This window comes from Apodemus sylvaticus, chromosome X (genome assembly GCF_947179515.1).
Source record: "Apodemus sylvaticus chromosome X, mApoSyl1.1, whole genome shotgun sequence".
Classification (NCBI taxonomy): Eukaryota; Metazoa; Chordata; class Mammalia; order Rodentia; family Muridae; genus Apodemus; species Apodemus sylvaticus.
Genome location: NC_067495.1, coordinates 150,092,968 through 150,237,146, shown reverse-complemented (window position 1 = coordinate 150,237,146; position 144,179 = coordinate 150,092,968). Strand labels below are relative to the sequence as shown.

Below are 144,179 nucleotides of genomic sequence, written 5' to 3'. Positions count from 1 at the left end.
CATTTAAATAGACCCCACAACATGAGGCTGCAGTATATTCCACCCATTCCCCCTCTCCCCCCTTTTAGTGCTGGGATGCTTGCAACAATGCTGCTTATATCCCCTGCTAAAAACAACAATCCAGGTGGTGGTGGTGGTGGTGGTGGTGGTGGTGGTGGTGGTGGTGGTGGTAGTGGTGCATACCTTTAATCCCGGCACTCAGAAGGCAGAGACAAACAGATCTGCTAAGGCTACACAGAGAAACCCTGTCTCTAAAAACAAAACAAAAAAACCCAACCCCCAAACAACAACAACAACCCACTTAAGCCTCCCTTTACCGCCTGCATTTGCATTCTTAGATGTCTTTTACTTCAGGGAGGTCTCATACTTGTGTTCCTTTGCCTCAGCCACTCATGTAGCTATGATTACATGTACAAACCACAGATTTACTGGAAGCTGCCCAGAGGCATCCAAGAGGCCTGTGGCTCCTTCTGGCATTGGCTTCACTGTGGCCTTCTTGGCTGACCTCAGTGTGGCTATCAGACTCTCTAAGGACTAGTGATGTAGTCAGTGTTAAAGCACTGGCTTAGTATTAACAGCATCGTGTGTTCTATCCCCAACTCTTTGAACTCTTAAGTGTTGTGCTTGTGCTGTGCCTACAAAGTTATCTAAGTGCTTGTGTTGGGCCTACTTATCACATGGGTCTTCCTCATTACTCCTCTTAGGACATAGGCCTCCTTAGCCGAAGGGTCCCTTCTGTTGACTCTAGATAGACTATAGTCAACAACTATAGTCCTATAGACTCTGCCTTTTCCTGGCAATCCATGGCAATATGTGTAAACTGCTTCCTGTTCAGGGTTTTGAATTTACTCACTGGAAGAGTGTTGCCATTAGTGACCCCATGTAGCCTACAACCTTTAACAGTAGTCTTGTTTTTATTCAATTTGATGCTTCCAAGAGACTACTGGGTTGTTGCTTTTATCAATAATCCTTCCTTCCTTCCTTCCTTCCTTCCTTTTTTGTTTGTTTTTGTTTTTTGTTTTTGAGACAGGGTTTCTCTGTGTCCTGGAATTCACTCTGTAGACCAGGCTGACCTCAAACTCAGAAATCCGCCTGCCTCTGCCTCCCAAGTGCTGGGATTAAAGGCGTGCGCCACCACCCGGCCAATAATTCTCCTTTCAGTGCTGAGCAATACTTTGCCTTTGGGTGAACCACAGTTTGAGCAATGGTCAGTTAAAGGGCCATAGTTTTGTTTTTCAAAGTTTTTTTTTTTTTTTTTTTTTTTTTTTTTTTTTTTTTTTTTAAGACAAGATATCCAAGTATGGCCTGGAACTCACTATAGCGTTGAATATGGTCATGAACATCTGATCCTTCCTTCATCCGCCTCTGGAGTGCTGGGATCATATGCATTTGCCTTGCCACCATGCCCAATTTATGCAGGGCAGAGGATTGAACTCAGGGTTTCATGCATGCTAGGCAAGTACTCTACTAACTAAGCTACACCCTTAATCCTTCATTTCAATTTTTAATCTACACAAAAATCCAGGGTTAAACATATGTTAAGCTTATATGTTTTTGCAGAGTCATATTTCCATTTCTTCTTAAAGCATAAAACAGTGGTTGCTAGTTCATGTGGGAGTGGATGTGTGAGTCAAGTGGAAATTGTCAAGCTGCCTTCCAGCATGCATATTTTTAGAGCAAGTCATTGAAAAAAATGCCAGAAAAAGATATTTTAAGATGTGTTTTCTCTATCTTCTGTTTTTGCTTGCGATCACCAACATAGTATTCACAGAGCTTTAAAGCAATGCAGATGCAAATTCATTTTTGTTGTGATCCTCCTATACAGCAATAAATCCTTGGGGTCCTCCATGTCTACAGAAAACAGCTAGTTTATTTTCCTCTGGTCTTATATTTTCCTCTGGTCCTATATTTGATAGGATAACTGTATTATAATTTATAATCCTCAGTTGATACCATTTTCACAATTATTTTATCACAACTTATTTATATTCTGCAACTAACCACCTTGAAGGTGTGTGTATATATCTCTTTGGGATAATTCTCTCTAAGCAGAATTAACAGGGCAAACCTGTTAAAATGGGTGTGGTGCTGCATAACTGTAATCTCAGCCCTCAAAATGTAAAAGTTGGAGGATCAAGAGTTCAAACTCATTCTGAGTTTTAGGCTAGCCTGGGTTCTGAGATCCTATTTTAAAAACCAAATAATATGGGCTAGAGTGATGGCTCAGTGGTTGAGTATACACTGATCTTTCAGGATACCAGAGTTTGGTTCTCAGCACCTACACAGAAGCTCCAAATTGCCTGTAACTTGAGTTTCCAGGGAATTGGCCTGTGTAATAGTTTGAATGGAGAGGTATCCTGGCAGCCAGGAGCTAAGACATACCATAAAGTCATACCACACAACAAACCTCATATAATAAATTATTGCAAACACACAGGGTGGCTGCTTCTGTGCAGGTAAGAAGCAGCAAGGAGGCAGGCTTTATATAGGGTTTCTTTTGGTGTGTGTTTGGGGGTGGCTTTCCATGGTGGCCTTGGATTGGAAGGATTTTGTGGCTTGATCCTAGCTCAAACTCAGGAATTGGTAAAATTTTGTGTCCTGATCTTGGGCTTTTTTCCATAGGGTAGGGCCTGGTCACTCAAGAGCTTTGAGGGGCTTACATGCATACCCTCTTTTGGCATTCACATAGGGGTGTTTATATGCAGCCAAAACACTCATACACATAAAATAAAAACAAATCTTTCAAAGAAGTTTTAGATTTATTTATTTTAAATGTAAGGGTGTCTTGCCTGTCTGCATGTACATGTCCAAGGAGGCCAGAAGAGGGTGCTGGATCCACTGGAGTTACAGATGGTTGTAAGCCACCATGTAGGTGCTGGGATCCAAACCCTGGTCCTCTGAAATGCTCTTAACTACTGAATCATCTCCAGCTATCCTTTGCCAGATAAATCTAAAACAAAAAACAAAACACCAACACCAAACAAATCCCAGATGCAAAAATATTAAGCCAGGCATGATGACACACTCCTTTAATTCTAGCACTCATGAGGCAGTGACAAGCAGATTTCTGTGATTTCGAGGACAGTTTGATCTACATAGTGAGTTCCAGTCTAGCTGGAGGTACATAGCAAGATTGTGTGTCAAAACAAAAACAAACATACAACAAATAAAAATATACAAAAATATATTTGAAATGTTATACAGTATAGGATTACTCCTGGGGGAAACCCCTACTGTTTTACACCATCTCATTTCAAATTGCACCACGTTTTATCCACAGCTTCACTAACATGGAGGATGGGAGAACAACATCATTTGCATTCTTCCTGCCTTCCTACTCCCATCAACCCCACTTTCCAAAGGCTCTATGCTGATTCCCTCTATTCTTAGGTATGTGCATCTTTTTTGGAATTTGGAGTTTGATTTTTCTTCTTCCTTGTGTGCATTGTTTTTCACCTGTCTTCAAATGTCAGTGTGCTGTATTCACAATCTGCTGAAGGTTTTTCTCATTTAACAGAGTTTCTGGGTTCTTTATCTATGCCCCCAATGGCATAATTACTTCAATTTTCTGTTGCTGCACAGTTATTTGTAACATAGACCCAACACATTTGATTATCCCTATCCTGTGTTATACATTCTTAATGCTGCCTCAGCAATAGGGGAGAAATTCTTTTGCTGTTGTCCAATTTTCTAGTTTTACTGTTTTGTAAAGTATTACCACAGTTTTTTGCTTTTGTATTCTTCTCCTCCACGCTGAGCATGACTTCCTCTTCAATCAATTGACTATTAGGGCTTCTGTATCTGGGAATTGCTACACCCTGAGAAAGGTTGTTGTACTATGGCTATTCATCCTGGTGTGTAACGTTGCTAGTATCTACCCTTGTTCTGTCTCTTCTGCAATTTTTGACTCCTGAAGTTATATAGTCTTAAGTAAACATTTAAGTCACTTTTGTGTTGTCTGAGTTGTCTATCTTATCATGGCCCTATACTCACATCACAACACTATTCTACAATGTCTTTCCTTTTTAACAGTTATTTTGTATATGACTGTGGATATGTGTGCCACAATGTGCATGTGGAGGTCAGAGGACAACCGATGAGAGTTGGTTCTCTCCTATTAACATCTGGATCCTGGGCATACAACTCTGGTTATCAGGATCAGAAACAAGATCCTCTACATTTTCTTCTATTATTTTCTGAGTTATGATTTTTCTTTTCACTTTTTCTTTGTTCATCTGTTTATGAGACAGGGCTCAAACTCTCAATCCTTGTGCCTCCATAGTGCTGAAATTGCATATGCACACCATCCTACTATTAATGTTTTAGGGTTTTTGGCGTGTATGTTGGTTTTTTGTGTTTTTTCTTTTTGGTTTTTTGTTTTTGTTTTGAGACAAAGATTCATGTAGCTCCAGCTAGCTTGGAAATAGCTATGTCCTTGAATTTCTGAAGGGGGTGCTTTTCAAACACATTGCATCTATATTAATAATCCATCTCTTTCTTCCCCAGTTTTTTTTTTTTTTTTTTTTTTTTTTTTTTTTTTTTTTTTTGCTTTTTTTTTCCGAGACAGGGTTTCTCTGAATAGCCCTGGCTGTCCTGGAACTCACTCTGTAGACCAGGCTGGCCTCAGACTCAGAAATCCACCTGCCTCTGCCTCCCAGAGTGCTGGGATTACAGGCGTGCACCACCATGCCCGGCTTCTTCCCCAGTATTAAGAAAGCCCTTGGTTCTAGATAGCTGAGCCACAAAGTGATCTGTATCTTGCATCATTTCCTGAAACAATGGCTAAGAGGAAAACCACTGGTGAATTCTACCTGTAACTAATATAATCATGAGATTATAAACATAAGATTTTATTATCACATCATATAATCATATATCAGCTATAATCAAGTTATACCGCCAATGAATTTCAACAGGTGGTGTAAATGACAATGGCTAATATAGGTTCTCATTTCTTATTTTCCACAACCAGTTCCCTCTATCCCATTTATTACACTTTACTTATCCTAAAGAGCTAAAGAGTTGGGATTGGAGATATGGCTCAGTGGTTAAAGAGTCCCAACTGCTCTTCCTAGAGGTCCTGAGTTCTCCAGTAGCCACACAGTGGCTTATAACCATCTATAATGAGTTCTGATGCCCTCTTCATGCATGTAGGTGTACATGCAGATAAAGCACTCATATATAAATTAAATAAATGTTTAAAATGGGGGTGGGGAGTTGAGGATGAAATCCAGAGCATTGGCTTCTGATTCTTTGTTTTATTAGCTATGCCTTTCCCTCAACTATTGTAGCAGCCACATGTACAATAAATTTCCACTTATTCACAGGTAAGCTCCTCACCTCCTTCAGAGAATACTTGTATTGGGATGCATTGGATATCTGCTCACACTCAGAACACATACTGCTGCTCCCTTACCAGATGACCCTTTAGATGAGAACTTTCTTTTCCAAATGACCTTCCCCATCAGCTTGTATAGGGTCATCAGATACTTATATCTCTTGTCTCTTTGACTGTGACAGTGAGACAAAGGGTGTACTAGCAGTGTTGCTTTTGTTCAGATGGGAAGGGTGGCTTCTTTAACTTTCTACCAATGAATTGTGCAAAGGCCTGTAAGCAAGACATGCCTTAGAGCACAGAGCACAAGTAGTTATAGCTTCATGACTCTGGTAGGTTATTTCTCAGGATGAGATAACACCGAGCTCCTCAATCCAGTTTTAGTGGCTGTGGGTGGGGCTGTTGACCGTGTTCAGGTTGATAATCATGGATTTCAGATGAGGAGAGTGATAGTAGAAGACTCCACTTACAATTTGTGGTAGTTTGAATGAAAATGGTCCCCATAGGCATGTAAGGAGAGGCACTATTCGGAGCTGTGGCCTTGCTAATGTAGGTGTGGTCTTGTTAGAGGAAGTGTATCACTGAGGGTGATCTTTGAGGTTTCAAATACTCAACCCAGCCCCAGTGTCATTCTCTCTTCCTGCTGATCTGGATATAGAACTCTCAGTTTCTTCTCCAGCACCATGTCTGCATGCACATATGATGTGCTTCGTGCTATGGGGATAAGAGATTAAACCTCTGAACTTGTAAGCCAGTCCCAATGAAATGTTTTTTTTTTTTTTGGTTGTTGTTGTTGTTGGTGGTTTTTTTTATTTGTTTGTTTGTTTTTAATAAGAGTTACTGTGGTAAGGCTGGAGAGATGGCTCAGCAGTTAAGAGCACTGAGTGCTTTTTTGGAGGTCCTGAGTTCAAATCCCAGCAACCACATGGTGGCTCACAACCATCCGAAATGAGACCTGATGCCCTCTTCTGGTGTGTCTGAAGACAGCTACAGTGTAATCAAATAAACAAACAAATAAATCTTTAAAAAAAAAAAAAAAGAGTTGCTATCGTCATGGTGTTTCTTTACAGAAATAGGAACCCTAAGACACAATTCTTGTTGAAAAAGACATTTATTGGAAAGATTCAAGGGTGTCTTCAGGCTTTCCTAAGAGCAGAGCCAGCAGGCATGGTAAAAGGATAGTCCCTTTCTTTTACCATCTAGGACTACACAATTCCTGTGAAATGTGAAGGATTCAAGGCCCCCCATGAGTCCCTGTAAGCATACAAACAAATGATCCAGAGACATAATCTGCCTTCTGAGCAAGAATCCAGGTGGAGGCAAAGACAAGCATGTCTTAGGGACACATGGAGTTAAACAGATGACTTAGTGGTAAAGAGTACTAGATGCCTGTGCCCAATTCCTAGTACTCACATAGAAGCTCACATTGTAATTTCATTCCCAGAGATTCCCAGGAGATTCAATCTCTCTGGCCTCCACTGGCATCAGGCATACATATGCCATACACACATGCAAAACACCTATACACATAAAATAAAGTGGTTAAAAAAGATTTTGGCTCTCTTATTCCCAAAGAAGGTATACTTATATAGTGCATCCTCTTTCACCTCTTTCATCTGCAGCAGTGGAAGAATGTTGCTCCTTCAAGACTCTAGCCCTATCCCTGTTTTCACGTGACCCAGATATGCATGGAAATGATACATCTCAGAGTCTTATAACTTAATTGGGAGTCCCACAGAGAACAGAAGCTGAGTGTCTGAGAAGGACTACCTTCAATTAATGTGTGGTCAGTGTTAACTCATATGACTAAAACCTCTAGGCTCAGCTGGCTGGGCCCACCCTGAGACAACCAGAACTTGCAACACATAGCCAAAAATTCTGTTTAAATCCTTCATATTTATATTCACATTATTCTCCCTCCATGTGTATATTGACCTTAAATTCCAATGTCCACTGATAAGGGAAGATATGCTTTAGGCTAGGTCCTTTTGGCTATAAAGGCACAGGAAGTTTTTGTTGTTTATTTTTTTGTTTTCTTTGTTTTGTTTTGTTTTTTCGAGACAGGGTTTCTCTGTGTAGCCCTAGCTGTCCTGGAACTCTCTCTGTAGACCAGGCTGGCCTTGAACTCAGAAATCTGCTTGCCTCTGCCTCCCAGAGTGCTGGGATTACAGGCGTGTGACACCACCGCCGGCTGTTGTTTATTTTTTAAAATTTGTTTTAAATTATGTATATATGTGTTGATCTGTGCACGTGTGAGTTTAGGTGCCTAGCAAGGAAATAAGAGTATATTGGATTTCCTGCAGCTGGAGTTACAAGAGGTTGCGAACTGTCTGATGCAGGTGCTGAGAACAGAATTCAGGCTCTCCGGAAGAGTAGCAAGTGTTCTTAACTGCCAAGTTCAAGATTTATTTCCTTTTTATGAGTTTGTGTGTGATTTTGCACATGTGAATGAAGTGTTCACAGAAGGCAAAGTGGGTCTTTCTATGTAGCTCTCTCTAGCTGGCTTGGTATTTTCTGTGTAGCCCAGACTGGCCTGTAACTCATACGAATCCTCCTGATTCAAGTGCTGAGATTAGAAGTGTACACCACCATACGTAGGCCTTGATGGTCTTCAGGGCAGAAACTTTTGACCTTTCAGCATATTACTGAGTGGGACCAAGCTCCTCACCTACACTTGGAGCTGTTGACAAAGTACCTGCAGGATAAAAATGGAGGATGGGTATAAACTTGGCCTCAGCACAGGGATGTAGGAGGAAGTGGGTCCATTTTCAATAGGAGAGGAAGCCCCTCTGAACCCCCAGGAGCTTACCTTCCCATAGCTTATGTAGAAGGCTGGGAAGTTCTAGAAAGACAGGACGTTACCTACAATTAGTCATGTCATACTGCTGGACCCTGAGAGAGCATAGTCAGGCATAGGACTCCCAGGGTTGAAGCTGAAGGTGGGTCAATAAGCTCACATTGAAAGCAGCAGAGATTGTCACTGTCTCTAAGAATTAAGAGGTAGTGACAATTTTGGAATTTTTGTCTCTTTAAAAAAACACAGAAATATTGTAAGAATATAGTTTCATTTTAATCCCAGGTATTGGGGATGTGGGCTGCTTCAAAGCATCTGACTATGATTTGCCTCATGCTCTAGCAGAGACATAGTTTTTGCCAGCTGCAGATAATTTCTGTGTTTCTGATGTTTGGAATTCTGGGAACTTTTCAGAGAGTATATAAATAAATGTTCAACCTCCGGAGTGTTGGTGAGTTGTTGGTTTTGGTTTGTTAAATAGTCATGCTCAAAGAAGAAACAAGAAGAAATCCTAACATTGAAGATCATACTTGCCTTCTTAATCAGTAGGAAGTAGTATAATGATAATTTTGACCTCCCTTTCCAGCCTCTGACTTTGTTTAGGGATCTCTTTCCTTTCCTCTCTATTTTTTTCTGTCTTATCTACTATGAGGGGGTTGAAAGGGTGGAAGAAAAAAAGAACCCACAAAGTAGTAAAAGTCCAATTACAGGTAGCTCAAAGAGCAAGATTGGAGCTGTCACATTTCTGAGAGCATAATTCTCAAGAGACCTAGTAATGTGATTAGCAATAATGAATAAATATTTGACATGTGCTAGGCTGTTCCAAGTACTTCACTGGAACCCAATCTGTTCACTCAGCAGCCCCCACCCATGGTGTTCCAAATTGCAAGCTGGCACATGCCAGAGGCAGTGTGACTCAAAGAATCTGGATCCTGTGCTCTCCTTGCCTCTGACTTTTCCCACCTACCCTTCTTGCCTTCCTTTCTCTCTCTGAGGTTCCTGTATGAGCAGGCTTGCTTTGGAAGGAGTCACTGAGGAGTCTGGCCATCAGATGAAAAATGGAGGGTAAAAAAAGAAGATCCCTTTTCTTCTTGCTTCATCAGGATAAACTTTACAAATCAAAATGGACATCTTCTCTGAATTCCCATGAGCCCAGAGAGCAGTTCTCATTGATGTTTATAGATTCTGATGCAAAGCCACACCAATTCCTCAAAATATTCAGTGGTTTCTGAGGCATACAAAAATAAAGATTCAGAGGCTAGGCATCTAACTTGGTGTTAGATTGCTTGCCTAGCACATTCAAGGTCTTGGGGTCCATCCCAGTATGAAAAAAAAAAATTCAAACATGTTATCCCAGTACATGGCAGGCAGGACATTGTAGGAAATTATAGGCCACCATCTTTCATCTACATAGCCAGATTGGCCAAGGCTATAAAACAAAACAAAAACCCCACCCTTTTTATTCACCTTAAGCTGGCCTTAAACTTGTAATTGTCTGGTCTCAGCCTTATTTTTTTTAAGATTTATTTATTTATATAAGTACACTGTAGCTGTATTCAGAAGCACCAGAAGAGAGCATCACATCTCATTACAGATGGTTGTGAGCTATTATGTGGTTGCTAGGATTTGAACTCAGGACCTTCGGAAGAGCAATCAGTGCTCTTAACCGCTGAACCATCGCTCCAGCCCTGATCTCAGCCTTATGGTTGCTAGAATTACTACCACAGTTCTGTACTTGGGTTCTGGATCTGGGTACTTCATCAGCTAGTTGCTTGTCTTTTTTTTTTTTTTAAAGTAGATTGGGACTCACATTTGGTATCACTTCTGGCTTTCTGAATCCTAAGGCCACAATTTTTCTCACTGGCAGAAAAATATGTTATAATACCAGTAGAACAAAAGTTCCATGTTTTCCCATCATAAGACTGGTCACTCCTAGTTTCTTTTTTCTGTAGTGCATGTGCTATGTTCTGTCCCAAAACCCTACTAGTTTTGGAGGTTTGAGTATTGAAAGGAACTGTTCTGATAGCACACGCCTACCATATCAACTCCACTCTAAAATCCAGCTGCATTGCATAGCTGTCAGCACCATCAGCACTAGGTTCCTAGGTGCCCACTTAGCAGTTAGGAACAGTGATAGTATATCTGGGAACATGCACCTGTGAGGTCAAGGTGCTAACCTTCACTATTAGTTAGGCCACTGTGTTTTCAGGCCTCAGGGACTGATTGGCTGTGACCAAGTGGGTGACAGTACAAAACCCAGAATTGTCCCTGTCTAAAGGAAGCTCAGGGACAAAAATGGAGTAGAGGCTGAAGGAAAGCCCATCTAGAGGCCAGCCCACTGTGCAATCCATTCTCAAACCCCGACACTATTGCTGATGCCAAGATGTGCTTATATGTCAACAGGAGCCTGGTATAACTGTCCTCTGAGAGGCTCTGTCAGCACCTGACTAAAACAGATGCAAATACTCACAGCCAACCATCAGACAGCCTGGGAAACTCAATGGAAGAGTTAGGAGAAGGGCTGAAGGAGCTGAAGGGGATTGCAACCCCATAGGAAGAACAGCAATATCAATTAACCAGACTGCTAAGAGCTCCCAGGGACTAGACCACCAACCAAAGAGTATACATGGGCTGGTCCATGGCTCCCAGTACATATGTAGCAGAGGACTTCCTCATGTGGTATCAGTGGGAGGGGATGTGCTTGGTCCTGTGGAGGCTTGATGCCCCAGAGAAGGGGAAGGGGAGAGTGGGTGGGTGGAGGAGCACTCTCTTAGAGGCAAGGGGGAGGGGATGGAGTAGGGGTTCATGGAGGGGAGACCAGGAAGGGAATAATATTTGAAAGAGAGTGCGAGCATCTGAGCAAGAACCTAGAGAATGGAGGGGCAGGTGAGCAGACAGGGATGCAAAAGAGAGGAAAAGCAAAAGAGTTGCTGCTACCCCAATATGGTCATTTTCAGGAGAGTGGCAAATGCGAGGATCAACTGAGGAGGTGGGACAACTGGGATATGGCTGGAGCTGAGGGGAAGCAGGAACCCAGCAGGATGGGCAGGGGCAGACCCAAATAGAGATGTTTTAGTTTTGTAAAATCTTGACCACATGTAAAACAAGTCAGACTAGCTGATTCCCCTTTGATAATCCCAGCACCAGGAAGACAGAGACAGGTGGATCCCTGGAGTTTACTGGCGAGCCAACCTAGCTTAATTGGTGAGCTCCAGGCCAAAAAGGTAGATGTGTCCTCTGGCTTCCATGTGCATTATGTTTTTGAAAGCCACACACAAAAAGCTCATATGTTGATTTGATTTTTACAACATATCCTCTTAAAAAGTATAATCCAGACAAAAACAAATCAGTGATTGCTATGAGGTGGGAGGTGAAATGGGTTATGGAATTTGGGAGATATCAGCACTCTAAAATTAACTGAGTACATAAAACCCTCTGAACTGTATGCTTTAAAGGAGTAAACTGTATGAGAAATTAATTACCCCAAGATGGGGAAATAAGGTAAAAATGTTTTGAGACAGGTGTTGAGTAGTATAGGCTGGCCTCCAAGTCATTACATTGCTGAAATTACCTTAAACTTATAATCCTAGCACTTAGGAGGATTAGAAGTGCCACAGTACCCAGCAAATACTGTGATTATCATGAAATAGTTTCAAACATTTTCTCCCCCTCCCAAGACAGGGTTTCTATTTGTAATCTGGCTGTCCTGGAGATTCCCTTTGTAGGCAAGGCTGGCCTTGAATTTATAGAGAACCACAAGCATTTTCCTCCTGAGTACTAGGATTTAAAGTCATGAGTCACTGCTGATCTGTTTATTTTTTCTTTTATGACAGGGCCTTACTACTTAGCCTTGGCTGGCCTGAGCCTTACTATGTAGATCAGGGTGTCCTCAAACTCAAACTTCCTGCCTTTGCTTCCTAAGTGCTTGGCTTAAAGCATGTGCCATCACACCCAGTCATTTAAAGGTTTTATTTTACTTAAGAGTATGTATGGTATGTCTGTGAATGTATGCCACATTTGTGTGGGTGCTCAGAGACAAGAAGTGTCAAATTCCCCAGAACTTGAGTTATAGTCAGTTGTGAAACACCTGATGTAGGCGCTAGGAACCAAACTTGGAAGTAAGTACTCTTTTTTGTTGTTGTTGTTGTTTTTTGTTTGTTTGGATTTTGTTTTTTTTCGAGACAGGGTTTCTCTGTATAGCCCTGGCTGTCCTGGAACTCACTCTGTAGACCAGGCTGGCCTCGAACTCAGAAATCTGCCTGCCTCTGCCTCCCAGAGTGCTGGGATTACAGGTGTGCGCCACCACCACCCGGCAGAAGTAAGTACTCTTAACTACTGAGCCATCACTGCAGCCCACTTTTTCAATTTTATGATTTTCCATTTACAGAGCAGGACACCCAATCAGTGAAGTAGGGGTGGGAGTAGAATAAGCAGGCTCTAATGATATGTAGTCCAGGTTTAATCTCTACCACACATTGTTGCACAACTCCAGAAGCAATGTAGTCATGCCTTCCCAAATTCCCAATGTCCATTTAATGAGAATACTAAGAAATATGACATCCAGTATGCTTTTGAAATTCAGTCCCAGCTTACATTCCAGATGATGGAAGGACTTGTCTAGGATAGATTTTCAAGGCTGTATTATTTTACAATGAGTGGCCTAGTGTGCAGTCTATTACTCCATCCTAGGTTTAATGTCAGGGACCATGGCATTGTCTGGTTTAGATAGAAGTCCCTCCCTTAAGACTATTGCAAGAGGGATCCAAATCCTATAGAAGGCAAAACCTGAATAAAGTAGTTTTTAAATGCTTTACATCAAATGGCATAGTGTAGAGATCAAGTGTCATCACAACAGCACAAGTGATTGTAACTGCTTTTGTTCTGTTCATCAATCTGTGAACTGTGGAGGGGATATAAAGGGAAACAGCAGAGAAAAATCAAGAGCATCTAAAGTTACACATAACTTAGGAATCTGCAGATAGGAAGGCAGTATACATGGTAACTCAAGTTGAACAGCACTATGTATCTCAGGGTCTAGTTCTGTGAAAGATGGGCTGCGGACTACAATTCAACACACATTTGCTTTACTTATGAAGAAAATACTTTTAAACTGTCACTTCTACATTGTTCCTTAATCCACTTATATTCATTCTTATGAGAAAGTTCAGTGTCAGGTGGTTGTCTTGTTAGCTGTTCTGCCATTATAAATTTTATAATCCACTCTGATGGTTAAAACAGTGATATTTGTATGTGTAGTCACAGATTAAAGGGAAATTATAATTTCTGAATGTGGAATAAAGGTGTTAACTGGTTTTGCCTTTAAGGAGAACAAAGCACAATCATTTATATCTAAATGATGGTTTTGGCACAAGCATAAACATACAGAGAAGAGGCTAGTCTAAGACCAAAGTCAACAGCTAATTTAGTTCATTAAGATGCATTTCACAGCCATAATGATGTGTCTGGAACTGATTCCAGAAAAATCTAGTGCTTCATTGCATCTTCCACTCTGAGGCACATGCATCACTGCCAGCTGATGAACCACAATGTTAGGCTCCATAGAGACTGCTGCACAGACAGCTCCTCCAATGCCACCTACAGAAACAAAGGATATTAACTTTTCTTGTGTAAGAAAAACAGAATGTTGTCTCTCCTACCTATTTTTTCTAGGCCCAAACATAGCCCAAGCCTTATCTCCCTGAAATACTCTTTTATTTTTTCCAAATACTGTTTTGTTTGCAAGGATCTAGTTGTTTTTGAGACAGGTCTATGTATCCCAGCATCCCAGCATATCTGAAACATGCTATGTAGACCCAGTTGATTTCAAACTCAAAGATCTACCTTGTCTGTCTGAGTACTACATTAAAGGTGTGTACCACCACTGCCCAGGAGGAGCTAGTGTTTTAAGGGTCATGGGAATAAACTATTAATAATTCAAAACTCAGCCAGGCAGTGGTGGCACATGCCTGTAATCCCAGCACTCTGGGAGGCAGAGGCAGGTGGATTTCTGAGTTCGAGGCCAGCCTGGTCTACAGAGTGAGTTCCAGGACAGCCAGGACTATACATAGAAACCCTGTCTTGAGAAAACCAAATCCAAAAAAAAAAATTCAAAACTCAAAAGAAGTTTTAGAATCATTGTGACTATTTCCCTGTCTATTATTCAATTAACTACCTCACTGCTGCTACTGACACACCCTAGTTGACTGGGATCTATGACAGGGACACAGAAAGTACATCCATGCTCAAGAAACTACACTAAGTAGCTGAGAGACCTCTACATGGATGCACTTGTAAGAATCATAACAAAGATATACAGAACTAGTGGTAGGCTGTTTAGAGAATATGGTATATCCACAGTCAAGGAAAACAAAAACACTTTTTACCAAAACAAAACTTGCAAAAGCATACCTAAAGTACCTAACCCACCTTCTGGATAGTGACACTCCACGGTGATAATTCGGCCACCTGTGGCTTTTGCATTGGAAATGATGGTGGCAATGTCCAGAGGTTTAATGGTAAACAAGTCAATGACACGGATAGAGATATCTGGAGAAAAATAATATCAGCTTAGTTTAAGAAACAGAGACACCTGGGTGGTGATGGCAGCACATGACTTTAACTCAGGAGGCAGAGATCAGTCCAAGTATATCACATAGGTGACATTCTACTTGTTCCTGGCTTATAACTTCATGTTTACACAATCAACTGACCTTCTTTAGAGAGTTCATCAGCAGCCACTAAGGCTTCATGCAAAGTGACTCCTGCTCCAATAACTATGATCTTGTCATTGTCACTTTGGCGGACAACCTGGTATAGCGCCAAGGAAACAAAATATAGTTACTATGGAAAGCCTTCTCAAAACTACTTTGCTTTTGACCTAATGCCAACAAATTTATTAGTAAATTAATTCACCTAAAAGCCAGGTGCAGTATTCCCAGTCACTCAGTAAACAGATGCAGAAAGATTTCAAGCTTAAGGACAGTATGAGCAATTTTGTGAGACCTTACTGTAAAGTAGAACTTAGGTAGACCCACATGGTGGGAAGAAGAGAATTTATCATACCCCAGGATTGTCCTGTGACCTCCACACTTGCATGCCAATTCAGATTGGATAAATTTCAATGCAAAAAGAAACACTGTTATCTGAATACTATTGTCACCCTGGGGCCCTCACAGCCAAGCAGAGATGTCAAAGAAAGTCTGGGACACCTGCATGCAGTGATGCACCTGCCACACACAAACACATACTGTTAGTAAATACAAATGGAGGAAAAATTGGTTGGCAATGAACCAGATAGACTATTTGCTTAGCATGCATAAGGACCTAGTCTCAATCCCTAGTACCATAAAAACCAAACAAACCCTTCTCCTATAAAAAGGATTCAACAAAGCTGGCTGTGCTGCCACATGTCTATAGTCCCCTGCACATGGGAGGGTAAGGCAGAAGGTTTCCAAGTTTGAGGTCATCCTGGGGTACATAATGAGATACAGTCTCAAAACAAAATACAAAAAAAAGAGACTCCATTTGGAAAGAAGTACAGATCCAGCAGGCAAAGATCACATCAGACTTAGTACAGGAAAAGTAATCAAAACACATCATGTAAAGGTTAGAATGTATCTCTTCATATAATGGATACTGGATAATATAGGGAAACTCATGCCCTTACCTTGGCCTGTCCAATCTGAAAGGTTTCTTTAGTGGTGTAAATAACTGCAGTTTCTGCTTGGCTGGTACGAATAAAGCACATTTCCTGTGGCACAAGTGCAAACCAGAAACCACAGTTAAGAAAATCAAACTGCAACAGATGGAGATCATTACAGAAAACCACAGCCAATCAAAATGCAGGGTTGTGGAGCCCAGTCCCAATGGATATATCTACAAAACACTCCCAAATGTAAACTTCAGGGAACACTGAGGAAGAGGGGGGTGTAAAGATTGTAAGAAGCAGAAGAACATGGAGTGTGTCATGAGGCTGTGTCTCCTAGGAATGTTAGAAGCTACACCCATAAAGCCTTTCTTTCTTTCTTTTCTTTCTTTCTTTCTTTCTTTCTTTCTTTCTTTCTTTCTTTCTTTCTTTCTTTCTTTCTTTCTTTCTTTCTTTCTTTCTTTCTTTCTTTCTTTCTCTTTCTTTCCTTCTTTCTTTCTTTCTTTCTTTCTCTTTCTTTCTTTCTTTCTTTCTCTTTCTTTCTTTCTTTCTTTCTTTCTTTCTTTCTTTCTTTCTTTCTTTCTTTCTTTCTTTCTTCTTTTTTTTTTTTTTTTTGGATTTGGGTTTTTTCGAGACAGGGTTTCTCTATGTAGCCCTGGCTGTCCTGGAACTCACTCTGTAGACCAGGCTGGCCTCAAACTCAGAAATCTGCCTGCCTCTGCCTCCCAGAGTGCTGGGATTAAAGGTGTGTACCACCACCGCCCGGCTTCCATAAAGTCTTACTAACATGTCTACCTAAACATGAGCTGAACATGGACAATGATAATACACAAGCTATCATGGATGTGGGTGGGGAAACCCAGGAGGATGTCTCAACCCTATACAAAGTACTACAGGTAACTAAGGAATGCTGAGACTGGGAGAGATAAATTTTCTCCAGTAAGTAACATTATGAGCAGGTTATATTTACAAATCACACACACACACACACACACACACACACACAGAGAGAGAGAGAGAGAGAGAGAGAGAGAGAGAGAGAGACATCAATTAATGAAAAAAAGGTCATGAATTTGAAAGTGAGCAAGGAGGGATATATGGGAAGACTTGGAGAGTTAAGAGAAGGGAGGAATATTATAATTATATTATAATCTCAAAATAAAAAACATAAGCCAAACCATAAATTTCTAAGTAATAAGACATCTAACACTAGAAAAGAGGGATGAACAGTTCTTTTTCTTTTTTCTTTCCTTTTTTTCAAGGCAGGGTTTCTGGCCTGGGACTTGCTTTGTAGACCAGGCTGGCCTTGAACTCACAGAGATTCATCTGCCTTTGTCTCTCAACTCTTAGGATCAAAGTTGTGCATCACCACTGCCCAGCTAAGTGAACAGCTCTTCATAGTAACAACAAAGTGCATACTCTGGAGTGAGGGAGAAGCTCAACCACCAGTCAACAGGTTACACATTTTTCTTAGTCAGAGTTTCTACTGATGAAACATCACAACCAAAAAGCAAGTTGGGGATGAAAATGTTTATTTGGCTTATATGTTTAGATCATAGCACATCATTGGAGAAAGTCAGGACAACTCACAGGCTGGAATCTGGAGGCATGAGCTGACACAGAGGCGACAGAGGGGGTGCGTTTTGCTTACTGGCCTGCTTCCCATGACTTGCTCAGCCTATTTTCTTATAGACCTAGGAAAACAAGCCTAGGGATGACCTCATCCACAATGGGCTGAGCCCTTTCCCATTCATCAATAATTGAGAAAATGCTTAGCTTGATTATATGGAGGCATTTCCTCAACTGAGGCTCCTTCCTCTCTGATGACTCTACCTTGTGTCAAGTTGACATACAAAACCAGTCAGTACAACATTTGACTTTGCTACGGACACAGAAAACTCTCAAGCAGGACCCTCTCTGGGAAGTTTTCTACGTTGTCCCATTTTTTGGTTTGGGAATATTTCTAAAATATGCACTGACTTTTCCTGTTCTCATGGAACAAAAAGTCAGGGCAGAGGCATTGACTTGTGTTGACATGAAAGCTCAAAACACATTAAAAATAAATTTTACCACAATATAGTTAGTCATGATTCATCCATCAATAGACTTTAAACATATGAATAGGAAGTGACCCAGCCATTTTCTATGAGAATGTATAAATATAATTTTATTGTCAACTTGAATGCACACATTTGCAAGCTCAAGTGCTAAGATTGAAGATGTGTACCATCATGCCTGGATCCCTGTCCAGTTTTTTTATGTGAGTACTAGAGACCTGAATTCTGCTCCTTTCATTTGTGTAGTTATTTATCCACTGAGTCATCTCTGTAGCTCTATACTAGGCTTTCATTTGAGAGTTTTACAACTCCAATGCATTCATGTACATAGTCATCTGTTGTTGTAAAAGCTGTATTTTTTTTTGAGACAGGGTCTCATGCATCCCAGGCTATCTTAAACCTAGTGATATAGCTGAATATGACCTTGAAAATTTGACCTTCCAGGCTCCATCTCCTAAATGCACCACCAGAACCAGTTTATATGCAGGGGATCAAACCCAGGGCCTCATGAATGCTACATGAATATGCTAACAACTGACCTACATCCTCAGCTTCTAGCACCAAATTTTATATTTTATGCTAGGAAAACAACACAAAGCAAAAAAAAAAATGTGTCATCAGTTCAAAACTTGTAGTAGAGTCCAGAAGCATTTTCTGACTGATCTGGCATCCTTTAAACATACCTTACTATTGGCTGCTAAGTAAACAGCATGCTCTGTGGAGATGGCATCACTTGGATAGAAAACAATACAATTGGGAATTGCTCGGAACATGGCCAGGTCTTCCAGGGCCATATGGTAGGGGTTGTCATCACCTGAGAAAAACAATCACAGACCAACTAAAGCATGAATACAAACCTACCAGGAACCCACCCTCAGCTCCTTCCATCATTCTTGAGAAGCAGCTACTCTTACTGCTCCAGAACACCCTGAACTGCAGCAAAGCCTTGCATGGTTAAACACTTGCTGTAATTTATATTGAGCTTTTACATATCTTCCTTGAAAGCTCACAAAAATATTCTGGGTTAGGTTAGCAAGTAATCTCTCAGTTCGGTAATCAGTTGGGCTCCTGTCCAAGTTAACCCAATGCCCTCTCTTCCCAAATCAGCCTTACCTAGCCACACCAGTCTCTGATCCTGTGTGTTCCTCTCCTTAAGAGCTTCCCAAAGTGTTGTCTCTCTAGCTCATTCTACTTTTCACCCTCAAGGAATTAGACTTTTTCACAATGAAGTGTCTTATTTATTTTGCCAGTCAAGTATTGAATAACATATTTTTGGGGTACCTAGGATGCTGCTGTAACTAAGGATGCACTTGAGTATATGGGATCAATATATAGAAATAATGTACAGAGAAACAGTCTACTTCTTTCAGGCTTGGAAAGTGAGAGTCCTGTGTACCCTTGTGTTGCCTAGGACAACTGTCTAACCTCAGAAACCCAGATCCACTCTATGATAGATTCACTTGTCTCTGTAGGCTGTACTGATTTTCAAATTCTCACTGAACCCAGTTTTGGTTTATGTCTCAGTTGCCTTGTCTCTCAGCTATTTGCTCCCTGGGCTATATCTGTACCTCAGTTTCACTCATCTAGCTGTTTCCTCTCCAAGCTCTAGCCAGAGCTGCTTTCTATAGTTAAGTTCTCCCAGGGAGCCAGCCACTTATATGGTTGGTTCCTGAATGTACAAAAGTAGAATTCTAGCAGCAAATGTAAGCTGCCACAACTATCTAGATGACTTGTCACCAACTAACTTATCTTTCTCATGCAATTTCTGTAATTCATGAGCAAGATTCCATCTGTTAACTTAGAAACTCCTAGATACTTGCTTTTTTGCTTTTTATATAGCTCCAGATCCTTCTACTAGTCAGCAACATTTATTTTATTTTTTCTCTCTCAGGGCCACCTTTAGTTTTCTACCCTCTTGCTAATTCCCACCTTTTCCCCATCCCTTTTCAGGACTTTCTGTTTCCAGCAATCTCTGGCAGGTTACTAATACTAGAATGAAGTTTTCATTGGCGTAGTTTTCTGCATCATATTCCTCAAAGATTACCACCCAGCAATACAAAATGGTATAACAGCAATCTTGCTCTGTTTCTACCTAAATATATGTTCAGTTGCTCATAATCCTCCCTTCCCTCTACCCATGCTGCTTATTCCAATTAGTTTGTGGCCATTCAGATGATAGAAAACAATTTTGGGTGTGTACATTATCTTTATTCAGATCTGGTATATAGCAAGTTTCAGAAAAGACTGCACACAAGTATTTCTCAATGCCTGAATGGGTACTTTATACTAATGTGCCTCATCTGGATTGGTATCCAGAGTGCCCGAAACACCTAAAACACAATACAACTTTTAAAAAATAAATCCCTTTAGTGAATAGTAAGAAAATGCAATGACTAAACAAAGCCATCAACATGACAATGTTCATAATACATACTAGTAGATAGTCCACAGTGGCAACCAATAAGGTTGATACTGATTTGAGAGATGGCTCCCACTCGTAACTGATCAAATGCTCGGGTGAAAAAGGCAGCAAAGGTGCAAGCAAAAGCAATGGTCCGGTCACGGGTGGCACATCCTAGAGCCACATTCACCTAAAACACAAAGAACAGGAAGCAGAGCATCCCTGAATTTGGCTTCATCCCTTCCCCAATTAAAGCACAGAGACTACATGATGAAACTCATTCTGTACATGGTCCACATTTTTGCAGTCTTATCATATCTCTTTTCTTAGCCATTTCTGGTGGTACACATACCCAACACCTCCTAGAGACCAAGTTAAGAAATGTAGTGTTTGTCATCTGCTTATCCATCCCCTGACCAACACCTTGTGGATAGTCTGCCTAATGCTCATCCTGGATTCCAAACTTCTTACTAGGTGGTTTCTCCAATCCTATGACTCCCTCCCTTTCAACAAATTCTCACTTTCTTTTAAATCATCTGTTGCCATTCAATGTTTCAATACCTTCTATCTCCACTTTCCCATTCTACCTTACCTTTAATTCCAGAAACTGTCCCTAATTGGTTCTGCTTCACAGAAAAATTATCAAAAAGTCATCTAGTCATTGTCCCCATTTACTCCTTTCTCCATGGCCTACTTTATCTAGGCTTTCATTCCGATGAAAACCCTAAAGTTAAAATCTTTCCAAGTGGTCTCTGGACCTTGAGTGGCATCACAGTTGACTAGTATTCTGAACAAATCACCTCTCTTTGGCACAATACTCCAGAGTTCTGTGATGTAATAGGACCAGTCCTGCTGCCTCTTGAAGGTTGCTAGAGTATGCACACCCCTTGCTGATGGACATACAGAGTGAGTTCTCCAAGTTTTGTGCTCATCCTTCCTCTTTGGGCCACTGAATCTGGGAGACTGTGTCTGATTTGCACAATTAAAAAAATATATCTCCCCTCTCTTTGCCCCACTCTGTTGTGAATTGCTGCTTGTATTTTCTGTTTCCTCAAGAGGGATGCCCCAATGAGGAGTAGATCACATACTCAGGTGATGTTAGATAAAATCTTAATTGGATAAATAAAGGCTAGAGCCCGTGATTGGGGAGTGAAAGGAAAAGGCAGAGCTGAAAGTTTTAGAAAGGGACAGATGGGGAGAGAATAGATGAGAAGGAGGATGGAGGGAGAAGAAGATGGAGGAAAGAGAGGTGGAAGATAAAGCAGACCCACATCGTGGCCTGGAGGAGCCGCAAGTAGCTAGGGATTTCATAGCTGGGCAATAGAGTAGGGTAGGATATATTTGCCCAACCTAGGCATAAAGCATGTATTCACATTAACTGAGTTGTGTGGTTTTTGCACGGGCATATTGGGGTTGGAGATTTACTGTTATAAATCTGGCTGGTATAAATACAGGTCTCTAGTATTTTCCTTTCATGGGTCTAGAGGGAGCTGAATGAAATAGGAGTGTTGTTGATGTTCCACAGACTACCCATGGGCTTGGCCTAGGCATTTTCAGGAAAAACTAGTTTGGTTGGCTGGCTGCTAGAATCAGGGCCAGATGGCTGGCTGCTTAGGGCTAGCCATGGGGGATGGGCGAAACGCTGAGGCCGGCCCCGAGACAAATTTATCATAGTTTTTAAAAAATTACACCTTACACCCTTCCATGTGTGTGTTTGGGTGCCCATGGAGGCCAAAAGAGACCACAGGATTCCCTGGAGCTGGAGTTATAGGCTGTTGCCAAGTATTGGTATTGGATGTTTTGGCCAAGCCATCTCTCTAGGCCCTGATGTGTACATTGGTTTCCACTTTATACTATTATTCTTTAAATCTCAGTTGGCAGGCACTCCAGGTTCATATACTCTAGAAGGCTTTGAACTAGGACATGACCTTCTCTGGGAGCAAACTGGAACTTGCCAAGGGGGATGGTGGTTGTGGCTGGTTCCAAAGTCAAGGTACTGAGAAAGGACCCATGGCCTCTTTTTCTACGGTCTCTCTGCCAACCACTTTCCAGCTAACTGTCAAAAGACATGCTTCCACCCACCTTAATTTTATAGTGGGTGGCATTTTGGAGTATAAAACCTTCAGATCAAACAGTAAACAATTTGAAATAATCATGTTGAGCCAGGCACTGTGGCTCACACCTGTAATCCCAGAACTTTGGAGGTAGAGACATGAAGATCAAGAGTGTATGATTCATTTTTAGCTATGTAATAAGTTCCTAGTTGGAGGCCTACCAAAGGGAGGCCCAAAACATATGACTGTTGACTGAAGTAAACAATGAAGCAATCATACCAGCAAACTTTTTTTGATAGGGAGCTCAATTTAGAAAAAAAGGATTGCACCTCTTCTTTTCTAAATGAAAAGAGCAGCTGTGGATGTAACTTAGTGGCAGAACACTTGCCTTACTTCTGTAAGGTCTTGGGTTCAATCCTCAGCACCATAATAAAAACAAAATGAAAAGATCTAAGAATGAACATGCATATTTTTATAATTGTGATGACCCATTACTTAAAAAGTATGCTTAAATTCCAGCACTTGTGGGTTAGAAAAATGCTATAAAAGAACAATGGGGCCAGCAGAGTACAGCACCCCAAAGAGCTGGCTGGGAATGCTCATCTAAACAGGGATGATGCTTGACTCCAGCCAATGGTCATCATGAGGGCCAACCCACTGGAAGTTTCTACTTTCCAAGAGAATCTAGAAATTTGGATTTTATGTAAAATCCTCTGAATTTTCAACACTGCAACTCATTTTTAAAGAAAGTTGGAAACTACTTGTTTCAAAATACAAAATTCACATGAGTTCTGCTAGTCTAGTTCCTTGTCTAACAATCAAAAAACAAACCCACTGTGGCTGTCAAGAGTTGTTTTTGGCCTCTGCAATGTAAAGACAAGAGAACACTATGTTCTTTATGCAGGTAAGTCTTGGTTTTAGAGTTCTAAGGGTTTCCTGGCATCAATTCCTTTCTCTTAAGTGATAATCTTTAATCTCAGCACTTGTGAGTCAGAGGCAGGCAAATATCTGAGTTTGACACCAGCCTGCCTGGTCTACAGAATGAGTTCCATAATATCCAGGGCTACATAGAGAAACCCTGTCTCAACCTCCCCAACCCCAAACAACAAAAATGAATGGTGCATATTATCACTCTGGGTAGAGAAAGAGGCACAGATAAGAAGAGCCTATTTATCCTGGATGCTGGCTTTGAATATTTGTATTCTTACCTTTTAATTCTTTGATAATTTCTAAGTATTGGTATTTTTTTTAATTACAAGAAATTGCTTGAGACAGGGTCACACTATGTTGCACTGGCTGGTTAGGAACTCAGTACATATATCAGGCTTACCTTGAACTCACAGAGATCTGGTAGTTCATTAATCTGTTTGTCTCTTGGTGGCTGTAAAATTGTCTAGTTATAGGTTAGATGGGACAGAAAGGGCTACTAGCAAGCTTAGGACACTTCAGATCTAGAGCAGTCAGTCTTCTGCCTTATATCTGTATGAACAGGATGTCCAGATGGTGTTGGGCAGTTTACATATACCCTGTCCATAAGACATAGAAACCACCTCTTTGACTTTAGGTGACTACTACTGTTTCTGTACAAAGCCTTTCGTAGGCTACTGATAGCTAATGAGAAAAGGACTTGAGAGACCTGCATGATACACTCACCATGTTTTGTTCAGCAATATAACACTGGATGAATCTCTCTGGGTGTTCTTTCTTGAATATATCAGAAAAATTGCAATTGTTGGTGTCACTATCCAGCACAATAACTCTGTCATTTTCATGGCCTAGTTTAGCCAGAGCCAAACCACATGCACGTTGAGTAGACAACTTGAATAAAAAGTCAAGTGGTTAGATTTTCTTGGGAGTACACATAGAAGGAAGTTACTACTTTATAGAATTATAAATTGTCTTGAATAAATTTGAATTACCATTAGTCTCCTTCAGAATTATTCATATGGTGGTTAACACCTGTAACTTCAGAACTCAAGAAGGAGAATGAGTTCAAGTCTAGCCTGGGTTGTAGCTGAGACTTTATTTCAAAACAAATAAACAAAACCTTCCTTTAACCAATCAACCCACACAGCCAAAACAAGAAGAAAGTCAGTTAATAAGAGGAGGCATATTATGTTTACAACTTATAACCATCAGTCAAATTCCATTACTGTTGGCTAACTAGTAAATGAAGATTCTTGTGTATTAAGGAATGATGACGCATGTTATTCAATATTCTACATTTTTGCCTACCATGTCATCAGCTATGTAAACAGAGGGTGAACCCATATATATAGCCATGATGTTAATTTGAGGTGAGTCCTCAATAGGGGGAGATGGTACAAGAATTTTGTTGGTCTGTATCTGGCTCTCAATTAATTTGACAATTGCATCTGCTCTTTCTTTTGGCATTGGCCTTCCATACCAGCTTTCTGTATCTTCAACATCTGCAACAAAACAAAGGATATTTACTCCAGGTGCTTAATGAACCAGATCATCTGAAAGCCACTTTGGGGGAAAAGATATCTGAACAGTAATTGTAGGAATAAGGATCCAACATAGGGTGGGTCGTGGGATGCAACTGCAATAAGGAGCAGCCTAAGAAAGGTCCTGTGGTTTCTGAGGGAAGCACTGATTCACTTGCTGGTGAATGGAGGGCTTAATATAGGAAATGAGGCTGAAAAGATAGACTAGAAGAGTGACATTATTTGTATGAGTTTTTATCTGAAGCAAGATTAAAACCACAAAAGGTCTAGAAGGAGAGTGAAAAATCAGATGTGTTATAGACAGATTGCTGTTGTAGTACTGTGCTTGTAAGAGTGATCAGGAAGCAGAGAGACTCTTCATGAAGCTGCTGCGGTTCAATAAAGATGGCAGGGACTTAGTGACAACTAAGATAGTAGAGAGAAGGAGGAGGGAATGTATATGAGATACACTCTTAGTGATTGGCTATGTAAGGAGGTATGTAAGGCACAGGTGAAGGCAAAGAAAACATTCAGGTTCTGATAGGGGCTCATTGTTAAAGTTGTAATTTACCAAATCTATAGAACCAGAATAAGGCTGGTTTTTGGAGGAGTCATAGATCAGTTTTATTCTAAAATATGTATATCATTTTTGAAAATGGTTACCCATACCTTTTTCAACTTAAACTTGAGAAACTAAATTTGAGGTAGAAAATTCCTTATGACAATCTTGAAATGTGCAAAATTACATCTTGTACTATGTCTAATCTCTCCCCTCCCCAATTTTAACTGTTTAACAGTCCTCCCATTCCTCAGTGGTTTAAGTGAATAAAAAAATGTAATAATGAAAGTGAAAAATAGAGAAACACTCCTCCATTGCTGGTGGGATTGCAAACTGGTACAATCACTCTGGAAATAAATCTGGAGAATCCTCAGAAAATTGGATATAGGATCTACCTGAAGACCCAGCTATACCATTCTTGGGCATATACTCAAAAGATGCCCCACCATGCCACAGGGACACATATTACACTATGTTCATAGCTGTCTTGTTTGTGATAACCAGAAGCTGGAAACAACCCAGATGTTTCATGACAGAAGAATGGATACAGATCTTCCAGTCAGCTATTAAGAATGAGAACATCCTGAGTTTTGCAGGCAAATGGATGGAACTAGAAAATATCCTGAGTGAGGTAACTCAGACCCAAAAGGACATGCATGGTATGTACTCACTAATAAATGGACATTAGCCAAAAAATACACAATACCTAGGACACAACCAAAGGATTCAAGAAAGTTAACAAGATGAAGGACCCAAGTGAGGATGCCTCAATCTCACTTGGGAGGGAGAAGAAACCAATAACAGGAGTGGGAAGGGAGGGAGGGACCTGGGTGGGAAAGGGGACAGGGAGGAAAGAGGGGAATATGACCAGGTATTGCATGGGGGGGGGGAGACTGAAGCCCTGTGGGCCAGCAGAAAGAATGGAAACAGGCAACCTGTGGAGGTAGGAGGTTGGGGGAACCACCCAGAATGTACCAGAGACCTGGGAGGTGAGAGACTCTCAGGACTCAAAGGGAGGGACCTTAGATGAAATGCCTTACAGTGGGGAGAGGGAACTTGTAGATCCCACCTCTAGCAGAAGGACAGGGCATCAAGTGAGGAGTGGGGTTGCCATCCCATAGTAAAATTTCTGACCCAGAATTGTTCCTATTTAAATGAACTGCAGGGATAAAAAATGGAGAAGAGATTGAGGAAAAGGAAGTCCAGTGACAGGCCCCAAGTGGGATCCAGCTTAAGAGGAGGCCTTAAAGCCTAACACTATTACTGAGACTATGGAGCACTCACAAAAAGGGGCCTATCATGGCTGCCCTCTGGAAGACGCAAGAAGCAGCTGAGAGAGTCAGATGCAGATATTTACATCCAACCAATGGTCAGAAGCTGTTGACCCCTGTGGATGAATTAGGGAAAAGCTGGAAGAAGCTGAGGAGGAGGGCGGCCCTGTAGGAGGACCAGCAGTTTCAATTAACCTGCATCCCTGAGATCTCTCAAACAGAGACACCAACCAGGCAGCATACACCAGCTGATATGAGGTCCCCAACACACATACAGCAGAAGACTGCCAGGTCTGGGTTCAGTCAGGAGATGTACCTAACCCTCAAGAGATTGGAAGTCGGGCGGTGGTGGTGCACGCCTGTAATCCCAGCACTCTGGGAGGCAGAGGCAGGCGGATTTCTGAGTTCAAGGCCAGCCTAGTCTACAGAGTGAGTTCCAGGACAGCCAGGGCTACACAGAGAAACCCTGTCTCCAAAAAACCAAACCCAAAGAGAGAGAGGGGGGGAGGAGATAGAGAGAGAGAGAGAGAGAGAGAGAGAGAGAGAGAGAGAGAGAGAGAGAGAGAGAGAGAGATTGGAAGCCCCTGGGAGTAGGGAGGTGTGGTGTGGTGGTGTGGTGGGGGTGGGGACATCTCCTGAAGATGAGGTATGGGATATGGAACAGAGGGTGAACCACGAGGGGGATAAAATCTAGCATGTAAAAAAAAAAAAGATTAAATGAAATTAAGAAAAAAAAGAAAGTGAAAAATCTGAACTGAAATTCTACTGCTTCAGAATGGCCATACTAACTGTATAGTTTGGGATTGGGAAAGTGGTTGAGTGGCTTCCTTAAACTTGCTGATGTTCTTATTTATGAGTTAATTAGAATAAATTTATTTTATTTAAAAAATAAGCCTTTCTTTCCCTAGGCCCCAGTTCCCAACCTTCTGTTCTCTATGTGTTCTTTCAGAAAGTCTGGTCTAGACAAGTGAATATGCATACACCACTTTACTCATGGGCTTACTGCTACATATACCATACTTTCTGACTATGAACCATACAGATCCTTTCCTATTAGGGAACTGTTTTCTCTTGTGAACTGTCCCTCTAGCTACTCCCTTACAAGGGTATAAAAACATTGTTTACTTGGTAGAAGTTTGACCTACCTCTCCAATCCTCACCAGACATACAGTAAAGTCAAGAGAGAGAAGCAGCCTCTAACATGTTACCAGCGTTAAAACTCTGTTCACTAAGGAAATCATCAGTCTAGTCAATGCCTCTTTTTGCCTGTGCTACTTCATGGATAAATGGTTTGAATACTCTTAGAAAGGAAATACTTACTTGGCATGCCTCGGGCCTTGAAGGTTTTGGCAACCACAGCAGTGGGCTTGCCTCTCACTTGAGCTGCCTGTGAGAATACACGGCATAGGGTCTCCACATCACGGCCATCCACTACATAAGTATTCCACCTGTCATTCATTGAGGAGGTTAAATTACAATGAAGGAAGATGGGACAGAAAAAAGACACAGGAACAGAGGCACAATTACCCAAAGGCTTCACAACGCTTCTGGTAGATGTCAATGCAGTGCTCAACAGACATGGAGCTACTGTGTCCAATGCGGTTCACATCAAAGATTGCCATAAGATTGTCCAGATTATAGTAGGATGCAAAGGCAAATGCCTCCCAAACAGAGCCTTCTGTGGATTCCTCATCCCCCAGAAGACAGAATACCCTGTAGCTAGAAACAAATCAAGAAATAATTAGGACTCTTCTGGGGCTCACTTGGGCCACTCAAACAAATGCATTTCAGGGAGACAGAAAGAAAAAGGGGGAAGGGAGGGAGGGAAGGGAGGAAGAGAGAGACCTTGGGAGCTGCTTCAGACCCCAATGTCCTTAAGATAGTTTTCTTCATCAATTCTTCCCTAGCTTAGCAGTGGAAGAAATGAAATCTGAGCCTCATTAGATGGACTTTATTTTTGACTAGCATTCTCATAACAGCCTAATACCATTTTTAAGCTACTTTTATTCCCTTTCTTGGTTTGTCAGCACGCAAGAGGGAATGAGAAAGCAGGTCCCTGAAACATGTAAACAAGGTACATATGTTTTGCTTTTCAGAATGCTCCATTTTTAAAGCAGTTAGTTCTGAACTTAAAATTTTATTTATAATCATCATAGTAATGGAAACATCCTACCTAGGGAGCTTTGCCTAGGATATATAAACAGTATACTTCTCTGCAGCAGAGACATGAGCCATTTATAAAAAAAAATGTACCCTAGACCTCATGAAAATACTGTGGGTTTAAGAAAAGTTTTTGGAAAAACTGTTTTCTTTATTTAATGTGTATGAATGTTTTCTTTGTGTGTATGTCTAAGACAGTGTCAGATCCTCTGGAACTGGAGTTACAGAGAGTTGTAAACTGCTTGCTATGTGGGTGCTGGGAATCCGATCTGGGTCCTCTGGAAGATCGACCAGTGAGTGCTCTTAACTGCTGAGTCACCTATCTTCCTATCTCTTAAGAACAGTTATTAAACTCAAGGTAGTAACTAAGAGGCTACCATGGATAAAACTTTTTAGCAGTTCTGTGAAAATGGAACAAGAAGGCTGCTGGAGGGGTGGAGGAAACACAACCAAGTACTTCCAAAGGGATTCTATGAGTTGGAACAAGGTCTCCAGAGATCTAGGTAGTTATCTCCTGAGATCCTGGGAAAGAGAAGCTCCACACCCTGGAGAAACTGAACCAGAGAAGCTCTGGATTCAGGCAGAGGCATCACAAAGTTCCAGGTCTAAAACAGGCATTTCACTTGTATGCATTACAAGTAGCAGATGAGCACAGGTCCAAAAAAGAGACTGTGAACCAACCCAGTAAAGGACCTGTGTAACTAATATTTGTGTTACTAACATTTTGGGGCCCCTAATGCAAAGTACATGTAGTTCATTCCACAGTGAAAATTTTCAGGACAAAACATGAAGCTATCTCAGAAGATATCAGTGTTCTAATACTGTAGTCACCATTAACGCCCAACAAGAGATGCTAGAACAGTTCCACAAATGTAATTTATTTACTGCTTCAGTTCTGTGTAACCAGACCATCACTGGCTTCTCAAAATAATGAGGCAAAGTGCAGAGGTGGGGCAGTGAAAAAGATTCTGGTAAGCTCCTTACCTGGCTTGGTCAAAGTACTTGCCAGTATATGCCATGCCACAGGCAGCCCCTAGTCCTTGCCCAGGCCATCCTGTTGCCACTTTAACAAATGGTAGTCCCTGTAAGAGAAAAGAGATACTTAGTGAATATAGGAATAGCTTCAGAACATCTGATTTGGGGAGATTTGTGGTATCAAGTGCAGGCTACTCCTTTTTAACCACTGCAACTATCTCTCCCACCCCTCTGGATGAAATCCTCTTTGCCACATCTACAAAGTCCCAGATCAATCTCATAATATGACCTTGCATCAAGCCTAGAGTCTACCCTAAATTGGAAACTGGAGTGACAAATATATGGAGGATGCCCATTGCCAATCCACAGTGTGGTGATAGCAACTGGAGCTTTTAGAATACAGAGGGAGAAACTCAGTGCAAAGTGCAAAATGTAAAGCATTTTCATAAAGTGTTTGGTCCAGTTGTGCATAAGCCAGATGCTTACTCTTTTGGAGAATGTGGGTTCTTCAAGACTAGAAACACAACAGGATCCTTCTGGTTTTGGTCTGCACCTGGAACTGACCCTGTGCCACAGCTCTCCATACCTGAATACCACCGGGAGAGAGCTGGTCTTCCAGGAGTGCTGACACAAGGCTTGCAGGACAGACAAACCACAGTCAGAGAGAACAAGACCAGATATCACCAGAGATAGCCAGATGGTAAGAGATAAGGGCAAGAACATAAGCAACAGAAACCAAGGCTACTTGCATCATCAGAACCCAGTTCTCCCACCACAGAGCCCTGGTTACCCAAATACACCAGAAAAGCAAAACTCTGACTTAAAATCACATCTCATGATGATGATAGTGGACTTTAAGAAGGACATAAATAATTCCCTTAAAGAAATACAGAAGAACACAAGTAACCAGGTAGAATCCCTTAAAGAGGAAACATAAAAAAATCCCTTAAAGAATTACAGGAAAACACAACCAAACAGGTGAAGGAACTGAACAAAAAGCATCCAGGATCTGGAAATAGAACCAATAAAGAAATCACAAAGGGAGACAACCCTGGAGATAGAAAACCTAGGAAAGAGATCAGGAGTCATAGACACAAGCATCACCAACATAATACAAGAGATAGAAGAGACCATAGAAAACATTGATACAAGAGTCAAAGAAAATGCAAAATGCACAAAGCTCCCGATCCAAAACATCTGGGAAATCCAGGACGCAATGAGAAGACCAAACTTAAGGATAATAGGTATAGAAGAAATTGAAGATTCTCAACTCAAAGGGCCAGTAAATATCTTCAACAAAATTATAGAAGAAAACTTCCCTAACCTAAAGAAAGAGATGCCCACGAACATACAAGAAGTCATCAGAACTCCAAACAGACTGGACCAGAACAGAAATACCTCCTGTCACATAATAATCAAAATACCAAATGCACTAAACAAAGAAAGAATATTAAAAACAGTAAGGGAAAAAGGCCAAGTAACATATAAAGGCAGACCTATCAGAATTACACCAGACTTTTCACTAGAGACTATGAAAGCCAGAAGATCCTGGGCAGATCTCATGCAGACTCTAAGAGAACACAAATGACAGCCCAGGCTACTATACCCAGCAAAACTCTCAGTCACCATAGATGGAGAAAACAAGATATTCCATGACAAAACCAAATTTCCACAATATCTTTCCACAAATCCAGCCCTACAAAGGATAACAGATGGAAAACGTCAACACAAGGAGGGAAACTACACCCTAGAAAAAGCAAGAAAGTAATTTTCTTTCAACAAACCCAAAAGAAGATAACCACACAAACATAAAAATAACATCAAAAATAACAGGAAGCAACAATTACTATTCCTTTATATCTCTTAACGTCAGTGGATTCAATTCTCCAATAAAAAGACATAGACTGGATACATAAACAGGACCCAGAATTTTGCTGCACACAGGAAATGCACCTCAGTGACAAAGACAGACACTACCTCAGAGTAAAGGGCTGGAAAGCAATTTTCCAAGCAAATGGTCCCAAGAAACAAGCTGGAGTAGACCCTCTAATATCAGATAATATCGACTTTCAACCAAAAATTATCAAAAAAAAGATAAGGAAGGATACTTCATATTCATCAAGGGAAAAATATACCAAGAAGAACTCTCAATTCTGAACATCTATGCTCCAAATGCAAGGGCACCCTCATTCATAAAAGAAACTTTACTAAAGCTCAAAGCACACATTGCACCTCACACAATAATAGTGGGAGACTTCACCACCCCACTCTCATCAAGGGACAGATCAGGGAAACACAAACTAAACAGGGACACAGTGAAACTAACAGAAGTTATGAACCAAATGGATGTAATAGATATCTATAGAACATTTCATCCTAAAACAAGAACATACATGGTATGTACTCACTGATAAGTGGATATTAGTCAAAGAGAGTGGAATACTCATGATACAATATGGACCAAATGAATCTCAAGAGGAAGGAAGACCAAAAGTGGATGCTTCAGTACTACTTAGAAGGAGGAACACAATAATAAGGGAAGTAAAGGGTTGGAGGGACTTGGGAGGAAGAAGAGGGGGAGGGGAAAAGAGGGGGAAGAATCAGGTATGGAAGGAGATGAAGGAGATGTACAGAGTGTCAGGAAATTGAACAGAGGTGTATAGCAATGGGGGTGGGGAACTGGGGGTAGCAACCAGAAAGTCCCAGATGGTGGGGAAAGTAAGAGCCTTCCAGGACCCCACAGGGATGACATTAGCTGAAATAGCCAACAAAAGGAAAGGAAAAACTGTCAAGACCATATCCATAGGTTAGGCATCCGTCCCCCCTCCCCCGCCCCCGTTGAGGGATGGGGCTACCCACCCATCTCCAAAATTTTTACCCAGACTTGTTCCTGTCTAAAGCAAATACAGGGACAAAGAGTGGAGCAGAGACAAAGGAAAGGCCATCTAGTGACTGCCCCTCCTGGGGATCCATCCCATATACAGTCACCAAACTGAGACAGTATTGTGGATGCCAACAAGTGCTTGCGGACAGGAGCCTGATATAGCTGTCTCCTGAGAGGCTCTGCCAGTGCCTGACAAATACAGAGGTGGATGCTCTCAGCCAACCAATGGACTGAGCACAGGGTCCCCAATGGAGGAGTTACAGAAAGGACTGAAGGAGCTGAAGGGATTTGCAACTCCATAGGAATAACAACAATATCAACCCACCAAACCTCCCAGGGTGTAAAACACCAACCAAAGAGTATAGAGGGGATATTCATGGCTCCAGCTGGATAGTAGCAGAGGACTGACTTATCTGGCATCACTGGGAGGGGAGCCCCTTGGTCCAGTGGAAGCTTGATGACCCAGGATAGGGGAATGCTAGGCTGCTGAGGCAGGAGTGGGGGGCAGGGGGAAGTACTCTCATAAAGGCAGGGTGAGGGAGAAGTGGATGGGGGCTTGTGGAGGGGAAAGTGGGAATGGTGGTAACATTTGAAATGTAAATAAATAAAATAACCAATAAAAATAAATACATTTAAAAAAAGAATAGAAACACAAAAGTGAATATTCTAGTCAGTGTCAATGTTTGTGATTAATCATTTTCTGTCACTCTATCTCCCCTTAGCTAATATCCATTAATTTATACATAGCAGGTTACCAGTGTTCCATGGAAAGAATGTGTCCCCTATACAGGACACAAAACCATGCCAAAGTGTTGCTGCTTTAGTAGGAGATACCTTGTTTCTGAGCTTACAGACACATTAAATTTATTTATTGCCACTATCTGCCAGTAACAGCAGCAGATGTGAAGTGGATTGAACCTGAACCTAGGAGATAAGCTGTGTGTGCTGCAGATGCCAGAATTGGAAGGTAGAGCTACCTGCACCTTTGGAGCTCAGAAGATTATATCATGAGTGACTCTGAGATATTGAACATTGAGCTACAGGATTTGATTTATATGTCTGGACTGTGGGTTTTACTTTGACTGTTTCTATACCCTCATTCTCCCTTTTGTAGAAAGTATATAACTTATTTTTTTTTTATTTTGTAAGATCCCAGTTAAGAGACTTTGATCTTTTAAACAGACATTAAATTTGTAAAGTGTTGGAATTCTTTAAAAATGTGACTTTTAAAGTTGTATTGTATTTTATAATACATTAATATGAAATTAGGGAACAAACAAGAAAGGAAAGGTTATGGTTTAACAGTGATAAGTCTGTGTCAAGTTGACAAGAGATGGAGTATGCTAGTTAGGTTTTTTTTTTTTTGTCAACTTGACACAACTTAGTGTTACTTAAAAAGGAACCTCAATTGAAGAATTATCTCAATAGGTCAATAGGAGTGGCTCATTTCTATGTCTCATACAGTCTGTCTTGGTTGATGATTTATTTCAGAAGGCCCAGTTCTATCACACTGTAGGTAGTACCATCCCTAGGCAAGGGGGCCTATATTGTGTAAGAAAGCTGGCTGTGGTATAGCTGTGTCTTCAGGTGTATCTATTTCCAATTTTCTGAGGAATCTCCAGACTGATTCCAAGAGTGGTTGTACCAGTTTGCAATCCCACCAGCAGTGGAGGAGTGTTCCTCTTTCTTCACATCCTCTTCAGCATCTGCTGTCACCTGAGTTTTTGATCTTAGCCATTCTGACTGGTGTGAGGTGAAATCTCAGGGTTGTTTTGATTTGCATTTCCCTGATCTCTAAGGACTTTGAACATTTCTTTAAGTGTTTCTCAGTCCTTTGAGATTCCTCTGTTGTGAATTCTCTTAGTTCTATACCCCATTTTTTGACTGGGTTGTTGGTTAACTTCTTGAGTTCTTTAAATATTTTGGATATCAGTCCTCTATCATATGTGGGGTTAGTGAAAAAAAATTCCAATGCCCCACCAAAATGCCACAGGGGCACCCATTCCACTATGTTCATAGCTGCCTTATTTGTGACAGCCAGAAGCTGGAAACAACCCAGATGTCCCACAACAGAAGAATGGATACAGAAAATGTGGTACATTTACACAATGGAGTACCACTCAGGTATTAAGAATGAGGACATCCTGAGTTTTGCAGGTAAATGGATGGAACTAGCAAATATCATCCTGAGTGAGGTAACACAGACACAAAAGGACATGCATGATATGTATTCATTGATAAGTGAATATTAGCCAAAAAAGTACAGAATACCCAGGACACAACCAGAGGACTTAAGGTTAACAAGCTGAAGGACCCAAGTGAGGACGTCTCAATCCCACTTGGAAGGAAGAATAAAGCAGTCATGGGGGGGTAGGGAGGGAGGGACGTGGGAAGGAGAGGAGACAGGGAAGGGAGGGGTGGGAATATGATAAGGTATTGAGGGGAGAACAGGAGTGAAGCCCTGAGGGCCAGCAGAAGAATGGAAACAGGCAACCTCAGGAGGCAGGAGGTAAGGGAACCCTCTAGACTGTACTGGAGACCTGGGAGGTGAGAGACTCTTAGGACTCAAAGCGAGGGACCTTGGATGAAGTAGTCTACAGTGGGGAGGGGGGACTTGTAGATCCCACCTCCAGCAGAAAGGGCATCAAGTGAGGGATAGGGTTGTCATCTTACAGTCAAAACTCTGACCCAGAATTATTCCTGTCTGAATGAATTGCAGAGACAAAAATGGAGAAGAAATTGAGAGAAAGGAGGTCCAGTGACAGGCTCAAATTGGGATCCAACTCAAGGGGAGGCTTCAAGGCCCAACACTGTTACTGATGCTGTGCTGTGCTTATAGACAGAAGCCTAGCATGACTGTCCTCTGAGAGGCCCAACAAGCAGCTGAAAGAGTCAGATACAGATACTCACACCCAACCAATGGACAGAAACTGGAGACCCTCATGATTGAATTGGGGAACAGCTGAAAAAAGCTGAGGAGAAGGGCAACCCTGTAGGACGACCAGCAGTCTTAACTGACCTGGACCCCTGAGATCCAGGCAGCATACACAAGTTGATATGAAGCCCCCAACTCATATACAGCAGAGAACTGCAGGGTCTGGACTCAGTTAGAGAAGATGCCCCTAACGCTAGAGATACTTGAAGCCCTAGGGAGTGAGAAGGCCTGGTGGGGTGGGAGTGGAGGATGGGGACATCCTCTTTGAGCCGGGGTGGGAGGAAGTTGTGGGGAAGTATGGGATGGGGAGTGATTTGGGTTTCATCTTTTGGCATGGAGTTAGTCTCCTCTCAAGAGTAGGAGACTGTTGGACAGATTGAGATTATGGGTTGGGTACCAACAAGAAGCCTGATATAGCACAACTGAATATAGTACCTGAAAAGGTTTCTTATCCTACTTTCTTTTAAATAGGCTGTTTTTGTAGTTTAGCGTGGCTGGGGACTATGTAGTTTATGCTGGCCTCAAACTTGGTAATTTTCCTGTCTCAGCTGCCTAAGTGTATAGATTATAGGTCACACCCAGCTAGAGTTCTTTTCTTTTTCTTATCAACTATTATGCATTGAGGGGCACAGTACACCCCCAAAAGAAAGAATTTGCTTCCAAGCAATGCTTATCTTTCTTCAAGCATAAGCATGTTTCATGACGTTCCTACAAAGAATTTTTGGCCACTTCCCAGGTCTCCTTATGTAGAAAAATAAAAGAAAGTTGGCAAAATTAAAAACCCTTCAGTTTTCAGTTGATGCTTCTTCCAAGTCATCCTTAGTTTTCTGCAAGTTCAGCAAGGCAGATGATGTCACCTGTATCTCAAAGCAGAACAGAGGATGGAATAATATGATCTGCCAATGGGGACTTCAATACTAGATAGAGTGAGGTAGAGTACTACAAAAAGAAAGAAAGAAAGAAAGAAAGAAAGAAAGAAAGAAAGAAAGAAAGAAAGAAAGAAAGAGAAAGAAAGAAAGAAAAAGAAAGAAAGAAAGAAAAAGAAAGAAAGAAAAAGAAAGAAAGAAAGAAAAAGAAAGAAAGAAAGAAAAAGAAAGAAAGAAAGAAAAAGAAAGAAAAAGAAAGAAAGAAAGAAAGAAAGAAAGAAAGAAAGAAAGAAAGAAAGAAAGAAAGAAAGAAAGAAAGAAAGAAAGAAAGAGAAAAGGAAAGATGGCCAGCTGCCACATGCCATCTTTCCTGGCACACATATAATATGGTTCTAGAATATACTTCATACTGTATGTTGAAGTAGTAGAACATACTTCATACTGTAACTAAACTTACTAGAACAACTTCATACTGTAACTAAAAACAAACAAACAAACAAAATAGCAAATGGCTCATTTTAAGCCTATTGATACATATTGCCTTTAAAAAGTATGTTAAAAAGCAAGCTTCAAGCCAGGTACACACCATAATCCCAAAACTCAGAAGTTGAAGGTAGGTAGCAAGATAAAGAGTTCATGGTCAGCTTGGGTTACATGGTGAGCTGAAGGCTAGTTTAGGCTATACAAGACCTTGTCCTCTTCTAAAAAAAAAAAAAAAGAAAAGAAAAGAAAAGAAAAGAAAAAGAAAAAGAACCAACCCAACCCAAACAAACAAAACCAAAAACAAAGCCCCATTGCCAAAACAAAACAACAACAACAAAAATACAACCAACCAAAAACAACAAGTAGCAGTATTCCCATCACCATACCTTTGAAAGGATGCATCGGTCATTGTCTGGGTTTTCAGGGTCTTCCTGTTTATATCTCATTGTATAGAAGAACAGCACAGACATGATCTCAGCAGCACTACTGCACGGCGTGAGATGGCTGAAAGGCAGATATGATGCAAGTCATTTCTCACAGGCAAATGATTACCAACGGGCACTGTGTATTTTTTTTATTCGATATATTCTTTATTTACATTTCAAGTGATTTTTCCCTTTCCTGGATCCCCCCTCCCTGAAAGTCCCATAAACCCTCTTCCCTCCCCCTGTTCCCCAATCCACCCCTTCCCACTTCCCTGTCCTGGTATTTCCCTACACTGCTGCACTGAGCTTTTCCAGGACCAGGGCCACTCCTTTCTTCTTCTTGGGCACCATTTGACATGTGCATTGTGTCTTGGGTATTCCAAGTTTCTAGGCTAATATCCACTTATCAGTGAGTGCATACCATGAGTGTTCTTTGTATTTTTTATGTATAGCAGCAGTACACTGTATCTTTCAACTAAAAGCAACAGTCATTTCCCCTAACCCAACTGAATTCAGCCAAGAATTGGGGATGCTGGGCCATGACCCCCCTATGCTTGAAGCACTAAGGGCCATTTGAGAGGTCAACAACCTCCCAATCCCTCTTTCTCTCTGCACACAATGACACACTCTGAACCTAGCACTCTTCTATCAGAGGAGGACCATGTACTTGGGCTTATGCTCAAGTAACTGACTTGAGCATTCGTTCCCTCATGTTATCATTTGTAGAACTTCCATATGCTTTATTCTATCAGAACCACCATATAGATTCAATTCTACTACTTCAAATGAATTTTTCTTTTTAAAGATTTTGTAACTTATGTATTTGGGTATTTTGTCTAAAAATACATTTGTACATCAGAAAAGGGCATTGAATACCATGGGACTAGAGTAGTAGATGGCTATGAGCCACCATGTGGGTGCTGGGAATTGAATTCAGGACCTCTGAAAGAGCAGCCACTGCTTTTAACCACTGAACCATTCCTCCAACCCCTAAAATGAATTTCTTATAGGAGAGAGAGAACAGGACAGGAAATAAAACCTACTCCCTGAAAATATATCCCAGCTATTCATTTGACAGAGCATTAATATTCAAAAGATAAGGAACTCAAAAATTTATCAACTTAAAATGGGCAAATCATTTAAATAGATTTTTCAAAGAAAGAAGAAAGAATGGGCAAGCCAACAACTATACAAAAATATTTAGCATCATTAGTTATCAAAAATGTAAATCTAAACTACAATAAGGGCCAGACATGGTGGCCAATACCTGCAATCCCAGGATTCAAGAGACTGAAGCTGGAAGCTATCTTAGAAGTAACATGTGGGTGACCAAGTTTGATCCCCAGCATCGAAAAATCAAACAAACAACTATAATGAACTATCATCTCACCCTATCAAAAAAAACTATTATAAAAAGCAAAGATGTGTTTGCTTTGTAAAACCAAGGACTCCAGTTCAGTCACCAGATCCAAAGCTTTAAAAAACAAAATAAAATAAAAACAATGGAGAGAGACCTCTGTACTATCTAATCTATTTCAGGATAAGGTGGGCTTGTAATAAGCATTTCTTTTTAAATGATTGCCCCAGAACTAACTCTGTAGATCAGGCTGGCCTCCAACTCAGAGATTAAAGGCATATGCCACCATGCCTGTCTAATATTGGCCTCCTTAAACCCATTTCTCTGTATTTGATAAAATTAAAAGACATAAATAAATGTATTTGCTTCATTAAAAGAAAAAAGAAAAAAGCTTGGCTGGACAGTTGGTTTATGCCTTTAATTCCAGCACCTGGGAGGCAGAGTCAGGCAGATCTCTGAGTTTGAGACCAACCTGGTCTACAGAGTGAGTTTCAGGACAGCCAGAGCTACACAGAGAAACCATGTCTGGAGGAAAAAAAAGCCTAGTGTGATGCCATGTGTGATGCCATGCAACTGTAACCCCAGTAGGGGATGGTAGTCATGGTAGTAGACCTGAGATAACATTAAGACCCATAAACAAAAATGTAAAACACAAAAAAATCTTGTGTCTTAACTATACTGTCCTCTTTATGTCATAGTTCAGGTTTCAGGACAAATTAGTTTTGTAGTGCTAGGGATGTAACTTATGGCCTTACACATGCTAGGCAGATAGTCTAATACTGAGATGCACTCCCAACCCCAGGGCATGATGAAAAAAACCATGCAAAGTACTTTGTGTGGCTACAAGGGCATGAAATTAGAAACTAACAGAAAAACAGAAAACATTCAACTTAGTTCTGGAAATTAAATAATGAACTCTTATACAAACCAAAGGAAAAAATATTACAAAGAAAATTAGTAACAGATGCATGAAAATAAAAGCAAAACCCAAATCTTATGCAGTAAAAGCGGTGCAATGAAAAATGTATAGCTAAAACTCATTTTTAATTATTTCCTTTCTTACCTTTTTTGTTTGTTTTTTTTCAAGACAGAGTTTCCCTGTGTAGTCTTGGATGTCCTAGAACTTGCTCTGTAGACAAAGCTGGCTTCAAAATCACAGAGATCTGCCTGCCTCTGCCTAACAAGCGCTGGGAGTATAGGCATACACCACCACTGCCTGGCTTTTTTGTAACAATTTCTAACCAACAACTTATTTTTACTACTTAAGGAACTAAAAAAGAACTAAACCAAAACCCTTTAAGAGAAGGAAAGAATAATAAAGATCACAGCAGAAATTAAAAAAAAAATGGTGTGGCAAATGGGGGAGAAAATCTACAAAACTAAACTTATTTTTTTGTGCAAAACTGGTGATTAAGACCAGGGCATATTAGGTAAGTGCTTTGCTCTGAAGTACAATCCACAGGATCCCAAGTTGGTTCTTTTGAAAGATTAGCAAAGATTTAGCTAGAACAAAAAAAGCAAAACTATGAAAAAAACGGAAATACTCAGAAAATGAAAATGGGGCTATTATGTCATCCCTACAAAAATGAACAAGAATTTTTACAATAAGATGAACAATTGTACCCTAAAAAAAAAAACTTTATCAAAGTAACTGAAAAAATTCCTAGAAAGAGAAAACTTAATAAGAGTGGTTCAGTTTTAGTAAGCCTGAATAGACATACAAGTATTAGTTTATTGAAAAACTGTGGAGAAGACAGGTGTAGTGGTATGTGCCTTTAATCCCAGCACTCTGGAGGCAGAGGCAGAAGAATCTTTGTGAGTTACAGGTCAGCTCGGTCTACACTTTGAATTCCAGGACAGCAAGTACTATGTAAATACATATGTATGTGTGTGTGTGTATACATATATATGTATATATAAATATATATACACATATATATGTATATATATTTACATAGTAAATATGTACACATATTTGCATAGTAAATATGTACACGTATTTACATAGTAAATATATGGTAAATATGTATATATGTTTACATAGTAAATATATATACTGTTTACATAGTAAATATATATACATGTTTACAAAGTAAATGTATACATGTTTACATAGTATATATATTTACATAGTATATATACATATTTGCATTTACATATATATGAACCCCCAAAAGAAAAAAGAAAAAGAAAAACTGTGGGGAAAAAACTGTGGACAAGTAGTGTTTTAGGCCTTAATCCCAAATACTGTGGAGGCAGGATAATTCTTTGGATTCAGTTCAGGGCTGGCCTGGACCACATAGACAAAACAACCTTTTCTTTATCAATATCAGTGCTAAATTACCTTTAACAAATATCAGCAAACCCACTAACCAATATTTTTTATGAGCCATCCACTATTTTTTGAAAGTATACTTCTTTTGTGCTACTGCCTCTCACATTTCCTCTTTCCTGCCCTACCTCTTGGAGCACTGTCCCTCTGGTGTGCTCTCAAGAGCGCTGAATTTATTTTCCTGAGTAATGGCCACACAGTCATGACCAACCCCAATTCCAATGCAATTGCTTATACGTATAACAAAACACTATTTCTAGCTAAAATGCCAAACTAGAGCTAGCTTCATAAATACGGGGGAACACTGCTCATTCACCCAATTGGGTTCTAGATTTTTCCTTACTAAGGAGGTCTTATAGGCTTCCAGAACTTTGGTCACAATGTAGTCAGGGGTGTACCCCTGCCACCAGGGCTGAAGAGGACTGAACCTCATGGGCATCTAGAAGCAGTAGGTGGCCCCCAGAAGGCAGAAAATGGAGGATAACGGCAGGTTCCCTTCACTTCACAGCTTCAGAAAGAACTGAAGAACCGCATGGTAAGGCCTTCCCAGGCCCTTTACCTAGTGGTCGAGGAACTTGTGGCCCTTATGGAACGGATTCGCAGGCGGTTGGCCATGTCCCGTAACACCTGCAATGTCTTCTCATCAGGCCCAGTGTTGTGGGCCATCCCACCGCTTGCCTCAGCTTCTGACATCCTTCCTCTTCGTTGTGCTCCGCAGCATTAAATGGCTGCCTCAGCCTTGCCGCTCAGTTAAAAGGTCTCGGCATGCCCGCCCAGTCACGCCCCGCCCAGTCACGCCCCGCCCAGTCACGCCCCGCCCAGTCACGCCCTTTCTTGTCACCAACTGATCCCTCCGCGCTTGCGCATGCGCAAGCGCTCGCTTATGGGGGCTTATGCTTCAACTATCTCTGTCCATCCCTCCGCCACAAGTCCTTGATTCGATCATAAGTTTATCTCCGTGTGTGTCCCACCAAATGTCCCTCCACCATGAATTTACTCCTTTGTTGTGTGCATGTAGTCTTCCACTACTCACTGCACATATAGTCTGCCGTTGTCGCACATGTATCTCTTCACCCTGCATGTATCCTTCCGCTTTTCACAGATGTGTATGCTTTTCATTACAAGTTTACACCTCCGCCACACGACTATATGCTGCTTCTGTGTGGCCATTTCAAGAAAATTCTGAACATTTGTCACTTGCATTTTCAGCACTATACAGACTAATTTTATTTCTTTATATTTTTCTTTGTATTATCAATTCCTCAAAGGGACTACTTCCATGTTCAGGTACAGTTTTCCTTGGGGGCGGAAAAAAAAGTTCTGTAATTAGACTGTAGTCATCACTGGAGATGTAGACAATGTAGTGAACATTGTGAAACTTAAAATAGTTAGAATAGTCACATTGATATTCACATTTTATCACCATATTAAAAAGTACATCCTAGAATTCCAAAGGTTTTAGATGGTTACACCTCACAAAAGGCAGTCCAGCCTCTAGTCAGATTTCTTAGCTGGTGAGGTGAGTTGGCCATCTTGAGACTTTAGGATGTTTCTGAGCTATTTTCCTTTCTAGAACTTTTTGTCCAACAAGCCCAGAGTGACTGACTGTTTAGCCAAAAGCTGACCTGTAACTTGACTACGGAGCCTGACTTGGGTGAGTTTTCATTATGGTAGAATATTTAGGGATTTTTTTTTAACTCATGGGTAATGTCTGTCCATAAACATGACATGGTTCATCTCAAAGACTTGGGATAACCTTGCACACTGACATGGCACCCAGTGGTGTGCCATGTTCAGTAACGTGGTAGTCTAAGTGCAGAATCTTGACAAAAAAAAGTTATGAGATCCTATGTAAGACCTCCAAAATTGTCACCTGAGTGCCACTGGACTTTGATGTTCTTGCTAGGTTACAAGATTCCTGCATTTAAAATTTCAGTATGCCTAAACATCAACTGCCTGATTTAGCATGGTAAAGAATTTGAATTGTTTTTACTTACAGAGTATGTACTCTTTTCCTTCCATTCTCATAACTGGATTTTTTTTTTTTGATATTTGGGATTTGATTTTCTCAAGACAGGGTTTCTCTGTATAGCCCTGGCTGTCCTGGAACTCACTCTGTAGACCAGGCTGGCCTCGAACTCAGAAATCTGCCTGCCTCTGCCTCCCAGAGTGCTGGGATTACCGGTGTGTGCCACCACCGCCCGGCATAACTAGATATTATTAGCACTTTTACATTTAATTTAATTTTAATTTTAATTTAGCAATCTGATGAATAAGTGAATAGTATTTAATTAATGTTTTGATTTACAAATTGCTGATCACTTTATTTTTTTAGTTTTTTTAAAAAATAATTTATTTTTATGCATATGAATGTTTTGCCTGCTTGTATGTTTGTGCACCATGTACATGTCTAGTGCCAGAAGATGTCAAAAGAGCGCTTTGGATCCCTTGGAACAGGAATTACACATGGCTATGAACCACCATCTGGGAATAAACCAAGGTTCTCTCTAAGAGCAACAAGTACTCTTAACCATTAAGCAATCTCTTCAGTCCCTTTCCCAGTTTTTAAAAAATATTGTTTGCTGTTTATTCAAAGTTCAGCCTATCTGAAGGATTTGATACTATCTTTTGATGTTTTAATTAGTGATATTGTTCTTAGATTTATTAATTTATATCATTTCCTTATGTATGAGTCTGATTAGTAATTTATTATAAATATTTAGCCTTTATGCTCTTAATATATATCTGTTTTTAGTTTTAATGGTAAGCTAGATACTTTATTTTTTAAGAAAAAGTTAAACAAAATCTAAAATTTTACTTTATTTTTCCCTCTATACAATATGTCACAAGAGTTTTTAAGGTAATAAAATATATAAATGATTTTTAATGGCATTTAGGCCTTGTTTAGCTAGGTCTTTTCTATTCAAAGATTGTAAAAATGTTTATTATATACTTTTAATTTTTCTTGAATTAACTATTTATTTTGTTTTATTTTATGTCTAATGAATGTTTTGTCTGCATGTATGTGTATGTTCCACATGCATTCCTGGTGCCTGAGGAGGTCAGAAGTAGGCATCAGATCCCCAGGAAGTGGAGTGACAGATGGTTGTGAGTCACCATGTGGGTATTGGGAACTGAATCCAGGTCCTCTATAAGAGCAACAAATGCTTTTAACTGCTAAGCATGCCTTGAGCCCTTTTAAATGCACTTTTAATATTTAATAGTTGTGCTTCTTATGTTTAGTTCTTTATTCTGTCTAGAGTTCAAAACTATACATAAAGTAAAGCAGCACTCTATTTCTTGAGTAGCCTAAGACTCTAATTTAATATTCCCCCACAAATTTCATAGATACTTTGCATTTGCTAGGGTTTCATTGTGTAGTCCAGGCTGACCATGAATTCTTACTGCATTCCAAGTGATAGGATTGTAAGCGTGTGCCACCATACATGGCCCCATTTGATTTTTAACTGTCATTTTATGGAAATTTATATATATATATATATATATATATATGTGTGTGTGTGTGTGTGTGTGTGTGTGTGTGTGGGTGTATTTATAATATTAAGCAATCTCCCTAAGATCATGACATATAGCTACTGATAATCACACCTTATTAACATCTTACTTTATATCTTCTTTTTTGTGGTGATGGAGATCAAATCTTAGTCCTCATAAATCCCAGGTAAGCCCACTATTTATGAGATACACTCCTAGCTCTTAAAAAAAAACCATTAGTGTGTATGCATGTATGTGCATAGGTCAGAGGACAACTTTGTGGAGTTGGATCTCTTTCACCTTTTTGTGGGTTTTGTGGCTTGAACTCAGGTTTCTAGGGTTGCATGATAGGCACCTTTACCCACTGAGTCATCTTGCTAGATGTTTTTGTATATTTCTTTGTTTTGTTTTGTTAGTTTTGTGTTGGCTTTTTAAAAAAAAAAAAAGACATGGTATCAGTAGCCTAGGCTGGCCTGGAACCAGAGATCCTCATGTCTGAGCTTTCCAAGTACTAGGGTTACATATAGGTGTGCCACTAGTTTTCTTGTTTACATTTTATAAATATACTTTATTATTATTATTATTATTATTATTGTGTGTGGAATGTATTTGTGTGCATGTGTGCATGCATGTGTGTGCATGCATGTACAATTACAGAAGTATATAATTTTATGGGTATTAAAAGGACAACTTTTAGTAGTTAGTTCTTTCTTTCCACTGTAGGTTCTGAGGATTCGAGTCAGGTCATCAGGCTTTGAAGCAAGAACTTGTTTTTACCCAAGAAGGCTTCTCTGCCAACCCTTATCCTGATTTCGTTTTGTTTTGTTTTTGCTTTCCTTCTTAAATACTTATTTTATGTGCATTGTTGTTTTGCCTGCAAGTATATCTGTACGAGGGTGTCAGATTCCCTGGAGTTATAGACAGTCATGAGCTGCTGTGTGGGTACTAGGAACTGAACCCAGGTCCTCTGGAAGAGCAGCCAGTGCAAAGCAGTAACAAAGCAGAGTCAGTTTATTAAGAGACAGTATAATCTCAAGGGAGAAGAAGTAGGCCAGAGCAAAGAAAGGTTAATTCCTTTTTAAAATTTGCTTTGTGTTTTATTTTGTTTACATTTAGATTGAACTTTTCTTCTGTTGATTTGAAACAGGGTCTATGTGGCTCAGATGGGCCTCAAGCTGACTGAAGCCAAGGCTGGGTTTGGAGTTTGCTCTTCCATCTTTCCCCCCTTTTTTTTGGAGGTGCTGATATTAAAGGCCTGTGTACCTCCATCACCTCATTTTAAGCAGTGCTGTGGAATCTTACCCAGGGCCTTTGGTGTGTTAGATGGGTCATCTGAGCAACATCCTTAGCATTTTTTTTTTTAGTAATTTGTGTGTGGTGTGTGTGTGGGGGGGGGAGGGCTGTGAGTTTTCGAGTATTAATACACAGAGTCAAAGGATAACTTAGTGGGAATCAGTTATTTTCTTTTACCATGTAGGTTCCAGGAGTGGAGCTCAGGTCATCTCTCTTGGTGGCAAGCATTGTTATCCTAGGAGCCATCTCATGGAGATCCTGTAGTTTTGGATCTATATGACCAGCTCCTTCATACAGTCTAGCAGTTTATCAATGGAGTAGATTGTTGGTGTGGCCAACTCAAAGCCCTAGTTCTGGGCTTGGGTAGTAGCTGAGATGGTCAGCTGGCAAGCTCTCCAGTAACCATGCCACTGGGGTGGGTTCTCCAGCACTACCCTGGCTAGCTCATCCAATGCCACAGTGGGCAAGGGGCACCAATCCTCCCACTCTCATGCCCTTAGGGCTGGCTCATCTGTGGTCACACCATCAGAGCCAGCTGTAGTATGTTACCCAGATGAGGGTCATGTAGCAAGCAAGGGGCTGGGCCAGCTTTTCTACTCTCAGACTCTCAGAGCTGACTCACCCTCATCCAGCCCTCCCCTCTGCAACCAGGAACAACTCTACTTTGCTGTTCAGGTGAGGGCAACTTTATTTTTTTTTAATTAAAGGAAGACATAATTTAACATAAAAAAGTTATCAACACCCAGGCTCCAACCATCCACTGTCCATTCTCCAGAATCAAACATTTTCCACACTTTAGCTGTTTTGCTTGGCATTTATTTGCCTCCAGTTATCTAAATGATTTGGTTATGTAATCCTATTTGTCTTTTTGTATCTTAGGAATTGTCAGTTGTATATATATATATATATATATATATATATATATATATATAAATTAATTTTTTACACTCCACATTTTATCCCCTTCCCACCCTGTCCACCCTCTGACTGTTCTACATTCCCTACCTCCTCCCCAAAGCCCCCTGTATCCACATGGATGTCCCCACCACCTACAACCCCTGACCTCTAAACTCCCTGAGGCCTCCAGTCTCTTGAGGGTTAGGTCCATCATCTCTGAATGAACACAGACCCAACAGTCCTCTACTGTATGTGTGTTGGGTGAAGGATGATTAAGGATTCAATGAAGAAGTCAGTGAACACGGACATGGTATAGAATAGAGTTTATTCAGAATAGGGGATGGGAGTTAGTGAGAGAGAGAGAGAGAGAGAGAGAGAGAGAGAGAGAGAGAGTGGAGGCCGGCCATGACCACGTGGGGGGGGGAAGAGAGCCCCAGGGGCAGAGAGGTGAGAGTATGTGGGAGAGCAAAGAGAGAGAGGAGGGGCAAGTAGCCCCTCTTATAGTGGGCCAGATCTCTGGGGCGGGGCATACCTGGCTATTGCCAGGTAGGTGTGGGGTGGAGCTTACACAAAACCCCAACATTGGGGGCCTCATATCAACTGGTGTCTGGTTGGTTGCCCAGTGTTTGAGAGATCTTGGGGGTCCCGATTAAATGAGACTGCTGGTCCTCCTACAGGATTACCCTTCTCCTCAGCTTCTTTCAGCCTCCCCTTTCAACAACAGAGGACAGCTGCTTCTGTCTATTAGTTGGGTGCAAATATCTGCATCTGACTCTTTCAGAAGACCCAACACCTTGTTGGGTCTTCTGTAGTGCTGTCAAGCTCAGTCCTTTTTTGTGAGTGCTCCATAGCCTCAGTAATAGTGTTAGGCCTTGGGACCTCCCCTTGAGCTAGATCCCACTTTGGGTCTCTCTCTGGACCTTCTTTTCCTCAGGTTCCTCTCCATTTCCATCCCTGTAATTCTTTCAGACAGGGACAATTATGGGTCAGATTTATGACTGGGATGCCCCCAACTCCATCATTTGATGCCCTGTCTTCCTGCTGGAGGTAGGCTCTATAAATCCCCTCTCCCTACTGTCAGGCATTTCATCTCAGGTCCCTCCCTTTGAGTCCTGGGAGTTTCTCTGTTGTATTCTGTTGTTATTGGGGGCTGGTTCCTGGAAGAGAAACTTAGGGATGGATGAAGAAACGGCAAAAAGAGAAATGAGTCAAGTCAACATCATGCTGATCAAGACTAGAACTTTAATAAATATTAGCCAATATATAGCTTAGGAAGAAATCCCTTCTCCCAGACTTCAAGGAGAGGTCCAAGAACTTGCTGGCTCCAATCTCAGCAGGTTGCCTGCTGAGATCAAAGCACTTCAAGTCTAGCAGACTTCCAGGTGAGGCTGCCCATGGCTTCCAGGTGAGAGCAGCAGCTATAAAACTGCTCTTTGTTCTCTAAAGAACAAAAGGTCAGGAGTTTCACAGGCTGATAACTGATGATCTGAGCTGAGGATGGAAAACCCAGCTCAATGCTGGAGCAGGGAAAGGGACATTTCTCACCTCCCAGGTCTCCGGTACATTCTGGAGGGTACCCCCCCCCCCCCAAAACCTCCTACCTCCAAGACTGCCTGTTTCCATTCTTTCTGCTGGCCCTCAGGGCTTCAGACCCTTTCCCTCACCCAATACCAGACATGTTCTCCCCCCCCACTCCCTCACCCCTGTCTACTTTCCCTCCCTCCCTTCCTCCCTGAAGGACTTTGGGGTTAGGTGAGGACTATCGGCAGCAGGACGAAGGGGCTTAAAGGGGGGAGTATAGGAGGTTAGGTGAGTGTGGCTAGGCGGCGTGGGGGAAGGTGTCTAGGCGGGCCCTTGCCTGGGCACCTCTGCCCCTGAGGGACCACACACACACAGACATGGTATAGAATAGAGTTTATTTAGAATAGGGGATGGGAGTTAGTGGGAGAGAGAGAGAGAGAGAGAGAGAGAGAGAGAGAGAGAGAGAGAGAGAGAGAGAGAGAGAGAGAGAGAGAGAGAGAGAAGAGAGAGAGAGGAGGCTGGCCATGACCACGTGGAGGGGGGGGGGGAAGAGCCCCAGGGGCAGAGAGGTGAGAGAGTGTGGGAGAGCAGAGAGCAAAGAGAGAGAGGAGAAGCAAGTAGCCCCTCTTATAGTGGGCCAGATCTCTGGGGCGGGGCATACCTGGCTATTGCCAGGTAGGTGTGGGTGGAGCTTAGACAAAACCCCAACACTCCCTACTTATGATTGCTTTCTTCTTCCTCCCAAGTGGGACTGAGGGGTCCTTACTTGGGCCCTTTAGCTTGTTGACTCTTTTAAGTTCTGTGGACTGTATCTTGGGTACTCTGTACTTTTTAACATCCACTTATTTGTGAGTACATACCATGCATGTCCTTTTAGGTCTGAGTTACCCCTCTCAGGATATTTTCTAGTTCCGTCCATCTACCTGAAAAATTCAGGATGCCCATGTTCTTAATAGCTGAGTAGTATTCCATTGTGTAAATGAACCACATTTTCTGTATCCATTCTTCTGTCATGAGACATCTGGGCTGTTTCCAGCTTCTGGCTATCACAAATAAGGCAGCTATGAACATAGTGGAACACGTGCCTCTGTGGCATGAGGAAAGATGATGATGTAGCTCTTTCACCTGTCTCCTCTCTAGCCACCACGTACTTCATGTTTGGCCTTCCTTCTTGCACAATGCACACTGATGATTTCAGGTGCATCATTTTTTGGAGTTTACACTATCAAATTCTCAAATCCAAGGGAACACTAGTCACAAATGAATAATTAGTGTAATTTTGTTTCCTTCCTCATCTAACATTTTATTTTCTCTGGAGTCAACATTTGTACTCCCTCAAGTTCAGCACTTCTACCAAGTGTCTATGTAAAAATCTCCTACCTATGTGTTCAAAGATATCTAGCATTCTATTCACTTGATTCCCAGTAGCTCTTAGAAAGAACTTTGTTTTTATGTATGTGTGCATTTGCCCATGTTTGCATAAATTCAGGCCAGGAGTAGATGTCAGGATATCTTCCTCTATTTCTACCTTATATTTTTTACAACTTTTATTTAAAATTTATTTTATGTATATATTTGTGTTTTGCCTGCATGTATGCATATGCACCATATGCATGCCTAGTACAGGAAGGCTGAAGAAGACATCAGATCCCCTTGAACTAGAGTTACAGATATTTGTAAGACACCACATGTGTGCTAGGAACCAGACTGTGGTCTTCTGAAAGAGCAACAAGTACTCTTAACCATTGACCAATCTCTAACACTAGCCCTTCCAGTATTTTCTTCCCTTCCTTCCTTCCTTCCTCCCTCCCTCTCTCCCTCTCTCCCTCCATTCCTTCCTCCTTTTCCTCTTCTTCCTCCTTCACCAAACTTGGAGCTCAGCAATTAGGCTGGCTGGCTATTAAGCCACTGAGATCCTCCTGTCCAGCACTGGGAATCTAGCATCAGGCCCTCAATTTACCCACTGAGCCATTTCCTTATTCCCCCAAAGGAACCCTCTCTCTCTCTCCTCTCTCTCCTCTCTCTCCTCTCTCTCCTCTCTCTCCTCTCTCTCTCTCCTCTCTCTCTCTCTCTCTCTCTCTCTCTCTCTCTCTCTCTCTCTCTCTCCCTGGCCAGTTGTCCAGTCATGAGCACAGACTCTTTATCATCTGGAAATTAGAAAATGATTGTTTGCTTCTCTCTTTCCACCTTCCTCTTGTCACCCCTGCATCCAGCACACTGTTTCCTAAATCAAAAAATCTGGAGAGAAATTGTAGAGGAAGTAAACTCTTTGAGTTCTTTCGTGTCTGAAAATGTTTCCTTGTGCATTCATAGTTAGGATTTGGAATGTGAGCAGCAAGTTTTACCTCATATGAGGCCCTAGGTCCAATCCCTGTCATGGAAAAGGATGGTTAAGAAATTAGAGGTGGGGGAGCCAGTAGAAGTAAAGGGAAAGGAAAAGCAAAAGGGAGAGGAGAAAAGGAAGAAGGAAAGGGGGGGAAAGAGTCCTTATCTTAGAAAATGACTTTAGTATAAAATTCTAGGTTGAAAATCATGTTTTCTTCAAGCTTCAAGGGCATTACTTCATCTCCCTCTAATTGTGCTGAAAAGTCTGAAGACATTGTGAATTCCAATTCTTTGAATCTGACTTAATGTATTTTTCTCCAACAGTATATCTCTTCTGATACTGAGGATACTATTCTTGATTTTATTGATGCTATTAAGAAGTCAAAGTGCAGTCTAAAAGTCATGGTTTTAAAGGTAATATGTTTTCCCCCTCTGGTTTTAATACCTTGTCTCTTGATACAGATCTATTTCTGAGTTTTTGTTTTTCTACCTGAGATTTATTAAGCTTCTGCTTCTTATTTATTTATTTATTTATTTATTTATTTATTTATTTATTTATTTGGATTCCTGGAACTCACTCTGTAGACCAAGCTAGCCTCGAACTCAGAAATTCACCTGCCTCTGCCTCCCAGAATGCTGGGATTACAGGCATGTCCACCACCACCCAGCCTTTTATTAAGCTTCTTAATGTGTAGATTTGTGACTTTTGTTAGTTCTAAAAAAATTATTTTCAAATATTCGTTCTGTCTTCTTATGCTGATACAGTGAAAATATTTTTGCTAGATCTCCTCATCCTATCTTCTGTTTTTACTACTTTAAGTTTCTATTTCTTTACATTTCTCTGCTAGATTCCAGATACCCCTTTTTCCCCAGGTCTGTTTTACTATTTAGCAGTTTTCTCTAGTCATATAAAGTCTGCTATTAAATCTATCTATTGAACATTTAAAACATTTTTTTAAAGTTTCAGAATCTGGAATATGCACACAAAGGTGCAGAAAGCATAAACATATATCTTAAGAAAAGGAGAAGGGGAGGGTCTCTGTGATGAGGGGATCAGGAAGGGGGACAGTATTAGGAATATAATAAATAAAGTTTTAAAAAAGCTTTCTTTAGATCCCACTTCTCTCTTTTTTAAAATCAATTTTATTTTTTTAATTATTCCCTTTACATCCTGCTCACTACCTCCCTCCCAGTCACCCCCTCCCAGATCGTTTCTCCTCTCCCTCTGGGCAGGTGGGGGACCCCTGGATTTCCTCTGTCACTTCAAGTCTCTGCAAGGCTAGGTGCTTCCTTTTTCACCGAGGCCAGAGAAGGCAGCCCAGCTAGTAGAATATATCCCACATACAAGCAACAGCTTTTGGGGTAGTCCCATTCTAGTTGTTCAGGGACCCACATGAAGACCAAGCTGTGCATCTGCTACATATGTGCAAGAAAGCCTAGGTCCAGCCCATGTATGTTCTTTAGTTGGTGCTTCAGACTCTGAGAGCCCCAAGGATCCAGGTTAGTTGACTCTGTTGGTCTTTCTATAGAGTTTCTATCCCCTTCAGGGCTGCACTCCTTCCTCCTAATCTTCCATAAGAGTTCCCAAGCTCCATCCACTGTTTGGCTGTGGGTGTCTGTATCTGTCTGAGTCAGCTGCTGTGTGCAGCCTCTCAGAGGACAAAATGTTCCTGTCTGCAAGCATAACAGAGGATCATTAATAGTGTTAGGGATTGGTGCTTGTCCATGGGATGTGTCTCAAGTTGAGGTAGTTATAGGTTGGCCATTCCCTCAGTCTGTGATTCATCTTTATCCCTACATTTCTTGTAGAGAGGACAAAATTGGTGTCAAAAATTTTGTGGGTGGGTTGGTGTCTTTATTGCTCCACTGGGGTTCTGGATACAGGAGGTGGCCTCTTCAGGTTCTATATTGCCAATGTAGTGAGTCACAGCTAAGGTTACCCCCACTGATTCTTGGGTGCCTCTTTATCCCTCATCCTGGAGATGCCCCCTACTTCCTCACCTGTCAGTTTCAGTTTTCCATTCATTTTCATGGCCATCTTGCCACTTCTCCTGTTCTTCTCCACTTGTGATCCTGAACCCCCACATTCCCCTCCCCCTCCCCTTCCATTCCCCCCCTCCATCTTCCTCTTATGACTATTTTATTTCCCCTTCTAAGTGAGATTCAGGTTTCCTCACTTGGGCCTACTTTCTTGTTTAGCTTCTTTGGGTCTTTGATGTGTTAGCATGGTTACCCTATTTTATGGCTAATATCCACTTAGTCATTACATACCATGCATGTCTTTTTGGGCCTGGGTTACCTCACTCAGGATGATATTCTCAGCTTCCACCCATTTGCCTTCAAACTTCATGATGTCTTGGTTTTTAATAGCTGAATAATATTCTATTGTGTAGATGTACCACATTTTCTTTATCCATTCTTCAGTAGAGGGACTCCTAGGTTATTTCCAGTTCTTGGCTCTTACAAACAAAGCTGCTATGAGCATAGTTGAGCAAGTGTCTTTGTGGGATGTTGGAATGTCTTTTGGATATATGTCCAGGAGTGGTATAGCTGGGTCTTGAGGTAGAACTATTCCCTGTTTTCTGAGAAAGCACCAAATTGATTTCCAAAGTATTTGAACAAGTTTGCACTTCCACCAGAATAAAGAGTGTTCCCCTTGGTCCACAACCTCAACAACATGTGCTATCTTCTTGAGTTTTTTTTTTTTTATCTTAGCTATTTCTTTTTTCTTTTTTAAAGATTTATTTTATTTATATGAGTACACAGTCTCTGTCTTCAGACATATCAGAAGAGGGTATCAGATCCCATTACAGATGGTTGTTAACCACCATGGGCTTGCTAGAAATTGAACTCAGGACCTCTGGAAGAGCAGTCAGTGCTATTAACTGCTGAGCCATCTCTCCAGCCAGATCTTAGCTATTTCTGATGGGTGTAAGGTGAAGCCTCATTATTGTTTTGATTTGCATTTCCCTGATGACTAAGGACTTTAAACATTTCTTTAAGTACTTCTTGGCCATTCAAAATTCCTTTGTTGAGAATTCTCTGTTTAGTTCTGTACCCCATTTTAAAATTGGGTTATTTGGGTGATTGGTGTCTAAATTCTTGAGTTCTTTGTAAATTTTGGATGTTAGTTCTCTGTCAGATGTAGGGTTGGTGAAGATCTTTTCCCAATCTGTAGATTGCTATTTTGTCCTATTGATAGTGTCCTTTGCCTTACAGAAGCTTTTCAGTTTCAAAAGGTCCCATTTGTCAATTGTTGATCTTAGAACCTGAGCCATTGGTGTTCTGTTCAGAAAAAATTCCCCTGTGCTGATGTGTTCAAGGCTCTTTCCTACTTTCTCTTCTATCAGATTCAGTGTATCTGGTTTTATGTGGAGGTCCTTGATCCACTTGGACTTGAGCTTTGTACAAGGAGATAAAAATGCAGATTCCATTTCTTAATTGTTGTTTTTGGACTAGAGAGATGGCTCAGCCATTAAAGGCCAGGTTCACAGCCAAAAATAATAATTGATGTTCTTAATGCCTGTAAAAAGTAATAATGATAAGGTAAGTAACTCTGTTCCAGACCAAGAATTGTAGTCTCCACCTCCCTTATAGTCACAACCCTTTCTTCTAACCTCAGGGAAATCCTCCTCTGATGCTTATGTGTAACTTTAATTTTTTTCAAACCTTATTTTTAATAATGGTTCTCAAACTCTTTAACCTCCCTTTTAGCCCACCATCTACCAGAGGTAGTAGAAAAGAAAGGATACAGGGGAAGTGGACCTGTTTAGAAAGGTTCTTTGGAGCAACTCCCATCTGTGTTGTCTGGAAATCGGCAGTTCAGTTCACAGGTCAGCAGCAGCAGCAGCTTGATCCACTCACAAACACTTCACAGATACCAGGTCCAGCTTGGTAGAGTCAGGGCAGCAGATAGGAATCAGCAGTGGTGGCACAACCTAACAGAGATAGCCAGACCTCTGCCTAGGCATAAGTCAGCAGGAGGTGCCCAGAGGGATGCCTAGAGAAGATCTCAGCTGTGACTCTCCTCAGCAAAGCAACGATCGATCAATGAGCGAAGATGTGAGACCCACAAGCACTCACAGCTAGCTCTAAAAGCAAGCCTAGCTCAGTCTCCATCACTGTCCATCGAGTCCTATTTATACTCTCCAAACATCTCGTGTTCTCCATGGGTCTTGCCTCACGAAGTGTCTTGCCTCAGCATGTGTGTTTGTCTTAGCTGACATTACCAATCAGCCAAAGTCCTCAGAAGTGGCAAGAAATAGCAGCATGCTACCAGAAGTTTTTTGGTTTCTCTCTATGGAGTCCCAACAGATAGAGCTCAACTATGCAATGTAAGGCGGACCTATTATGTCAGTTGTTAGCAAAGAATCCTTCATCACATGTCCTTTCACATGCTTGCTTTAGCAGAACATCCTCTCTCCTGTGTCTGTTTCAGCTAAACGTTCCTTCATGAGTCTGCCTTAGCTTTTCACCTGTGTCCACTTCAGGAAAACACTCCTTCACTTGTTTGCCCCAGCAAAACACCTTCTAACACAACTGACTTTCCAAAGAACCCTTAAGCTTCCACTTCACTTATGATACTCATGATTAAGCTTTGCCTTTATAGTTTGTCACCTATGTAGACATCCCTATACAACATTACTTAGTTTTGCATGCTCTTAAAATTTATCCAAACAGAACCATGTAAAGTCTTTTGTTTGGTTTCTTCTGTTCACTAATATGCTTGTAAGATTCCTTCATATGCCTCAATGTTGTGGTTTATCTCCTTTGTTGTATAGTAGAGCATTACCCTCATCTGTCTTCCTGCCTACCTTGTCTCATTAATACTCAGTAAATAACATGTGGGACAAATGATTAAATGAATGAATAAATCCATTAGCATAGAAATTTCTTTACCTTCCTCTCCTCCTATCTCCCAGAAACAGCAATACAGAAATCTGCATGGGTTAATAGGAATAAGTTTACTGCTACTTTATAAGAACAGTTGCTAATAAATGAGAGGCATAATTGGTAATTCTTGGAATAGATAATAAGAAGAGAGATTCAAGAGCAGGTGATGCTGATATAGACATCAGTTTATACCCATCTGAGATTTGTAGTAGGATACTGGCAAGGTGTAGGTATTGAAAAGGGGGGGGGAGCTGGGGTACAGAGAATGAACCCTACCTCCCCACAGTCTACATTGGGCCCATTGTGAATACACAAATCATGTACACATTATTGTCTATGCACACATGCATTTTTCTGAAATGATTCCATACATGTTCAAATCTTCTAATTGAAGCTCACAGAGCACCTGTGGTATGTTTTCTTGTTTCCCAATGCAGGTGGAAAGTACCAAGAGCTCAAGTGCAACCCTTCCCCCCAATGTGCCCTCCTACAATTCTCTGTCTTCCTTCCGTGAGGATTGCCCTAGCAGTCACACTAGCTTCTCAGATGGTGAGCTTGCCCGGAATGTGAGGGAAGGTGTCAAGCATCGAATCTTCTACCTTTCAGAGCAGCTGAGAGTAGAGAAAGCCAGTAGGGATGAAAATACCATGAGCTACCTCAAGTTGGTATCCAAAGCTGACCGGCACCAGGCCCCACACATACGGAAGGCCTTTGAGAGGGTGAACCAGCGCACTTCTGCCACTATTGCTCACATAGAACGAAAACTCTATCAGTGTCATCAGCAGCTGAAGGAGCTGGAAGAGGGCAGCAGTCCCACAAGCTCAGTGCTGAAAGTAGGCAGTGGCGTGGACAACCATAAGCAGCCAGGAGGGAAGGTTTCATATTCCAAATTGTCCAAGCCAGGTGGGGAAGACAGCCTGCCCGTCAATGTTGCTAGGTCCTCTACTCTAGAGAGTCACTTGTCAGGCATGCAGCAGAGGAAATTCTCAGACAAAAAGTATGTGGCCCAGCAACAAAAGCTGCTTTTGCAGAAGATGAAGGAAGAACTGACAGAAGCTAAGAAGGTCCATGCTAGCCTTCAGGGCTCCCATCAAAGCCTCAAGGAAAGTCATATGATTGATGTGCAAAGGATACTGGAGTCACTCCAGGAAAAGAAAACCAGGTAAGGAAAGCCCCCTTTGACATTTTGGCTCTTGTCTTAGTCAGGGTTTCTATTCCTGCACAAACATCATGACCATGAAGTAACTTGGGGAGGAAAGGGTTTATTGAGCTTACACTTCTGCATTGCAGTTCATCACTAAAGGAAGTCAGGACTAGAACTCAAGCAGGTCAGGAAGCAGGAGCTGATGCAGAGGCCATGGAGGGATGTTCCTTACTGGCTTGCTTCCCCTGGCTTGCTCAGTCTGCTCTCTTATAGAACCCAAGAATATCAACCCAGGGATGGTACCACGCACAAGGGGCCCTCCCCCACTTGATCACTAATTGAGAAAATGTCCCACAGCTGGATCTCATGGAGGTATTTTTATTTTCTCAACTGAAGCTCCTTTTTCTGTGATAACTCCAGCCTGTGTCAAGTTGACATAAAACCAGCCTGTACAATTGACCCCTTGTCAACTTGACATACAAACACATCACTATTAAGCCTCAACCCTTTCTTTCCTATTCATCCCCAACATCTAAATAACTTTAAAAGTCTTACAGTCTTGCATATTAAAAGTTCAGTCCCTTTAAAATACTCAATATCTTTTAAAATTCGAAGTCTCTTGACTGTGGACTCCACTAAAATACCTTCTTTCTTCAAGAGGAAAAAATATCAGGGCGCAGTCACAATCAAAAGCAAAATCAGACTCCAACTGTCCATTGTCTGGGATCCTCCAAGGGCTTGGGTCACTTCTCCAGCTCTGTCCTTTGTAGCATACGCCTTGTCTTCTAGGTTCCAGATACCTGTACTCCACTGCTGCTGCTGTTCTTGGTGGTCATTCATGGTACTGGCATCTCCAAAACACTACTGTCTTCCACTGTAACTAGGCTTCACCAATAGCCTCTCATAGGCTCTCTTCATGGTGCCAAGCCTCAACTCCTTTGCATGACCCCTTCAGTCCTGGATCATCAATTACAACTGAGACTGCACCTGCACCAAAGGCCGTCTATGACTTCTCACAGTGCCAAGCCTCATCTGCTCTTCAGGAACCCTTCATGCCTTCAAAACCAGTATCAACTGGGTGACTCTTACATATTACTAAGTCCAGCCACAGCACAAGGTACAACCTTGGCTACCTCTGGAACACAGCCTCTTTATGCTCTCAGAAAACACTTCCCAGAAGATTTCACCTCAGTGATGCTGGTCTCTTCTTAAGCACCACTAATTTCTTAGCTCCAGCTAACCAGCATCAACAGTCCTAGTAATGCAAAGGTTTTGCTTTAGTAGTTCTGGTATCTTGTTAATCACAGCTGATTCTTCAGCTCCAGCTAACCAAAACCACAGAATCTTCAATGGCAAAATAGCAATGGTCCTGATAAGAGTCTTTAATCTTCCCTCTGAAATTTCACAAGCCAGGCCTCCATCTTCTGCACTGTTCTCAACATTATCTTCCAAGCGCCTGCACAACATCCCACAGAGCTCTTAACACTGAATGGATCTTCTAACCCAAAGTTCCAAAGTCCTTCCACAGTCCTCCCCAAAACGTGGTCAGGTTGTCACAGGAATACCCCACTATGCTGGTACCAATTTGTCTTAGTCAGGGTTTCTATTCCTGCACAAACATCATGACCAAGAAGCAAGCTGGGATGGAAAGGGTTTATTCAGCTTACACTTCCACACTGCTGTTCATCACCAAAGGAAGTCAGGACTGGAACTCAAGTATGTCAGGAAGCAGGAGCTGATGCAGAGGCCATGGAGGGATGTTACTAACTGGCTTGCTTCCCCTGGCTTGCTCAGTTTGCTTTCTAATAGAACCCAAGACTGCCAGCCCAGAGATAGTACCACCCCTCCCCTTGATCACTAATTGAGAAAATGCCCAACAGCTGGATCTCATGGAGGTATTTTCTCAACTGAAGCCCCTTTCTCTGTTTCTCTGTGATAACTCCAGTCTGTGTCAAGTTGATACACAAAACCAGCCAGTACAGTTCCCAAGCTAAGACGCAGTCAAGAGATAATTTGAGATCCACCTATGAAGGGTTGGAAAGGAACCAGGAACAGAGTCAGGGTGAGGGCAGATGAAAAGAGCAGGTCTGTGCTCTTCTTTGGTGACTGTTACCTACAATGGAATAAGTTGCTCTTTTCTTGTTGCCCCATGCTTTGTCTCTTCCTGGTTAAATTAGGGTATCTGCTAGGTAGTCTAATTGGTGCAGTGGAGCAATAGAGGTAGCAAAGTGCAGTGAGAGTCTAGCAGACCATTGATATAGAAAGGGAATGCTTCTTATGTCCCATTTCCTGAGAAAGTTTGTTGGGACTCAAGTCTGAACTGAAGTATGTTAAGCATTGGATGTATTGGATATTCAGTTCAAAAGTGACTACCTTTTGTGGATGTTTGTCTTCTGTAAGCTGTGGTTCTAATTTATTTTTCTCTAAGGTAAAACAGAGATCCACCAACTTAAAAACGAACAAGCCAGGAATTTGCTATGTAGGTATTTCAAGGCCAGCTTTTGATACACAGTGATATCCTGTCTCAATACAACAAACATCAAAATACAAAAATATAATTCCTTAATGGACCAATTGCAGTCCAATTGAGTCCCTTCTCTGATATCTTACAAGCCCTGTGTACCTTGCTCTCTCTCATGTCATTATCACCATAGGCAACCATTAATTAATACAAATCCTCTCAACAGCTTAGCAAGAGAGGGAAGGACTTAAAGTCAAGTTATGGGTCCAAGTTGAGAGCCTGTGTTCTGTTCGAGGTGGCTCTCTAGAAAGCTCTCTGTAGATAGCTCTTGATTCTATAGTTGCTCTCTTGAGAGCTCTCTCTACTTGAGACAGCTCTCTTGCTAGAAAAAAATTCTAAAAGCTCTCTGGATAGCTCATGGATTTTCCAATCAATGTCAAAAAAGCTACTATAAAAATTCTTGAATTTTCCAATCAAATTAGAAATCCTGTTAGAAAAATTCTAAAAGTAATTTTTTGGTTTTCAATCAAAATCAGAAAGCCAGAAAACATTCTAAAAGAGCTGTGTTCACTCTTTATCTATCTAGCATTCTCTGGATAGCTGCTAGAAAACATTCTAAAAGAGTTGTGTTAGATCTCCAAGTAATTATTTTTCTCCTTCCTTGGTATCTTTCTGACAAGCTGGTTCATAGTACAGTTTCCTCTGTTTTTATAGGTCTGAGAAGCCCCTCAAATAATTCATATTGCATCTTTATATGTTGCATTGTTGAGAAATTATTTATTTTTGAACTTAGGTTTTTAGAGTTCTTTCCCACAACCTTAAGGGCTGTCCTGAAGGTCTCAGCATTTACAAGTTTGCTGAGGCATTAGACACACCCTCACCTCTCAGACTCATGCTGTTTCTGATTATCATGGAGTCACTAACCTTGGCAGAGGGGATATTCCTCAAAGGAGGAACATGAAATTATGCACAAGCCTTAGCCTACTGCAACCATCAACACTTGTGGAGGTCCATGCCCTGATGGCTCTCTTCCAAGGGTGGGGACTATGTCATTCCATTCTTTACATGGCTGAGCAAGATGTGGCAGTCTTATTCAGAAAGTCCTTGACTGTGCCTATTATCTTAAAGCATTTTTTTTACCCTCTCATTTTATAATTTCAGCATTTCAGGTCTTACATTATGATTTTTGATCCATTTGAGATGGATTTGTTTTTAATTAGGTGAGAGATAAGAACTAAGTTCCATTATTCTAGTGTTCATAGTGCCATTTGTTGAAGGGGGCTCTTTTTCTCTAATACACACACACACACACACACACACACACACACACACACATTTATATTTTTGTCAAAAAAATCAGATGTCTATAACTGTTGGGGTCTGGGAATCATCATGAAAACCACTCAAACACGAATCTTAGTCAAACAGGGATGGTTTTTGACCACACACCCCAAGACTTATCAATCTGGGATATAGGCCATACTGGGGAGCTGAACTGCAACCCCCAACTAGGATCCTATAGAAGTTTTAAGCGTGAAATCCACAAACACATGCCTGTGCCAAGTTTTCTCACCAATCAAGATTTAGGAATAGGGGATTTCCTTAAGAACATGTATTTGTTGTACATTTATCTTGTTCTTATTGGTTGGGATATTCAACTATGGCAGGAGACTACATGGAACAGTGGTTAAAGGTGTTTGCCACCAAGTCTGGTGGCTTGACAGCCTGAGTTTGATCCCATGGATAGAGAAATACTGACAAGTCATTCTGACCTCCACATGCACTAGAGTGTGCATGCCCACACATACACATGTAAAAACAATTCCCAAATGCCAATGGTTCATTTTAATCTGTTCTATGTATTTATTACTAAACATTTAGATAACAAGATTGCTTTATTAAAATTTTCTGCAAACTAGGAAATCCAAAAATTTATTCCAATTACCTTTTTTTGTTTGTTTGTTTGTTTTCAAGACAGGGTTTCTCTGTGTAGCCCTGGCTGTCCTGGAACTCACTCTGTAGACCAGGCTGGCCTCGAACTCAGAAATCCACCTGCCTCTGCCTCTCAAGTGCGCCACCACCGCCCTGCTCCAATTACCTTTTTTTTTCTATATGCTATGTTTACATTCCAAATGATTTTCCCTTTCCCGGTTTCCCCCTCCCCATAAGTTCCCTAACCCCTCTTCCCTCCGCCCATTCTCCTATCAACCCCCTCCTACTTCTCTGTCCTGGTACTCCCCTACAATGCTGGAACAAGCCTTTTCAGGATCCAGGACCTCTCCTTCCTTCTTCTTGGGAGTCATTTGATATGTGAATTGTGTCTTGGGCATTCAGAGTTTCTGAGCTAATATCCACTTATCAGTGACAATATTCAATGTGTGCTCTTTTGTTACCTCACTTAGGATGATATTTTCCAGATCCAACCATTTGCCTAAGAATTTCATGAATTCATTGTTTTTAATTGCTGAGTAGTATTCCATTGTGTATACTACATTTTTCGATTTTTATTTTATTCGATATATCTTTTATTTACATTTCAAATGATTTCCCCTTTTCTGGTCCCCAATTCCCTGAAAGTCACATAAGCCCCCTTCTCTCCCCCTGTTCTCCCACCCACCCCTTCCCACTTCCCTGTTCTGGTTTTGCCCTATACTGCTACACTGAGTCTTTCCAGAACAAGGGGCCACTCCTCCATTCTTCTTGTACCTCATTTGATGTGTGGATTATGTTTTGGGTATTCCAGTTTTCCAGGCTAATATCCACTTATTAGCGAGTGCATACCATAATTGATCTTTTGAGACTGGGTTACCTCACTTAGTATGATGTTCTCCAGCTCCATCCATTTGCCTAAGAATTTCATGAATTCATTGTTTCTAATGGCTGAATAGTACTCCATTGTGTATATATACCACATTTTTTGCATCCATTCTTCTGTTGAGGGATACCTGGGTTCTTTCCAGCCTCTGGCTATTATAAACAGGGCTACTAGGAACATAGTGGAGCATATATCCTTATTACATGCTGGGGAATCCTCTGGGTATATGCCCAGGAGTGGTATAGCAGGATCTTTCAGAAGTGATGTGCCCAGTTTTCTGAGGAACTGCCAGACTGATTTCCAGAATATACCACATTTTTTTTTGTATCCATTCCTCCATTGAGGGACATCTGGGTTCTTTCCAGCTTCTGGCTATTATAAATAGGGCTGCTATGAACATAATGGAGCATGTGTCCTTATTACATGCTGGGAAATCCTCTAGGTATATGCCCAGGGGTGGTATTGCAGGGTCCTCTGGAAGTGTTATGCCCAGTTTTCTGAGGAACAGACAGACTGATTTCCAGAGTGGTTGTACCAACTTGCATTCCCACCAGCAGTGGAGGAGTGTTCCTCTTTCTCCACATCCTCTCCAACACCTGCTGTCTCCTGAGTTTTTAATCTTAGCCATTCTGACTGGTGTGAGGTGAAATCTCAGGGTTGTTTTGATTCGCATTTCCCTAATGACTAATGATGTTTTTAAACTAAACTACCCCAAATTCTATTTACATTTTTTTCCTAACCCCAGACTTGTAGCTTCTAAAGCTCACAGAATATTTTAGACCTATTCTTGCTTTGGGTCAAAAGTCATTCACATACATTTAAACTTCACACATTCTATATAATTTAAAGGTTAACAAGTTTAGAGGAGATGCTTCAGCACCAGGAAAACTTTAATCTTAAAACAAAACAAAACAAAACTTTGGGTTATGAGCCTAGACTTTAATGGCTGAGCCATCTCTCCAGGCCTCACTGGGAAGGGATGCACTTAGTCCTGTGGAGGCTTGATGCCCCAGAGAAAGGGGGATGCTAGAGGGGTGAGGTGGGAGTGGGTAGGCAGGTAGGAGAGCACCTTCTTAGAGGTGAAGGGGAGGGAAGAGATGGTGGGTTCTCGTGGAGGGGGGGACTGGGAAAGGGGGACATTTGAAATGTAAATAAATAAAATAATTAATAAAAATAAAAAAGAAAGAAAAATAATTTTCACATCTGCTGCATTGCATTATTAGCAGTAAGGACAGTGAACAATTTAAATTGACTGTCCTAATTCTTTCCTATTTTAGCTTACTGTTCTCCTCTTTATACTCATTTCCATTAAGACTTCTTAGTTTCATTTCTATCCAAATAACTCTTTTCATCCTTGCTACAGGATCTCTCTGCACCAACAATAATGCATGAACCCTTCTGGGAAAGGTACTTCGAACCTCCCCTAAGCTTTTCTTCACTTCTGTTCTTTACTGGTCTGTTCTCAATCCAACATTGGCAACAGTGTACTAATTGCTTGCCACTGGGGTTGGTGGTCAGCTTTTTCAAGACCTGGCTGTGGGACTTATGAATCATTGGAGGACTCTTCTTCACAAGGAGTTTCTGGGCCCACAACTGGGTCAAACATCTCTGATGGTTCCTCCATTGCGATTGACAGAAACCTCAGCTAGCAGAAGAGAAGTGAAACACTATTTTCTTTAGCTCTTTATAATCCACGTTCATTCTTTATGAAATGTCTGGCTTATCTTGGAGTGCTCCCAAGGTGTTGATCTACTAGTTACTTTTTCTCTTGTGGTGATAAAAAAACATCCTGACAAACTCAAGGGAGAAAGAGTTTATTTTGAGGGTAAAGTTCTTCATTTTAGGAAACTCATGGCAGAAGGAGCTTAAGGTCACCCACAGTCAGGAAGCAAAGAATGATGAATACTTATACTTAGTTTTCTTTCTCCATTTAAAAGTATTTTATTAAATGTATTTATTCCTATATGTTTGTGGGCACATGTGGAAGTCACAGAAAAATTTTCAGGAGTTAGTTCTCTCCTTCCACCATGTAGAATTGAACTCAGGTGGTCAGACTTGGCACAATTCCCTTTACCAGCACAGCCATTGTATACCTATTTTATTTCTTTTTTATTTTTAATTAGTTTTATTCGATATATTCTTTATTTACATTTCAAATGATTTCCCCTTTCCAGGATCCCCCCTCCCAGAAAGTCCCATAAGCCCTCTTCCCTCCCCCTGTTCCCCAATCCACCCCTTCCCATTTCCCTGTTCTGGTATTCCCCTACACTGCTGCACTGAGCCTTTCCAGGACCAGGGGCCTCTCCTTCCTTCTTCTTGGGCATCATTTGATATGTGAATTGTTTCTTGGGTATTCCAAGCTTCTGGGCTAATATCCACTTATTGGTGAATGCATACCATGTGTGTTCTTTTGTGATTGGGTCGCCTCACTTAGGATGACATGCTCCAGTTCCACCCACTTGCCTAAGAATTTCATGAATTCATTGTTTTTAATTGGTGAATAGTATTCCATAGTGTAAATATACCACATTTTCTGTATCCATTCCTCCATTGAGGGACATCTGGGTTCTTTCCAGCTTCTGGCTATTATAAAGAAGGCTGCTATGAACATAGTGGAGCATGTGTCCTTATTGCATGCTGGGGAATCTTCTGGGTATATGCCCAGGAGTGGTATAGCAGGGTCCTCCGGAAGTGTGGTGCCCAGTTTTCTGAGGAACCACCATACTGATTTCCAGAGTGGTTGTACTAGTTTGCATTCTCACCAGCAGTGGAGGAGTGTTCCTCTTTCTCCACATCCTTGCCAACACCTGCTGTCTCCTAAGTTTTTGATCTTAGCCATTCTGACTGGTGTGAGGTGAAATCTCAGGGTTGTTTTGATTTGCATTTCCCTGATGACTAAGGATGTCGAATATTTCTTTAGGTGTTTCTCAGCCATTCGATATTCCTCAGGTGAAATTTCTTTGTTTAGCTCTGTACCCCAATTTTTTAATAGGGTTATTTGGTTCCCTGGGGTCTAACTTCTTGAGTTCTTTGTATATATTGGATATTAACCCTCTATCAGATGTAGGGTTGGTAATGATCTTTTTCCAATTTGTTGGTTGCCGTTTTGTCCCATTGACAGTGTCCTTTGCCTTACAGAAACTTTGTAATTTTATGAGATCCCATTTGTCAATTCTTGATCTTAGAGCATAAGCTATTGGTGTTCTGTTCAGGAACTTTTCCCCTGTGCCCATGTCCTCAAGGGTCTTCCCCCAGTTTCTTTTCTATTAGTTTCAGTGTGTCTGGTTTTATGTGGAGGTCCTGGATCCACTTGGACTTGAGCTTAGCACAGGAGATAAGAATGGATTGATTTGTATTCTTCTGCATGCTGACCTCTAGAAAACTCTTATGGCTGATAAACAACTTCAGCAAGGTGGCTGGTTATAAAATTAACTCAAGCAAATTAGTAGCCTTCATATACTCAAAGGATAAACAGGCTGAGAAAGAAATTAGGGAAACGACACCTTTCACAACAGCCACAAACAATATAAAGTATCTTGGTGTGACTCTAACCAAGCAAGTGAAAGATCTGTATGACAGGAACTTCAAGTCTTTGAAGAAAGAAATTGAAGAAGACCTCAGAAGATGGAAAAATCTTCCATGCTCTTGGATTGGCAGGATTAATATAGTAAAAAATGGCCATCTTGCCAAAAGCAATCTACAGATTCAATCAAAATCCCAACTCAATTCTTCAAAGAGTTAGAAAGAGCAATTCTCAAATTCATCTGGAATAACAAAACTAAATATAGGATATTTAAAGGATAGCTTTAACTATTCTCAACAGTAAAAGAACTTCTGGGGGAATCAGTATCCCTGACCTCAAGCAGTACTACAGAGTAATAGTGTTAAAAACTGCATGGTATTGTTACAGTGACAGGCAGGTAGGTCAATGGTAGACCCAGAAATGAACCCACACACCTATGGTCACTTGATCTTTGACAAAGGAGCTACAACCATTCAGTGGAAAAAAGATAGCCTTTTCAACAAATGGTGCTGGTCCAACCTATTTTATTTCTAAAGGATATCTTTGCTAAACTTAGAATTCTGGGTTAGAATTTATTTCTTTTAAATAATATGTATATGGAAAACCATCCATTCTGGTTTCTCTTGTTTGTGTTGAAAAGGGCTGTTTTAATCCTAACAAATGAGAATAAAGACCATTGACCCAAATTTTTGGTTGAATTAAACAAGCTTTGTTTTCTGTTAGACTATCTCCCTGAAGTGAAGTCTGAGAGAATAGCATTGAACATAGAAGAAAGTAGGGTTTATATAGCTCAAAAAAACTGCAAGACTAGGAAGTTTCTAAGGGTTTTTGGTTACATAGGAACTAACTTTTCAGAACATCTGAAAATGATTTGGCAGAACATCGTATCAGGGTGGAGGTCAGGTTATGGTTAGAGTATAGTGTGTGAAACACATCAAGTTCCAGAAAGTGGATCAAGACATGGCCAAACTTAAGTTTTGCAGAAAACAGGAACGACTTTATTTTGACCTTGTAATAAGATGTCTTCTAGTCTTAAGATGGAGCAAGGCTACTCCATTAGCTGCTGCTGTTTTGATGGTGGTGTTTTGAATATTATCAGTTTTATTTTCCTCTGGCTCTTTTTTTGAGTTTATAGAGTTTTGTTTTGAAACAGGTTTTCTTTGTGTAGCTCTGGCTAACCTTGAACTTGCTCCATTTTGGTGTTCATTGGTTTTGCTGTGATGATGCTATGTGTAATTTTACTCACTTTCAACTGTGCTTTTTAAATGTTGTTCTTTCTCTGAATCCTGTTTCTTATTTGTTTGTTTATTTATTTATTTATTTTTATTAGATATATTCTTTATTTACATTTCAAATGTTGTCCCCTTTCCTGGTTCCTGCCACCCTCCAAAAATCCCCTAATCCATCTCCCCCCCCCCTTGTTCCCCAATCAACCCACTCCAGCCTCCCTGTCCTGGCATTCCCCTACACTGGGGCCTCTCCTCCCTTTAATGTCCAACAAGGCCATCCTCTGCTGCCTATGCAGCTGGAGCCATGGGTCCCTGTGTACTCTTTGGTTGGTGGTTTAATCAGTCCCTGAGAGCTCTGGGGGTACTGGGTGGTTCAAATTGTTGTTATGAATTCTGTTTCTATTTTTCTTTTGCTGGTTTCTCTTACTGTATATGACCTTTACATGTGGGAATTCCTTAGTCAGCCAAGTTCTGAAGCTCATTCTGCTTCAAGTTGTTGGTTCTGGATTTCACAAAGAAAGCACAGTAGGCACCAGCTGGTGACTGGAACATCTAAGACGGTCATGAGGGAGGGGGAGAAGGGAGGATGTTGGATTGATGAATCTGATGCCAGTTGACATGGAGCTCCTTCTAGGATAAGTAGAGGTAGCACAGTCTGATACAAAGGTCAAGAATCCCAATAGATACTTTAGACTCTCAGGCCCAGTTACTTATACCTCTACTCTATTCCAGTCTGCTAGTTGTCCCATAGCCATAGCAGAAACTTTGTCAGTCCTCCATGACATTACTTATTCCTGGCATCTTCAAGCTCTAACTTCTCTTGTTACTATCTTTGCCCAAACTCCTAGAGTTTCTCATTTCTCTGTTATATGTTCTTTAGTCTTCATTAACCCATTGAGATCTTTACTTTGCCACTTCATAGTTATAATTTAGTAAGCTTTTTATCATTTGATATTATTCATTATTTTTATTATTCTCAACCTTTAAAGTACAAATTGATTCAATGGCTTGTCCAATCAGGTACTAGAAATATTCTTAGGGTGAAATGATCTCAAAACCAGTCCTGAATAATTTTCTCCTAACCTACCCATATATACATATATATATTTCTTATTTCTTAGAAAATTTCATGTACCATAATTATATTCATTCCTTCTTATTTCCCAATATCTTCTTAGATGCACTCACTTCCCAAATCATCTTCTTCAACATCTTTCTCCTTTTACTTCTCCTCCTCTTCTTCTTTTTTTAGAAGATTATCTTGAAGTACTCATCTTAGTCTTCAGGCTCTTACGCTCTTTCTGCCACCTCTTCCACCATGTTCCCTAAGCCTTAAGTGTAGGGGTTGTATTGCAAATATATTGGCTAGGAACAGGTACCCACAGTGAGTGATCCCTACATTTTGAACAACTGTGATTGTCTCTAATGATCCAAATCTATTTTAAAGAAAAAAAGAAGCTTCATTAGTGTGGGATGAGAGCTAGATTTTATTTTCTATTTTATGTGTTTTGGTGTTTTGCTTGTATGAGATTTTGTGCATCATGTGAGTGCAGTCTTTAGAGAAGGGTCAGATCCCCTGGGTTTGCAGTTACAGATAGTTGTGAGCTACCATGTGGGTTCTGGGAATTGAACTTAGGTCCTCTAGAAGAGCAGTAAGAATAGACTCTCTTATTAGGACAGAAGATGGGCAAATGCTCTCCTGCCCAATTCTGAGATGTTCTCTGTCTCAGCAGGCAGAACCAGTGTCCAACCACAGCTGAGGTCAGGGGTGGGTTCTTCACTCTTTAAGCCTCGGTTTCTCATTTGTAAAATGGTTTCTCTATGGTCCCTCCCTGATATTGTTGCACCCTGTCTTTTCTCACATTGTCCTCCATGTGTACCAGGTCTCTTCCCTAGGGTCTTTGCTTTCTTCTCCCTCATACCTGACATCTGTCTAAACCTCATTACCCAGAGAGGACTGTGGGAAACAGGGGTCTGTAAAGAACAATTTGTGTTTGGACAATCTGGCACTGATATAGATATCCAGCATGGACTGAGGTGACTGATGTTAGACAGCAGAGGGTTATGAGCCAGCACAAAATGGCCAACACTAAATGTTTGGAGAACCCAAAAGCAAACAGTGATGCCATCTTTTCTCTAGCTGTTCTTGACAGAATGACATTTTTGTGTGATGCTGTATAAATATGGCCTTGAGGTCAGAGTCAAGGGCTTTAGCCTTCACCTTTGTCAGCTTGTCTGGGTATGACCTAGATGCCTATGAGGCCTGTGTGCTGGTCTGCATGTGTGTAGGCATGTGCCTAGGTACCTGCCATTGTCTGCCTAATACTCTGTGTGGAGGCCTTCATCCAGAGTGAATAAAGTCTCTTTAAAAAAAAGAGATAATCTGGGGAAGGGGGGATCCTGGAAAGGGGAAATCATTTGGAATGTAAACAAAGAATATAGAAAATAAAAATATTAAAAAAGAGAGAGAATCTTTCTGACCATGGGGTAACAACAGCAGTATCTGCTTTCCAAGCCTATTAGGCTCCTTAGAGATTTGTTTACTTGTTTTGAGATAGTCCTCATTATGTAGCCCAGGCTTTATTATCTTCTTGTCTTGGTCTCTGGAGTATTGAAATCAAAGGTGTGTGACACAACATAGGCTTTTTGGGTGGGATAATAAGCATACAGTGTCTTTCATATAACTGCCATCCCACATGCTTTATTTGGTTCTATCAGTCCCCAGATAGACCTCTGATGAGTTGTTTACTTCTGTATTAGTCAGGAATCTCTAGAGTCACAGAACGTATGGGCAGTCTCTATATAGTTATGGAATTTGTCGATGACTTACAGACTATAGTCCAACTTCCCAACAATGGTCAGCAGCAGCTGTGGATGGAAGTCCAAGGATCTAGCAGTTGCTCAGTCCCACGAGGCAAGGAAGAGTGAAAGTTGAGTCTTCCTTCTTCCAATGTCCTTATGTCTCCAGCAGAGGGTGTGGCCCAGATTAAAGGTGTGTGTACCATGCCTTTAATCCCAGATGATCTTGAACTCAGGGATCTCCCTGTCATAATCTTCTAGATTCATAGCTACTATGCTTCAAGATCTCCATGCCAAGATCTATGTCAGAAACTTGTATCTCTCAGCCTCCAGACTAGGATCATAGGTGAGCCTTCCAATTCTGGATTGTAGTTCATTCCAGATATAGTCAAGTTGACAACCAGGAATAGCCACTACACTATCCATACTCATGACTCCATGGCTACTCACTCCACCTCAGTTTTCAGTTTTCTAGCCTCCACTCTGCTCTTTATCTATAATCACCTGCCTCAAGCTCCTGATTTGTGTTCTTCTTACTCTATCAGCACTATCTCCGTTGCCTGTCTCACTATGCAATTATATCTGATGTTTGTTATTATTATACCTTCTTCAAACAATTTCTAATTTGGACTCTAGGTGAGTCATTTATCATGGGAATTCTACTGTCTTACATGCCCCCCTTTTTATTTTAATCCCCATGGCTTTACTTTGTACCTTGGCTTATGGTGACACAGTAACTACCATGTCTGTTCCACATGACCCTTTCTGTATCTAGCTCTCAGTCTTGAACTTCAGTTCCAAGATGAAAGCAATTGGATTCTAATTGAAGATGCCAATAGTCACTTCTCAGAAATAGCCAAGACTGTACCTTTGAAAAAATTATGTTAAACAGGATAAGGCTTGTTTTGCTTTGCTTTGTTTTGTTTGTGATAGTAGAGATTAGATCAAGGGCCTATCATGTGTGACTCTCCTCCCTGACCTTGGTGGCAACGCTGCCTTTCTCTGTGCTTCCTGGAGGAGTCACTAATTCTACCTCAGGTCAGACCTGCTTCTGCTCTGCCTGGAATGGGAGGATCAGGGAGTCATCTGTGGGAGCCTGGCTTCTATTCTCTAGCTTATCCTTTATGGGATCTAGATGAGGGACTTCAAAAAAGTGTTTCGGTTGTAAATCAAATCTTAACACTTGCCAAACATTCTCTTCAAATCTTTTTTTTTTTTTTTTAAGAAATAAAACTTCAAAAGATTCAGTTGTATGGACTAGTCAGGTGTTTACCTAGTATGTAAAAGGCTCCAGGTTTCAAACTCAGTAAAACACACACACACACACACACACACACACACACACACCCTCAGTAACACACATAAGCATGCATGCATTCAGATTCAGAGGCACTCTCTTGGTATGTCTTACTCCAGCCCCTTTGTCTGACCTCACTATGCTCATTGGGGTGTTAATCTTTTCCATGCATGTCATAATTCTTTCTTATTTATGTTTATATATAGAAGAAGTATATTTTGGCCTGGCGGTGGTGGCTCATGCCTGTAATCCCAGCACTCTGGGAGGCAGAGGCAGGTGGATCTCTGAGTTTGAGGCCAGCCTGGTCTACAGAATGAGTTCCAGGACAGCCAGGGCTACACAGAGAAACCCTGTCTTGAAAAAAACCAAATCCAAACAAAAAAAAAACACAAAAAAAAGAAGTATATTTTGCTCATATTTTTCAACATCTGAGTTGAGATTTAATTTACATGTCATGAAATGCATCATTTTAGTTGCATTGCCATGATTTTCATTAAATTTACTGAGTTGTGATACCATTAATACAACCCAATGTTTGCTTTTATTTAAATAACTTTATTGAATTATAATTCGCATCCCATTAATTTTACTCATTTAAAGAATACAATTCAGCTTGGTCTAGTGTCACATGTCTGCAATCCCAGCACTTAGGAGGCAGAAGCAGGAGGATCACAAGTTTAAAGCTAGCTTGGGCTACAGTGTGAGATTCTATCTGCCCACAAAAACATACAATTTTAGTGGGGTCTTAGTGTATTCAGCGTTTCTATTATACAATCTTACACTTTTATCATCTCTGAAACAATAAAACCTACTAGCAGTCATTCCTTGTCACTCTTGATTCCCAGTTCCTGGAACCCACTCATATGACTCATGTTTATGGATTGCATACAAATGGAACTTTACACAATGTAATATTTATAATAAAGATTCATTTATGGAGTAACTACTGCATCTTCAACACTGCTCCTGGGAGAATTTGGGGAATTTGATAGCATATACAGATAGCTTAAATTTTCATTTCTATACTTTCTAGTCTATTGCACACTTGGTAAAATAGTTAGTAGAGAATAATTGTTAATAAGATCTATTAGTTTAAGTATTCCCAGGCAGAGGTAAAGGATCCATCCCCCTTTGACAGAATCCTAGGTGTGTGTGTGTGTGTGTGTGTGTGTGTGTGTGTAGGGGTGTTGTTAGTAAATCTAGCTTCAGGATACTCACTGCCAGCATGAGATTTGAGTAAGGGTACAGAGGGAGTATTACTTTCTCTCTTGCATCCTAGACAATCATTGATGGAAGAACAGGTGAATGATCACTTGCAGAAATACCTGGATGAGATTTGCCACCTCAAACAGCATCTGGCATGCACTGAAGAGAAAATGGCCTATTTGTCCTATGAAAGAGCCAAGGAAATATGGGTGAGGGCATTGGGGAGAAAGGACTAGTGAGAAGCATATGGGATGAATAAATCTATATGGATGTGCCCAAGCCAAGGCAAGAAAAGATATAGCTGTGTCTGGCCTGATGGTACAATAGTAACCTGCACCTTTGCTTTAAAGCCAGTGGTGTCCACCCTGCATGCCTGTGTGAACTCCACTCCTTACAATGCAGCCAAGGTGCTTTGGAGACTTTGGACAGTAGTTCTCATTTTGTAGGGGCAATCACTGAGTCATACCCTGGAGACTGTGACCTATAAATCAGGGGTGAGGCCTGACAAGTCCAAAGGATGCTGGGGTGTTTGCATTGATAGTAGAGAGAAAGACTTTGGGAATCTCTTCTTGGGGTCTAGCTTTTTACCCCTCAGTCATTTCCACACTCATAGCTCCTACTCCTGGTTCTGGTTAGACCTTTTTCACCTAGGTCCTCAGTCTCAGCAGTAGATAGTTCTCACCAAGACCCATCAGCACAGCATTCCACAGCAACTGTCTGTCTCCAAAAGGTTCTTCCCATCTCTCCTAAAAGATTCAACTCATCAGGTATGATGGTGCATGCCTTCTATCCCAGGACTTAGTATGCAGAGGCAGGCAGCTCTCTGAGTTTGAAAACAGCCTGGTCTATCTAACAAGTTTCAAGCCAGCTGGAATTATACAATGAGATCTTGTCTCAAATAAATAAATAAACAAGGAAGGGAAAAAACAGAAAAACATCTTAACAGTACTTCTTGAACACCCCAAGCAAATAAATTACTAGATTAGATAAGCACATTTCTGTCTGACTTCTGGTGAGTAGATGTGTGTATGTTCCCTGCAGGATGTAATGGAGACTTTCAAGAGCAGAATAACCAAGCTAGAAACTCTACAGCAAGCTACCCAAATGGAGATGATGGCCAGCCTCAGAACCCGTCCTAAGGACTTTTTGTTCAGATTCATAAGCCTGCTTCTCACCCTGACCACTATACTCTTGGTCGTGGTCTCTACATTGTGTTCTTGCCCCTTGCCCTTGCTCAACTCACGCCTGCGCATCTTCATTGTATTTATGATCATTGGGCTTGGGACCTTGGCCTGGCAGAAGCGGCATGTCATCTCTATTATTGACTGGCAGGCCTGGGTCCCCTTTAAATGGAGACCAGACTTAAAGGATGCTAAGCCTTCATCAGATGGACACTGAGGGACAAGAAGTGCCATTCACCTGAATGTCTTCTTTTCAGTTGTTGAGGGCACCCAGTAAGATCTCTTTAGAAAGTTACTTTGTTGCTCTCATTTCCTTAATTCTGTTAACTGCAAGCCCAGTGAGATACATGCAGATGCCACCTTCTCCTTCCAGTTTTCCACGCTCTTTTCATAATATCTACAGACACGGGGACTGGATTAAAAGTGGAAAAAAACCCACATATATTCTGGTATCATTGCCTACATTGTATTCCCTCCAGGTCTGGTGTCTGAACATCCAGCAGTTTAGATAATCTCAGATTGTAGTCATCTCTGGAACTTTGTTGGTTTGAGCAAGGAGAAAGTATGTTTATTTCACAAGGATAGATGAGAAGAGAGGTAAGACATGGCCAAAGCTTTGATGGATGGGACAGGTTGGAGGCAGACTTTATGCAGGTGACACTGAAGAGACAGATGAGACTTCTGTCTTGGAGGTGCTGGAAAGTTCAGAGCTATCATCAACCTTCTTTCCAAAGAGCTGTAAGATGCAGTTTCGAAACTAGAAGGACATAAAACATTATTCAGCAAAGCAGAAAGGGCAAGTGCACTGTGCTAACGGTGAGACTTGGGTTGTACTGTCACTTTGTGGATGTACACCTTCCCTTCTTCCATTAAGAATATTATGAGTGGGATGGGGAAAGCTCAGCTCATTCTTTACACATATGGATGGAGGAGGTCTGAATCATCCAGTTCAATAGTTAATTGTGATTGTAGTTGAATTATGACCTCTAGTAAAAAATATGGCAAATTCTAATTACTGGATCCTGTGACTGACTTTTTGGAATGGGGGTCTTTGCACATGTATGTTACATTGAGGTCATACTAGAGTAGCATTATTACTAGTCCAGTGACCAGTGTTCTTATGAGAAAAAGATTTATAACTACTTTGAATAATAATCATCCATTAAAGAGATTAAAAAGGTACTTCCACAGGGAATGTTAAATAGTCCAACTTTATGTCAGTATTTTGTGCAACAACCACTAGAAATAATTCATAAGCAATTCCTTTGATCTATTATTTATCATTATATGGATGACATTCTGTCCTGATTCCGAAAGAAGATGTTTTAAAGAGTATGTTTAAGGTAACACAAAGAATTCTGCCATGCTGGGGGCTATAGATTGCTCCAGAAGAAATACAAAGGGGAGATTCACTTAGTTATTTGGGTTATAAAATCAGTCAACATAAAATTCGACCACAAAAGGTACAGATCCATGGGGACCAATTAAAAACTCTTAATGATTTTCAAGAATTAATGGGAGATATTAACTGGTTGAGGTCTACAATTAGATTAATTATGAGTTAAGTAATTTGTTTCAAACATTACAAATACATTCAAATGTAAACAGTCTAAGATGTCTAACAGCTGAAGCAGTAAAAGAGGTAACTCTTGTAGAACAAAGACTGTAAGAGGCATTTTTGGATCTAATCGATCCTAAACTTGATTGTATTCTGGTCATTTTACCTTCAACTCATTCTCCTACTGGTCTCATTATGCAAAGGAAAGGTAGTATTATGGAATGGATTTTCTTAGTTCATAAACACAGTAAAAAAGTGAAGACATTTTATAGAAAAGATTTCTGAATTAATTATAAAAGGTAGAATAAGACTACATCAATTGTTAGGAAAAAGATCCAACCCAAATTGTAGTATCTCTTACAAATGCTGAGATTATGTCATATGAATGATCAAGAAAGATTGGAAAAGAACCTGTAGTAACTACTTGGGTGAAATTAATAACAAATATATGAAAAACAAATGTATACAGTTTATAAAAAGAGATAATTGGATTCTTCCATGTACAATAAAGAGAACAATTTCAGAGGCACCATTTTATATTGCTGCAAAGATGGGGATGGTAGGTTATAAGTCAGGTAAAATAAGCAAGGTGATCAAAAGTCCATATACATTGGTTCAAAAATCAGAATTGTATGCTATTCTTATGGTATTACTAGATTATCCTAATCTCTTAACATAATTACTGATTCTTTATATGCAGAAACGGTCGTTTTGCATATAGAAACAGCTGAGGCAAGGAGGAAGGGGGATGGGATAAGGGGTTTCCAAAGGGGAGACCTGGAAAGGGGAAAACATTTGAAATGTAAATAAAGAAAATACCCAAAATAAAAAGAAACAGTTGAGTTTGTACCTGATAAAGACTGATGAATTTGTATGTGATAACTCTGAATTCACTTTGTTATTTATACAATTGCAACAAGCCATCGGAAGTAGAAACTATCCATTGTATATTATTCATATTCGGTCTCATACAGGTTTGCACAGTTGCTCATGGGAATGATGAAATTGGCCAATTACTAATAGGAAATGTGTTAGAAGCCTTAAAATTTCATGAAAAACATGTTAATGGGAAAGGTTCAAAGACGAAAAATTTCTGTCACTTGGCAACAAGTTATGTCTTGTTGCCAAGTGTTCTACATGTTCTCTATACAACCAAACTCCATTACCTGCTGGCAGTAACCCTAGGGGTACCAAAAGAAAGACATTTGGCAGATGGATGTTTTTCATTTTGCAAAACTTGGAAAACAAAGTTATATACTCCATACCATTGACACATATTCAGGATTTCAGTGGGCAACTGCTTTAAGTTCTGAAAGGGCTGATTGTATAATATATATATATTCAATAAGATGAATCAGTTCTTTGCATATTATAATATAAAGCATGTTACTGGTATACCACATAATCACACAGGACAAGCAGTTATAGGAAGAGTCAACTGTGCTGTAAAAGAGTTGCTTATTAAACAAAAGTGAGAAAGAAACCCCCAGGGACAGACTAAATAATGCTTTGTTAACTCTCAATTTTCTTAATGTTAGTGAAAAAGGAACAACAGCAGCTGAGATATACTGGGTTATCGAAAAAACTGAGGAACTAGGCCAACCAATGTACTATAAGGATGTGTTGACATTAGAATGGAAACCTGAAATAGTTTTAAGATGGTTATGCTTATGTATCTACAGGGAATGAAAAAACATGACTACCAACAAAACTTATAAAGATTAGATCTGAGCAGGGAAAAACATCTTGTCAGCTGAGACATGAACGCCTTCACAGAGCTGGCAGCCCACCCAGGTGATTCATTCTCGCAGACTCTCAGCTACTGATTTCTCCAAAATATGCATGCAAATCAACTTCAAAAGGGCTACCCCAAGTGATTGATCACACAAAGGCTTGACAGACAATACATAGACTGGACAGATAACACAAAGACTGGATTGGACAAACAACACATAGCCTGGATAGACAACACCAAGACTGAATAATGCAAAAACGTGGCAAAAATACTGCAGCAAGCTTTTAAAAAAAACCAAACATTTCCCCCTTGGGTCCCAAATAGGAATTCTTTACCCCAATTAAGCAAGAAGCAATCATAAGAAGATGGTCTTCCTAATCTCTTATGTTGGGTCTTATGGTTTTCATCATTTTATGAACTATGGATATGCTGTCATTTTAAGGGAAAATTTACAAATAATTATAGTTTTGGACAGGAAGAAAACTAAAAGAAAGCTTAGACTCCAGGGTTTCTATCTCTCCTTTCCACTTCTCTGTCCTGTTTTTTTTTTTTTTAGTTAAAAGGGAGGGGGTTGAATAGAATAAATTACATAGAATAAATATTATAACAAATTACACAAATATGGATGGAATATTAAATTTAGTTAAAGTATTTTAGAACCATAATCTTACATTGGTAGAAATCTCAATATTCTGATGCAAAATTGAAGTTATATCTCCTTACATTGGTACAGGATTTGTATATTGATAGTTTAAGGTTTTCATTGGTATAAATATTTGTATGTTGATATGAAATTTAAAATTAATTTTATTATTCTTAGGCATTGTGCCTATGCAACTCATTTAAGAATACAAGGCATAGAGCCAGTCCTTTTAATAGATGCTATTATGCACTGTTTAGAATAATTAAGTAATGCCAGTTAAAAGTCAGATAGTCACTCATAGTCATATTAGAGTCTAGCTTAGTTAATTACAATAAAATGTTTCCAAGGTTATTCAAATAGTAAATAGCTAAAAATAATCAATGTTTAGCTCAAATAGCTCAAAAGCATCAGGGATCCGAAGAATATAGCATTTAATGTTATTTCATTATTAGACAATCTTTTGACTATGAGACATGTCTACTCCTGACAGTAGCCCCATTCAACTTTACGGAAGGTGATGAGCATCAATACTTCCATGTGGAGTTGCTTCAATTGTGGCAAGCTAGCCACTGGGCATGAAATGACCTAATTTTATCTACAAACAGAATGCTGTCAAAAAAGGACAAATGGACACAGGGTAGTCAACTGCTTAGCTCTGCCAAGACAGAGTAAGCTAGTTCTTTATAAATTCCTGCTTCACTTAAGAGCTGTCAGATGTTGTGGGCCAGAAGGCTGAAGATAGATGCTCCAATGTTAAAAGGAATATTGAGGACTAACCAGGTAGTCAGCTGTCTCTGCCAGTTGTTTAAGTGTGGAAGCTACATTCCTGCATATTCAAATATATATTCCTTCTTAAATCTTTGATGGGGTTGAAGACTAGTTATAGTCTCATAATTGAACTTAAATTGTTTAGCATTAAAGAAGGTATTCTAGATGTAAAAGGATGGTTTTCAGGTAGTAATACAAGTTAAAATCAAACATGATTGAGGTACAAGATTGTAAACTCTTTATGTTAGGATAGATGATAAAATGCTTTATCTAAATTGCCAAATATAATTGACTGAATGTTATAACTGTATACCTTACTTTATAATTTTCATAATTTTTATAATTCTGTTCAATTTGTATCTGAGAGAAAAGGACCTTTTATTGGACTAAAAGGGGAATTGTTAAGGTTTAGTCTTTTGCTATTTATTATAATGCTAAGTGCAGACCCCCAAGACCTGTTTTTCACAAAGATGAGAGACTGAATGTATACTCTGGCCCTAAGATATTTCTGATTGGTAAATAAAGATGCCAACAGCCAATAGTTGACATAGGTGAGGTTTAGGTTTCCTGGGCTTGGGATTCAGAGCGGGACCGCGAAGAAGAAGGTTCAGGAGGAGGAAGGAGAGGCCACCATGGGTTAGGAGTCAAGAAAACTTGGTCCTGAGGTCTGACCAATTGAGATTAAGAGCAGCCCAGGGCCTTCCAGTTTCTGTCTGCAGCTGGAGACCATCCTCTATCACAGGGCTCTATACCCAGGTGGTACAGGGAGATAGCTAGCCTCCCAGGAGTACAGACAGGCCAGTGAGTATAGGGAGGACCACTGCTGCTGCTCAGAAGAAACCCCTCCCCCAAACCCTCAGGACACAGGAACCCAGGGGCTTCCTGGGACAGTAGTCTTCCAGTTTCCATCTGTGCCCAGAACTGATCTTGGGTCACAGAGCTACATACACAAATACAGCAAGAAGAGAGCTGATCTCCCAGAGTGCCTACATACATGCAAGCACAGGTAAGACCAACACTTCTCTTCAAATTCCTAACCGAAGAGGGACTTGATCAGAGCCATCAGGACACAGGAACCAAGGACCAGCTGGGGATAGGATCTATCTGGTTTCTGTCTGCACCCCAGAGCTGACCATGTACCACAGCTTTCCATACCTAAATTCCTCCTGGAGAGAACTGGGATCCCAGAAGTACTGACACACAGGCTTGCAGGACACACAAGCCACAGTCAGAGACAGCAAGACCAGCTAACATCAGAGATAACCAGATGGCAAAAGGCAAGCACAAGAACATAAGCAACAAAAACCAAGGCTATTTGGGATCATCAGAACCCAGTTCTCCTACTACAGGGAGCCCTGGTTACCAAACACACCTGAAAAGCAAGACTCTGACTTAAAATCACATTTCATAATGAAGATAGAGGACTTTAAGAAGGACATAAATAATTCCCTTACAGAAATTCAGAAAAACACAAGTAAACAGGTAGAAGCCCTTAAAGAGGAAACAAAAAAATCCCTTAAAGAATTACAGGAAAACACAACCAAACAGGTGAAGGAAATGAACAAAACCATCCAGAATCTAAAAACTGAAATAGAGGGGACTGGAGAGATGGCTCAGTGGGTAAGAGCACTGACTGCTCTTCTGAAAGTCCTGAGTTCAAATCCCAGCAACCACATGGTGGCTCACAACCATCTGTAATGAAATCTGACACCCTCTTCTGGTGTGTCTGAAGACAGCTACAATGTACTTAGATATAATAAATAAAAATAAATCTTTTAAAAAAATGGAAATAGAACCAATAAAGAAACCACAAAGGAAGACAACCCCAGAGATAGAAAACCTAAGAAAGAGATCAGGAGTCATAGATGCAAGCATTAACAACAGAATACAAGATAGAAGATAGAATCTCTGGTGCAGAAGAGACCATAGAAAACATTGACACAACAGTCAAAGAAAATGAAAAATGCAAAAAGCTCCTAACCCAAAACATCTGGAAAATCCAGGACACAATGAGAAGACCAAACTTAAGGATAGTAGGTATAGATGAGAGTGAAGATTCCAAACTCAAAGGGCCAGTAAATACCTTCAAAAATTATAGAAGAAAACATCCCTAACCTAAAGAAAGAGATGCCTATGAACATACAAGAAGCCCACAGAACTCCAAATAGACTGGACCAGAAAAGAAACCCTTCTGACACATAATAATCAAAACACCAAATGTACTAAACACAGAAAGAATATTAAAAGCAGTAATGGAAAAGGTCAACTAACATAAAAATGCAGACCTATAAGAATTACACCAGACTTCTCACCAGAGCGTATGAAAGCTAGAAGATTCTGGGCAAATCTCATATAGACCCTAGAGAACAAAAATGTCAGCCCACACTACTATACCCAGCAAAACTCTCAATTACTATAAATGGAGAAAACAATATATTCCATGAAAAAACCAAATTTACACAATATATTTCCACAAATCCAGTCCTACAAAGAATAATAGATGGAAAATGCCAACACAAGGAGGGAAATTACACCTTAGAAAAAGCAAGAAAGTAATCTTCTTTCAACAAACCCAAAAGAAGATAACCACACAAACATAAAAAATAACAGGAAGCAACAATCACTAGTCCTTAATATCTCTTAACATTAGTGGACTCAATTCCCCAATAAAAAGACATAGATTAACAGACTGGATATGTAAACAGGACTCAGTATTTTGCTGCATACAGGAAATGCACCTCAGTGTCAAAGACAAACACTACCTCAGAGTAAAGGGCTGGAAAACTATTTTTCCAAGCAAATGGTCCCAAGAAACAAGCTGGAGTAGCCATTCCAATATCAGATAATATCAACTTTCAACCAAAAGTAATAAAAAAAGATAAGGAAGGACACCTCATATTCATCAAAGGAAAAAATCTACCAAGAAAAAAAATCTCAATTCTGAAAATCTATGCTCCAAATGCAAGAGCATCCATATTCATAAAAGAAACTTTACTAAAGCTCAAAGCACACATTGCACCCCACACAATAATTGTGGTGGATCTCAATACCCCACTCTCATCAATGGACAGATCAGGGAAACACAAAATAAACAGAGACACAGTGAAACTAACAGAAGTTATGGTTCAAATGGATTTAACAGATGTCTATAGGACATTTTATCCCCAAAAAAAAAAAAAAAAAAAAAAAAAAAAAAAAGAATATACCTTCTTCTCAGCATCTCATGTACCTTCTCCAAAACCGACCACATTCTCAGTCACAAAACAGACCTCAACAGATATAAGAAGACTGAAATAATCCCATGCCTTCTATCAGATCAATACGGATTAAGGATGGTCTTCAATAGCAACAAAAACAACAGAAAGCCCACATACACATGGAAGCTGAACAATGCTCCACTCAATGATACCTTGGTCAAGGAAGAAATGAAGAAATTAAAGACTTTTTAGAATTTAATGAAAATGAAGGTACAACATACCCAGACTTATGGGACACAATGAAAGCAGTGCTAAGAGGAAAACTCATAGCCCTGAGTGCCTCCAAAAAAGAAACTGGAGAGGGCATACACTACCAGCTTAATGACACACCTGAAAGCTCTAGAACAAAAAGAAGCAAATATACCCAAGAGGATTAGACAGCAGGAAATAATCAAACTCAGAGCTAATATCAACCAAGTCGAAACAAAAAGAACTATACAAAGAAACAACAAATCAACCCTAATGCAAAACAAATGAACATTTCTTAAGGTGCTTCTCAGCCATTCAAAATTCGTCATATGAAAATTCTTTGTTTAGCTCTGTACCCAATTTTTAAAATTTTTCTATATTCTTTGTTTACATTCCAAATGATTTCCCCTTTCCCAGTTCCCCCCTCCCCATAAGTCCCATAATCCCTCTTCCCTCTGCCCATTCCCCAATCAACTCCCTCCCACTTCTCTGTCCTTGCAATCCCCTACAATGCTGCATCAAGCCTTTCCAGGACCAGGGCCCTCTCCTTCCTTCTTCTTGGGAATCATTTGATATGTTAATTGTGTCTTGGGTATTCAGAGCTTCTGGGCTAATATCCACTTATCAGTGACTGCATTCCATGTGTGTGCTATTGTGATTGGGTTACCACACTTAGGATGCTATTTTCCAGTTCCAATCATTTGCTGAAGAATTAAAATTTTAATTGCTGAGTAGTATTCCATTGTGTAAATATACCACTTGGGAGGCAGAGACAGGTGGATTTCTGAGTTCAAGGCCAGCCTGGTCTACAAAGTGAGTTCCAGGACAGCCAGAGCTGCACAGAGAAATTCCTGCACAGAGGAATATCAAATGGCTAAGAAGCACCTAAAGTGTTCAACATCCTTAGTCATCAGGGAAATGCAAATCAAAACAAAAAACCGAACAACAAAAAAAGAGGAATTCTCAAATTCATTTGAAATAGCAAAAAATTCAGGAGACCAAAAAACATTCTCACCAATAAAAGAACTTCTAGCCGGGCGGTGGTGGCGCACGCCTTTGATCCCAGCACTTGGGAGACAGAGGCAGGTGGATTTCTGAGTTTGAGACCAGCCTGGTCTACAGAGTGAGTTCCAGGACAGCTAGGGCTATACAGAGAAACCCTGTCCTGAAAAACCAAAAAAATAAAAAAAAATCATCCTAAGTGGGATAACCCAGTCACAAAAGAACACACATGGTATGCACTCACTGATAAGTGGATATTAGTGCAGAAGCTTGGAATTCCCAAGAAATAATTCACAGACCCCATGAATCTCAAGAAGAAGGAAGACCAAAGTGTGGATACTTTAGTCCTTCTTAGAAGGGGGAAATACCCATAGGAGGAAATTCAGAGACAAAATGTGGAATAGAGACTGAAGGAAACCATCCAGAGACTGACCCACTTGGGGATCCATCCCATATACAGTTCTAAATCCAGACACTATTGTGGATGCCAACAAGTACTTGCTGACAGGAGTCTGATACAGCTGTCTCCTGAGAGGCTCTGCCAGTGCCTGACAAATACAGAGGTGGATGCTGTCAGCCAGCCATTGGACTGAGCACAGGGTCCCCAATGGAGGAGCTAGAGAAAGGACCCAAGGAGCTGAAGGAGCTTACAGCCCCAAAGGAACAACATCAATATTAACCAACCAGACCCCCCAGAGCTCCCAGGGACTAAACCACCAACCAAACGGGAACACATGGAGGGACCCATGGCTCCAGCTGCAAATGTAGCAGAGGATGGCCTTGTTGGACATCAAAGGGAGGAGAGGCCCTTGGTCCTGTGAAGGCTCAATGCCCCAGTATAGGGAAATGCCAGGACAGGGAAGCAGGAGTGGATATGTTAGTGAGCACAGGAGGGGGAATGGGTTAGGGTGTTTTCAGAGGGGAAATCAGGAAAGGGGATAACATTTGAAATGTAAATAAAGAAAATATCTAATAAATAATAAAAAAGAAATGGAAAAAGCAGCCTAGATGAAACATAGTAAGTAGTAAGTAATAATTCAGGATTATCTATAGGATAGTTGATTCTAATATCAAAAAGAGGCTAGGTATCTGTCCAGCTCTTGTACTGTCTAAGGCTTATCATAAATATAAATATTGTGTGTGTTTTTTATTTGGGAACTAAATGATCAAAGGCAGGGTAGAAACCCTGTGTCAGGATTAAATAATTTGTGCAACACTACACATACAGAAAAAGGGTTATGTAAAGCATAATATTGTAGCAACATGCCTGTGAGTTGTAGAACAAGAGAAATTAGGAGAGAGACATTAAGTTTCTCACAGTTCCAGAGGCCAGATGATATCTAAACCTCAGATTTCTGGCCTGTGGAACTGTGAGAAACTTAATGTCTTTCTCCTTGCTTCCTTTGTTCTACAACTCTATTTTCTTGTTTTTTGTTTGTTTGTTGTAGAGGTAGGAGCTTAGCCTAGGACTTTGTGTATACTAGGAAGTACTCATACACAGAGTTATACAATTCTGTTGTTTTAAGCCATGAAGTTTGTGGAATTTAGGCAGTGACAAAAAACAATGCTATCTAAAGAGCATCAATACAAAGCTTTGAGAACCCAAACTAAAAGTGTCCCCAAATTTCAGCTCTATTTCATGGCCTGTAACATTAAACCCCTCAAAATGAGAATACTTAAGTGTTGACATTGAGAACATCAGAGATGGGCTGAATAACAACGTGAATTTGACTGAAAAGCTGGGTGATCTACTCAGTTTTCACTTTATGCCTGACTCTAACTCTATTCTGGAGGTATATAGCAGTGAACAAGAATGAAATCCCCTGCTCTAGTTTTCTTGGAATTTAGCAGAATGAGAGAAAGCAAAATTTGTGCACCTGCCCAGAACAATGTGTTTCAATTCCTACCCTTGTTTCCTGTCTTTCACAAGGATTTCTTTCTAGGACTGCTTTCAGGTTTTTGGGAGAGGAGATCCAGGGTGGTGTACTTGCGTGGCATGCACCAGGGTCTGTTTTCCATCCCAAGCACCAGAGGAAGAAAGATGAGATAGGAAAGAAGAATCAGTTGGAAATATTCACTGAGTCTGATAAAATGAGAGGCTCCACTGAATATTTCTGATTACTAATAACTCACACAGTAGATGCTCCTTAATGAAGTGCATATGATGTATTCAAGAAAGAGGAAGGCAAATGACACTTAGAAGGTGATGAGCCTCATAAGGTCCACCTATAACCTACCAGGAGGTTCTAAGAGCCACAAGCAACTTGTGTCAAAGTCCAAAATGGCAGCTAAGGATGCCCTCAGACAAGACCTTGGGTAAGGCCATAGCATGCTTACTCTAAACCAATTTATGAGCTCATAAACGCCCTTGGACTCTTAGCTAGTGTAACCAAGAAAATCTAAACTTTTAAAGAGGCAAAAATCTGAAGTCAAGGTTTGAAATGAAAAAAAAATTAGAGTTGAATCTGTAAACAAAAAAGGAACAGAACTAACTAGGATCATTGTGTACTCACTGAATGCTTGGTTCATCTGCATTCTAGCAGCACCTTTAGAAGATTCTTGTCCATAGTTGTGGGATCATCAGAAGGGAAGAGCCTGCAGTGCACCACACTTTCTTAAGTACCAGACTCATGTGAAGATAGTGTGAGGATACCAGAGGTCATTGCTGAGTTGAGGTCTGGCCAGGGTGGGTCACATGTGGAGCCTTTCCACACTTATTTTACTTGGAGGATCATGATTAACCCCCACTCCATAAAGCTTTCTTATTGATGATTTGATTCCAGGTAAGAACCTTTACTGAGTTCTGGGCCATTTTGAGTTTGATCTGCTTAGGCTTTTGCTTACCTGCCGGTTCATAAAGACATAGATAATGGGGTTGTAGATAGTGGCACTTTTGGCAAAGTAGGATGGTAGGGAGGCCACAAGAGGGTGGAAGGCATAGCCAGGATGGGCAGTAGCAAAACATGCAAAGAAAGTATAGGGCCCCCAGCAGAGGCAGTATGCGAAGACCATCACCACCACCATGCGTGTCACCTCCTTCTCGGCCTTTTGGGTGGACTCAGATTCTTTCTGTTGCTTTGCCACCTAGAGAAGACAAGGACGGTGAATGGATTACTCAGATAGGTCTCTATAGAGAGAGAGACTATTGGTATTGCTCAGGTGATAAGTTAGGATACTAGCAAGAAGAGGTAAACCTAGGGATATATGGGGAGTAGGACATAGTCCACCTAGTACCCCAATCCTGCCTCCCACCCTAAGTCAGAGAATGACCTGACTTGGGAGCCAGAGTGGTCCTGGAGCTGGCTTTATGTAGACCTTGTGGGAACAAGTGGCTAGCCTGGCTAAGGATAACCCTCAGACCAAACCTTATATATATATATATATATATATATATATATATATATATATATATATATATAGTTTTACAGAAACTTGTGAAGGAGAACTTAGAAGACTGAATTTAGTCTGTATCTGATCCCTTCCAAGAAGATCTAGTCTTGTGCTCAGGTTTGAGTCTGGAGTCCTGAATGGAGCCCTAGAAGTGAAGTTTGCTTTAACTAAACCAGGCCTGGTAATTGCCAGGTGCCCAGTGGCAACGCAAGATCTATACATACACTTCCCCCAGGTTTTCTAGAGGCTAGTCACTATCTGCTGTGGAAGGCTTACTGATGACAGACAACTATAAAAGGAATCAGGAAGGCTATAATATAGGAAGAGCTGGAATAGCAGTAATGGACTCTGCTAGCTAAGAGCTAATACTGCTGAAGCTGGAGGGAAACATTGTGGAGGTAAACACTGTGGGATCTAGATAAATTGATTCTGATATGGGACCACCAACACAGGAACCAATTGGCAGCCTTCATTACAATACATGAAGGTGAATGGTGCCTCCTGGTGGAGTTCATAGTCTCTTCTCCAGAAAGAGCTTATGAATACCTGCTCATGCAGGAGTGAGCACAAAGCACCTTCATATAGGTAAAGCATCACCTTAAGGGACTTTCTGCCCCCTGAGCTACACAGTGCTAAGGCACTGAACAAATGGTACATAAAGTAAGTGGTAGGGGAATTGTTTAACAAAGGGAAAATTTTTGCTGGGGAGGAAAACCATTAAAGGAACACAGAGCACTCAGCATACAGTACCCAGTACACATTCTCTTATTCTTATCTTTTGTAGGGGCTCCCCAGTGATATCCTGATCTGGATAGGGATGTTGGTGAGATAGGGACTCCTGAAAGAATAGGCCTCCTAAGATGGAGCAGCAGACACAGGACAGGGTTGAGCAGGTGTAGAGGCAAATGACATTCTGGAGTTCACTTCTCGGTCTTCACCAAGAGCCTCATTGTGGTAGTTTGAATGAGGATGGCCCCCATAGGCTCATGTATTTGAACATCTGGTCTCTAGTTGGTGAAAATGTTTTGGAACATTAGGTAGTATGACCTTGGAGGAGGTGCATTTTGAGGAGTGAGCTTTGATGTTTTAAAAACCCATGCCAGGGTTAGTCTATCTCTTTCTGCCTTTAACGTACAGATCAGGATTAAATTCTCAGCTACTGCTCCAGTGCCATGCCTGACTGTCTACTGCCATGCTTCCCACTACATTTGTTATGGACTCACCCTCTGAAACTGTGAGCATCCCCTAATCAAATGCTTTTTTAAAAAAAAAAGTTCTTTTGGTCATGGTGTCTTTTCACAGCAATAGAATAGTAACTAAGACACCTGTAGAGGGGATATAGGTGTTCTGTAGGTTATGCTCCTTGGGAGGGCTGTACTGGGCCTGGGGAGGGCACAGAGAGCTCTGCTCCCTTACTGAGTCCTCTAGGAATGGGCAGGCAGTCACTTTCCATCTCAGTGGAATGAGAACAAGGAAGCCAGGTTTTGAGACTACAGGAACTTGATTTATGTGTATATCAGTCCTGTTGTGTCTGAATGACAGTTTCATTGGAGCTATTCATCACCCCTACGTCTTACAATATTTCTAACTCCTTTTCTGCATTAAGGGCTGTAACAGCACACAGAAGAACCTATAAAGGTCAAACCATACAAAATTTCAGCACAGAAAGAAGTTCCATCCCTAACTAAGAAGCCATTTGCAACTGATACCCGCTGAGAAAGGGGAAAACAATGTTCTCTAACAGAATGTCACTAGGTATATCTGCCACACTCCAGGGTAGGCTCCATGCCCAGGAATAGCTGTCTAGCACAGCATGGACTCCATGATTGGTTTGTTGTTTGTTTGATTAGGTTTTTTGTTTTGTTTTGTGAACTTTTTGTTTGGGTAATTTTTGTCTTAATGAATTTTGCTTGTTAATTTATTTTGACCTTTGTTTTGTGGTTTTTTTCCCTGAGGGAGAAAGAGGGAGGGGGCAGAGAGTGTGAGAGAATATGAAGTTGGGTGGGGAGGACCTGAGAGGAGTTGGGAAAGGGTAAAGAAAATGATAAAAAAAAAAAACATCGTACATACTTTTTAAATAATAAAAATCCCTCAAATTTATCTCCCAAAGGAACTCCCTGAATCTCCTTACTCAATGTAGATATCAGGCTTGAATTGGCCTTGAATTTGCTACGTAGCAGAGGATAACCTTGAACTTTTTTGATCCTCCTGCCTTCACTGCCTAAGAGCCACCACTCACAGTTTATTTGGTACTTAGGATGGAACTCAGGGCTTCAATGCATGCTAGGCAAATATTCTACTACTGAGTTTCACCTCCTGTCCCATACCATTGGTTCTTGATATTTTCTTATAGGGATGGGATCTGCTTATATGATGTGGTGGTTTGAATAAAAATGCCCCCTCCGTAGGTGTTTGAATGCTTAGTCATCAGGGAGTGGCACTATTTGAGAAGGATTAAGAGAGGTGACCTTGTTGGAGTAGGTTTGGCCTTGTTAGAGGAAGTATGTCTCTGAAGGTGAGGTTTCAAAAGCCTACAACAGGCCAGCATTCCTTTCTTTGCCTCAGATCAGGATGTAGCTCTCAGCTACTGCTCCAGCACCATGCTTGTATGATTCCCACAATGATCATAATGGACTAAGCCTCTGAAACTGTAAGCAAGTCCCCAATTAAATGATTTTTTATGAGTTTCCTTGATCATGATGTCTCTTAATAGCAATTGAACAGCAACTAAGACTCACGGGGATAAAAATGTTTAGCCACTCTAGAATATATACACACTCAAGAGGCAGAGGCAAGTGGAGTTCTATAAATTTGATTCTAACCTGATCTACATAGCAAATTTCAGGCCAGCCAGGACTCCATACTGAGACCTTGTCTCCAAAAATAAAGGGGGGGTGCATTTGAGAGACTGTGGTGGACTGATTGATTTGGGATCAGAGCAATGTGGAGGCAGGAGAGTTACCAGGTGTACCTCTGAGTTACCTACACATCTTGCAAGTTTGGGATGAGGGCAAGAGGATAAAGGGCTTACTGCTCGGATGGCCAGCCACACTTGAAGGTAGCAGAGCACGATGATGCTGAGTGGGAAGATACAGCACGTGACCATGAGGACCATCATATAAGACTGAACCCCAGGATACGAGGTACCGCTGAACACGTCTGGGCCACAGGATGTCTTCAGGCCATAAGGCCAGTACCTAAAAAGAAGGGCCAGCAGCCCATCCTAATTCAAGCTGAAGCAACCTGGAACCTCCTCAACCAGCCAGGGCACACACCTGACGTGAGTCAGAGGATTTTTTAAATTGAGAAGAAATTAACCAATTAGAAGTAAACAAGTCAATAGTCTTTCATATCTATACAGTGTTGTACTTCTAGAATATTCTGATCATCTTAAAACTCTCTAGTAGGATTTTGGTAAATCCTCATCCATTTATATACTTCATGTCATCTTTTCTCTTTGTGGCTAAATATGCCACAATATAAAAATTGTGATTATGACATTCAAGACTTTCCCAAGGTTGTGCAATTATCACTACTTGGTTCCAGAATATTTTCATAAGGAGGTGAAGAGGCTTCCTCTTTCTCTTCCTTTTTTGAAACACCTAAAAATATCTGAATTTTTTTATGAGGCCACTTTATGCCAGGGCTATAATGAAGGGGCATGCTCACTGGGTAACCATGGAAGTAAAGTGAAGTAATCCAATCTAAGCCTCCACCAGCACGAGCAGTAGGACATTCTTAATTACTGGCAGTCGTTGTGGTTCTGGGGAAAGACAAACTGTTTACAAGGCTTATTTCACACAATGATGGAAGCTTTCCAAAGAAAGAACATTCTCTTCTAAATACCACAGAAACACACACTCAAGATTGTCATGTACAACAGTAAAATCAGTTGTTCAGGTCTCATTCATCCCTGGCAAACATCTAAGTCATTGCCTCATCAGATTTGAGTATTTCCTCCAAAGAATAAGTCTGGCAAGGATATATATGGCTTCCATGACCTCCTGTACTGTCTAAGAAAACTCTAAAGGTGGTGGGGTAAAATGTATGAGAAGTGCCTGGCACAGAGCTTTTAAGAGGGCCCTGAAATCTGAATGTACCCAGTGTTCACTATAGCCCTAGGATGTGCAGTTTGAATATTCCTAGTCTTCTTGTGAGCTTCTTATACTTGAGATAAATGTTTTCATAGTCTAGGGAGTGAGACTCAGGGCTTCTTTTGATGTCATAGGCAAATACATCCATACATTTATGTGCATGCCTCACTGGGAGTCTAAGGAGAGTTTCCTCTTTCCTTCTTGTAAGCAAGGAGCCACACAGACCCAGAAACCAGAAGTGATTTCCCCAAAGATCAAAGTCTGACCTTCCACACTTGGTCCTACAGAGACTACCTTTCTAGCATCATCACACCCTTACCTGCTCCAACCAAAAATTGGTGGGGCGGTCCACATAGCAGCCCAGACCCAGGAGAAGATGATTCCCACAGTGGCCAGCTTAGCATCAAATCTCAGATTGCCAAAGGGCTTGCAGACTACCAGCCATCTCTCCCAGGAAATGATGGCCAGGGACCAGAGGCCTGTGATCCCTACAGGGAAGAAGAGACAGACCAGGCTTCAAGCCAAAGGATTATTTATACTGCTTCCTCCTCCTGGATGGCAGATTTTAAGACTCCTAGCTGCCACACCAAATCTTTGGAAATGTTTTTAGATCCAGAGTACCATGGACCTCTTGGTAAATGGATATTTTTTCAATCCATGTTTATGATATGTGTGTCTCACCTTCTTTCCCCATCTCCTTTGGGCTCATCTGCATTGCTTCCATGCTAAACCCAGTGACTTGCATTCCCCTCATCTTTTTACTCTTACCTTCCTTCTAACCATAGTTGCTTGTGCTCTGGAGCATGATGCCCTAGTTCTCAGTTCAGTTACTGAGTCATAGAATCCCAAAGCTGGTAACTTAGAACTCTCATAGCTCTCCTCAACCTCAGCCTGCATACCTTATCACCAAAAAAAAAAAAAAAAAAAAAAAAAAAAAAAAAAAAAAAAAAGAAAGAGCTATGGTAGCTGACTGCCTTGTCCACAGGGACCCTGCAAACCCTTTTTGTTCCCTTGGCCTCTGAGACAGTCTTCCTCTGATGTCATTGATGAAATTCCTGGAAACACATGTCTATACTGGCATAATCACATTGAGGTGTTATTGTTCCAAAGAAACAGAACGTATGATCTGTACCATTCCTGTTTATTTGTTGCTTCTTTAAGCGTTTGGGGACAGCTCAGATTCTCTCTAATTGGAGGATGGCACAGGTTCCCACTCCATCTTATGTCCAAAGGTGTACGCAGGCCTCAGGGATCCACAAACCAGGGTGGGGAAAAGCATTTGTCATTCACCTAATCTCTAAAGGACACTCTGTATTACCTTCTATTAGGAACTTGGCAGTATTAGCAATACCTCTGACTCAGTCAGCTAGATAGAAAAGTGACAGATATTCTCATATCACCTCACATTATTACACATTGTCACTTGACTGAGTTTTTATTAGTAGTCAGATCAGATCATTGCTGAAATACTTTAGTACAGAACACTGTTGCTAATGTTTTAGTGAAGAATTTTTAAAAAGTATTTATTTTTATTTTCAGTTTATGGGTGTTTCACCTGCATATATGCCTGTGTATGCTTAGTGCATGTATGCCTAATGCCCATGGAAGTTAGAAGAGGGAGATATATCCCTTGGAACTAGAATTTAAAGTGGTTGTAAGCCTTCATATGGGTGCTACATAATTGAACTTAGGTGCTCTGGAAGAGCAACTGTTATTCTTAATCATTAAGGCATCTCTCCAGCTCTATTTTAGTTCATAGTTTAATACATTTTGGTTTTGCTTTGGTTTTTTTGTTTATTGTTTTTGAGACAGGGTTTCTCTGTGTAGCCCTGGCTGTCCTGGAATTCACTCTGTAGACTAGACTGGCCTTGAACTCAGAGATCTGCCTCCCTCTGTCTCCTGACTGCTGGGATTAAAAATGTGTGCCACCTCTATATTGGTCAGTTGCTGGCCAGACCACCCAAGGAACTGCCACACTAGGTTTCTGTCAGCAAGCACCTCTTGACCATGGCAAGAGGGTGTCGGGTTTGGTGTCTGCAGACATGATCAATCCCCATGTGGGGCAACTGACCAATGCAGATGCAGATGCTTGGAGCCAACCATCAGACTGAGCACAGGGAACCTGGTCGGGGTGCTGGCAGAAGGACTGGAGGAGCAGGGGTGGGATTGCAACCCCATTGGAAGAACAACATAGGCTGTCATGACCACCCTGTTCTCCCAGAGCCAGACCACCAACTAAGGAGTGTTGTCCAAAGGTGGAGGGATCCATGGCTCCAGATACATATGTAATAGAGGATGGCCTTGCCTGACAACAACGGGAGGGAAGGCCCTTGGTCCTGGGGAGGTGTGATGCCCCAAAATAAGGGGGATGCTGGAACGGTGGGGTGGGAGAGTGTGGGTGGGTGGGGGAGAACTCCCATACGGACAAAGAGGAGGGGGAGGGCAAATGTGGGATGGGTTTTGTTTTTTTTTTTTTTTGAGGGGTAGCTGGGAAGTGGGATATCATTTGAGATGTAAATGAGTGGAATGATTAACAAAAAATAAAATAATAAAAAAAATAAATGCTCACATATGTTGCCACAGGAAGACCCCTGAAAAAAGCATGCAAAGTGAAAACATCAGTCTCAGAAGAAAAAACATAGTGTATCACAAAATGCATGAAATGTCTAGAACATATGACTAGAGGCAGCCTAGGACAGAAACTGGGGAAACGCCAATTGGCTGCTAACAGAGATGATTTTTCTTTCAAGACTATTAAAAATATTCTAAAATTGATTGCAGTGATTGTTGAGCAACTCTGGATATAATAAACTCACTGAATTACAAAAAAAGTGTGTGCTACCATTGCCCAGAAATACTTACATTTTTTTTATGAAAGACTATGTCACTAATAGTCAAAACTTTGATAACTATTTTTCAATGTAATTGATAATTTGTAATGTTGTGGATTTAATTTTATGCATTTGTAAACATTCCTGAGGGTGAAGAAATCTGTGACACCAAAATTTTCTGTCTACTGGACACCTGAGTGAACCAAGAATACACTGTGAGTAGGACAAAGGCAAGCCTAGCCGAGGCAGAGCCAGACATGAGGATGCTACTTAGGGCCAAGTAACCACCAAGGCACACATCTATAACCGAAAGCACTTGGACCTGGGTGATAAATTTTGTTTACTTGAACTTTCCTGATTATTCTACCCTTATGGTTTGGGGATACAGCCCCATACTCCCTCTGGTCTGAACTTTATCTGCCAAATGGATGAGGGGCAAGGAGAGACAATAGTGAGAGAACCAAAAGCAGGAGCAGCTACTGATAAATGTCTGCTGGGTATACAGCTAGGTAAGTGGGGTTCCAACTATGTCCATTTGTGGGTCTTCCACCCTCAGTCTGGACCTCTCAAAGTGTCTGCTTATAAGCATGACATTCCTTTTTATATACGCTCAACAAAGCTTGTCTTCCAAACTGGCTACTACTTCTGGACTCTCTTTGACCATTTAGAGATAAGGTAAGAGAGGAGGTAACAGAGGCATTGTGTTGTCCCCATCTGGTTACTGTGCCCTCTCCAGCACAGAACCTATCACACTAGTACTTCTTAGCCACTACTTTTTAGTGTTTTTATGTGTGTATAGCCATAGTGTATATATGGAGATTAGATGGCAGTTTCCTGGAGTTGGTTCTCTTCTTCTAACATGTGGGTCCTAGAAATGAAACATAGCATATCAGATTTGGCAGCAAGCTTTTTTACCCACAGAACCATCTCATCAGCCCTTAGTTACCTAACCTAAGCAAATCATAGACAACTAGTCTTAGGGATGGTTGTAAAGAAAAGTGTCTAAAATCTGGTCAATATCTCAAAAAGCTTTGGGAATTGTCTTTTTTCTGATAACAGCTCATCTAGTGCCATTAACAATCCTGAGAAATAGGATGAAAACATGTATATTCCTGAATTAGGTAGGAGTCTATCTAAAGTGCCAAGAGCCTGTCTTCCATATGTTTCTGGAATTCTCTGGTGCAATATCTGTCTCTTTCCACATGAGCCACACAGCCCCAAACTAGGTACATAAAATCAGAGCCTGTCTTGATGTTGAACTCAATCAAACTAAGTTAAAAACGTGTGCTTAGATGGAAGTCTTCAGAATCCTGTAAATGTGTCCTCCAACCCTTGTGCTGACTGTGGTCCAGCGTCTACCATGAGTATCTCCCTTCAGACTGTGCCTCATACACGAACATCATTTGTGAACCTCAGTGTTTGCAGTATGGTTCCCTGTAGGCATACCAGGTTGTGTTTCTTTCAGCTTACCACACAATGAGACAATGTAGCCTTCTATGACACACAGAGGGTGGCCCAGCACGAAGTAGCCATAGATTTGGTTTACAACACTGATAGTGCTGGCAATAATGGTCTCTGCTAGGTCAGCAACTGCCAAGTTCACCAGAATCCAGTTCAGAGGATGGCGCAGCTTCTTGAACCTCATGGTGGCTGCCAGCACAAGTCCATTAGTGAAGACAGATGCAATAACCACAAGAATCATCCAGATGCTGGTGAGGTGGTACACCCACCTGGGAGCGATGTGATAATTGGGACCTTCAAAGGGACCTGGAGGCAAGAGGTACAACATACAGGAGGAGTTGCACAAAGCTTTATGCAGCTGCACCAGCAACTTGACCACACTTTTCCTTGCTCTATGTCAGACCTGTACATAAACCAATTAGGGTGAGCCCTAATACAGTAGGATGGGTGTCCTTATAAAAGGGGAACATTTGCCATTGCTGCCTTTTGCCAGAATAATTTGATAGGGTCCCAAGCCCCAATCTCTGTTACTGGATAATAAGGCTTACAGCATTAGCAAAATACACACAAAGAGACCTGTGCTTGATAGAATTCTCCAGTCTATGCATTCCAAAAACAAAACAAAACAAAAATAAAAAAACAAAAAGGAAACAAAACCCATCAACACCTCCTAAAGCCCACCAACCCCACTAAGTCTCCCCAAACTCCCTAAAACAAAATAGCTCAACAAAAACAGGGCTGTTATGGTTGTGCTACGAGGGACAGGAAAATCTCACCTTCAGCACAATTGCATCCTGTGATACCTCTACTTCACTCTGTGTACAGGACCTATTTGTTTCTAAAAGGAAACCCTGCACAGCTTTCCAGGAATCCCCCCCCCCAATATGAGATATAAGAACACGCCATTCATAACCCCAGAGTCACAGAGTCTTAGTCTCGATGCAGAAGGGAATAGTATGAAACAATAGGGATTTTAATAGACCTGAGAACAGAGAACCCCCAGACTGTAATGTATCTCCCCTGGTAAAGCACTGAAGATTAACTGGAGCAGAGAAGGGAGAACTGGGTGGTATTTGGAATCTCTAGTTTATGGACAAACAAAGAGGTTAGAGCAATTGAATGTCACAGATTCTAAGCCAGATCCCCTTCTACATGATAGACTTCAAACCAGGCAGAACACTGACAAAGAGAAGTAAATATCCAGGCCCAGGCAGCAAAGACACAAGAGAAGCCTGTCCCTCCTGTCTGAACAAGATTCATAAAGAAATAAGCAAGAAAAAGGTATCAAAAGTCAGCTCCCACATAAAATAATTGTAAGGAATACAGGAAAGAAAACAATTGGGCCAAGGAAGCTGGACTTCTTCAAATATATCTTGTGTTCTAGATTTTCCCTTGGAACATTTATTATTATTATTATTATTATTATTATTATTAATTTAATATTTTTCTTTTATTTTTGGATAAGTTATCTCTACTGAGCCCTGGGTGTGCTGGAACTTGCTATGTAGACCAGGCTGGCCTCAAAATCACAAATATCTGCCTGCTTCTGTCTTCTGATTGCTAGGATTAAAGCTATGCACCACTATGCCTGCCTCCTTTGGAACCTTTTAACCAACATATTACATAATTATAAAATAAAATGTATTTTGAGACAGGGTTTATCTATGTAGATCTGGCTGATCTGAAACTTATTATGTAAACCAAGCTAGCCTTGAACTTATCCTGCCTCTGCCTATAAGTACTAGGATTACAAGCAAAGTGGCTTATGCCTGACCTAAAATTTAAACATAAATGTAACATCTGATTTCCAGGTGTGCTGGTGCATGTCTATCTCTAAAAAAAGGGGGGAGGACATACATCCTAAGTATGAAAAGACATGTACAAATGTTAGGTCTTTAGCAATCCTATTTAAGATATTTTAAAATATTTTATTTATGTGTGTAGGCATTGTGCATCAGCAACTTGTGATTTCCTAAGAGATGCTTCTGAAAGCTGTCATCACTGAGACACAAGATTCCAGCTCGATGCTGGTCTAACAACTGAGAGAAAACTAAATAAGAACTTTAGCTTTGTTGGCTCTCAGTTAACTTAATGATTGCTAATTCTTCTTTTTTAAGATTTATCCTCAGAGGATAGAGGTGCCAGATTCCCTGGAGCTGGATTACAAACTCCAGTTCTGAGACACCTGATGTGGGTTCTGGGGTTTGAATTTGGATCCTCTGGAAGAGCAGTAAGTGTTCTCATTCACTTCTTCAGCTCAAAGATCACTAATGTCATTTCTTACTAGCTACAATGCAGAGAACAACTCTGAGGTGTGGGTTTTGGTTTTAGAGTCTTAGGTTAATGTTTAGGGACCTGAAGGCTAATTATGCTGAAGTTCTGTCTCTTTACTTTGGCCTGCAGGTGTCTGATAGCATGACTAGGATGGGATGATACAGCTTGACTCATCTGTCTTCCACCTTACTGTGTTGACATTTGAGACAGAGTCTACTCAGTTCTGTGTATAGACCTGCAGCACCTGGATTTCTAGGATTAGCCAGTGTCTTAAATAAGAAATATAATATCTTTTGAAACCAAAGCTGTAGCCGGGAGAAAATCTTCAGGATAAACCAGCAAAGAAAAGCTTGCCTCTCGTCCTCCATCTGCAGAACAGCCTGACCTCTTTTTCTATCAATACTGAGTACTTTCTGCTTAAGTTGAGAGTGTTCTGCTTAAGTTGATGCACCAATAAAGATTTGCTCAGAAACTCCTGATCCAGAACTTGCTTTTATTTCTATTACTTCTGCCAAAAGATGCCTCTCGTACCAGTCAGATTTTCAGATCAACTGTTAATTTAGAGAAGAGAAAGGTGATAATGAATACAATTCAAAGGGGCAAGTTAAATCACATCATAGGCTAGTCACTAGCAATGTTTGAAGAGAGGGAAAGCCCAAAGGAAAGGAGTTATTTTTCTTTTTTTTTTTTTAAAAAAGTGCAAGGCAAATGAAAGATGTAGCAATTGGGTTGAGGAAATAGATACATGGTAGTGTGCATACATGAAGCACTGGGTTTGATCTAGTAGTCAACATGAATCTGTACATTTTATTTGGGCCTTGATTCAAGTCAACTTTTTTTTAAAAAAAAAAAAGTATAAAACACTTTTTTCTGGTCATAATAGCTCATGCCTGTAATCCCAGAACTCTGGAGGCTGACATAGGAGATCATGAGTTCAAGGCCACCCTGGGCCATAAATTCCAGGATGACTTCAGAACCATAAGAAAACTCTGATTCAAAACAGAAACAAAACCAAAAACAAACAAGTATGAGGCTGTCAATAGAACTCAGTGGCAATCTGAGTTTGGTCCATGGAACACACATGCTGGAAGAGAATTCACTATTGTCACAAGTTCTGATCTCTATGTGGGTGTTGTATATGCATTCTCTGATAAATAAATAACTAAATTTTAATGTAAAACAAAAACAAAACATGATCTTTTTGACACAAAGTCTTAAGAGCTATGTAGCCAAGAACTTGAGTTGGCCAGGAACTTGCTATGTGGAACAAATTGGCCTCAAACTCAAAGAGATCAACCTATCTCTGCCTCACAAATGCTAGAACTAAAGGTATACACCCCTACAACTGACTAATTTCCTTTTTTGACACAGGATTTCATATATGACAGAATGGCCTCAAATTCTGGATGTACCTTGAACTTCTGATCTTTCTGTTTTTATCTCCTAGGTGATGGGAAAACAAGATTTGCTACCATGATGAGTTGAAAATAAGATCTTTCTAACATCAACTAAGATAATGCATACTGTCCAGGAAACATTGTTGAATTTTTGGTATTAGGATGATATCATAGTTATGTTTTCTAGAGTTCTATCATCTTAGAGGGAAGAGACTGGGAGGAATGGAGAGAGGGGAATGTATGAGTGAAGAATAAATAAAAAAATTAAATTTTAAATAAAGAAGGATATAATGTGTTAGATTTGTGCCTTAGACTCAAGAATCAGGAGGATCTAGTGAGATGGCTTAGTAGGTAAAGATGCTTGTTGCCAAGCTTGACATTTTTTTTTATATTTTTATTTTCTATATTCTTTGTTTACATTCCAAATGATTTCCCCTTTCCCAGATCCCCCCTCCCTATATGTCCCATAAACCTTCTTCTCTCCATCCATTCTCCAATCACCTCCCTCCTTTTTCTCTGTCCTTATAGTCCCCTCCAATGCTAGATCAATCCTTTCCAGGATCAGGACCCTTTCCATACTTCTTCATGGTAGTCATTTGTTATGCGATTTGTGCCTTGGGTATTCAGGGATTCTGGGCTAATTAATATCCACTTATCAGAGATTGCATTCCATGTGTATTCTTTTGTGATTGGGTTACCTCACTTAGGATGATATTTTCCAGATCAAATCATTTGCCTAAAAATTTTGTGAATTCATTGTTTCTAATTGCTGAGTAGTATTCCATTGTGCAAATATACCACATTTTCTGTATCCATTCCTCCTTTGAGGGACATCTGGGTTCTTTCCAGCCAAGCTTGACATTTGATCCTGGGTCTCACATAGTGGAAAGAGAGAACTGACTACCCCAAGTTATCCTCAGACCTCTACACATAATGTTCCCAAGTTGTCCTCTGATGTCTATATGCAACTCTATGTATGTATGTATGTATGTATGTATGTATGTATGTATCTCTCTATTCTATCCATCTGTCTATCTACATACTCTCTTGCCATTCGAACGACACAACAATCAGCTAAAAGAGACAGATGCAGATATTTGCACCCAACCAATGGACAGAAGCTGCTGATCCCTGTGGTTAAATTAGGAAAATGCTGGAAGAAGCTGAGGAGTAGAGTGATCCTATAGGAAGATCAGCAGTCTCTATTAACCTGGACCCCCAAGATCTCTCAGACACTGAGCCACCAACCAGGCAGTTGATATGAGGCCCCCAACACACATACAGCAGAGGACTTCCTGGTCTGGACTCAGTCAGAGATAATGCACCCAATCCTCAAGAGACTGGAGGCACCAGGGAGTTAGAGGTCTGGTGAGGTGGGGTGGGTGGTGGGGACATCCTCGTGGAGACAGAGGGTGTGGAGGAGGTATGGGATGTGGAACAGTTGGAGGGTGGACTAGGAGGGGAATAAAATATGGAGTGTAAATAAATAAATAAATAAAACATTTTTTTAAATAAAAATAATCATGAGAAAAGGGATTGGAACAGTCATAGATGAAATAAGATAAAATCTCTGCAAGTTATAGTTTTATGATAAGGACCTGAGTTTGTGATACTTTCCCATTACTTTGATATACATTTGAAGCTTTACACAAAACAAACTCCCTGGCATCAGAAAATAGAGGTGTTGTGTCTCATTGAAGCCACAGGTACCAAAACAATCCTGTGGAGGTGAAGTACAGAAAGTTTATGCTTTCTAACTAGTTTGGCCTGAGGTCCCTATTCCTACAGTGGTGACTCCAGCAATGCTAAAGTAGGTTGTTGCCAATCCTAGGTTCTAGGTAAGCTTTAAGGAGAGACCTGGCCTGCTGACTGAACCTCTAGTGCACCTGTTGCTCACCTCTGGTGCTGTTGCTGTTGGTATAGGTGAAGACGCTTGCATGGGTGCTATCCTCATAGTGTTCCAGTGTCTGTTCACCTGTAAGCCTTTGGGCCATGGCTGTAGAAAACTGTCTCTGGAACCTGTCAGACTGGGCACATTTCCTATGGGGTTCAAGGACTTTATATCAGCCTGCAGGATCAGCCCAGGCCTCCTTACCTTAAGGGCCCCCAAACCCTTCACCATCTGATCTCTTAATTGGGCCCAGGACTTAGATCACCCCTCCTACCCTCACTTCCATGTTTCTGAATCCAACCTACAGGGGTGACTCAGGGCCATTTGCCTGCATTGAAACCTGGATAATGCATACACACCACCCTTTCCATTCCTAGCTTGCAGTAGAGATTGTGGGAGCCACTGTAGCTCTTGCTTGTTTACAAGGGCTAATTTACATGGGTTTGTCTTCCATCTCTTTCTACTACTATCCATCAGGAAAAAGGGGTTTGTGGACCAGAGTCTGAGTGGGGGGGGGGCGGTCAGAGTTCTAATCTACTTCCCTTCTCTGTATCTGCTGAAAGCAGCTAGCTGCTGCCTGCTTCTTGACATTGTCTAGACAGGGTGCCTCACTGTCCTCCTCTGCTCATAGCAGTGTAGCTGCTGCTGGCTTCACAATTAGTAGGAGACACTAATTCCTTGAACATGACCACTTCCAAGCAAAAACACCTGCTTTCTTGCTGTGGCATCCTCAGGAAGCACAACCTCTCTTAAGGTTTCCTCGACCTCCCTTCTACTTGGTCCTAGAATACAGTTGCCTTGATGAATCTCCTTTGAGTTAGCTTCTTGGGCTGAGTAAAGACTCATGGGCTGGTAGAATTAATGTCTCCATTCTCTGTACTATCATTCTACAGTATCATTCTATTCTTTTTTAATTGATATATTTTTATTTACATTTCAAATGATTTCCCCTTTTCTGGGTCCCCACTCCCCGCAAGTCCCATAAGCCCTCTTCCCTCCCCCTGTTCCTCCATCTACCCCTTCCCGCTTCCCTGTTCTGGAATTCCCCTATATTCTTGCACTGAGTCTTTCTAGAACCAGGGGCCACTCCTCAATTCTTTTTGGACATCATTTAATATATGGATTATGGCTTGGGTACTCAAAGTTTCTAGGCTAATATCCACTTATCAGTGAGTGCATACCATGATTGATCTTTTGAGACTGGGTTACCTCACTTAGTATGATGTTCTCCAGCTCCATCCATTTGCCTAAGAATTTCATGAATTCATTGTTTCTAATGGCTGAATAGTATTCCACTGTGTAAATATACCACATTTTTTGTATCCATTCCTCCGTTGAAGGACACCTAGGTTCTTTCCAGCTTCTGGCTACTTCAAATAGGGCTGCTACAAACATAGTGGAGCATGTGTCCTTATTGCATGCTGAAGAATCCTCTGGATATATGCCCAGGAGTGGTATAACAGGGTCCTCAGGAAGTGTCATGCCTAGTTTTCTGAGGAACCGCCAGACTGATTTCCAAAGTGGTTGCACCATCTTGCAATCCCACCAGCAGTGGAGTAGTGTTCCTCTTTCTCCACATCCTCACCAACACCTGCTGTCTCCTGAGTTTTTGACCTTAGCCATTCTGACTGGTGTGAGGTGAAATCTCAGAGTTGTTTTGATTTGCATTTCCCTAATGATTAATGATGTTGAACATTTCTTAAGGTGTTTCGCAGCTCTCTGAAGTTCTCCATGTGAAAATTCTTTGTTTAGCTCCGTACCCCACTTTTTAATGGGGTTATTTGGTTCTCTGGGTTCTACCTTCTTGAGTTCTTTGTATATATTAGATATTAGCCCTCTGTCAGATTTAGGGTTGGTGAAGATCCTTTCCCAATTTGTTGGTTGATGTTTTGTCCTTTTGACAGTGTCCTTTGCCTTACAAAAACTTTGTAATTTTATAAGGTCCCATTTGTCAATTCTTGATCTTAGAGCATAAGCTATTGGTGTTCTATTCAGGAATTTTTCCCCTGTGCCCATGTCCTCAAGGGTCTTCCCCAGTTTGTTTTCTATTAGTTTCAGTGTGTCAGGGTTTATGTGGAGGTCCTTGATCCATTTGGAGTTGAGCTTAGTACAAGGAGATAAGAATGGATCGATTCACATTCTTCTGCATGCTGACCTCCAATTGAACCAGCACCATTTGTTGAAAAGACTATCTTTTTTCCACTGGATGCTTTCAGCTCCTTTGTCGAAGATCAAGTGACCATAGGTGTGTTGGTTCATTTCTGGGTCTTCAATCCTATTCCATTGATCCGCTTGCCTGACATTGTACCAATACCATGCAGTTTTTATCACTATTGCTCTGTAGTAAAGTTTAAAGTCTGGAATACTGAATCCCCCTGAAGTTCTTTTACTGTTGAGAATAGTTTTAGCTATCCTGGTTTTTTTTGTTATTCCAGATGAATTTGAGAATTGCTCTTTCTAGCTCTATGAAGAACTGGGTTGGCATTTTTATGGGGATAGCATTGAATCTGTAGATTGCCTTTGGCAAGATGGCCATTTTAACTATATTAATCCTGCCAATCCACAAGCATGGAAGATTTTTCTATTTTCTGAGATCTTCTTCAATTTCCTTCTTCAGAGATCTGACGTTCTTGTCATATAGGTCTTTCACTTGTTTGGTTAGAGTCACCCCAAGATACTTTATGCTGTTTGTAGCAATTGTGAAGGGAGTCATTTCCCTAAGTTCTTTCTCAGTCTGCTTGTCCTTTGAGTATATAAAGGCTCCTTTGCTTGCATTGATTTTGTAGCCAGCCACTTTGCTGAAGTTGTTTATCAGCTGTAGGAATTCTCTAGTAGAGTTTTTAGGGTCACTTAAGTATACTATCATATCATCTGCAAATAGTGATAGTTTGACTTCTTCCTTTCCAATTTGTATCCATTTGACTTCCTTCTGTTGTCTAATTGCTCTAGCTAGGACTTCAAGAACTATATTGAAAAGATATGGAGAGAGAGAGCAGCCTTGTCTAGTCCCTGATTTTAGTGGGATTGCTTCAAGTTTCTCTCCATTTAGTTTGATGCTGGCTACTGGTTTGCTGTATATTGCTTTTACTATGTTTAGATATGGGCCTTGAATTCCTGTCCTTTCCAAGACTTTTAGCATGAAAGGATGCTGAATTTTGTCAAATGCTTTTTCAGCATCTAATGAAATGATCAAGTAGAAACCAAGAGAACCAGACAAAGAATCAACAAAACCAAAAGCTGGTTCTTTGAAAAAAATCAACAAGATAGATAAACCCTTAGCCAGACTAACCAAAGGGCACAGAGACAGTATCCAAATTAACAAAATTAGAAATGAAAACGGAGATATTACAACAGGAACCGAGGAAATTCAAAAAATCATCAGATCCTACTACAAAAGCCTATACTCAACACAACTGGAGAATCTGGAGGAAATGGACATTTTCTTAGACAGATACCAATTACCAAAATTAAACCAGGATCAAATAGATCATCTAAACAGACCCATAACCCCTAAAGAAATAGAAGGGGTCATAGATAGCCTTCCGACCAAAAAAAAGCACAGGACCAGATGGTTTCAGTGCAGAATTCTATCAGACCTTCAAAGAAAACCTAACACCAATACTCTTCAAACTATTCCACCAAATAGAAACAGAAGAAACACTACCCAAATCCTTCTTCGAAGCCACTATTACGCTGATACCAAAACCACACAAAGATCCAACTAAGAAAGAGAATTTCAGGCCAATTTCCCTTATGAATATCGATGCAAAAATACTAAATAAAATTCTTGCCAACCGAATCCAAGAACACATCAAAACGATCATCCACCATGATCAAGTAGGCTTCATCCCAGGGATGCAGGGATGGTTCAATATAAGGAAATCCATAAATGCTATCCACTACATAAACAAACTCAAAGAAAAAAACTACATGATCATTTCGTATCATTCTATTCTTGATCCCACCCTTAATCTGGTAGAACCTTTGTAGTTACCTATCCCCAAGAATGGCTCTTGGAATTAATTGATGTACCCATGTAAGAAACAAGTTAGAGGCTCTGTGTGTAACTTAATCCTGGTCACAGTCTTGCCAAGCAGCAGCCCAAAAAGTGTGTGTCTACACAGAAATCACACAAAATGCCACTTAGATATGATTCTATGGTGTCAAATATAAAGAGAAGGAAAATCCATTGAGACAGAAAGTAGATAAGTTATTACCAGTACATTCGAGGAAGGAAATGAGAATAACTTTTTTGGTCATTTAATCTTTATTTCTAAGTTCCTAGAGTGGGGTGAATTGATATCTTTTCAGTTAAATGGCATTTGTGATACAGGATTTAGAAAAGTATTCATTTATGTTATTGATAAATTTACTAGGAATCCAAGAATGTATGCACCAGAGTTCTAACCATTTAAGAGATGTATGGAAAGTTACCCTAAACACTGCTCTGAATGTTTCAATTTTGGTTACTCATGATAAATCTTTTGATTAAGATTTTAAAAAATATTTAGTAGTGAGTATTGATTTATATATTAGAGGAAGTAGGTAATATTTCAATATGGACACTGCTCAAATCCAACCTCCTTTGTCTACTCATCTCCTTTCCCAATATCTAGAATACTTTTAGACTTTTTTTTATTTACATTTCAAATGATTTCCCCTTTTCTGGTCTCCAATTCCCCGGAAAGTCACATAAGCCCTCTTCCCTCTCCCTGTTCTCCCACCCACCCCTTCCCACTTCCCTGTTCTGGTTTTGCCTTATACTGCTACACTGAGTCTTTCCAGAACCAGGGGCCACTCCTCCGTTCTTCTTGTACCTCATTTGATGTGTGGATTATGTTTTGGGTATTCCAGTTTTCCAGGCTAATATCCACTTATTAGTGAGTGCATACCATGATTGATCTTTTGAGTCTGGGTTACCTCACTTAGTATGATGTTCTCCAGCTCCATCCATTTGCCTAAGAATTTCATGAATTCATTGTTTCTAATGGCCAAATAGTACTCCATTGTGTATATATACCACATTTTTTGCATCCATTCTTCTGTTGAGGGACATCTGGGTTCTTTCCAGCTTCTGGCTATTATAAATGAACATAGTGGAGCATATATCCTTATTACATGCTGGGGAATCCTCTGGGTATATGCCCAGGAGTGGTATAGCAGGATCTTTTGGAAGTGACATGCCCAGTTTTCTGAGGAACAGCCAGACTGATTTCAAGAGTGGTTGTACCAATTTGCAACCCCACCAGCAGTGGTATTTTCTCCTCAATGTAATATTTTTATTAATTATTTAGGAATTTCATACAATGAACCCAGAACACTTGATTCCCATTCCTCCCATGTCTGCCCTTCCACCCTTGCGCCTCCCCTAAAAACCCACCAAGTCCAATTTGTGCTCCCCATATACTCATTGGAACATGATCCCAGTGGCCAGCTTCTTAAAGAAAACTCAGTCCTCCTCACTTACCGCCATCACAACAGGCCATAAAACTGTGAAGAATTACACTTCAGCATCATTATCACATTTTTTTAAGGACTCTTCATAGCTTCCTGTCTGGATTATTTCTTTTTGGGGGTGTAGGAGGCGTTGTTACAGAAACCTGCAATGTCTCTAATTCTCGGTTATGAGTCTACAGTCATTGAAACCACTGCAAAAGAAACTTCCTTGTCTGTAGCAGTCTGCAGCAGCATGGATCACAGAGTGCCGCATGTTTTCTGGCAGCCAAATGGATCACAAGATCATAACTGGGTGGATGTGGTCCACTATGGACCCAGGTTCCATTCCAAGCACTTGCAAAGTGACTGTCACTTGTCAGTAACTCTAGTTCTAGGGGATCTAATGCCCTCTTCTGGCCCCTTTGGGCTCTGTATGCATGTGGTGCACAGGTACTTGAGAGCAAAACACTCATACACATAAAATAAAAATAAATATTTTAAAAATGTTAAATTACATTTGTGTGTGTGTGTGTGTGTGTGTGTGTGTGTGTGTGTGTGTGTGTAGGGATGATACATGCCATGGCATGTATGTGGAGGACAAGAGGACAACTTGTGGGAGTCAATTCTTTCATTCTACCATGGTGGTGTCTGCATTTGCTGAGACATCTAGTCAACTGGAGCATGATTCTGGAGCATAATGGGTACTGGTAATCCCTTGAGGGTGAATCAAGTGCTGCATGAACAAGATAAAGATAGTGCCACCACTGTGTAAAACAGTTTAGCAGCAAGAAATCAGGGGGGTGGATTTTTGTGACATGGTTTCAAACTTGCTATATTATATAGCTGAGGATGACTTTGAACTCTGGACCCCCTCTCTCTTGTCATCGAGTAGCAGGTAGGCATGATTTGCAGGAGCTAGGGGACAGGGTAGTTGTTTCATGGGTACAACTTGTCCAAAATGAACAGATTCTGGAGATGGAGATACTGACAGCTGCTCAGCCAAAAAAAAAAAATCATGTTTAGTCCCACTGAACTGTCCATTTGAAAATGGCAAGGGTGGTAGACTTTTAAAATGTCAAAGGAAATTATCAAATGGTTCCTTGTTCTCTAGCAAAATCCGCTACTAGCTGTTGCTAATAAAGTCCTTGACCTGCGGGATGAAGCTGAGAGCTGAATGAAGGTGACAGGCAGCTTCCAGAACTCCTAATAAGCAATCCCTTATAGAGTCATTTAAAATAGTCAGATTAGAGATAAGTGTGACATCTAATCTTCCAGGCTTCTGGGATACCAGCTGGTACAATGATGGCAAATGATGCTGGGATGAGGCAGAAAAGTGGATGCTGACACCGGAGTTCTTTCTCTCTCCACCCCATTGCCCTTGTTACTCTACACTCCCATTTTCTCTCCACCTTCACCCTTCACTTCCATTTCCAAGGCCCCTCTCCTTCCACCCACCCTTTTGCTGGAGATCCAGGGAGCTGTCACTAGAGCTGGGGAGCTCACATGCCCTCACACATGTTTGGGTACTTTCTAAGGTAGTAATCCGCTTTAAGCTAAATCAAGACTTGATCTTCTGTTAGCCCTAATCATCAATTAGCACCCAACGGTGCACGAACTCCAAGACTTAGAATTCAATATCTTATTCCACCTCCTCTTCCCCTCCCACTTCTAAACTCCTTCCCTGGGGTTTTGAGGCACTGCAGTGAGGTGTCATAAGCATAATATTGGACAAGGTCAGGCAGGGCAAAACTGAGAGCTAGTTCTGGAGCTTAGGAACGGTAGAAGTTCTCCCAGACACCAAGCTCCTCTGCACATAGATAGTGCTTCACTTTCACAAGGAGAGCTGATTAGGAATTCTGAGAGCTTCCTGGCACTTTCTTTCATTCAGCTTTTAGTCTCATTTTATTAGGACTTTTATTATATAAGTCTTTTTTTTTTTTTTTTTTTTTTTTTTTTTTTTTTGGTTTTTTGAGACAGGGTTTCTCTGTGTAGCCCTGGCTGTCCTGGAACTCACTCTGTAGACCAGACTGGCCTAGAACTCAGAAATCCACCTGCCTTTACCTCCCAGAGTGCTGGCATTACAGGCGTGCGCCACCACTGCCCAGCATATAAGTCTTTTATTAAGACTTCCGGTAGATGCCTGTCTCCTCCATTCAACTCTCAAGTCCATCAATAAGACCAACTACAAGACAAAGAATCATTTGACCTTTTGCCTTTGACATCTCCAAAATAGTGACAAAACACATAAAAAAATCTAGGGAGGAAAATAGACGGAATAAGAAGAAGCCATTCCCTCAAATTTGTGCATGCTTGAAAATAATTTATTTTCATTTTCTGTGTATGTTTGCCTACACGTATATATGTGGACCAAATGTATGCCTAGTGCCTATGAAGGCCAGAAGAGAGCATCAGACCCCCTGAACCTGGGGTTATAGGTATTGTAAGATATCTTGTGAATGCTGGGCACTGAACCAGAGTTCCCTGAAAGAACAGCAAGTGTTCTTAACCACTGTGTCATCTCTCTCCAGCTCCATTGTACACATTTTTCAAGGAGACTGTTATAAACAACTTTATTCCAGCCAATTTGGATGGTAAAATAGACAAACTCTTAGAAAAACACAGCTTACCAGAATCAGAAGAGCTCTATATTTACCAGAAATATCTAATCCACAATTTCAACTCGTTCCCTCCCCACACAAAAATCTCTGTTACCTTTGTGACTCAGGCTGAAGTTGAAATGGATAATGAGGCTGGTGTTGAACTTATACATGCTGGGCAAGCATTTTTCTACAAAGGTACAGCCTTGGTCTCCATGACAAATTAATGGAGTTGGTTTTCTTTTTACACTTTTATGTGGGTTTTAGGGGTTTCTAGACTTGTATTTTTGTATTTTTGTTTGTTTGTTTGTTTTAGACAGTGTCTCAATATGTAGCCAAGGCAGAACTGGAACTCACTGTGTAGACCAGCCAGGCATCAAATTCACACAGATCTGACTACCTCTGCCTTCTGAGTGCTGGGATTAAAGGCATGTGACTATTACAGAAAATCACAACCAATCAAAATTCAGAATTGTAGAACCCACTATCACTGGATATATCTAAAAAAAAAAAAAAAACACTCATACTCGTAAGGCTCAGAAAGATTGTAATAGCCAGAGGACTGGGGAGTTTGATGTGAGACTATGTCTCCTAGAAATGTCAGAAGCTACACCAATAAATCTCACCAACAGGACTGCCCAAACATGAGCTGAACATGGACAACAACAATAAACAAGCTAATGTGAATGGGGGTAGGGAAGCCTAGGATGCTTCAACCCTACACAAAGAACTAAAGGACACTAAGCAGCATTGAGAGTAAGAGAAATAAATAGTCTTCCCCAGCGAAGAACACACTAACTGGTTATCCTATACCAAATGGCCAGTCATGACGATATAAACATTCAAGTAACATTATACAGACTGAGCAGATTATATTTAGGAATATACATGTAACAACAAATTAATGAAAAAAAGCCTCTGGATCCTCTGGCCTTTTCAGTGCTGGGCACTACCATGTCAGGCTTTTTACACTGGTGTTGGAGATTTAGTTTGAAACTCCAGGACTCAAACATATTTCCTGCCCTAACTTCTCAAACTGAGACTATAGTCACAGTCCATCAAACCCAGTTTCTCAACATATTTTTTCACTTGAAAAAAAGTTTCACATTCCAAACCAGTTTCATTTTTACAATATAGTGCAAAATCAAGACTTAGATTGTATAGAATTCCCCCTTGATTACTATCTCCTGTTTACTTTATAAGGATTTTTAAAGGGGAGATTTTCCAAACTCAGTTACGATTGGATTCCATTTACTATGTAGTCCCTGGAGTAACCAAACTCATAAAAAGAAGGAAGGATGGATGCCAGGGCCCAGAGAGAACAGCATGGGGTTAGTGGTTCACAGGACCAGAGTCTCATTTGGCCAGATGTTGAGGCTCTGGTGATAAATGGTTGTGATATTTCATAACTATGTCCACATACATGACACCACAGAACTATAATACAGTTAGAAATATTTAACATGGTGAAATTTGTGTTGTATTCATTTGATCACAATTAAATATTAAAACATCTTTAGAGATCAAACTCTTCATTATACTGCCAACTGGTATATAAAGTATACTTCATTATACTGGATTTCAGCCTGTTCTAGTTAGCTTCTCTGTTGTGTCCTAAAATACTGACCAAAAGCAACTTGGAGAGGAAAAGGTTAATTTGGCTTATGCTTCCACATCACAGTCCATCACTGAGGGAAGTCATGGCAGGAACTTAAGTAGGAACCTGGAAGCAGTAACTGAAGCAGAATCCAAGGTGGAGCACTGCTTACTGCCCTTGCTCCCCATAGCGTGTCTACTTTCTTTAAATTATATTTTAGTATTTTTTGTGTATGCAGAGGTCAGAGGACAACATATGGGAGTCATTTCTCTCCTTCTACCATGTAGCTCCTAGGGATTGAACTCAGCCTGGCAATCTTGACAGCAGGCGCCTCTACCTGCTGAGTCATCTCCCTGGTCCCTCACCTTAATTTCTTATATCACTCAGAACCACCTGTCCAAGGTGGCATTTCTTAAAGTGGGCTGGGCTCTCTGATATCAATAAATAATCAAGAAAATGTCCCACAGACTAATGGAGGCATTTACTTTGTTGAGGTTTCCTCTTCTCAGATGACCCTAGCTTGTGTTAAGTAGACAAAAACAAACAAACAAACTAACTAACTAACTAACTAACTAACTAACAACTAACTAAAAAAACCCCACTAAATCTCACAGAGCCCATGGTGGACTTGAAAGAAAGCAAGGGGAAAGTTTGAAAAAAATAAGTATTCATCAAACAGTTGGCACTAAAGCCTCTGATAAGAGTATGTTAGTGCTGCATAGCTGTTTTATCCAATATGGCCATGGCAATTGCAATATTGAATCAGAATAGCTGTGAATTACCCCAAAACAACCATCACTAATAAGGTGAGAAACAAGCAGATCATGGGTCTCACAGGTCCTGTGTGGGAGATGGAAGGTTGACTGGTGGATTGTGAATGCTGTGGGTGGCATTTTTAGTGCTACAGCTTCTTGTGAGTCACCCATGTTATTGGTAGGACTCTTTAGTGGTGTAACTACCCACAAATTGTCCAGGGATTTTCCACTAGTGTAGCCCTCTTTGAGTTACCCACATTCTCGGGAGTAACCCAATGAACTCACTGATTTCCCAAAACAAAACACTTTCTTTGGTTTGTCAGTGCCTTCTTTATCTGCAGCGAGTAGACATTTCTTTATGTTTCCTTCAGAAAAGTCACATGACATCCAGAGCTTTATATTGATGTTACACATACCTTCCAAAAAAACTTATAAGGAAGACAGATTTTGGCCCTTGGTGGATGGGCTCAGTTTCCTGTAGGCTTGGTTCAGAGCAAACACATCATGGAGGTAGGAGCCTATAGGAGTTGATAGTCACTTCATGGCAGCCAGAGAAAAAGGAAAGGTGTAGGGACAAGGTATCCCTTGAAGGTACATACCTAGCAACTCATTTTCACCAACATATTTTTGGCAACCTTTCAAGAATTCTATCAAATTTTGTTTCTGTTAGTAGGTTATTTCATCGATGAAGTTAGAACCCTCACTACTGAATTCAACAGTTGAGGAACAAACAGAAGAGCTAGGGAGTGTGGGTTTACAACAGTGATACTAACATTTGCCAGGTTCAGCTATTATATTTTTACCAGTGGAAAAATATAAAGCCAAGAGTGTGAGCCATATTTTCCCCAGACCAAATGCAAAATACATTGCACTATATTTGGTTATGAACTTAAAGCTGGGTTCGGCCAGGTGAGTCACTTCTAACTACCTTGTGACACCCATGCCTTATGCTCTCTTCTGAACTCCAAGTTGGGAGCAGTTCCTGTACTCAGAGAAGTCTTCCCCTTTCATATATGTATTGTTTTCAAACTTTCACATTGTAAGGCAAGGAAAATAAGAAATGTGTTCCATATATCCTGGTCTTCAGTATAAAAAGAAGGAGAGAAATGTAAAAAAAAAAAAAACAAAAAACAAAAAACAAAAACAAAAAAACTAGAAATTGGAAATTTTAAAAGGAACTCACTTTTTAAAATGTGTTTGTAAATTGCTTTATTAAAAGAATATTTCCTACTACTGTTTGTTAAAACAAGTATGTGATGAGCTGCAAGCATCTTGGTTGCACCAGAACTGATGGCAAGAGCACAAAAGATCTTTAAGAAGGTGTATCCACTGGCCAAAATGATGACAAATTACATATCAAAAATCATTTATAGAGAATGGAAACATGGTTCAGTTGTTAAGAGCACTTGTTGCATTTTTAATGGACCGGGATTCAGTTCCCAGTACACATATGGTAGCTCTTAAACATTTATAATTGCAATTTCAGGGAACCTATTATTCTCCTTTGACTGTACCAGTACTACATAGTGAATTTGAGGCCATCCTGGGCTGCACGACACCCACATTCAAAACAAAACAAAAAAGTTATATAACAAGAATTGACAAGGCCAGCCTGGTCTACAGAGTGAGTTCCAGGACAGCCAGGACTATACAGAAAAACCCTATCTTGAAAAAAACAAATCCAAAAAACAAAAAACAACAACAACAAAAAATTGAGTCAAGCAAAAGAGAATCCATGAAGAATATAAACTCCCCAATCCATTCATCTCTTCCAGTACACTCTCCCTCCGTCCCCCCACCTCATCCCTCCCGTTCCCGTACCCTTCCTTCCCCCACCCAGTCTCCTCTCTCCATCCACCCGATATCGAATCTATTTCTGCTTCTGAGTGAGATTCAGGAGTCCTTCCTTGGGTCCTCCTTATGACTTAGTTTCTTTGAGTCTGTGGATTGTAGCATGATTATCCTGGACTTTATGCCTAATAACTGCTTATAAGTGAGTATATGCCATTATTGTCTTTCTGGGTCTGTGTTACCTCTCTCAGAATATTTGCCTTTTTTTTTCAATTTTAGTCTTTTATTGGATATTTTCTTTATTTACATTTCAAATGTTATCCCCTTTCCAAGTCTCCCCTTCAGAAACCCCTATCCCTTTCCCCCTCCCCCTGCTTCTATGAGGGTGCTCCCCTACCCACCCACTCACTCCCACCTTCCCACCCTGACATTCCCCTACACTGGGACATTGAACCTCCTCAGGCCCAAGGGCCTCTCCTCCTGCTGATGTCCAACAAGGCCATCCTCTGCCACATATGCAGCCTGCACCATGGGTCCCTCCATGTGTAGTCCTTAGTTGGTGGTCCAGTTCCCAGGAGCTCTGGGGGGTCTGGCTGGTTGACACTGTTGCTCCCCCCATGGGGCTGAATACCCCTCAGTTCCTTCAGTCCTTTCTCCAACTCCTTCATCGGGGACCCTGTGCTCAGTCCAATGGTTGGCTAAGAGCACCCACTTCTGTATTTGTCAGGAGACAGCTGTATCAGGCTGCAAGCACTTGTTGGCATCCACAATACTGTCTGTGTTTGGTTACTGTATAGGGGATGGATCCCCAGGTGGGGCAGGGATGATACTTTCTAGTTCCATCCGTTTGCCTGCAAATTTCATTTTTTTTTGTTTTTTTTTCCTTTCTTTTGCCTGCAAATTTCATAATGTCATGTTTTTAATGGCTGAGTAATACTCTCCTGTGCAAATGTATCACATTTTCTCTATCCATTCTTTTATAGTGGGGAATGTCTGGGACCAGGACACTGGAAACACCCAAGAATCTATGAGGGTGACCCTAGCTAAGACTCCTAGAAATGGTAACCAGGCAAGACTTCCAATGGAGGGATTGGGACCCAACTCACCCATAAAACCTTAGACCACAATTTGTCCGGCCTGCAAGATGTGCAGAGGTAAAAGATGGAGCAGAATTTGAGGGAAGGGACAACCAATGACTGCTTGAGATTCATGCCATGGGACACTGTTAATGATATATCTGCTATACTTACAGACAGGTGCCTACCGTAACCTTCATCAGAGAGGCTTCACCTAGCGACTGATGGATGAGATTGCAGAGATCAACAACCAAACAAAAAGTGGAGCTTTGGCAATCCTGTGTAAGATGGGGAGGAAGGATTGAAGGAGCCAACTAACCTGGGCCCATAGGGGTTTCCAGAGAGTGATCCACCAACCAGAGAGCATGCATGGGATGGACCTAGGACTTCTGCATATACGTAAAAACTATGCAGCTTAGTCTTCATGTGGAACTTCTAACAACTGGAGCAGGAGCTGTCTCTGACTTTGTTACCTGACTTTGGAATCATTTTCCACTACTGGGCTGCCTTGTTTAGCCTCAATTGGAGAAGATGTGCCTAGTCTTATTGAAACTTTATATGCCAAGGCTGGTTGATATATCCATGGTATATCTATCTCCCCTTTTCTGAGGAGTGGGAAGGGTAGATTAGGGTGAGGAAAAGTGGTGGTGAGCAACTGGGAAGAGTGGAGGGAGGGAAAACTACAACCAGGATGGAAAAATAAATAATTAATAATAAAATTAAAACTTTAAATAAATAAATAATAACCCATGAACTCAAGAAGAACACAGTGAGTCACTGAGAACATAAAAAGGCATTGCTGAGAACCATTGGACTGAGAACAGCGTCCACAATGGAGGAGCTAGAGAAAGGACCCAAGGAGCTGAAGGAGCTTACAGCCCCATAGGAAGAACAACAATATGAACCAACCAGTAACCCCAGAGCTCCCAGTGACTAAACCACCAACCAAAGAGTACACATGGAGGGACACATGGCTCCAGACAATTAGGCAGCAGAGGATGGCCTTGTTGGACATCAAAGGGAGGAGAGGACCTTGGTCCTGTGAAAGCTCAGTGCCCCATTGGAGGGGAATTATCGAGGGTGGGGAGGCAGGAGTGAGTGGGTGGGGGAACACTCTCATAGAAACAGGAGGTGGGTGGTGGGATAAGTGGTTGGGGTGGTGCAGAGTTAAAATTTGAAATGTAAATAAAGAAAATATCCAATAAAAAAAGGAAAAAAACCCACCATTGCTGGTGACCTCCTTGCTTCTGCTTAGACTGTTTACTTTGTGAGCTTTTTTCTCCTTTATGCAAATGCAGCACTTAAAAACATTTTTTTGGCTTTTATTCTCGCTGTTGATATTTGAATACTCTTGGTTTCCTAGATGCCAGCCTTAGCACAGGCACGCCCTGCAGAACTCAAGAGATCTGCGGCTTCCTTGGTTCTCGGGCGCCCTCTTCTGGGCCCAGCACCTCTTTGAGCTTCTGTACTCACAGCCACCCATTTTCTTCACTTTTGCTCTTCTGAGCCATCAGACTGGACCTGAGCTCATCTGCACGCAGGTGTTTTCAAGTACAGTTGGGTAGTGTCCTGTGGCTCTAGATCCCAGTTAGTATATTCTGGAGATCAATGAGACCTTTATCATCTTCCCACTGCTTTGTCACACCCTAGTGGTATGAAGTGGTTGGTTTTTCTGGTTTCCTGAGCTCTGCATCCTGATCTGGAGTTTGCCAGTTGTATGCATCCTGGGTTCTTGAAAATTGTAGATTATAGGGCACTTGCAGATAGAGAATCATTTGTTTTCTCCTTGTATTTTTATGCTTTTAGAAGAATATGATACTTTAGGATTTTTGTTGTATCCCTACCGAATCCAAAAAAATCTCATTGCCTTTTTTCTTTTCTTTTTTTCTCATTGCTTTTTTATTTTTAAAAAATAAAAGGAATCTAGGTTCATCTTTAATCCCAGCACTCACGAGGCAGAAGCAGGCATATCTCTGTGAGTTCCAGGTCACCCTGATCTGCAAAGAGTTCTAGGATAGCCAGGGATATGCAGTGAGACACTTTTGATTTAAAAGGATATGGGAGGCTAGAGGGATGGGTCAGTGGATAAAGTGCTTCCTGTGTAAATATGAGTCCCTGAGTTCATAGCACGCATCTGGAGTGGTGGCACATGTATGTAAAACTCCATATGAAAAGGGCTCTAGGTTCAGTAAGAGGCTCCTACCTTAAAAAAAATAAGGGAATGTGGCTTAGGGAGAGATGGTTTAGTGGCTAAGAGAACTGCCTATTTTTCCATAAGATGTGAATTTGATTTCCAGCATCCACATGACAGCTCACAACCATCTATAACTCTAGTCATTGCCCTCTTCTGGCCTCTGTTAAGCACACACATGATTCACAGATGTATACATAGGCAAAACATACATACACATAAAAAACAATAAAAGTATTTTAAAAAATAAAGTAGAGTGTGATAAAGATACCTAAATTCAATCTGGATTACATAAGCACATGTGCAGGTGAATATAATATAACACACATATTTATACACATATACACAAAATGAAAAATGATGCTAATCCTGACTCTTAATAGGCTCAGGAGGGAGGATCACCACTAATTGCAAGCAAATCTAGGGTACAAAGTAAGACCCTGTCTCAAAATAACATCCCAAGTTTAGAGATTATTGGCATATGCCACCACACATAGTTTAACTGTTTCAAATAGCTGCTTTTTATCAAAAGCCAAGAAGTTCCCAGGAATTGGTATGGTACACTTTTGGCAGTGCTTGAGATAAGTCAATCCGTACTGGTCCAGTTCCCCTACAGACTTAAGCTCAATTGAAAATATATTATAGTTTGACTGAATAAAAGCCAAGATTAATATGTTCATAACTCAAATTCCTCTATCAAAAGGTAATTGTGGGCTGGAGATGTGCTTCAGAGATAGAGCACTTGCCTAGTGTGTATAAGGCCATGGGTTACATCCCCAGTGCTGTGGATTTCTGAGGCGCAGCCCATTTGTCTAAATTGCAATCACAGTCATTGTCTCCAGACTGGAGTTTTTCTTTTCTTTTTTAAAATTGGATATTTTATTTATTTTCTCTATTTTTCCCCAGAAATCCCCTATCCCATCCCTCTCCACCCCCATCCCCCACCCCCACCCCCGCTTCCTGCTTCTATGAGGGTCTTCCCCCACCTTCCCACTCCTACCTCCCCACCCTGGCATTCCCCTACATTGGGACATCTAGCCTTCACAGGACCAAGGGCCTCTCCTCCCACTGATGCCTGACAAAGCCATCATCTGCTAAGACTCTAGATTTGTTTTTCTTTTCTTTTTTACTAGTACATATTTGAGATGCAAAATAATGACTTTCTTGATGACATTACAAATTGTCTGTCACACACATTGAGCATATTCACCCCTATTACTCTCCATCTCCCCAAATAGTCTATCTACTTTCAAGTCTCATATGTTTTATTTTTTTATTTTTTATTTTTTTATTTATTTTTTATTTTTTGTTTTTTTGAGACAAGGTTTCTCTGTGTAGCCCTGGGTGCCCTGGAACTCACTCTGTGGACCAGGTTAGCCTTGAACTCAAAAATCCACTTGCCTCTGCCACCCAGAGTGCTGGGATTACAGGCATGCACCCACCCTGCCCTGCTTGTTTTTTTGTTTGTTTGTTTGTTTTTGTTTTTTTTGAGACAGAGTTTCTCTGTGTAGCCCTGGATGTCCTGGAACTCACTCTGTAGACGAGGCTGGCCTTGAACTCAGACTGAACTTGGACTCTTCTTACAGAGTGCTGGGATTAAAGACGTGCGCCACCACTGCCTGGCTTGTATGTTTTTAAATGTAGGTTCCATCCATGAGAGAAAATTATGAATTTGTCTTTGCAAGTCTAGCTTATTTCACTTAACATAATTATTTTCAGTTGTATCCATTTTCCTTCAAATGACATAATTTCATTCTTTATAGCTAAGTAAACACTGCATTGGCTATACATACCACATTTTCTTTATTATTGTGGTGCTGATGGACACCTTGTTTCACTCTGTAACTTGGTAATTGAGAACAAAGCCACTGTTGCTGAACATGGTAGTACACACATTTAATCTCAGAACTACAGGGGCAAAGGCAAGCAAGTCTTTGTGAGTTTCAGGTCAGCCTGGTTCACATAGCTAGTTTCAAGCCAGACAAAGTGCTTGAGTGTGCTTAACAAGCAAGAGAACAAACATGTAAGCATAGACATGTAGGTATCTTGGTGATGTTCTGGGAAAGACTACATTGTGAGACTCCTCCATTGCCATAGTGACAGTCCTAGGTATTGGTATAGACACGAAGGAGTCCAGCACATCACAAAGATACCCACATGTCTGGAATGTCAACAGGGCTATTCATTTTTGTAGTAGTAGTAGTAGTAGTAGTAGTAGTAGTAGTATGAGTACGAGTATGAGTACAAGTGTGAATGTTGATTCTGGAAAGCAAACTCATATTGTCAGGTTTTTATGGCAAGTACTTTATTTGTTGAGCCATCGTGCTGACCTATTATTTTCATTTTGGCACTGCTTTTGGAAGAAGCCAGTATCAGGGAATTGCCACAGGAAGCCAATCAGGTATTTAATATCTCAAGTGCCAGGTGCCCCAGAACGTGAAAAAATCATGGCTCTGACAGTGTATAGACAACATTTTATCACAACCCATAGGGACAGTAGGGTGATAATTGAGTAAGAATTAGATCCTCTAGAAAGTGAAACTTTAGCCTTTGTTCATAGTTTGTTGCCCCTTTTCTTATAAGTGACCACAGTTCATACATTTATATACATACATATATGGATATATATACATATGTGTATGTGTGTATATGTATGTCCATGTTTTTCAGACATCTCTGTTGACAGAATGGAGGTGCTGTGAGTTCCTGTGTAGTAAAAATAAAAAACCTCTGGGTTTGGATAAATATCTGGTATTGAAAAGATATTGGGGGTGTAAGATATGGCTCAGTATTTATGGCTCAGAGAAGTGTCTGCTCTCTACCCAAGTTCAATTTGCAGCACCCACATGGCAGATTGCAACTGTCTGTAACTCCAGTTCCAGGAGATCCAACACCCTTGCACAGACATTCATGCAGACAAAACAGCAGTGCACATAAAAAATAGTAAATAATTTTAAAAAGCAAGAAAGAAAAATGAAACAGAATGTTTAAAAGATGAAAATAAAAGATGTTGATCATTTACTCACTGATTCATTCATTTGCTCTTTTGAGACAGGATCTAGTGTAATATGAATTGGCCTCAAATTCCCCATGAAACCAACCTCTGATCCTCCTGCCTTTACTTTCTCAATGCTGAGATTACAGGCATTTCACTACCATCCCCATGTTCAATATTGGTTATTTAACTTTTTCCCTTTCATTTTCCTTTTATATGTATAGGTGTTTGTTCTTCTGTCGGTATACTTCATGCACACAATACCCAAGGATGTCAGAAGAGGGCATCAGATGTCCTAGAACTAAAGTTAAGATGGATGTGAGCTACTATATGGATGCTAGAAATCAAACCCAGGTCCTCTGGAAGAGCAGCCAATGAGTGCTCTTAACTATTAAATCATCTCTTTAGCTCCTTTATTAGTTATTTAAATGGGGCTCTGTTCATTCAGACCTCTATTATACAAAAGTTTTATAAACATTTTTAACTTAATACACAATTACATGAAGGACTTTGAGCACCATTGAAGGACTTTTGGCAGCAGGATGATGAAGGGGCTTAAAAAGGGGGGAGTATAGGGGGTTAGGTGAGTGTGGCTAGGCGGCATGGGGGAAGGTGTCCAGGCGGGCCCTTGCCTGGGCACCTCTGCCCCTGAGGGACCACACACACACAGACATGGTATAGAATAGAGTTTATTTAGAATAGGGGATGGGAGTTAGTGGTAGAGAGAGAGGGAAAGAGAGAGAGAGAGAGAGAGAGAGAGAGAGAGAGAGAGAGAGAGAGAGAATAGAGAGAGTGGAGGCCAGCCATGACCACGTGGAGGGGGGGAGAAGAGCCCCAGGGGCAGAGAGGTGAGAGTATGGGAGAGCAGAGAGCAAAGAGAGGGAGAGGAGGAGCAAGTAGCCCCTCTTATAGTGGGCCAGATCTCTGGGGCGGGGCATACCTGGCTATTGCCAGGTAGGTGTGGGTGGAGCTTAGACAAAACCCCAACAATATACATATATAATAAAGGATGTGTGGATAGTGCTAAGAATGCATAAATGAAAAGTAACTAGGATGTAGCTCAGGGGGTTGAGTGCTAGCTTACCACATATGAAGCAGTGTGCTTGATCTCCAGAACCATATAAACTAGGTGTGGTGGCACACACCTGTAATCCCAGCACTTGGGAACTGAAGGCTGGGAAAAAAAAAGAAGTGAAGGTCCATCCTTGTCTATATGGTAAATTCAAGACCAGCTTGTGATACATAACATCCTATCTCAAAAAAATGGCAAGTACACACAAATATTTTTATTCTTTGGATATTATCCAAGTAAATATTTATTCATTGATTACTCAAAGTAACAAAGATAAAATAACGGTAAGGAAACCTGGAAGGATAATATGATCACAGATAATGAATACAAATTGGACAGAGAGGGACTGAAGCGATGGCTCAGGGGTTAAGAACATCTTTTAGATGATTTATTTGATTCCTACCACCGACATGGACACTTACAATGGTCTAAAACTGCAATTCCTGGATCGGGAGCAGACTGGGCCACATGAACTGTCCCCAAGCAGTACAGAGGGCCAGCGGTGCAACCAGAGGCCGGTCGCAGAGAGGCAGCTTGCGCTGGTGAGTCCATCTGACGCGGCAGAGCAGAAGATCCATCTGGAGGCCTGTGTTGGGAGCCTTCTGGTCACCACCTCTGGATTGGGAGCAGCCTGGGCCACAGGCCTCGTCCCCAAGCAGTGCAGAGGACCAGCTGTGCATCTGGAGGGAGGCAGCTTGCTCTGGTGAGTCAATCTGACCCGGCAGAGCGGAGGATCCAGCCGAAGGCCTCTGGCAGGAGCCTTCTGGTCACCACCTCTGGATCAGGAGTAGCCTGGGCCAAGCTCCCCATCCCCAAGCAGTACAGAGGGCCAGCTGTGCATCTGGAGGCCAGCTGCAGGGAGGCATCTTGCATGGGTGAGTCCATCATTGACAACAAGACCAACTAACACCAGTGAGAACTAGATGGCAAAAGGCAAATGCAGGAACATCACTAACAGAAATCAAGGCAATATGGCAACATCTGAACCCCATTCTCCATTAGCAGCATGTCCTGGATACCCCATCACACCAGAAAAGCAAGATTTGAATTTAAAATCACTGGTCATGATGCTGTTACAAGAACACAAGAAGAACATAAATAAATCTCTTAAAGAAATTCAGGAGAAAATTGATCAAAAGCTAGAAGCCCTTACAAGGGAAACACAAAAATCACTTAAAGAAATGCAGGAGAATATGGGTCAAACGATAGTAGCTAATAAGGAGGAAATGCAAAAATCACTTAAAGAAATACAGGAGAACTTTGATCAACAGGCAGAAGTCATGAAAGAGGAAACACAAAAATCTCTCAAAGAATTACAGGAAAACACAAACAAGCAAGTGAAGGAACTGAGCAAAACCATCCAGGATCTAAAATCAGAAGTAGAAACAACTAAGAAATCGCAAAGGGAGACAACTTTGGAGATAGAAAATCTTGGGAAGAAATCAGGGGCCATAGATGCAAATATCAACAACAGAAAACAAGAGATGGAAAAAAGAATCTCAGATGCCGAAGATACCATAGAAACCATTGACTCAACAGTCAAAGAAAATGCAAAATGCAAAAAGCTTGTATCCCAGAATATCCAGGAAATCCAGGACACAATGAGAAGGCCATCTATAGGCATAGATGAGAGTGAAGATTTACAACTTAAAGGGCCAGCAAATATCTTCAATAAATTTATGGAAGAAAACTTCCCTAATCTAAAGAGAGATATGCCCATGAATATACAAGAAGCCTACAGAACTCCAAACAGACTGGACCAGAACAGAAATACCTCCCGTCACATAATAATCAAAACCCCAAATGTACTAAACAAAGAAAGAATATTAAAGGCAGTAAGAGAAAAAGGCCAAGTAACATATAAAGGAAGACCTATCAGAATCACAGCAGACTTTTCACCTGAGACTATGAAAGCTAGAAGATCCTGGGCAGATCTCATGCAGACTCTAAGAGAACACAAATGCCAGCCAAAACTACTATACCCAGCAAAACTCTCAATCACCATAGATGGAGAAAACAAGATATTCCATGACAAAACCAAGTTAACCACAAACCCAGCCCTACAAAGGATAATAGAAGGAAAACACCAATACAAGGAGGGAAACTTCATTCTGGAAAATGCAAGATAGTAACCTTCTTTCATCAAACCCAAAAGAAGATAACCAATAAAATATAAAAGATAACATCAAAAATGACAGGAAGTGATAATCACTATTCCTTAATATCTCTTAACATCAATGGACTCAATTCCACAATAAAAAGTCATAGACTAATGGACTGGATACGTAAACAGGATCCTACATTTTGCTGCATACAGGAAACACACCTCAGGGTCAAAGACAAACACTGCCTTAGAGTAAAAGGCTGGAAGACAATTTTACCAGCAAATGGTCTCAGGAAACAAGCCGGAGTAGCCATTCTATGATCAGATAAAATTGACTTTCAACCGAAAGTCATCAAAAGAGAAACTGAGGGACACTTCCTGCTGGTCAAAGGAAAAACACACCAAAAGAACTTTCAATCCTGAACATCTATGCTCCAAATGCAAAGGCACCCTCATTCATAAAAGACACTCTACTAAAGCTCAAAGCACACATTGCACCTAACACAATAATTGTGGGTGACTTCAACACTGCACTTTCCTCAATAGACGGATCAGGAAAACAGAAACTAAACAGGGACACAATGAAACTAATTGAAGCTTTGGACCAATTAGATTTAACATATATATATATAAAACATTTCACCCTAAAGCAAAAGAATATACCTTTTTCTCAGCACCTCATGGTACCTTCTCTAAAATCGATCATATAATTGGTCACAAGACAGACCTCAACAAATATAAGAAGATTGAAATAATCCCATGCCTCCTATCACATCACTATGGAGTAAAAGTGGTCTTCAATAGCAAGAAAAAACATACATGGAAACTGAACAATACTCAACTCAATGATATCTTGGTCAAGGAAGAAATAAAGAAAGAAATCAAAGACTTATTAGAATGTAATGAAAATGAAGACACAACAAACCCAAATCTATGGGACACAATGAAAGCAGTGCTAAGAGGAAAACTCATAGCCCTGGGTGCCTCCAAAAAGAAAATGGAGAGAGCATACACTAGCAGCTTAATGACACACCTGAAAGCCCTGGAGCAAACAGAAGCGAATTCACCCAGGAGGAGTAGAAGGCAGGAAATCATCAAACTCAGGGCTGAAATCAATCAAGTAGAAACAAAGAGAACCATACAAAGAATCAACAAAACCAGGAGCTGGTTCTTTGAGAAAATCAACAAGATAGATAAACCCTTAGCCAGACTGACCAAAGGGCAGAGAGAAAGTATCCAGATTAACAAAATTAGAAATGGAAAAGGAGATATAACAACAGAAACTGAGGAAATTCAGAAAATCATCAGATCTTACTACCAAAGCCTATACTCAACACAACTGGAGAATCTGGAGGAAATGGACAATTTCCTAGACAGATACCAAACACCAAAATTAATCAGGATCAAATAGATCATCTAAACAGTCCCATAACCCCTAAAGAAATAAAAGGGGTCATAGAAGTCTCCCAACCAAAAAAAGCACGGGACCAGATGGCTTCAGTGCAGAATTCTATCAGACCTTCAAAGAAGACCTAATACCAATACTCTTCAAACTATTCCACAAAATAGAAACAGAAGGAACACCACCCAACTCATTCTACCAAGCCAAAATTACACTGATACCAAAACCACACAAAGATCCAACAAAGAAAGAGAACTTCAGGCCAATTTCCCTTATGAATATCGATGCAAAAATACTCAATAAAATTCTTGCCAACCGAATCCAAGAACACATCAAAATGATCATCCACCACGATCAAGTGGGCTTCATCCCAGGGATGCAGGGATGGTTCAATATAAGGAAATCCATCAATGCAATCCACTACATAAACAAACTCAAAGAAAAAAAACCATATGATCATTTCATTAGATGCTGAAAAAGCATTTGACAAAATTCAGCATCCTTTCATGCTAAAAGTCTTGGAAAGAACAGGAATTCAAGGCCCATACCTAAACATAGTTAAAGCAATATACAGCAAACCAGTAGCCAACATCAAACTAAATGGAGAGAAACTTGAAGCAATCCCACTAAAATCAGGGACTAGACAAGGCTGACTTCTCTCTACATATCTTTTCAATATAGTACTTGAAGTTCTAGCTAGAGCAATTAGACAGCATAAGGAAGTCAAAGGGATATAAATTGGAAAGGAAGAAGTAAAATTATTACTATTGCAGATGACATGATAGTATACTTAAGTGACCCAAAAAACTCCACTAGAGAACTCCTACAGCTTATAAACAACTTCAGCAAAGTGCCTGGGTATAAAATCAACTCAAGCAAATCAGTTGCCTTCCTATACTCAAAGGATAAGCAGGCTGAGAAAGAAGTTAGGGAAATGACACCCTTCACAATAGCCACAAACTATGTAAAGTATCTTGGTGTGACTCTAACCAAACAAGTGAAAGATCTGGATGACAAGAACTTCAGGTCTCTGAAGAAGGAAATTGAAGACCTCAGAAAATGGAAAAACCTGCCATGCTTGTGGATTGACAGGATTAATATAGTTAAAAGGGCCATCTTGCCAAAAGCAATCTACAGATTCAACACAATCCCCATCAAAATCCCAACTCAGTTCTTCATAGAGTTAGAAAGAGCAATTCTCAAATTTATCTGGAATAACAAAAAACCCAGGATAGCTAAAACTATTCTCAACAGTAAAAGAACTTCTGGAAGAATTATTATCCCAGACCTCAAGCAATACTACAGAGTAATAGTGTTAAAAACTGCATGGTATTGGCAGAGGGACAGGCAAGTAGACCAATAGATTAGAATTGAAGACCCAGAAATGAATCCACACACCTATGGTCACTTGATCTTCGACAAAGGAGCGGAAACCTTCCAGTGTAAAAAAGATCGCCTTTTCAATAAATGGTGCTGGTTCAATTGGAGGTCAGCATGCAGGAGAATGCAAATTGATCCATTCTTATCTCCTTGTACTAAGCTCAACTCCAAGTGGATCAAGGACCTCCACATAAAACCAGACACTCTGAAACTAATAGAAAAGAAACTGGGGAAGACCCTTGAGGACATGGGCACGGGGGGAAAGTTCCTGAACAGAACACCAATAGCTTATGCTCTAAGATTAAGAATTGATATATGGAATCTCATAAAATTACAAAGTTTCTATAAGGCAAAGAACACCGTCAAAAGGACAAAATGCCAACCAACAAATTGGGAAAAGATCTTCACCAACCCTACATCCGATAGAGGGCTAATATCCAATATATACAAAGAACTCAAGAAGTTAAACCCCAGGGAACCAAATAACCCTATTAACAATGGGGTACAAACCTAAACAAAGAATTTTCACCTGAAGAAATTCAGATGGCCGAGAAGCACCTTAAGAAATGCTCAACATCATTAGCCATTAGGGAAATGCAAATCAAAACAATCCTGAGATTTCACCTCACACCAGTTAGAATGGCTAAGGTTAAAAACTCAGGAGACAGCAGGTGTTGGAGAGGATGTGGAGAAAGAGGAACACTCCTTCACTGCTGGTGGGATTATAAGATGGTACAACCACTATGGAAATCAGTCTGGCGGTTCCTAAGAAAACTGGGCATGACACTTTCGGAGGACCCTGCTATACCTCTCCTGGGCATATACCCAAAGGGTTCCATGGCATGCAATAAGGACACATGCTCCACTATGTTCATAGCAGCCTTATGTATAATAGCCAGAAGCTGGAAAGAACCCACATATCCCTCAATGGAGGAATGGATACAGAAAATGTTATATATATATATATATATATATATATATATATATATATACATACAATGGAATACTGGAATACTACTCAGCAATTAAAAACAATGAATTCATGAATTTTTTTAGGCAAATGGATGGAACTGGAAAATATCATTCTACGTGAGGTAATGCAATCACAAAAGAATACACATGGAATGTAATCATTGATAAGTGGATATTAATTAGCCCTGAAGCTCTGAATACTGAAGATACAATTAGCATATCAAATGATTCCCAGGAAGAAGAAAGAAGAGGGCCCTAATCCTGGAAAGGCTTGATCCAGCATTGTAGGGGAGTACCAGGACAGAGAAAAGGGAGGGGGAAAGATAGAAGAATGGATAGAGAGAAGAGGACTTATGGAACATATGGGGATGGGGGGACTGGGAAAGGGGAAAGCTTTTAGAATGTAAACAAAGAATATAGAAAATAAATAAAAAAAAATAAAACTGCAATTCCAGAGATTCACTGCCTTCTTCTGGCCTCCAGGAGTATTGCACACATGTGCTGCACATACATACACGAAGACAAAACAGTTATATACCTTTAAAAAAATACCATCTTAACAATTGACAAAGAAATAGGGCACTTCAAACCTTTACTTGCTTTACAAAATGATGTCACTTTGTGGGTCTACATAAGTTACTGCCATTATTGGATGTTTAAAATAGGAGGTTTTTTTTCCCAAAAGACATCATTATAAGTTAATTTAGTTCAACTCCTGTGTTAAATAAATTTGGCTATTTTGTGAAAGAAAAAAGTATTATAAGTTTACAAAGACCCATTTAATGAAGACTTCTGTAAGAAATTAATAACAAATATATCTAAAATTGTGCAAAAATATCCCTGAAACATATTGTTTGCAGTGCATTTCAAACTGTAATAAGATTAGGAAGAAGATATCAAGCTATCTTTAAAATGGAAATTAAGAAAACAATTTAATTTATTTGCAGAACTTTTTCAGCTATTAAGGATTGATGGAGCCTCATGCATGCTAGGCAAGTACTCTATCATTGAATTGTATCTCTAGTTTATTTCATCAGCTTTAAAAAAATCAATTCATTTGCCTGCATGTATGTCTGTGCACCACATGTCTGCCTGGTGCCCACCGAAGCCAGAAGGGAGCATTGGAACCTGTCAAACTGGAGTCATAAAGACAGTTGTGAACTGCCATATGGATACTTGAAGGTGAGCTCATATTCCTTGGAAGAAAAGCCAGTCCTCTAAACCACTGATCCATCTCTCTAGTTCCCCATAGGCTTCCCTTACAAAACAATATTGGAGAAACTTGGAATTTCTGATTATTTTCCTAAATGGAGTAAAACCATTGCCATAAGTTTGAAAGTAAACTCTAAAACTTTATTTTTCTTAAAATAGGTTTATTAAATCTTGGCTATATATAGCCTGGCTTTGGCAGGAACTTTCTATGCACACCAGACTTGCCTAAAACTTGCAACCATCCTCATGCTTCTGCCTCCCAAGTGCAGTGCTTGGATTATAGGCATGTTACCTGTATATTACCACCACAGCAGCTCCAAATTTTGATGTATGTGTATGTGTACATGTATTTGTTTGTGTGTGCATGGGTGCACATGTTTAGATATTCATGCATGTGTGTATGCACATGCATGTGGAGAACAGAAAGCAAACTTGGATGTCATTTCTTTAGTACTGAATACCTTTATTTTAGAGATAGAGGGTCTCTCACTGCCCTGGAACTAAGTAGACTAGGCCAGCTGGCCAGCAAGCCACAGGAATCCCCTTCTCTTTGTCCAGCACTGAGAATACAAACATGTGCTACCATGCTCAGTTTTTACACGGGTTTTAGGATTAAACTTAGATTATTCTGTTTACACAGCAGGCACTTTACTGACTGAGCTAGCACCCCAACCCCTAAAACTTTGACTCAAAAAATAAGTCAATGTCACTCAGAGATGAATACAATAACAATGGCTTTTTGCAAACAATTCTTGGCTTAAGCATTGATGAAATTATGAGAATGCTGGAAAGTCATGAAATGTCATAAATTGTCTATTCCTACTATTGTCCCAGGGAGCTCATACGAACTGAGATGCTCAGGGTCAGTGAATTTCCTTCTTGCTATTTCCACTTTCCCATTTTGTTTGTGTCCTGTTGTTAAAGCCTTTTCAATACTGGTGATAGAATTTAACATAATAGAAGTCCCTGAAGCTTCTTCATCATAACTACTCAGTTTTGGCCTAATAGCAACATGCATTTTCTTTGTTTCTTATTCTCTGACTTAGCAACCAGGACAATAAAAGCTGTGCACAAGAAACTGGGCTACTGTTTAGACTTAACTGTTAGTGTAGCTGGACAATTTTTGCTGCTGTTGTCTCATTCTGTTAGCTCAGGCTGGCCTAGAACTCATGACAATCTTCCAGTCTCAGTTGAATTATAGGTGTGAGCCACTATACCTGGCTTATAGTTGATTTTTATGCTTGTGTATAAATATTTTAATTTTACTTATTAGAGTGTCACAACCAAAAATTCTATAACATGGTAATTTTTCTCTTCTTGAAGATTTTAGAAGTTACTTTTGTGTACCAAAAACATTGTTTGTATCCACAAAACTAACTTCTTTAACTTATTTACAGTATCAAAGTTACCATGTACACAGGAAGAAAGATCCACACTGTGTAGGAACCAAAGTCTATGCAGGTACATGTCCCTCTTCAGAAAAAAAAAAGGACACAATATTAATTGCAAATATGTTTGTTTACTTAAAACAAGAAAAGAAATCACAACAAATTGCATGTGTTAGGAATTTGATGAGTACCACAAAAAAAATAGCAAAAGCCAACAGAATGCTATTAGTGTTGTTATTAGATTTTCAACTTTTCTAAATCTCCATTATCCCAATCCCCATTTTAGTTGCATACTCTCTGATCATGTGTTCTAACAATGATTTTGTAATGTAAGTTTCTCTGGAGGCATAGACAGATCAGCATTCTTTCTTCCTTCCTGGTTGACATGTTTTCTTGTTGGTGGTTTGGCAGTCTCTTCTTTCATGGGTCTGATCACTTAAACTACCCCAAGCATTGGCCCCAAAAGAGAAAACAAAACTTCTCTCTCAGCTGAAGCATCTTCTCAAGCAACAGGTTCCAGGGAACAACCAATTAGACATGCCCCAAGGTCAAAAGTTCTTCCCCTAACACTGGGCCTAGCTGGCTATCCTTTGGGTGCTAAGTAGGTCAGCTGACAGATGGAGAAACTATCTTTTCCTGCACACACATGCACAAGTTTCTCAACATCGACCCCATTTGTGCCCTTTTCTAGAATTCTTGGGTTCTTCTGAGTGAAAGAAAGAATGGCAAAATAGTCAGGATTGAAGTGGAAGATTAAGGGTTCTTTGGAAACTCAGTTGTGTTAGAAGGTGTTTTGTTGGGGCAAACACGTGAAGGAGTGTTTTCCTGAAGTGGACACAGGTGAAAAGCTAAGACAGACTAGTGAAGGAACGTTTCACTGAAGCAGACACAGGAGAAAGGATGTTCTGCTAAAGCAAGCACGTAAAAGAACACATGATGAAGGTTTCTTTGCTAACAACACACATGTATTGGTCTGCCTTACATTGTATAGTTGAGCTCCATTTGTTGGAACCCCGTAGAGAGACTCACCAAAAAAACTTCTGGTAATGCGCTAGAGTTTCTTGTCACTTCTTAGACTCGGGCTGATTCGCAGAGTGATGTCAGCTGAGACAGTGTTGAGACAAGACATGTGCTGAGACAGATGCATGTGCTGAGGCAAGACCCATGGAGGACACGTGATGTTTGGAGAGTATAAATAGGACTCGATGGACAGTGATGGAGGCTGAGCTGGGCTTGCTCTTAGAGCTAGTTGTGAGTGCTTGTGGGTCTCACTTCTTTGCTGATCTTTGCCTCCCTGAGAGAGGCACAGCCAAGAACTTCTCCTGGCCTCCCTCCTGATCCCTCCTACTAAATTGTGCTGAGGCTGAGGCCTGGCTGTCTCTGCTACTTAGTACCACGACTGTTGATTCCTGTTTGCTATTCCAACTCTACCAAACTGGACTGCTAGTGTATCTGTGAGGTGTTTGCGAATGGATTGACCTGCCACTGCTGACCTGTGAACTAAACTGCAGATTTCCAGGCAACATAAATGGGAGTTGCTCCAAAGAACCTTTCTTAACAGGTCCACTTCCCCTGTATCCTTTCTTCTCCACTATTTCTGGTGGGTGGTGGACTAAAAGAGAGGTTAACACATTTAAGAACCATCATTAAAATAAGATTTAAAAAATTAAAGTTGGGCTGGAGAGATGGCTCAGAGGTTAAGAGTGCCGACTGCTCTTCCAAAGGTCCTGAGTTCAAATCCTAGCAACCACATGGTGGCTCACAACCATCCATAATGAGATCTGATGCCCTCTTCTGGAATGTCTGAAGACAGCTACAGCAAGCCAGTGGGGCCGGAGCAAGAAGAAAAAGTCTAAAGACAGCTACAGTGTACTTACATATAATAAATAAATACATCTTAAAAAAAGAAAAAGAATTTAAAAAAAATTAAAGTTATGGACCTTGGGTGTTTTGCCTGCTTGTGTATGCCTATGTACTGCTGAAATACCTGGTGCCTGTGGGCTAGAAGAATGTGTCAGATTCCCTGGAATTGTACTTACATAATTGTGAGCTACTTTGTAGGTGCTGGGAATTGAATCCAGGTCTCTAGAAGAGAAGCAGTGCTTTTTAACCACTGAGCCATCTCTTTTTTGAGACAGGGTATCAGAATGAGACAGGGTCTCAAAATTACTGTTAAAAATATTTTATTACATTTAAGTTTGTTTATATGTGTGCATGTGCACATGCATGAGTGCCATGATCTATGTGTGAAGATCAGAAGGCAACTTATAGGAGTCAGATCTCTCTATACACTATGCAGATTTTAAGGATCAAGCTCAAATCATCATGGTTGTCAGCAAGTGTTTTTACCTATTGAGCCATCTCACCAACTTATGTTTCCTGTTTTTAAATTGGGAACAAATGTCCTAAGGGATTGTGTCATGTTTATATACTGGAACATATCCAAGATTCCCAGAAACATGACTTTGTGTGTGTCTAAATGTATGTGCATGTTTGTGTGTATAGGGGTGCTCATATGTGTGGAGATCAGAGGATCTCTTTTTGCCTTTTAACTCTCAAAATAGGTTAGAGTGGCTGACCAGTTTACTCCACATATCTGTTTGTCTTTCTCCCAAACACTGAAATTTCAGAAGCAAGCAGCCACACTTGGCTGTTATTAATTAGCTTCTGGGGATGAAGCTCAGTTCTTCATTCTTTTAGATAATTACTTTACCAACTAAGTCATCCCTCCACCCCATCTCTACCCCCAGAATCAGGGCTTTTTCTCTGTACTTCAAAAGGTAAAGGGAAGCCAGGCAGTGGTGGTGCATGCCTTTAATCCCAGCACTTGGGACAGGTGGATTTCTGAGTTCGAGGCCAGCCTGGTCTACAGAGTGAGTTCCAGGACAGCTAGGCTATACAGAGAAACCCTGTCTCGAAAAACCAAAAAAAAAAAAAAAAAAAAAAAAAGTAAAGGGAATTAACCAAAAACTTCAGAGCTTCAGAGGGAAATGACACCCTTCACAATAGTCCCAAACAATATGTCATACCTAGATATGACCCTAAGGAAGCAAGTGAAAGATCTGTATGACAAGAACTTTAAGTCTCTAAAGAAAGAAATCGAAGAAAGTCTCAGAAGGTGGAAAGATCTCCCATGTTCATGGATTGGCAGAATCAATATAGTAAAAATGGCCATCTTGCCGAAAGCAATCTACAGATTCAATGCAATCCCCATCAAAATCCCAACTCAATTCTTCATAGACATAGAAAGAGCAATTCTCAAATTCATCTGGAATAACAAAAAAACCCAGGATAGCAAAAACTATTCTCCACAACAAAAGATCTTTTGGGGGAATCACCATCCCTGATCTCAAGCTCTACAACAAAGCAGTAGTGATAAAAACTGTTTGGTATTGGTATGCACACAGGCAGGAAGATCAATGGAATAGAATTGAAGACCCAGAAAAGAACCCACACACGTACAGTCACTTGATATTTGACAAAGGAGCTAAAAACATCCAGTGGAAAAAAACAGCATTTTTAACAAATGGTGCTGGATCAACTGGAGATCTGCATGCAGAAAAATGCAAATCTTATCTCCTTGTATGAAACTCAAGTCCAAGTGCATCAAGGATCTACATATAAAACCAGACACACTGAAGCTTATAGAGGAGAAAGTGGGGACGAATCGTGAACACGTGGGCACAGGGGAAAAATTCCTTAACAGAACACCAATGGCTTATGCTCTAAGAATAAGAATCAACAAATGGGACCTCATAAAACTGCAAAGCTTCTGTAAGGCAAAGGACACAGTCGATAGGACAAAACAGCAACCAACAAATTGGGAAAAGATCTTTACCAACCCTACATCTGATAGAGAGCTAATATCCAATGTATACAAAGAACTCAAGAAGTTAGAATCCAGAGAGTCAAATAACCCTATTAAAAATGGGGTACAGAGCTAAACAGGGAATTCTCAACTGAGGAAACTCGAATGGCTCTAAAGCACCTAAAGAAATGTCCAGCATCCTTAGTCATCAGGGAAATGCAAATAAAAACAACACTGAGATTCCACCTTACACCAGTCAGAATGGCTAAGATGAAAAGCTCAGGGGACAGCAGATGCTAGAGAGAATATGGGGAAAGAGAACACTTCTCCATTGTTGGTGGGATTGCAAGCTGGTAAAACCACCCTGGAAATCAGTTTGGCGATTCCTCAGAAAATTAGACATAGTACTACCTGCTGACCCAGCTATACCACTCCTGGGCATATACCCAGAAGGTGCTCCTACATGTAATAAGGACACATGTTCCACTATGTTCAATGTGGCCTTATTTATAATAGCTAGAAGCTGGAAAGAACCCAGATGTCCCTCAACAGAGGAATGGATACAGAAACTGTGGTATATGTACACTATGGAGTACTATTCAGGTATTAAAAACAATGAATTTATGAAATTCTTAGGCAAATGGATGGAATTAGAAAGTGTCATCCTGAGCGAGATAACCCAGTAACAAAAAAAAAAAAAAACACACATGGTATGCACTCACTAAAAGTGGATGTTAACCCAAAAGCTCAAAATAAACAAGTTACAATTCACCCAGCACAGGAAGCTCAAGAAGAAGGAGGACTTAAGTGAGGGTGCTTTGGTTCCTCTAAGAAAGGGAACAAAATACTCACAGGAACAATAAGGGAGACAATGTGTGGAGCAGAGACTGAAGTGAAGGCCACCCAGAGACTGCACTACCTGGGCCTTCATCCTATAAACAGTCATCAAACCCCGACACTACTATGGATGACAAGAAGTGTATACCAAAAGGAGCATACCATGATTGTCTCCAGAGGAGTCCAGCCAGAGCCTTACAAATACAGAGGCAGATGCTAGCAGCCAGCCATTGGACTGGGCATGGGGTCCCCAATGGAGGAGCTGGAGGATGGTCCAGAGGAGCTGAAGGGGTTTACAGCCCCATGGGAAGGATGATGATTTCGGCCACCCAGATACCCCAAGAATCCCACGGACTGAACCCTCACCCAAGGGGCACACATGGTTACAGCCAAAAATGTGGCAGAGGAAGGCCTTATTGGGCATCAGTGGGAGGAATGGTCCTTAGTCAGGTAAAGGCTCAAGAGAGGCCCCAACAAAGGGAAACTGAGGTGGGGGGAGTGTGTTGGGTGGTAAGGCATATACGTGGAGGCAGGGGGAAGGAAGAGGAGTTGGGGGTCTTAGGGGAGGGGGATATTTGGAAAGGTTTTACCATTGGCAATGTAAATGAAGACGATATTCAATAAAAATAAAATAAAATAAAAATAAAAAAGTAAAGGAAATTAACCAAAAACTTCAGAGGACCAGAAAGACTAGTGACTCTCTCAGACTTCTATAGACAAAGAACCTAGAAGTCAACTCAATGACCTAAGACAAGTGAAACTAAGACCTTTTCCCGCCTCCCCTGTATATCAGCAGTTTTCCTGGAGAAGAGAGTGGGAGACTGTAACATCCACCCCCTCTGAGTGCCCGGTAGGAACTTTCCATGCCAGTGCTCTGCGTAGATAGCATGTAGCCTGAGGCCAGTAACATTGGGGGAACTTCTAACCTGTGTAGGCTGTGATCTCAGCCAAGGAGGCACTGAGCTTGTGTCCAAGTGCAGCAAAGCAGATAGCCAGCAGAGGTATAGTTCCGAGGCTTCAAAAGGAAAGGAACATGTAGGAGGTTACTTTAATAGGCACAGCACGTTAGTTAGCCATGGGATAATACTCTGCTAGTTAGCCAGGTATGGTGACAAGCACCTGTAGTTCCAGCTAGTTGGATGGCTGAGGCAGAGGATTGCTTGAACCCAGCATTTCAAGATTATTGTGGCAACATAGTGAGTCCTTATCTCAAAGTAACAAAAACCTACTCTGTATTTATGAGTTGTGTGGGTTAAACCTGAATCACATTGACACAGATACCTCTCCAAGAAACACCAGATATGGGACTCTTCCTTCTTTTCTCTGTCATTTGTCTTTCTTCTGTTCTTTTTTCTTCTTTTCCTCTCTTCCCTTCCTCTCTCCCTTCTTTATATAGCTCAGGCTGGCCTGGAACTCTGTTTTTTTCCTGCCTTAGCATCCCAAATGTTGGGATTATAGGTATGTGGCAACTATGTCTGGAAGGTTATGGAAACTTAATCAGAAATAATGATTAACTTGACTGAGCATCTGTAAGAAATAACAGGAGCCGGATGTTGTGGGTATATTATGATAATCCAGTGTTTTCTTATAATGAAGTTCTGATTCGTCTTGGAGGAAATGTGTTTTGTCTTAAGTTAGTGCATTGACTCTTTGTGTCATTTTTTCAATTTTTTGAAAAATGATTTTATTTTCAAAATAAAATCCAAAATGATTTTATTTTCATGTTTATGGGTATTTTGCCTGCCTGAATGAATGTGTATCACAGGTATGAAGCACCAGCAAGGGCCAGAAGATGATGTCAGACTCACTGGGACAGGAGTTACAGACAGATGTAAACTGCTATGTGGGTTCTAGAAATCAAACCCAGGTTCTCTGGAAGAATAGCCAGTGATATGTCAGAAGAGGTCATCATATCTTCCAGAACTGTAGATCCCAACAGTTCTAAGTCACAATATGAGTGCTGGGCAGTGAATTCAGGTCCTCTGCAAGGAAAGCTATTGCTCTTGATGGCTAAACCATTGTTCCAGCACAGTTTGGATTGTTTGTTTTCATTGTTAAATTGTAAGAGTTCTTTATGGGGAGCAGGGTCTCACTGTGTTGCCCTGGATGGAATGGACTTCTTTATGTAGACAGACTGACCTTGAACTCACTTGAGTGCTGGTATTAAAGATGTGTGCTATTATACCTAGTCAGAGGATTTTTTTTAGGTCAGTCTGGGCTTCAAACTGAATTCAAGACTACTACGGGCTACACAGTAAGACCCCATATCAAGAAAAAAGGAAGGAAGGAAAAGAAATAATAAAACATAAAATTGAAACTACTTATTTTTTAGTGTTTGAATAGGTGTGCCGATTAATAACCAATAACTGGAACTCACATTGGAGTAAAGATATTTTTTCTAGGTTCCTCCATTTGCCTACAAATTTCATGTCATTGTTTTTAATAGCTGAGTAATACTCCATTTTGCAAATATACAACATTTTCTTCATTCTTCTGTTAAGGTACATATAGGTTGTTTCCAGTTTCTGGGTATTATGAATAAAACTGCTATGAACATAGTTGAGCATGTGTCCTTGTGTTATAGTGGGACGTCTTTTGGGTATATGCCCAGGAGTGGTATAGCTGGGTTTGAGGTAGATTGATTCCCAATGTTCTGAGAAAACATCATACTGATTTCCAAAGTGGCTGTAGAAGTTTGAACATCCACCAGCAATGGAGGAGTGTTCCTCTTTCTCCACATCCTTGAAAGCATCTGCTGTCACCTGAGTTTCTGATCTTAGCATTTTCTGACTGTTGTAAGATGGAATCTCAGGGTTGTTTTGATTTGTATTTCCAATGATGGCTAAGAACGTTGAACATTCCTTTAAGTGCTTCTCAGCCATTAGAGATTCCTCTCTTTAGCTCTGTACCCCATTTTTAAAAATTGGATTATTTGGTTTGTTGATGTCTAGTTTCTTGAGTTCTTATATATTTTTGGTATCAACTCTCTGTCAGATGTGTAGTTGGTGAAGATCTTTTATATATTTTGAAAACTAGCCCAGAATGATTTCTGGGATAAAGGAGGCACAGAAATTATGGGAATGGCTAACCAATGATCAGTTTTGGACCCATGCCACCAGAGGGAGCAGACCCCTGACAGTGCCTGGAAGGCTAGGAGCCTATACACCCATGGTTGAACCAAACACAAATGGCAGAGAAAGTCAATTAAAATGATTCATAATGCTATTCTACTATACTCATAGATTGGCATCTACTCCAGTTGGCATTAAATAAGCTTCATCCACTAATGGATGGAAACAGAATCAGACATCCACAGCCAAACATTAGGCAGATCTTGGGGAATCCTGCTGAAGAGGGGGAAGAGGAGCCCAAGAGTTCAAGGACACCACAAGAATACCCACAGAATCCTTGCACACAGGAGTGTCTTTTGAGAGGCTCCATCCAGCAGCCAATGGAAACAGGTGCAGATACCCACAGCCAAACTGTAAAGAACTCCAGGAGTCTTGTGGAAGAGTTGGGAGAAGGATCGAGGGACCTGAAAGGGATAGGGACTCTACAAGAAGACAATAGAATCAACTAACCTGGACCCTTAGGGGCTCTCAGAGACTGAACTACCAACCAAAGAATGAGCATGGGCTGTACCACTCCCCACTCGCACATATATAGCAGATGTGCAGCTTGTCTTCATGTGGGTCCCCCAACAACTGGAGTGGGGGCTGTCCTGGACTTTGTTGCCTGCTTGTGGATCCCCTTTCCCTAACTAAGCTACCTGTCTGGCCTCAGTGGGAGAGGATGTTCCTAGTCTTGCAGTGACTTGATGTGCCAGGGTGGGCCTCCCCAGTCTCAAATGAGAAGACAAAGGGGAGGGGCTATGGGGGCTACAGGGAGGTTGCTATTGGGATGTAAAGTGAATAAATAAATTAATTAATGGAGGAAAAAACAATCAATTGACCTGGACTCATAGGGGCTCACAGAGACTGAACAATCAGGGAGCCTGCATAGGACTGATCTAGGCCCTCTGTGTGTGTGTGTGTGTGTGTGTGTGTGTGTGTGTATACACACACACATATATATGTATATATACATATACATATATGTGTGTGTGTGTGTGTGTATATATATATATATATATATATATATATATATATATACCTATATTATAGTTGGGTATCTTGGTGTGTTGTGGGATTCCTAACAGTGGGAACAGGGACTGTTTCTGACATGTTTGCCTGCTTTGGAGACCCTTGTTCTCCTACTGGGTTGCCTCATTCAGCCTTAATAGGAGAGGAGGTGACTAATCTTACTACAACTTGATATGCCATGTTTGGTTGATAACCATAGGAGGCCTGCTCTTTTCTGAAGGGAAATGGAGGAAGAGTAGAAGGGGAGGGAAGAGGTAGTGGGGAGAGACTGGGAGGAGAGGAAGGAAGGGGAACTACAGTTAGAATATAATATATGACAGAATAAATTAATTTTTAAAAGAAAAGTCCCTTTCCATTGCTGTCCTCTTCTCTTTTCTTCTCCCCAGCCTTTTCTCTCTTTCTTCCATTTCTCTTCACTTTTCTTTTTTCTTTATTATTATTTGAAAATATTATATATGTATATATATATATATATATTTGGGCCATTTTACTCCCATTAATCTCTCTCACTCTTACCCACTTTCACTACTTCTTTTCAATATGTCCTCCTTCTATTTTCATTTGTGATGTGGTGTGTGTGTGTGTGTGTGTGTGTGTCAAAAACAGCCAGGCCTCAGCCAGATAAGCATAAGTTAGCAGGAGAAACCAGTACCACCAGGGACACCAGGAGAAGTTCTTTGCTGTGCCTCTTTCAATAAAGCAGAGATCAGCAAAGACAGGATTCTAAGAAGTATTACAAAACTAGCTATGCAAGCAAGCCAAACCTATGTCACTGATCACTGAGTCCTATTTATAAGCTTCCAAACATCACATGTCCTCCACATGTCTTGCCTCCGCACATGAATCTCTCTTAGCAAAATTCCACGTGAGTTTGTATCAGCTGACATCACTCTGCCAATTGCCCAGAGTCTGAGAAAGCACCAAGAAGCTGCCAACACATCACCAGAAGTTTTTGCTGCATTTCTCTCTATGGAGTCATGACAAATGGAGATCAACTGTGCAATGTAAGGTGGACCAATACATGTGCATTGTTAGCAAAGAATCCTTCATCACGTGTCCTTTCACATGCTTGCTTTAACAAAATGTCCATTCACCTGTGTCTGCTTCAGCTAAATGTTCCCTCATGAGTCTACCTTAGTTAAACCTCTTTTCACCTGTGTCCACTTTAGGAAAACACTCCTTCATGTGTTTGCCCCAACAAAACACCATCCAACACAACTGACTTTCCAAATAACCCTTAAGTATTCAGTTCAGTTTACAAACTGATGGTTGTTGAGCTCAGGCTATGCCCTACTCTGTTATGATATACAAAGTGTGGTTTTTTTCAGGCTATGCCTTGTCTTAGGAAACTCCAATTTTAAAGTAGCCTTTGACTCCATTTTGAGGGAGAAGGATGACTGGAGTCCCTGGATGGACAGAAACTGCACCATCTGTCAGGTAACTCCATGTGGCACAGAATGATGAATGGCTTTTTCCTGGGAATAGAAAGGGAGCCACTATGTAAGTGGAGGGAGAACTGAGATTATGGGGGAACACTGAGCATATTAAAACCATATCAGGGAAAGTGGCCCAAGAACTTATCAGACACAGCAGACCAAGAAAATGGTATCCTTCTCTCATCTGAGACCCATAATAGATGTACCCCTCATAATGTGATGTCAGGGCCAGACATCAATGGATCCTGATACTTAATGTGTATGTCAAAGACCAACAAATAGACAATTACCTAACTGTCTCTAAAACTTCAGCTCAGCTGATTCTCCTACTGTTCATATAGTCTATGTGGCTCCCAGGCCATTCACCTGTTCACGTATCTTGTACATGGACCTGAATCCACCATTTCCTATTCTTGGACCCTGGTTTAGCCTTTCACCTGAAAACTGGAACAGCTTTGTTCTCAAACCCTGACTCCAGTATCTCCAACATCAGCAGCTCACTCCTGAAATTGTTTAATTCATTATCAATACAAACTCTTTCTTGGTCCATTTTTGAAACTTCTTTAACTCTGCTTCAGCCTCTTTAACTTGTATTCATTCTATAAACAGTGTATATGCATACAGATATGCAGATGCATTTAGTTTGTGATGAGTGACCTGTGATATGAGACTTAATATTAACAATTAAGATTGTAATATGAGAACCTACATTTGCCTCAGCCAGGTTATCAAGGAAGGTGTAATATGAAAAACTGCTATAGTTAAAAGAACTAACCTTTGTAAATTGCTGTTATAAATTCTGTGTGTATGAGAAATTCTGACATTTTATAGAGACACAAATGTATTTTCTTTGTTTCTGGTATACTGAACTCATGACAGTAGCCAAATTATCAATGACATCAAAAGTCACAATAGAAACAATGTCAGATATGCTACTTCTCAAAAATATATCCCTTTCCGGTTTGCTTCTGCTCCTGGAGCTGATCGTGTGCTACAGCACTCCATACCCAAATAAGGCCAGGAGAGAGCTGGTCTCCCAGGAGTGCTGACACACCTGTGAGCAAAGGTAAGACCAATACATCTGCTCAAAGTCCTGGCCCAATAGGGACCCTCCCAGAGCCATCAGGACTCAGGAACAAAGGAACAGCAGGGACAGGATCCTTCCCATTTCCATCAGTGCCCCAGAACTGACCCTATGCCACAGTTCTCCATACCCAAATTCCTCCCAGAGAGAACTGAAGTTCTGAACTGGGGTTTGGGAGTACTGAAACACAGGCTTGCAGGATGGACCAGCCACAGTCTGAGATAGCAAGACCGGCTAACACCAGAGATAGCCAAATGGCAAGAGGCAAGGGCAAGAACATAAGCAACAGAAACCAAGGCTACTTGATATCATCAGAACCCAGTTCTCCCACCACAGCGAGCCCTGGATACTCCAACACAACAGAAAAGCAAGACTCTGATTTAAAGTCACATCTCATGATGATGATAGAGGACTTTAAGAAGGACATAAATAATTCCCTTAAAGAAAATTAATATTACCAACATATCATAATTGACTGAAATTCAAAAATGTGAGGAATTAGAAATGTGTTGGCTGTCACCCAGTGGTCTCTCTAATTTGGTAATTGGAGAGATATGTCCAATATTGTACAATCCATATGCACTTTCTGCTTGTTTGTACGTGACAGTGTCTTGCTGTGTACCACATAATGGTCTTGAAATCATGCTTCTCCTATCTCAGCCTCTCTATTAGCAGGATTGTTTATTTGATGTTTTTATACTATACTATGGTTTTCAGAACAGCTCACATATTTCAAAATTATTTGTCTAGTCAAAAGAAACGTAGACAATTAATTTGGGAGGTGGCTTGTAAGAAGAGAACAACAAAGAGTGAGACTGAATGTTTTGCTTGATATTTATAATTTTGTATCAGTTTTGAAGAAGATGACCTTATAAGTTACTCTTTTTCTTTTTTTTTTTTTATTCGATATATTTTTTATTTACATTTCAAATGATTTCCCCTTTTCTATCCCCCCACTCCCCGAAAGTCCCATAAGCCCCCTTCACTACCCCTATCCTCCCACCCACCCCTTCCCACTTCCCTGTTCTGGTTTTGCTCTATACTTCTTCACTGAGTCTTTCCAGAACAAGGGGCCACTCCTCCTTTCTTCTTGTACCTCATTTGATGTATGGATTATGTTTGGGGTATTCCAGTTTTCTAGGTTAATATCCACTTATTAGTGAGTGCATACTATGAGTCACCTTTTGAGTCTGGGTTACCTCACTTAGTATGATGTTTTCTAGCTCCATCCATTTGCCTAAGAATTTCATGAATTCATTGTTTCTAATGGCTGAATAGTACTCCATTGTGTAGATATACCACATTTTTTTTGCATCCACTCTTCTGTTGAGGGATACCTGGGTTCTTTCCAGCATCTGGCAATTATAAATAGGGCTGCTATGAACATAGTAGAGCATGTATCCTTATTACATGGTGGGGAATCCTCTGGGTATATGCCCAGGAGTGGTATAGCAGGATCTTCTGGAAGTGAGGTGCCCAGATTTCGGAGGAACCGCCAGACTAATTTCCAGAGTGGTTGTACCAATTTGCAACCCCAACCAGCAGTGGAGGAGTGTTCCTTTTTCTCCACACCCTCTCCAACACCTGCTGTCTCCTGAATTTTTAATCTTAGCCATTCTGACTGGTGTAAGGTGAAATCTCAGGGTTGTTTTGATTTGCATTTCCCAATGACTAATGAAGTTGAGCATTTTTTAAGATGCTTCTCCGCCATCCGAAGTTCTTCAGGTGAGAATTATTTGTTTAACTCTGTACCCCATTTTTTAATAGGGTTGTTTGGTTTTCTGGAGTCTAGCTTCTTGAGTTCTTTATATATATTGGATATTAGCCCTCTATCTGATGTAGGATTGGTGAAGATCTTTTCCCAATTTGTTGGTTGCCGATTTGTCCTTTTGATGGTGTCCTTTGCCATAGAGAAACTTTGTAATTTTATGAGGTCCCATTTGTCAATTCTTTTTTTTTTTATTTTTTTTTATTTGATATAATTTATTTACATTTCAAATGATTTCCCCTTTTCTAGCCCCCCCCCCACTCCCCGAAAGTCCCGTAAGCCCCCTTCTCTTCCCCTGTCCTCCCTCCCACCCCTTCCCAGTTCCCCGTTCTGGTTTTGCCAAATACTGTTTCACTGAGTCTTTCCAGAACCAGGGACCGCTCCTGCTTTCTTCTTGTATCTCATTTGATGTGTGGATTATGTTTTGGGTATTCCAGTTTTCTAGGTTAATAACCACTTATTAGTGAGTGCATACCATGATTCACCTTTTGAGTCTGGGTTACCTCACTTAGTATGATGTTCTCTAGCTCCATCCATTTGCCTAAGAATTTCATGAATTCATTGTTTCTAATGGCTGAATAGTACTCCATTGTGTAGATATACCACATTTTTTGTATCCACTCTTCTGTTGAGGGATACCTGGGTTCTTTCCAGCATCTGGCAATTATAAATAGGGCTGCTATGAACATAGTAGAGCATGTATCCTTATTACATGGTGGGGAATCCTCTGGGTATATGCCCAGGAGTGGTATAGCAGGATCTTCTGGAAGTGAGGTGCCCAGTTTTCGGAGGAACCGCCAGACTGCTTTCCAAAGTGGTTGTACCAATTTGCAACCCCACCAGCAGTGGAGGAGTGTTCCTCTTTCTCCGCACCCTCTCCAACACCTGCTGTCTCCTGAATTTTTAATCTTAGCCATTCTGACTGGTGTAACTTTTCAAAATCATCACGGCAAATGAACTAGAATCTTACCCTCACCTAATGTCTGTTCCACTCTCCAAGTAGAACCATTGTTAATTGAAACAGTTGATGAATGACTTCATGGATAGACCATCTTAATACACATTCCCTTTCTTAAATGAATGTAACCTGTTCCCTGTGGGCTGAGAATGATGACAATCACTCAAGTCAAATAGCTTTGACCATAGCAGGAAATCAGTATCCAAATAATTGTGCCTATAATTCATTCCTTGGTGCAGCAGAACTGTCATCTCTTAGCTTAGCTACTATGGAGGCAAAATCCTTTGGTGATGTGAGGGACATTGAAGTACAGCCTTATCACAATGAACTCCAATGTCTAAAAATTGTTCTTATTTTGGGTTTGTACTACAGTAAGAGCCAAAATTTTAAGCTCTACTAAAAACAAAACAAACAAACAAAAAGACTTTATCTTTTTATGTTCATTTAATAACATGTCCATCATTGTTATGATTGGTATAAAATATATATTGTATTGAATATCATAAAAAATAAAATTTAAAATTAAAAACAAAAAACATTCCTGTCCAAAGGAATGACAGGGACAAAAATGGAGCAGAGACTGAAGGAAAGGCCATGCAGAGACCGCCCCACCTAGGGATCTATTCCATCTGCAGACACCAATTCCCCACACTACTGCTGATGCCAAGAAGTGCTTGCTGACAGGAGTTTAGCTGGCTGTCCTCTGAGAGGCTCTGCCAACACCTGACCAATACAGATGCAGATACAGCCAACCATCGGACTGAGTCTGGGGACCCCAAAGGAAGAGTTAGAGAAAGGACTGAAGGAGCTGAAGGGGATTTCAACCCCATCTGAAGAACAATATCAGCTAACCAGACTCCCCAGAGCTCCTAGGGACTAAACCACCAACCAAAGAGTACACATGGAGGGACTCATGTCTCCAGATACATATGTAACAGAGGATAGCCTTATCTGACATCAGTGGGAGGGGAGGGAAGCTTGAAGCCCCACTGTAGGGGAGTTCTAAAGGGGTGAGGTGGAAGTGGGTGAGTGGGTGGAAGAACATTCTCAAAGAGGCAAAGGAGAGGGGGGGATAAGGGGTTGTGGGGGGGTAACAAGGAAGAGGATATCATTTGAAATGTAAATAAATAAAATGATCAATAAAAAATGAAAAAGTAAAAACTGAGGAAAAGAAAAAGTTGTGAGACTAGCACCAGACAAAAGATAACAAGGCAATAAGAACATAAACAATAGGGCAAAGCTTTTAAAATTGTAGGAGAGGTAATCCATTGTTAGGGATCCCTTTCTGATCCAGGAGGTTGTTTTTTGATAAAACCTTGCTTGTTTTCTCCAAAAAATTCTAAAAGAAAATAATTGTCAGTAAGTAATAGCATTGTATACAAGTCAAAATACCTATCACATGTAACAATGAAATAAGGAGTTATAGCGATATACGAGTTAATAAAAAATCTTTCAAATACATTTTCTTAAGAAGCTACTTGATGATGTTCTGACAGGGATGCCAGCTGGGCAGAAGTCCTGGCTGCTAATCAGCCCCCATTGAAAGTGTAGAATGACAAACTCAGAGAGAGAGAGAGAGAGAGAGAGAGAGAGAGAGAGAGAGAGAGAGAGAGAGAGAGAGAGAGATCCAAGAATTAAAAACAAGTAAACTATATGTTTGTGAATTCAGTGTATTAGAAGGTGTGATTAAGAGTTTGAAGAAGCTGGATATGGGTTTAGGATGTGGTTTGGTTGGGAGACTGCTTGCCTAACATACAAGAAACCTTGGGACTGATCCCCAGTGCCACATAAACTGGGGGTGATAGTACATGCCTTTACAGTACAGTATAGCCCTAAAGATGTGGAGTTAGGAGGATCAGAAGTTCAAGGTCATTCTTAGTCTTACAACATACCAAGATCAATATCAGAAGCGAAGTCAAATTTATCTTAATTTTCTAATTGATGGCACATAAGAAAAGATAGCACAATGGGACAGTGCTATCTTTTTAAGTGGCCCAGGAGTCATCAAATTAGACTCATTAAAATGCAATACAATACAACTCTAACATGTCTTCTCCTTCTCCTCCCTCTTCTCCTCCTTTTAGTTCTTTGAGATAAGGTCTTTCAGTCTGTAGCCCAGAGTGGTCTCAAACTGACAGTAATGCTTTTACCCCCAGACTCCCAAGTGTTGAAACTTATAGGTGTCAGCTACCATGCCCAGTCTTATGTGGTTAGTTGTTGGTAAATTTAAACAACACACTTTAATTTCTTATGCCACTATCTTTCAATATCAATATTACATTTGACAGTTTTATACCAGCTAGACTTTAATTTTACATTGTTGGGGTTAATAGGTAAGAAATATGAAAAGATAATCACCAAAAATAAAGAACAGAAGAAAGTAGAACAAAGGGATATTAGAGTTTGAAAGAACATGATAAATGATACCCACTTTACCCACTGAGTTGTGGTGGAACTTAATAAGCAAATACACACAAAGTTCAGCTGAGAATCCCTTATTTAAAGGTTCTTCAGTAAACACATGCAAGCTCAGTCAAGAAGTGAAAGCTTCCTTTAACTAGATAATTTAAAATGCTCTGGAAATACAGAGATCCAGGTTTGCTGTCAAAACAGACAGCCACTAGAAACA

At 40.7% G+C, this 144,179-nt stretch overlaps 3 protein-coding genes across 5 annotated transcripts; 1 reads left to right on the top strand and 2 right to left on the bottom strand.

Annotated features, from left to right (window-relative positions):
- Positions 1-12,570: 12,570 nt before the first annotated feature.
- Tktl1 (transketolase like 1) lies at positions 12,571-41,673 on the bottom strand. 3 transcript variants are annotated; one of them, XM_052170070.1, is made up of 14 exons: positions 41,540-41,646; positions 37,253-37,370; positions 35,543-35,572; positions 29,708-29,889; positions 28,091-28,282; positions 27,884-28,011; positions 24,522-24,715; positions 23,940-24,104; positions 20,266-20,422; positions 18,515-18,645; positions 15,796-15,879; positions 14,840-14,936; positions 14,556-14,675; positions 12,571-13,724 (listed from the first exon to the last, which is right to left on the bottom strand). In XM_052170070.1, the coding sequence occupies exons 1-14, from the start codon at positions 41,644-41,646 to the stop codon at positions 13,552-13,554; spliced, it is 1,878 nt and encodes a 625-aa protein (XP_052026030.1). In that variant the 3' UTR covers positions 12,571-13,551. The 3 variants fall into 3 exon arrangements, with proteins under 3 accessions (XP_052026030.1, XP_052026031.1, XP_052026032.1); XM_052170071.1 differs by lacking the exon at positions 35,543-35,572 and having other exon boundaries at positions 29,708-29,805; positions 41,540-41,673; XM_052170072.1 differs by lacking the exon at positions 35,543-35,572 and having other exon boundaries at positions 29,708-29,805; positions 37,253-37,352; positions 41,540-41,610.
- Positions 41,674-50,913: 9,240 nt separating this feature from the next.
- Tex28 (testis expressed 28) lies at positions 50,914-73,276 on the top strand. The gene is made up of 4 exons (XM_052170074.1): positions 50,914-50,925; positions 55,842-56,566; positions 71,952-72,087; positions 72,920-73,276. Exons 1-4 carry the CDS (start codon positions 50,914-50,916, stop codon positions 73,274-73,276), a joined length of 1,230 nt encoding a protein of 409 aa, XP_052026034.1.
- Positions 73,277-73,705: 429 nt separating this feature from the next.
- Positions 73,706-99,652, bottom strand: LOC127674321 (medium-wave-sensitive opsin 1). Its single transcript, XM_052170075.1, has 6 exons — positions 99,556-99,652; positions 93,997-94,293; positions 90,015-90,183; positions 88,633-88,798; positions 85,056-85,295; positions 73,706-73,816 (listed from the first exon to the last, which is right to left on the bottom strand). Exons 1-6 carry the CDS (start codon positions 99,650-99,652, stop codon positions 73,706-73,708), a joined length of 1,080 nt encoding a protein of 359 aa, XP_052026035.1.
- Positions 99,653-144,179: the final 44,527 nt, after the last annotated feature.

Excerpts from the sequence above, each read along its gene's own strand:
- Tktl1 (XM_052170070.1), bottom strand. The coding sequence starts at position 41,646 with ATGGCCCACAACACTGGGCCTGATGAGAAGACATTGCAGGTGTTACGG. Across the intron at positions 28,283-29,707 it reads AAGTACTTTGACCAAGCCAG|CTACAGGGTATTCTGTCTTC; the intron begins GTAAGGAGCTTA and ends ATTTGTTTCTAG. Across the intron at positions 14,937-15,795 it reads TTCAGATTGGACAGGCCAAG|GTTGTCCGCCAAAGTGACAA; the intron begins GTAAGGGCATGA and ends GCGCTATACCAG.
- Tex28 (XM_052170074.1), top strand. Across the intron at positions 56,567-71,951 it reads CTCCAGGAAAAGAAAACCAG|ACAATCATTGATGGAAGAAC; the intron begins GTAAGGAAAGCC and ends CTTGCATCCTAG. Across the intron at positions 72,088-72,919 it reads AAAGAGCCAAGGAAATATGG|GATGTAATGGAGACTTTCAA; the intron begins GTGAGGGCATTG and ends TGTTCCCTGCAG.
- LOC127674321 (XM_052170075.1), bottom strand. The coding sequence starts at position 99,652 with ATGGCCCAAAGGCTTACAGGTGAACAGACACTGGAACACTATGAGGAT. Across the intron at positions 90,184-93,996 it reads CTACATTGTCTCATTGTGTG|GGATCACAGGCCTCTGGTCC; the intron begins GTAAGCTGAAAG and ends TCTTCCCTGTAG. Across the intron at positions 88,799-90,014 it reads CCAATTTTTGGTTGGAGCAG|GTACTGGCCTTATGGCCTGA; the intron begins GTAAGGGTGTGA and ends CCTTCTTTTTAG.